General features: G+C 42.3%; 2 protein-coding genes across 3 annotated transcripts; both read right to left on the bottom strand.

Annotated features, from left to right (window-relative positions):
- Positions 1 to 41037: 41037 nt before the first annotated feature.
- Positions 41038 to 94400, bottom strand: Slc9a4 (solute carrier family 9 member A4). 2 transcript variants are annotated; one of them, XM_057751319.1, is made up of 12 exons: positions 93613 to 94400; positions 87005 to 87468; positions 70150 to 70409; positions 68452 to 68669; positions 64749 to 64951; positions 64088 to 64174; positions 63014 to 63084; positions 61117 to 61278; positions 53673 to 53769; positions 49685 to 49816; positions 48866 to 48953; positions 41038 to 42858 (listed from the first exon to the last, which is right to left on the bottom strand). In XM_057751319.1, the coding sequence occupies exons 1-12, from the start codon at positions 93866 to 93868 to the stop codon at positions 42503 to 42505; spliced, it is 2394 nt and encodes a 797-aa protein (XP_057607302.1). In that variant the 5' UTR covers positions 93869 to 94400; the 3' UTR covers positions 41038 to 42502. The 2 variants fall into 2 exon arrangements, with proteins under 2 accessions (XP_057607302.1, XP_057607303.1); XM_057751320.1 differs by having other exon boundaries at positions 70333 to 70409.
- Positions 94401 to 109285: 14885 nt separating this feature from the next.
- On the bottom strand, positions 109286 to 138469 carry Il18rap (interleukin 18 receptor accessory protein). Its single transcript, XM_057751748.1, has 12 exons — positions 138445 to 138469; positions 134802 to 134939; positions 132911 to 133071; positions 132128 to 132443; positions 131856 to 132039; positions 124836 to 124986; positions 120851 to 120916; positions 118786 to 118909; positions 115410 to 115561; positions 114307 to 114444; positions 110746 to 110919; positions 109286 to 109873 (listed from the first exon to the last, which is right to left on the bottom strand). Exons 3-12 carry the CDS (start codon positions 132978 to 132980, stop codon positions 109410 to 109412), a joined length of 1839 nt encoding a protein of 612 aa, XP_057607731.1. The 5' UTR covers positions 132981 to 133071; positions 134802 to 134939; positions 138445 to 138469; the 3' UTR covers positions 109286 to 109409.
- Positions 138470 to 144179: the final 5710 nt, after the last annotated feature.

Below are 144179 nucleotides of genomic sequence, written 5' to 3'. Positions count from 1 at the left end.
GAGATGTTTCAGGTATATTAATGGGTTAAATCATCAAAACGCCAGTGCTATTCCAGAGAAGGAGACAAAAATATGCTGGGAGCCAGGAGGTGGATTCTTTCCTTGTATTTGACATAGATCTTGGAGAAAGTATGTGGTTTGGGACCTCATCCCCTTTCCCTGAAAATGTAGATACTGGATACTGGAATGGAAACAGTGAGGAGTATATATGTGTGTGTGTGTCTCAATATGTATGGTTCACGCAAGTGTATGTCAACCCTCTCCAAGAAAGGAAAGCCCCACCCTCTTTTCCCAGTCTTTTTTCCTTTTCCAGTCACGTGTGTGGAGTTTGCTTTATGTGACGGGTGTGACTGAAGTCCCTGTTTATCAGCTTCTGTTCATCAGGACAGACATACGTGACTGCCTTTCCCTCTTTGGTTCTACTGTGAGGAGTGTGGAAATGGCCATAGGCCCCTGAAAGTGCCACCAAAAAAAGTCTTCTGAGCCCTTTCTATTTCGGTGGTTTGGCTCCATTTCAAGCTCGGATCACCTGGCTCTCACCCCTCCCCCACGGCAGTGATGGGATGTTACCACCAAACAAAAGCATCTGGGAAAACAGTGTCCCCAGCGCGGTGTGACGTCTTCCAGGCGGCCCTTTGATAGCTCCGGTGGTGTGTTCCTAATAAAGTGTTGTTGGAAGCCCTTTCTGCTGACTCTTAACTTCAAGGACTACACAGAATTCCTGGCGCACTGAGCTGTTAACTCCTGAGCTTAGCGACTGTGCCGAAGCTCTCTGGTCACTAGACGTGCATCTGAGTAGACATGGGTTTACTCTAAAACTTAAACCTAAAGTAATTTAAAACCCAAATGGATCTTATATCTGCTCTGATAGAACTGAAATTAAATTCTGTATGAGTGTGTGTGTGTGTGTGTATGTGTGTGTGTTGTGTATATGGTGTCTATGTAGTATAATGTGTGTTGTGTGTATATATTGTATGTTTATGTTGCTTCTGTGTGTGGTGCATGATATGAATGTGCAGGTATGCCCACCCATGTGTGCATATGAAGAGATCAGAACAGATCACCTCTTTGCCTTCAGCCTTATGGCCATGAGCCAGGATCTCTTTGGGAATAGGAAACTTGTCCTCTTTAGCATGCTGGCAGCCAGTGAGCTCCTGGGGCGGGGGGGGGGGGTCTGTCTTAGCTTTTCAGTGCTGGGTTCACAAGCATCTGCAGTCATGCCTGGCTTTTGACATGGGTGCTGGAATTCAAACTCAGGTCCTCATGCGTTGTAAATGTGAAGTCCTAAGTCTGCATCCCCCAAAGCATGCATCTGTAATCCCATCATGCATGCCAGGTTAGCTGGACCACAGGCTTCTTGGGATTCTCCTGAACCTGATGCCCATCTCTTCATAGGAGCAGTGTGATTAATGACTCGTGATCCTCAGGAGAGTTCCATTGATTTAAATGAAAGTGTGCTTAAACATTGACCTCAGACATCTTAATACTGCATTGGAATTTTCATTATCTTCAAATAAATGAATTTTTTATCATCAATTAGCTTGACACATGTAATATTGATGGTGATAGCTAAGGAAATAAGCTTCGCTCTTTCACACAGTATATTTGTGATGGCTGTCAAAGGATGGGTGGAGCTTACAAGCTAATTATCTTAAATCCTTACAGCGGGGCTGGAGAGATGGTTCAGCAGTTAAGAGCATTGCCTGCTCTTCCAAAGGTCCTGAGTTCAATTCCCAGCAACCACATGGTAGCTCACAACCATCTGCAATGAGGTGTGGTGCCCTCTCTGGCCTGCAGGGATACAGGCAGGCAGAGTTCTGTGTACATAATAAATAAATAAAAATTAAAAAAAATCCTTACAGCGTTTTCCCTATAAAGCAAAGGAACCATTAATATAAATTCAAAAATAAATACATTCAAAAGTTAAATAGCCCATTCTTGAATCCTCATTTTTCTGTCTTCGAATCCTCATGCGGATTGCTCTGGTACTCACGTCTACTGATCCTCTTTCTTCCCTCTCTGGCTTGGATTTCACAACCCACGTCTCTTCTACTCTTTTCTACAAGAAATCACCTTTCTTGCTTTACTCTATATGCCTGCTGAGACCACGAAGGCTAAATCAGATCTCTGTTCACTCTGTGATTGTCCTATGTGAATGATTATAGATTCAGAAAGCACAGTTAGGCAGGCTTGGTCTTTTAACATCACAGTGATGAGTCTCAAGTGACTCTGAATTCTGTTTTGACTCAAGACTTATGTATTAGCTGGGATTCTCTACAGTAACAGAAGTTAGGGAGAGACTGGGGGCTGGGTATTTGTTAGAATGACTTACAGGCTGCAGTCCAGATAGTCCAACAATGGCTGGCTGTGAACAGAAAGTCCAAGAAGCCAGTAGTTGTTCAGTCCATGGGGCTGGCCATCTCTGTTGGTCTTCTGTATACACTGGAATCCTAAAGAAGTAGGCTCTTAAGCCAGTGAAAGAATCGACTGGGAGTGAGATGAGAATAAGCAGGCAGAGAGCAAAAGCTTCCTTCTTCCACGTCCTCGTGTAGGCTTCCAGATTAGAGACGGGTCTTCCTAGCTCAAATCACCTGGATCAAAGGTGTGCCTTCTTATGTCAAGACCTGGATTAAAGGCATGCCTTCCTACCTCAAAGAGTCACATTAGAAGCAGATATTCCTATTTCAAATTAGGCAAAGATCCCTCACAGGTGTGCCCTCTAGTTTTGAGTTTTAGTTCATTTCAGATGTAGTCAAGTTGATAACCAGAAGAGCCATCACATCTTATTTCCCAAGTCATTTCCTCTTCCATGTGTTTGAAAAAATATCTCCCACATTCATATTTCCGCTCAGATCCTTAGCTTTCCTTTCCTTAGTCCCCCTCCTTCTGAAACGGAGAAGCAAGGACACAGAAACTTTATCAAGACCTCATCATCATACATGCCATCACCTGCTACCAGCTGGTGTCTGTGACCTTTTCCTGTCATTAAGTTGCTCCTAGCCAAGCCAGTTCCTCTGCCAGCCCATTCATTGGATACTACCCTTCTCATCCAATAGAAAAGTATGGTCACAATTTTTGTGTTCCTTCTCTATGCCATTATTTCTTCCTGTTGGATTGGGTCATTTCCATCACTATGTATGTATGTGGTTATGTCACCAGATCCCTAAAGTTTTATCCTTCTTTGACTCATCACTTCCAACAGCTCCTGTCTCATTTTCTTTCTCCTATATAGTGCCTTGCTGGTCCCACTATACCACTGGTTGCTCAACTGTTCTCTTAAGATCTTTTCACCAGGATTTTACATCTACTGCTCTGTGAACCTTGCACCTTTCAAAGACCTCAACCCTGCCTGCTTTTAAGTCAAAGCCCATATGCCTAACTCTTAGGAAGGCCTAATAATCATTCCTTCTTTTGTGTATGGAGTATTCATTTTTCTTGGCATCTAAAACACAATTTCTCTGAGGTCCTTTCTGTTTGCTGTGTGTTCTTTCTCGCTCTTTTATTGGTTCTTCATCAGCCGCTTGACTTCCAAGTACTGGCGTGTTACATGAGCTGCTTTGAATCTCTTTCCCCTCATCCCACAGATACTTCATACAGACAAGGTTGCTAGGCAATTGTCAAAACTGAATATTCTCCTTCACTAATGTATAATTGTGGCGCGGAAAAAAAAATCTGCTAAGCTGAAGATGGTTTTGATTGCTAGTCTAATCTTTGACAATGGGATACAAGCCAAAGAAGACATGTACTCTTGGAATTCTTTCTGTTGGTCATTTTCTCTACACCAGCCCAAGCCTCTGTGGTGGTTTGAATGGGAATGCCCATCCCATAAGCTCATATGTTTTTGGCTTAGTCCCTAGTTGATGAACTATTTAGAGAAGATTAGAAAGTGTGGGCTTGTTGAAGCAGCTGTGGCCTTGTTGAAAGAAGTGTGTCACTGTGGGTAGGCTTTAAAGTTTCAAAAACCCATCTCAGGTCCAGCATCTCTCTATTTCTGCCTGCTGCCTGTGGGTCAGGGATGCAAAGCTCTCAGCTACTCCTCTAGAGCCATGCCTGTTCACTTCCTGTTATGATGTTTGTGAACTAATCCTCTAAAACTATAAGCAAGTTCTCAATTAAATGTTTTCTTGTTGTTTTAATAAGCTTTGCGTTGGTCACGGTGTCTCTTCACAGCAGTAGAATAGTAATGAAGGCAGCAGTTAGTAGTAACAGAAGCAGGAGACTGTTGTGGCAGGACTGACCATGCTACTTCTTTGGTTGAATGTGAACTTTGGGACCTTGGATTAGGAAATAATTGTACACTTAATTGGCCATTTGAGTAGGAGCTTGGAAGACAATAGTGCTGAGGGTGATATAGACTATGTATGTCCAGCTCAAGTGCTTTCTGTAGGATCCAGCCGGGACAAGCTCAATAGAGGCCTGAGTCTCAGTAGTTTACCCTAAGGCAATACCTGGTTGCAGGGAGAAGCACAAGCTGGGATCACTCAGCACCAACCAGGAACAGACCATCCAAAGGAAATTCCTAACCTTTCAACCATTGTAGATAGGATCACCTGCCAGCACACACTCTTCGCATTTCACCAGGAGATCCCTAGACAATGTCAACCTATCAGGGGTCCTCAAACTTAGAAATCCCTCACCCCCTCTGCAAAAACCCCACTCCAACTGAACTTGGGGCTTGTTTTGTCCATTAGACAGGCAGAGATTAAAATATATATAGTAAATATTGTCAGTAAGGATACCGGAAAGTAAGTCTCTATTCTATGATTTTACCTATCAGTGGTATGATTTATTTGAGAGACGTCTGAAAAATTCTTCTAAGCATATGCTGGACTTGGAGAGGCCGAGGGAGAAGAAAGATGAATTCCAGGTCAGCTGAGGCTACATATTGAGACTGTCTCTCAACACAACACCCACTACCCTGAAAACACTCTTTGAGCCCATAACTTACCTTCCAGACTCTTCTACCTATAATATTACAATGATTCCTTTCCAACAGTTTCTCAGAGATGATCTGAAGAGCACTGTCTACACAAAAGAGGACAAAACCAAGTATTTCTCAAAAGAGATCTTGTCAGATAAACTCAGGCCATGATTTACGACATGCTAAGAATTTCATGTGTGGCTTTTTGTTTTGTGAATTCTACAAATTTTTTGACCACCAAACTAGGATCAATTTTGAAGTCGAATACCTTGAAAATCAACATTATTGTCAAAGATATAAAGTTTGAAAAAAAATTAGGTTTCAAAAAGTTATCTCGAAGAATATTTATTGAGAGCTGGGCATGTAGCTAGAGTATGTGCTTATTACACATGGGAGAGTGGGATGGGCACCTGGCTCTGATCTCCAGCCCCATATAGGGAAAACGTTGAATTGAATGTGATAAAAGAGAACTTTTAGTCTCTGTCTTGACTGTGTGTTCAAGTAGTTAATTATCTCATACTTAATACTTGAAAACGTATCAACCTAAACACGCTATTTTTCATGTCAACATTTAACCAGATAGGAATGATTCATCTAGACAGGAAACGGAAATCAAACATCTCTAGTGAGGCATTTGATTTCTGAAAATTTTGAAATCTGAGGTGAACCAAACAGCGGTGAGAAACAAGGGGGAGGGAGGTGCTGTAGCTTTAGAACGTGCTGGGAGCAGAAACAAGGGGCAGGGGGCTGTAGCTTTAGATTGTGCTGGGAGCACTAAGTAGCTGAACATGGCAGAGCTAAGTAAACTTCATTGTCACATAGTCACTCGTGTGCACATGTGCACGCATGTACATGTGTGTCTGTGTGTTTGTACGCGCCTGTGCACACATTTGCGAGTGTCCTTGACCTGTGCCTGCGTGAGCGCAGGTCAGAGCTTGTTTTCCAGATATCTTCTCTACCCTCACCCCCTTTTCTTTTTGAGGTACACTTTCTCATTGATCTTGGAGCTCTTTAGCTGGCTGGGCTAGCTACCCATCAAGCCCCTCGTATCTGTTTATCTTCATACCAATTCTGGGATGGGGGGATGTGAACTCAGGTCCTCGGGCTTGTACAGCAAGCTCTTTACCCCCTGAGCCAGGCACCACCCTTGTTTCCCAACTACTGTGTAAATGATCAGCAAGACCAGTCAGCAGAGTCAACGGACACAACAGCTCTAGGGTTAGACTCTCCTCAAACACATCCATTTCTGAGTGTGCTTTAAGTGTGTTGTTTATGCTTTTGTTTTTTTAGACTGTAAATACTGAAAATGCCAACCCGTGCCCTGGTCCACAGCTGCCCTTTCATGGTGTCCCTCGCTTGGCTCAGACCTGGAACCCTGGGCAGTTTGGGCGGCGGGCCCTCCAAGCCCCGCTTTCCTCCAGGTTGCAAGCCCCACCAATGCAAACACCGGAGCCCAGTTACCTGAATCCCAGACAAACAAGGAACTGCTGTGCTGAGTAAGCCCGTGTCCGTTGTTGAGCCGAGATTCGATTTTAGCTGGGCACTTGTTGGGAAGAGCAAGAGAAGGGAAATCCATAAAAAATGTATGCTTTTATTCTACCCACAAAGTGTCCAGCTTTAACTCCAGAAGTCTGTTACTATCTGTACGACTCGATTGGCCTTGTGCTCGCCTGTGCAACGCTTAGACAGCTTATTTACATCTTGGTTTAAAGTCACAGGTGAGGCTCACGAGAAGGCAAGGGCATGCAGGTTCCGCAGCTGTGGCATTCATAGCCTCTCCTCTGCCTCTGCTTTCTTGATTTCCTTCCTCCTGGGGCTTCTGCTTTATTTTTGTTATCTTCTTTGGTTTTTTATCATTTTTAGCACTCTTTAAAAGTTTCAGGGAGAAGGTGTGTAAGAAAAATAAACAGACAAAGCCTGCAGTCTTACAAAAATAGCTTGGTAATTTGATCTGGAAGCGAGTGTTTTGAATTCCATCTACAATGGTTTGCATCTCGAGGTCCGAGGTCCGAGTCTTGCTGCTAGGAGGATCACAGCACAGGCTGCTGGTGTTCGCAAAGCCCCACCAAGGACAGGGAAGGGAGGGCCAGTGTGTTTTCATTCCTCACTCAGAGGAAAGCAGGTTCGAATTCAGGGGACACTTCCTAAGGCTCCCCTTTCTAGGTACTCTGCTACCAACTCTCAAGCCACCCTCATTTTGTTTAGATAGCATTAGTATTAAGATGGCATCTCTATTGAAAGGAGTATCTCATCTCCTGGTTTTCTTTTTCCTTCTCTTTTAAGATTTATCGGTATGTAGATAAGCAATTCTGTATTTCCTTGTGCAATGGGTAAACAGGATCACAGCCCACGTGGGATGTTTTGTGTGTAGTGCAGCCTGGAAATCAAGTTAATTGTGCAGAAAGTTAAGCAGTTCAGTTGGTGCAAAGGTTGAAGGCAGAATGCTGAGTATGAAGCATCTCAAGGTTCTCCATTCCTCAGTCATCTCTAGAATCAGGGTTTATGATTTGATGACCCCTCTCTTTACTGCCCTCATAGAATCAAACATTCTTACACTCATTTATAAAATAATTATAATATTCAATCAAAGGCAGGCACCTTCATTTCTAGCCATGTGATTATGTGGGGGAACAAAGAGAGTTGAAGATATGAGAACCCCATTAATGACTCCATCCATCAGTCTACAACTAGTAAATACTAATAATACCAATATAATAATAATAATAATATTAAAATAAATAGCTTAGAATTTTAAGATATCACAGTGCCCCTTTTTGTTCGCACATAGTAAATGGCTGAGGAGATGGCTCAGTTGCTAAAGGGCTTGATATGAAATTATGAATCCCTGAGATCAAACCCTCCAAGATCCCTGCAAAACTCTGGATGCATACCTACAATCCCGGTGCTAGAGCAGTAGAGACAATTAGGATCCCTGGTGTGTGAGCTCTAGGTTCTATGAGAGACTGCCTGCAAAAGTGGAGACCCATAGAGAACACCTCATGTCAAGCTCTAGCCCCAACACACACGCACACGTGCATGCATGCATGTGCGCAAGCACACACATACATGAACATTCACACCCACGAACTTACACACACCACACATAAGAGCACACCTAAAAATGCACACATGCAAAATAACTGATCAAGATATAGAGTGTGCTAACTATCGTAACTCAAATCAACATGCAAAATAACACGTTGAATTATTTGAATCACAGCAAGCGAGTAAGATCATTTAAAGTCCTGAACTAATGCTTGGGCCCTGAGTGTGATCACAGGAAGAAAAGAACTCAGACAGGGAAACATGCTGAGCTGCACTGTCACACAGAGAGACCGGCGATGCTGTTTCTTCTTCCCAAATGCTGACCTACCTTTAACAACCTTTCCTACTGAGCTCTAGGTTAGCCAGAGCTCATATTTCCCTGTAAATATCACTGCCATTAAATCAGTCTGCACATTGCACTTTCTGGTTTCATCAACAGGGGTCACTGTGGCACCATTACTACTAACAGTCTACCCAGCCAGCCAAACAATGGAGCCATGTATTCAGTCAACAACCATCTAGTGCATCTCATGAAACACCACTACCAGTCAGTAGGGATGAGGACGTATGTGGAGGAGGCAGTCTGAAGGATACTGAGAAGAGGAGGGAAAGGAAAAGAGGAGAGGGTTAAACATCCTAAAATGAATGTACATCCGCAAAAGTATCAACGTCCTATTCAGACTCTATACGCTAAATGCGGAAGAAGACATTAGCACAGTCTGTGGAAATCTCAAACAAACCTCAGAGCTGGACATGCAGGCACCTGTCATCCCTGAACTCGGGAGATTAAGGTGAATCATGGGGTAGAGGCCCACAGCCTCCAAAACCAAAAAAGCTATATCTGACTGACTTGGGTCACTTGAATCCTCTCCATATCTCTAAATACTTCACAGAATCATGTAGAAGAACAAAAAGTCATCCCAAATCTCATTTTTGAGAAATGAACTACCATGTTGTTGGTAATCTTTAGAAATTGATTACCTGCAGCCATCAGTGGTCAAACCCTACCTGTTCTCTTCCCCAGAGCAGTAGCTGTTTTCCAGCCATGTTTGGGGATGTGTTGAAAATGCCAGTCTCAACCAACGTATCCCAACACCGAGGAGCGAGTGCATAGCGGTTGGCAGCACACCCTTTGATTCTCCCACAGAGCCAAATCTGCAGCCATGATCAAGACCCATTACTCTATAATGTCTTCAGCCATGATCATCGCTTGGATTCCAGCACCGAAAATGGAATTTCATGGATGGTTTTGGAAAGTACGCATCAAGGAAATGCTTGACAAATGGAAGTATCATTTGGTTTCAAAACAAATAACATGGGCTGAATATAGAGCACATTGGTGATTCCCTTTAAGGAAATGGAGCAGTTCCAGGCTAAAGCTGCCAACAATTATCCATGGGTCATGAGAATGAGAATGAGTTTAATGTCAATAGAGCTGAAACAACGTTTTCAGTGGCTGGCTTCTTTTGCCTGATTAACTAAGCAAATGGAACGAAAGGGAGTTTGATTAACCTTGGGTTCCACTGAGATAAATGACCTCCCTCTCAGAGGTTTGGCCCAGAACAGAAACTGTCTCTGCCTCCCCACCCGGGTTTACAGTTGATAACCAGTGCTGATTGCGACAGGGAAGTCTATCCAGCACAGTCATGCCTCTCATTACAAGTGTGGGTGAATGACCTGACTGTACAACTTCCTTCTTAAGTGAAAGGGCACCTCTTTCCACGGATGGGAGATTTCTGCTTCGGGAATCCTACCCGCAGGATGAAGACTAACGTTGCTTAGAAGATGCTTTCATTTGTTTACTGTGCAAGAGTCTGTGATGATGGTTGTTTTTTCATTTTTTTTTAAAGTGTGTGTGTGTGTGTGTGTTTTGCGTACAAGAATGTAGAAGAGGACATTGGATCCCAGAGCTGAAGTTACACCAGTGGTGAACAGCTAGAGGCAGGGACTGGGAACCAAACACCAGTCCTCTGGACTAGCAGCAAGTACTTAGAGAATCCAACCAAGCCATCGCTTCATCCCACTTGTGCGTTTGGGTATGGCTGAAATGTTTTTCATTATATAGACTAATTATATAAAAGGTGGTTTAACTAAAAGGAAATTAATATGTGGTCTATGGAGAAGGGTTAGTAGGTAAAGGCTTATGCAGGATGCGAACCTGCATTCTGATCCACAGTACCCACCTGTGTTTAGAGCTGGGCGTGGTGACACACATCAGCTACTCCAGTACCAGGGTGTAGATTCAGGCTATCTCCAGGAAGCATGGGCCAGTCTGGCTAGCTGGATCTGTAAGATCCAGGTCCATAAACTCATTAAGAGATCCTGTCTCAAAAATAAGGTGGAGCAAGCAAATAATAAATAATACTAAAAATAAATAATAAGGAGCTCCTGGCCATTCTGGTCTACATAGAGAGTTTCAGGCAGCTGAGGCAACATAGTGAGACTCTGATGTTAAAAGAAAAGAAAAAAAGAGTAGAGAATGACTGAGGAAGACACCCTGAAGAGACATTTAGCCTACACATTTGTACACATGCCTGCATGTCCATAGGCACACACAGGAACATAGGAACATGCACATACACAGATACCACAAACACACACACACAAAAGAAAATAAAAAAGTGTAAGCAAGAAGCAACAGGTTCATCCTTGTTCATAGTAAATGATACAGATTTATAAAAACCTTTATTTTCTTCGAGTAAATTTTTTTGTTTGTTTTGAGACAACGTTTCTCTGTAGCTTTGGTGCCTGTCCTGGAACTAGCTCTTGAAGATCAGGCTGGCCTCGAACTTACAGAGATCCGCCTGCCTCTGTCTCCTGAGTGCTGGAATTAAAGGCATGTGCCACCACCACCCAGCTAGTAAATTATTTTTAAGCTCAAATGACTACTGTTGATGAGCATGTAAGCAAAACTTCTCCCTACAGTTGAAGCTGAGGACCACAAGAATTGAAAGAACATGACTGAGAAATCAATTTAACAGCAGGTACAGCAGCTTTAAGGAATTCAAGCCATGAACAACAGCAACCAGTACTGGACTATTAGTATGAAATGCTTGTAATATCTTCTTCAACAGAGTGAGAGAGAAACAATATTAAAAATTACAAAACTAAGCCAAGTGTGGTGGCTCATGCCTAAGCAGAAGGATTGCCATGAGTTCAAGGCTAGACCTGGCTGTAGAGTAGTTCTAAGTCAACCTAGGTTACAGAGGAGAACCTTGTCTCAGACAAAATAAAACAGAATTATTTGGGATTTCAGAAGAAATCCATGAAAAATTATAATGTCCTTATAATTTAAATTAGAAAGCAGGGGAAAGAGAACACACTTATTTAACTATCAACAAGATCATTCAGAATATAATTATAATTAAATCTACATTAAATAATTACACATAGTATAAATATACTTACCCACATTATTAAGATTGTAATTTTCATAGTAAAACCATTGTTTTATTCACTTGAAATTTATCTCTGGAGCAGCATACAGCAATTAAATTCAGGAATAAAGATGAGTTACTTAAGGCCTGGTAAAGAGGAGGAAGGGGCCAACAGTCTACAAACTGTTACATCACAGAGCTTATGTTTACAGTCATTCAGCATGCCAGTATCTTTCAGCTGTGACATTGAACGCAGGCTTCCAGGTGTACACTTTTAATGTTGAGTAATGATACTGTGTTTATGGGAGCAAAACATGAATCAGAAAAGAAGTAAATGGCAGATTAGTGTATGTGCTATGCAGAGATTAATACAGAAGGACAACGCCCCCAAGCGTTTGTTATCGGATTTAATGACTGTGGCAAGTTTATGACATAGATGTTTCATGCCTGGTGGAGTGACAGGTTGAGAGAGCATATCATAAAGCCAGGTGTCTTAGTTAGGGTTTCTGTTACTGTGCAGAGGCAACATGACCACAGCAACTCTTGCAAAGGAAAACATTTTATTGAGGTGGCAGATTACAGTTCAGAGGTTTAGTTTGTTATCATCATGGTAGGGAACATGGTAGTGTGCAGGCAGACAGGGTGCTGGAGGAGCTGCTACATGGCGATATGCAGGAAACAGGAAGTAGACTGAGTGTCGCACTGAAGCTTGAACAAAAAAATCTCAAAGCCCACCTTCTCAGTGACACACTTCCTCCAACAAGGCCACACCTACTTCAACAAGACCCCATACTTCCTTCAGGAACCATTTTCTTTCAAACCACCACATTCCATTCCCTGGTTCCCAAAGACTTGTACCCATATCATAATGCAAAAATACATTTAGTCCAACCTCAAAAGTCCCTATAGTCGATCACAATCACAACAATGTTTAAAAGTTCAAAGTTCAAAGTCTTTTCTGAGATTCATGCAATCTTTTATCTGTAATCCCATATAAAATCAAAATCAAAAGGCTGATCAAATACTTCCAACATATAATGCCATGAGATATACATTACAAAATGTAGGGAAGGGAGCATAGTGATGAAGCACTGGACCAAAGCAAGACTGAAAACCAGCCAGACAACTCAAAACTCAAAAGCTGGAAACTAAGGTGGGTGGGATCTTACCCTGATGTAACCACTCCTTTTATCCCATGTCTTAATCTGTTTATCTCCTTGAACACAGGATTTAGCTCTATTCTGCTTCCTGGTGTCTTTTTTCCTCAGTGTGTACATTTTGTATTTTTAATTGTTCAGATTTCTCCTTTTCATTATAAATCTTCATTAGAGTTAATATTAATAACCACAATAAAGAGTCTACACTAGGCTGTTTTTGAGACTTCCTCAGCCAAAATGAATTACTCAAAAACTGGTCACTTTAGCCACAGGCAGACTTTTCAGACCAGGGCAAAAAGCAGCCACATTCTTCACCAAAATACCACAAGACTAGTCTCTAGGCCACATATTAATATTCTTCTCCTTTGAAATCTCTTGCTCCGCAAAGTTCAAATCACTCTTAGCACCATTGTCTTCCATGTTCCTACTAGTATGGCCCATTACACAGTGCTTAAAACATCCCATTACTTTCCTAACCCAAAGTACCAAAGTTCACAAAAAGCCATGGTCAGACCTGTCACAGCAACACCCCACCTGTGGTACCAACTTCTGCCTTAGGGTTTTTAATAGCGCTACTTCTTTTGGGGTCATTTTGTTTCAAACCACCACATCAGGATTTTGATTTTTATATGTATATATAACACAGATGAACAATATCCCAGAGAGATAGATATTTTATCTGGATTTAAATCCTATATGATATACATATATCTGAACTCCCCATCATCCACTCATATGTATAATTTTAAATTTTATGCACTAGTTAAATAAGTTGCAACCCAATGTTCCTAAATGTTTACATGATTTACTTGCTAATAATAAGTTGCCTGTATGTAATTTGTTAGGGAAGGTATTTCTTCTAGCTTCCTAATCTGGATCCAGCTGTGAAAGGTCATGTTTTATTTGGTTTTGTGAGAAGTGAACTCACTGTGTTTCCAGTGCCTTTGGAGTAAGAGGTTAGTACTTTATTTTCCAACCACACAGCTTTACTGGTCTGCATCTATGGTCTGATCTTGGAGAACATTTTAAATTTCTTTATAGACAGAGTCCAACCCATTTATTCTACCTAAATGAAACCTTCACTTTCATCACACAGTTTCTTTCTGAGATAGATTTCTCATAAAGTGAGATAACCACGTTCACATGACTTCCAGATATGTAAAGTATAAATGGGTTGATTTATAAGGTATAAAATGTTTCCTTGCAGAACTAAAGCTGTAATGAGAATGTACTTTTCACAGGACCGTTATCTGCCTTGGGGATGCATTAACTGGACATCCAGGAAACAGGGGCCAACAGAGCATTGCTTCCCTGGGAAGAGTCTAGGCAGACAAGGGATGGAGAAAGACTGGAGGTAATCACAACAGAGGAGACCATGAAAGAGAGAGAAAACCTTCCAACAAAATTTAGTTGTGTTAAATGAAGATTAAGTTAAAGTAAAACTCTCTGGTTTGCCTATAGCAAATCCTGTGTATATTTTTCAAAATATGAGCATCAGAGCATCAACACAGACATGTTGGCTTATTTAGAGGAAACAAGAGGAAAAGCATCAAAGTGCAAAAATCTCAACAAATCCTCTAGCTGAGACCAATGCACAATGACGGGTGAGTATTGTGAAGTGTCGTGACAAGCAGGTCTGACTTATTTTACGTGTGATTAGCCCTGTGCCCTAGACAGCTTCAGTTATCAACTTGACACAACCTATATCACCTGACAAGGGATTGGAGTCTCAACTGAGGGGTTTTCCAGATTACTCTGACCTGTTGGAATTTATAGGGGTGGGGTGGAGCTGTCTTGATGCAGAAGGGCCGGGCCCACCATGAGAGGTACTATCCTTGTCCTTCCTTGGATAAGTGGACATGGGCTGTATAAGAGACTAAATGAGTAAAAAATGGGGACCCAGGAAGAGACAGAGCCACAAACAGTGTCCCTGCATGGTTTCTGCCTCAGGGTCCTGCTTTGAATTCCTTTCCTGACTTTCCTCCATCATGGACTGTGGCTTGGAAGTCTAAGCTGAAATAAACCGTTTCTTCCCCTAAATTACTTTTGGCCATGGCATGTGTCATAGCAACAGTAGGAATGAATAATACCTTATTGTTAAGAAAATATGGAGTATATCTCCACGATAGCCTTTGATCTTTCTGTTTGACCAACTGGTTCAATTGAAAGCCCTCCAAAGGAAAATGGGCAGTCTGACAGTGTGCAGGAAAATCATAACCATAGATTTCATATTTCTTTGAATTGCACTTGCATGTTGCCTCTGGAGAGTCATCTGATGAGAGTTCCTGTTCAATTTTCACGTCAACTGCTTGGAATCAAAATGGTTGTCTCCCTTTAGTCCAAATTCAGTTAAAATGCCAGTTCCGGCCAGTCTTTGTTTTGGTTTATATCTATATACTGATCTTTACACATTTCCCATTTTTTCCCTTTTAGGAAGAAAGCCCCTTGGGATGGCAGGAGAGTCCTTTTCATACCTAAAAGTCCTTTCTACCACTTTGGTGACTAAAAACCCTTTTCTCAAAATAAAGGTTGTTCAGATGCTAGTGCTCGAAGAAATTCTGAGGACACAAGGGCTTATTCTGAAGATCCCTAGAAACATGTTCTGATAGATAAGTGGGCAAAGGTGTCTAGGGAGGGACCTACAGAAGAGTAAGTAAGGCTGGATCATAGACAACATTAGCTCCTCTATGGTTTCCCAGACCGCAAAACCCAATAGGAGGGAAAAAGCCATCTGAAGCTGATGACTGCACACCCTGAGAAGCAAAAAATGAGAACTAAAGAAATCTCTTGTTTAACACCTGGCCCTCTAGCTGAAGCTCAGCAGGCTCATTTGCCCGTGAAGCCTCTCTTCCCAGATGACACCCTACGTTACACAGAAAAGAAGTCCAAGCAAGGCCTTCTATTTTTGCTACTCTGTACCTCCTCCCGCTCTGAGCTAATTAAGGGTCACATCGGGATTTCCAGAGTTTTCTTTGGTGGCTTCAGAGGGGAAAGATAGGAGGTGGCTTTGAACAAACAGGAACCTCACCCATAAAGCCAATCTCCTATTTCAACCTCAGTTCTTGTGCCAGCTAAAGCACCACGTGGGACAGGAGTGGACGGCAGTGCCAGGGAATTTGCCCTCAGGGAAAGACAAAACCCCAAGAGCAAAGGCTGACAAAAGTTAATCTCAGAAACACTAGTCACATCGGCTTTCAGAGGCAAATGTGCCCTGAGTCCTAATTCCATATCACGGATGATAACGAGACCAAACACTAGGCCCTGGAGCCCTCAGGTAGAAGGGTGCAGTGTGTTCTTAGATTTAGAGTTGGGTGTTCTTCAAGTTGTAGACATGGCTCCCTTGTCCCTTGAACACTGTTTGATGGCTCCCAAAGGCTGCTCTGGCCCTCTCTGAGGCCACTGCCAGCACACACCCAGCTATAACTCTTCGTGGTCTTTAGACATCTGTCACCAGTGATTCTATTCAAATTCCCATGTTGCCAGGCCCAGGCTTGAAGGCCTTGTCTAGGAGGATATGAAACAGGCAAATAGAAAGTCGAATAGACAGGAACCTTAGCAGGAGATAGGTTCTGCTTAAACTGTGTGTCTTTCACAAGAGGGAAGACCATGTATAGAGAAGTTTCCCATGTCTTTAAAAGTCAGTGGCCCTGGCTAAACAAACACATGCTAAAAGCCTATGATGTTTTCAGCTCTACCTTAAAAATCACATAGTTCTCATACAGTTTATGAGTCATTTTTAAGATTTTGTTTTGTTTCTGATTTTCAAAACAGGGTATCTTTGTATATAGCCTTTGGTGTCCTGGAACTCACTCTGTAGATCAGGCTGGAATCCAAACCACAGAGATCCACCTGTCTCTGCTTCCCAAGTGCTGGGATTCAAGGCATGTACCACCACCACCTGGCTTTAAGAATCATTTATATTTGGGTGCTCTTGTATTAGGGGCATAGATGTTCAGGAATGAGACTGCATCTTGATGAATTGTTCCTATTATGAGTATATAGTGCCCTTCTCCATCTCTTTTGACTGATTTTAGTTTGAAATCAACTTTGTTAGATATTAGGATAGCTACATCTGCTTGTTTCTTAGATCCATTTGTTTGGAAAACCTTTCCCTACCCTTGACTCTGAGGTAGTGTCTGACTTTGAGGTTGAGGTGTGTTTCTTGTATACAGCAGAAGGCTGGATCCTCTCTTTGTATCCATTTTCTTAGCCTGTGTCTTTTATAGGTGAATTGAATCTATTGATATTAAGCAATATTAATGACAAATTGTTGTTAATTCCAGTTATTTTTCAGTAGTAGTGTTTGTGTGTTTCCCTTCTTTGGGCTATGCTGGTGGGGGGTTATCAGACGCCTGTGTTTTTGTGGGTGCAGTTAGCCTCCTTGAGTTGGGGTTTTCCTTAAAGCACTTTCTGTAAGGCTGGGTTTATGGATACATATTGTTTAAATCTGTTTTTGTCATGGAATATCTTGTTTTTTTTCCATCGATGGTGAATGAAAGCTGTGCTGGGTATGGTAGTCTTGGCTTGCATCCATGGTCTCTTTGTATTTTCTTGACTCCTTTTGGAGTGGAGAAGTTTTCGAATGTTAAAGAACTTTGGGACATCCAGTGTAGGATGGAAGCTAAGAAGTATGCCCAGGAGAGCATGGGAGAACAGAAGAGGCAACCCAACAAAGGAGTGGATGGAATGAGGGAGAAGGAATAGAAGAACATTGGGAATTAAGAAAGAGGTGACAGAAGAGCTGAAATACACAGAGAAATAAAAGCCAACTCAGAACAAAGTACCAGTCTGGTCTGGGCTCTCCAGGGGGAATTCAGCCCTGATCCACAACCACGGGGTCACCCAGACAGCCTTGGACAGTGTAACATGAGACCTTGCACCAGGAAAAGGCTACAGCTGCCTTCAATGCAGGCCAGTATCAGAGAAAAAAATCTGCTTTGTTGTTTCTTGTGTCTCAAAATGCTAGAGCCAGGTGCTTTCTTTGCTCCTTCACGTATCCAAATGATTTGGCATTCTCAAAAGAGACAAGAGATCACCCCACAATCCCAATTCAAGGTAGGCATTTAAGCAATTAAAATAGACTTGTGATTTTTAAACGTTATTTTATGTGTAGGATTGTTTCTATCCACTTATGCATGTTCCGGATGGGATGCTCTGGAGATTGTCAAACAAGGAGCAATCACAGGTCAACCAGCCCAGGAGCACCCAGCTAAACAAGCCAAACCCAGGGAAAAAAGAGGCAGATGGAGACCTGCTGAGATGTCTTGGCAGTGGGAACTGTGGAGGGGGTGGTGATGAGTAACCTCCTGCTCTGTGGGGTAGAGGGAGCTACATTGCCTGTGGAGTGCCATGGGAGCTACGAATTCTAAGGCCATGACCAGTGGCTGTCTCTGCATCCTCAGCATCCTCCCTCTGCTGGATGCTTCCTAGCAGGGCTGAGTCTGAAATTGCCAAGGCCATTGAGCAGAATGCCCATCTCCTTTAAGCCTCCTCTTGCACTGCAAAGCTGGCCATTCTATTTGCTTCAGCTGCTCTCCAATGCATTTAATAGATACCTCTTAATGTTGACATTTGTTTCTCTTGGGCATACAGGCTGTGTGCTTTTGAAGTGTGTAGCCACCTGCCCAGCCCAAGATGACGAAGCTTACAAAGCCATCAGTGGTCCTGCATGCACAGAGAAGCAAGACTTCTATAGTAACTGTAGTCCCCATTGTAACAACATAGCCTTGACTTTCTCAATGCTCAGTCTCTGATAACACTGCCCAGAAGAACGGCAATAGACTTTAGCTGGAACCTGACTCCTCCACCTTGCTTTAGAGGCTCCAATGCCAGTGAAATCAGTGAAAGAAACTTTCTTTAGTTCATGGCTTTTTTAAAAAGCAGCTTCCTGTTCTTTTTACTGCATTTAAAGCATTGTTTCTACTTCATTTTATTAAAAAGCTTGTTTTCATTTTTTTTCTCTTTTCTTCTTTTATTACCAATTTTCTTTATTTTATGAGCAAGCTTTTCTTTGTCTTCCTGACTCTTGTGCTGAACAAAATTTATCAAAATTGATCATAGATCTTAATGTAAGACGTAAAACTTTGAAACCACTAGAGGAAAGTAGGCACACTTGAAAGCACAGACATAGGCAATGACTTTCTGGAGTCTAATAACTCAGGGAATTCTATCAATAGCTGTCAGATGGGATTACATGAAATTAAAAAGCTTCTGCACAGAAACGGAAGCTATTTCCAGAGTGAGGAGGCACTTTTGATAACGGGAGAATGACTTTGCTAGATAGTTATCCAACAGGAGAGACATTCAGAATATATACAGAAATCAAACAGTAAACAGAGTGAAGAAATAACCTAATCCATAAATGGACACATGGGATGAATAGACAGTCCTCAAAGATGAAGTATAAACACCTAATAAATTCACAGAAGAAGCATTTGACCTGGTTTCATTTCTGTGGTGATAAAATACCATGACCAAAATCTGCTTTGGGGAGAGAGGATTAATTTGACTTATTACTCCAGAAGACAGTTCACTGTTTACAGGGACTAGGGAAGAGAACCATCGCATTCACAGTCTAGAGTAAAAATAGAACAAACATGTGTATTCTTGTTTCCTGACTCTTAATGCTCATGTAATTTTCTCTACTCTTATTATTGATAATGTTTTCTTGAATGATGGTTCTCCTCTCAGGGCTTCATCTGAGCACTTGAGCCCAACTTACACAGCTATTCTGCTAATGTGGAAATTTAGTCCATGAAGGCACTGGGGCCAACCAGAGATCTATTTGGGTCTGACTCATTGGTACATACAAGCAAGATCCTTCACTCACAGCTGAACAAGATTCCCATGATGCACTAAACAATCATTCTTCCTTCTGATCCTGCTCTCATCTTCTGCAACACCTCCCTGTGGCCAGAAGTGAATAATAACAAGGCCCGCACAAGAGACAGGCCAGCTATTAAATGTCTTGTATTCTGAATGGCAAGGCAGTTGAAAGGAAGAGTCTACTGGGGGTAAAGACTTACACCATCCATGTCTATGAAAAGTAGAGTCAGCAACAGGGCAGAACAAGATGCGGATATGAGTTTGTGTATTAGCAGTATAATATACACAGGAACATGACCCCAGCCAATCAAGCCTGGAGCCCCAACCAAACTACCCAAGAACTCAAATGGCCCGCTTTCCTGTATTCCATTCTCAGTCTGCTGCATCAGAAGTGTTGGTTGAGTGAGAAATTTTCAGGTATTTGAGTGCTTGGTCCTCAGCTGGTGGCACTGCTCATGGAGGTGGTACAGCCTTGCTGGAGGAAGTACATCACAAGGGGTGGGCTCTGGAACAGTTTTTCTGAACAGATCTATGAAATTAGTGGGATACAGCTCAGAAAACATAGTTAAATGCACCTTTACAAAACAGTACGCTGTACAGCACATTGTGATACAGGCTTTGAGAGTTCATAACTTCACCTTGCACACAGTTTGTTCCCAATGCTTTGTATTTTCACAGGACCACGTGATCTTCATGTTGCTACTCAGACTGCCTGCCGCCGTGTCTTGCCACTGTAATGAACCCCCCCTCTGCACCTATAATCCCTATAATAAACTATAATAAACTCTCCCTTTTCTAAAGTGCTTTTGAGCATGGTGTTTTAGCATCGAAACAGAAAGGTAACGATACATCTGCTGGGTGCCCTTGAAGGGAGCAACCTCCCTGATCTCTAGTTTATTTGTCAGGTAATTGAAAAGGCTGGAGGGCGGAGGTCAGCAGACCAGAGCCCTGACAGAGACCAGACCTGAGTTTTACTTCCCTAGAGTGGGACAGAGCTGAGCAAGCAGGTCGCACAAAAACCACAACTTACCGGTGACCATCAGCAAGCACCCCCCACAAGCCCTTCTGATGGATCAGCAGGCCCCCCAAAGCCCTTCTGCTAGCTCAGCAGATACCCCCAGACTTCTTCAAGGTAAAGATAACTTTCCCTACCCTGCTGCTGGACGGTGCCTAACCATTAGGACTTCCCACCAATCAGCACCCACATTAACCTTTCCCCCACCAATCAAGCCCAGATTAATCCATCCTCTCTGGAATTCCTCTAACTCCCTTTAAAAGGAGCTTGTGACCTTTTGGGGGTGTCGCTCTTTTGCCACCCCAATATTGGAATCAATAAAACGCTTTTGTTATTGCATACATGATTGTTGGGCATCTATGGGGCTTTTTATCAGACCCTAACAATAGCCACCCAACCCACTTCCTGAACTACCTGGGATTTGTCACATAGGTAGGGAAACAATGCAGACTGGGGACCGGAGAGAAGACTGAACACTCCCCGAAGAGTGTCTACTGCTCTGGCAGAGGGCACAGGTTCAGTGCCCAGTGCCCACGCTTGGGTCACTACCCACTACCACTTGTAACTCCAGCTCTGAGAGGTCTGATGCCCTCTGGCTTCATAAAATGTAAGCACACAGACATATACATAACAAGCAATAACTATTAAAAATATTTCAAAATAAGGTTTATTGTTTTTATCATGATAGTAGTTATATTTTTAATACATTTTCAATGTTATGTTAAAGAAAATCACACTTTTATGCATTTTGTTGCCAAAACCTTTCATGGTCTTTGTGGTCAGAGGAAAACCATGAAAGGTTATTGTCTGACTGGGTTTCCAGAAAACTGTGGGAGTTTGTTAAGTATAGTAGGTCATTAATAGTGTGAGATAAGAACAATTAAAGCAAGGATTATGCAGATTTTTTTTAAACATTCACCAATTTTTGTTGGGGAAAGCATGGGCTTCAGTGATGACATTCAGCTTTCTTCAGCTCTAATAGCCTTATTCAAGTGGTTCAACAGGCCCTAGTGAGAATGCCCTAAGTGAGAAAAAGCTGGGAGAAAGAGAGATAGAGAGTTACCTGCTACCAAAAAGAAAAAAAAAAAGATGGAAGAAGTTTGGAAAGGTTGAAAACACTGTGTAGATTTTGTGTGATGTCTGAGTTTGGTTCACTTGGCGAAGTCTTTCAAAATAGCCAACTTTAGCCTACAGTACACTGTGAACTCCTGAAATCAGCATGATAGGAAATTAACCTTGCAGGGATTTCGAAAAGAGTTTGGCCTTGAATGTTTCTCACTGAAGCTTACTGTTTCACTACAGTAAAAAATTAGAAAACTCTTCAGTTAATTGCTTCCTGCTGCCTGAATTCCTACCCTGAGCTTCTACTTGTCAAAGCTAAGCACATTTCCCAAAATGTTCTATCTTCCCCCTCCCCAGGACAACTGGCCATGAGGGACCATGGCAATGGGAGCATGACCTTCTGGCTGACGACTGACCAGTCAGTAAGAGCTAGGCAGGAGGCGAGTAATTTTGGCATTATTCTGTCAATTACTTTACTGATAGACTCGGGTAACTGTACAGAGGAATATAGGTGCCAGTCCAAGGTTCTGGCTGAACAGAGGCCCCTTCTGCACACTTGTGGTGAGGCTAGCTTGGACTTTGTATTCATTGCAGTGTTATAATGGCCATATGCAGTTTTATCACAAATACTATTAATTACTTTAAGTTTGCTGAGGGAGGCAGGTCAGTATCATTGAATTCAGGCAGGCAGAGAAAGGGAACTCAGGCCAGCAACAAGCAGCCATGAGTAATAAGCCCTTGCAAAAAAGGAAGGCACAAAACGAGAAAGATGTGTAGTGAGTTTATATTTAGTTTTATGAATTATGAAGTTTTGTTTTTACAAAAATAGTCTTTAAATACATTAGACATGCTAGACAGGAAGTGTTATGTAACAAAAGAATCACTGAATGTCCTATTGCTATATAGAGGAGGAAATGATTCACTTTGACTACATGAAACAGAAGCCAAATTAAAAGAGAGAGAGAGAGAGAGAGAGAGAGAGAGAGAGAGAGAGAGAGAGAGTTTTAGTGCAGTTTGAGACAGACACTGAATTTAAGCAACTGTAATTGAGGGTAAGATTATGACCTCATCTTTTGCTGCCTGCTTTATATGAATAAATATGTGATATATATATATATATGTGTGTGTGTGTGTGTGTGCATATAATGAATATTTTATAGGGATTTGAAGACAGTATTATACAATAACAAATCAAAGAAGGAATCAAACAGACAGTCAAAAGTATAGTGTAGTGTAGGTAAAACTAAAACCTACACAAGTTAGATTTGCTTCAGGAATGCAAGAATAGTTGAATATTATAAATCTAGTTAATAATTTTGATGTTTACCCCATTAACAAAGAAGAAAATAGATGAAATAATTTTATCTACATATTAATCAACCATTCCATACAAACAGGGATTCACAATAAAAGTTCTTAAGCTAGAAATGGACTAATTTAAGCTGATAGCAGGTCTTTATAAAATGACCCACAGCTAATTTCATTTCTATTTATGGTTGCTATCAAATTTCTCCTACCTTTCACATCTTACACAGCTAAAAAGAGAAAACTAACAGGAAAGATAAATAGAAAGTAAAACAGAAGGCTATGTTAATATAGTGCTGGAGTAGGGCCTGATATATGCTAATATGTACTGTGTATTATATGTACTATGTTCATTTTTCATCTTTCTCTTGCAATATATCCAGAAGGTACCTGTTACTTGGTCCTCATAAATTTGACATATAATCACACACCATACTCACAAGCCTAACTGAGCTTACTCTCAATTTTTTTTTAAGATCTTGTTAACATGTATGCAAAAAGTAGTTTAGAAATTCAACGATGAATCAGTGAAGTGTTTTTCAGTTCAAAGATTTAGCATATTGAAACAAATATGAAGGTGAAGGTTGATTCTTCCACTTCTCACCAACACAAGGCAAATAAACAAGCTTGGGTATAGAACTTTGGGCACTTGGAGATGGTTTGCTTTGTACTGAGTGTATAACCATCATCTAGTTAGGAAGCAACACAGAATACTTCCAGGTTTGAATAGGACTCCATAGAAAAGGGTTCTACAATGGCTTCAGAGAATGTTGCTAGCAATCTTGCTCTCTGAGCCATCAGAGGCATTTTGATTCAGTATTGGATATAAGTGAAAGGAACACAACGTGGAACTATTGATAAAATTGTGTAGCAGATACACAAAATCGTACCTAGAATTCTCAGGTAAGACTGTGGCAACTATAGAAGATTCTGTTTTCACAACCTGCTGTGTGCAGCTCTGATTTTGTACCATCTAATAATTAGACATCAAGCAGGCATGAGCTGAGCCCTCTCAGAACCCGCTTGAACCATAAGTTTGGTGACTCAATAACCAACAACTGAGCCCTTCAAATGGGTGTGTCTGGGATGGGATGTGAGCCGTGGCAACGAGATAAACTAAATTGTACACATAGACTTCTGAGGTCCTTCAAAGTGCTGTTTCACCAACACTTTTCACCGTTTCTTTGTTGATCTCAACAAGATATTTCACTGTTCACTTGATATTCTAACATTGTCTTCACCCTTTCTAAGTAGAATGTTTCTTTAGCGATTCTTAATGATCAATAATGAATGTCTCACTATTTCTGAATGAATGACAAGAAATACAGGAAGAACCTGCTTCAAACATGGTACAGCCCTCTCAAAAAGGTTTTCCAGGGCAACTCTTGTTTCTATTGAACAAGAGTTTCAATCTTTTCTCTTACACTTGTGTCTGATCAAGACTTCAATATTTCTTTCTGCTTTCTGGCTAGTAAACCCTATCAGTATGTTGGGCTCGTTAGTTTTTTTGGTCCACTTGATACAAACTTTGTAAAGAGAATCTCAATAGAGAAAATATGTCTACAAAAGTGGCCTTACGCAAGTCTATGAGACATTTTCTTGATTGACAATTGATGTGGGAGGGATTCAACCCACTGTGGGTGGTCCTCACCCCCGTTCTCTGGGTATATAGTCCTAGGAGGTATAAGAAAGGTAGATAAAAAGCAAGTCTGGAGAACAACAGTAAGCAGCATTCTTGAGATTTGGTTCCTTCCCTGAATTCCTTTCAGGATGGAATATCAAGTGTTTAAAAAAAAAAAAAAAAAAAAAAAAAAAAAAAAAAAAAAAGTAAACCTTTTTATGTTCAAGTTTTCATAGTCTTGGTGTTTTATCACATTAATAGAAAGAAAACTAGAATGCATATTATCAGTGTGGCCTAATGTATCTTATGGAATGGCAGAATAACCAATGTTCTTGCAGCAAATATATGGAAAGCAAATGGTTTGGCTAGCCTAGAAGAGAGTAGGAGAAGTATGGTACTGTCCCTTCCAAGTAAAAGAAAACTGACTTCAGGGTTCTCCTCTTACTGGAACAGATAAAGGAAAATATTTTTTACTTCAATAGCTACTACCAAACACCAGAGTTTATGTTTAAATATTTGAGTTAATTTATCAGCTCTGTAAAAATTTGTTCATGTTGCCCAAGGTATAATCTCTAATATGGAAGTTTGTGTGCAGAAAGTTAACTTGATAGCTTATCAAGAACAATAATTATTAGTTCTGTGGAAAGCAATTTTAGCCATTCAGAGAAGTTAAACTGTAACAGGCTGCCACAGAGACATAGCCACCCCCACAAAAAGTTATGAAGCAGAAGAATTCATAAATGTTTTGAACAGTGGTAGGAAACACTGTCTTTTTGGTCTTTGCCTGGATGTGTTTCTAGATCCATTCTAACACCATGAAGAAAGAGAGAGGATATTGAAAAAACCCTTCTCTTTACCTGAGGGCAAACTATAGAGAAGGACCTATCTGACAACAGGCAACACTCCTGGAAGGTGGGAGGATGGCTGCCAAGAAACTGAAGGATGTGTGGTTCTCTACAGAATCCACGACAGCCTGACCTTCTTACTACAACTGGGTAATAAATGGATCACATCTAGGAACCGCTCCTTTAGGATTTGAATGTAGACTGACAGAAGCAAGGTCACCTCAATCTGCAGCTGATCTGGGGACTCTGAGGCACACCTCTCATCTATCTTCTATATTGATCGCTCCTCCTTCCAGTTCTTACTCCTCTTTCCTGCTGAGATACCTTAGACTCTCATCCTTGGTGCCTTTGAGTTAATACTACTAGACGTTTTAAGCCTGCAATTTGCAACTGTTTTCTTCCCAATCACATACATGCACATGTACATGCACACACATGCACAACACACACACACACACACACACACACACAGAGAGAGAGAGAGAGAGAGAGAGAGAGAGAGAGAGAGAGAGACCAGGAAAGTATTACTTGAAGTCCCAGCGGATCACCTTGAGGACAAATGTATTATTCTCTGATTCATGTGTTAAACTACAGGTTGAACATCCCCTAACTCAAAATTCAAAATTTGAAATGCTTCAAATCTGACTGTTATTGAGCACAAAGATAATACTAAAAATTTTGGGGGCCCTTAAAAGCGTTTTTGCTTCCTGACATTCATAATGGGAAAGATCAACTGATAATGCCTATCCAAATATTACAAATCAGAACATGTTTAAGTGCCAGAAGCTTCTGGATCCAAGAATTTGGCTCTTGGTTGCCCTCCAGAACTGAGTGCTAAGACCCTGTTCTGTAGACACTGCCACATACTTTTGTCGTAAAACATGGAGATATCTGGTACTGACTTGAAAGTTTCATCCTTACTTCCTAGCTTTCACAGAGTTGTAAGCGACTCGGTGGTGGGGGGAGTCATATCTAGCTGTGAACTCTGTGAGCTACAGTAAGTTCTGGTCTGGCAAGATATGTGCACTGGAACAATAATACTCGCGAAGATCCCTCAGCTCATGTCCTCTTGAAATATCAATCAAAATTTAAGCTATTCATCAGCCCTCTTTTCCATGCCATTAGTAATTCATTAAATGACAACAAAATTTAAAGTTATGAAAGCAGAAACCTGAGTTATGTGCTAATTCAGTATCATATTTTCCTTCATGGGAAATGGCTTTTCATCAGAGATGGACATTTAACGTGGTTCTAATGTGACCAGTCTGCAGCACTCATTCCTAAGGACTGGCTGGCTCATTACTCTTAGACTGTTACTGTAGAAGAAACGGTGCTTTTATGGCCTTGAAAGAAGAATTGACTCTGCATTTCTCCATGTGCAGTGTTCACTCTGTGTTCAAGCATCCTTTCTTTGCCTCAGTGTTCAAGCATCCTTTCTTGCTTAAGATAGCTCTTCTAGGTTTCTTTTTCAATGTGTTTGTGTTATAAATTCTCCTATTTTCTTCTTAAGAGCGGATACTATTATATAGATCAGTCTGTCCTTAAATTTATAGTCCCCCAAACTCAACCTTCTAAGTGTAGAGGTTACTGATACACAGTGCTGGGCATGGCTCATGTTTCAGTTTTGAATGGTAGTTTGACATAGAATGGTCTACTCACAGCTTTCTCTTAGTACATTCACATATCATTCAACTCCACTTTAACTCTGTTTTCTACACAGAAATTGTTTGTTGATTCTAGTGGAATCCCCAAATATAAAATGAATTGCTTTTCTCTTGCTGCTTTTGAAAGTCCCTCTTTATTTTAATTAATTTGATTGTGATATCTCCAAATTCAGATTTTTGTAGATGTAGTCATGCATGACTTCTTTGACCTTATTTGATAGAGTCAAAGATTAATGTCTTTCACTGAAGTGTGGAAATTCTAAGTAAACATTTGGTCAATCTCTGTTTTGTTTTTTTTTTGTTTGTTTGTTTATATGATTATTTATTTGCTTCCTTGCAAACTTCCTTGCTTCAGTTTTCTGTAGGTTCTTTATTTTACTTCATTCATTATTTTACTTAATCAGATTGTGTGGAATCTAGTAATTTATTTTCAAATTGGATGATTTTTTTCTTCCAAGAACTCAAATTGCTGTTAAGGTTGACCTGGTAAATTTTTCATTTCAATCAGTACATTTTCAATTCCAGAATTTCTGTTTCACTTAATTCTTTAGAAACAATATATTACCCTTTGTTAATACAGTTATGAGTATTAAGTATAAGCATATTAAATATATTTAAAGTCCAAACCTATGAAACCAACCATTAGAGCCCCTTCAGAGGTAGATTGCTATAGCTCTCCCCAGGTAGGATCTATATTTTCTTATTCTTTTTATATATAATAATTTGATGAAATCCAGTTATTCTAGGTAATATGGTGGTTATAAAAGTCATCCTAACACTTCCAAGAAATTTTTGTTGGTGCCATCCTGGTTTTTGCTTTTCTGGAATTATTTAGTAGTATCTCCATTTGCTGTCATGAGTAGACACTGACACCTCACACAGACATACGTCCAGTCAAAATGCTAATGCACATAAAATAAAAATAAATTATTTTAAAAAGGGAATTATCTCCATGAACAGAATTCTTCCAGGGAAATCAGGTCAAGCAATGGAATCCTCCAGGAAAGAAGCTTCTGGGAATTGGGAGTAGGTCTTATTAAATATTACAAAACCCGTTCCAATCAACTCAGTAACTTTTCTCTACTATGCTATCTGCAGTCTTTATGTAAGTCTATTTCTCTAAGGCCTGAAGCTGATTTTGATGCCTCTGTGGGTGTATTCATTGTTCAGCTGCAATGATGGTGGTCCCGACTCTGCCACACTTTGGCCAATAATTCTGGATGGGGCTTGACACCTCTTCCTTCACATTTTTCCAGTAGCCACACCATTCATGGATTTGCTTGGGTTGATAATTATGATGTTTTTAAAAATATTGCATTTTGTAGCAAAAGAAGTTAGCAGCATAGACTATAGCCAACAAGGCTTTTCGACTTTACCATTTACTTTACGTCTAGAAGAAAGATTACTCAACATTGGTTGCGGAACCACCTTGGAGACATAGACTTGCTGACTTAGCTCATACATAGTGTGTAGACTTAAGCAGTCACCAACTTGTGACCCTGTTTATTGTCAACTAAATAAACAAATGAAGAGCCAAGGACAGGCACGTCATTGACCCATGTTTTTGCTACACTCAATGCAAATATTTTTCACCTGCCGTTATTTTCCTTACAAACACTTTTCATTCTGTTGTGATGACACAGACTACCCTTACCTGTCAATCATTTTCTTTCAGTTTAAGAACAAACTTGGGTCCTATAAGAATCAGTAATGTTATAGGTAGAGAAAATGAAAAAGGATTATATAGATGTTGAGTACCTCAGAGGGTGGCAGTGTGCAACTTCATTCTCCAAAATTTAGGGCATCTCAGCATCCCTTGAATGTTGTCATATTTGAAATAATTTTTAATTAAGGATGAGCTGTTGTTCCAGGAACATCTCATTCGTTGTCTCTGCTGGCAAACATCGTATCGATCCTGTGCTAACATACCAGGCCATACTTCCTTCGGCTACTCTCACTCCAAGAAGCTACTTGCAGCAGCCATCCCTGCTTCTTGTTAGGTTTTGTTAAGGAATGCCTTAGAGTTGGTGATGACTTTCTCAGGGTTGGACCACAGGCTGAGGCTTTCCCTATCCACTTCTCTCTTCCCTGTTTTCTTTCATAGTAATAAATCCTGCAGTGTGGTCTGAATCCTTTCCTGCTATCCCCACTACACCCCATCTATTCTCAGAGACGCTTCTCTTGACAGATTTCATGTGTGTATGAATCTATCTGCAAATGTTCTCTTGAAGGCTCTGGAATAGCACAGGAGAATTCTTTTGTGTTACATTCCCAAATCATCAAAGTCCTGTTCTGACGATGACTACACAGGTGTATGGCCCAGCCTCTAGAAAAGAGTTGTGTCTGGATGTGAATGTCTCAGCTAGGAACATGTCAGGCAGGACTATCCATGGGGTGAACATACCAGCAGAGAATCTGGGATTTGACTTTTCCCAAATAAACAAGTATCTGCTTCAGAAATGACTTGGTCCATGGAGTGACTAGGAAGACCAGCAAAGTACAAACATCTGTGTTCTCTCCTTTTACATGTGGTTAAATTACAGTGCATTTGAAAGAAAGTAAATTGATACGGTGTCATATGGAAATGAGCGTTTCTAGAGAAAAACTCTAAGTGTACAATAATAAGGCAGCAGTTTAGATACTGATCTCCATGTGCAAGAGTACGGAGCAAGGAGATGGGAATAAAACAGGTGTATTACTTGATGCCAGGATTGTTTCAGTTCTCCAAACAGTTTTGGCCCATGTATGTTTCTTTTACTATGGTCATAGTAAAGAAAGAAAGAAAGAAAGAAAGAAAGAAAGAAAGAAAGAAAGAAAGAAAGAAAGATTAGAGACTGTAAACCAAAAAATCCTAAAGAGGCTAAAATAAACACAGAGGTAGGTTTTTAAAAGTTTTTTATTATAATTAGGAGGTACAAGCTTCTTTAGAAATTGAGCACATACTATCAAGGGAAGGAGACTTGGGGTTTCAGGCAAACAATGGGTGAAGTGAGGTTCTGAAGAGCTGTCGGTTGCCCTCAGTCATTGCCTGACTCGTTCTGAGCATTTAGTTTGCTGCCGCTGGGTCTTTCTATACATTAAGCTATGTGTGATTGTCAGTCAGGGTGACTCCTGACTGACAGGTGTCAAAGTATCAGGGTGACATCTCCAGTGAGTTGTCAACAATTGTCAGTAAAGCTGCACAGCTGGGGACTTAGAAGCTGCTGCAACCTATTCTGTTGTTAGTCTATTCTTTCTGATAGCATTCTTCATCTGGAAGTTGAAGTTAGGGTGACCAGAGTCTACGAAGCAAGCTGAGCCCCGCTCCCTAAGATCTCTGTTACTCACAGAGATGTTTTGTTCCTCTTTGGCCAAACTGCAGCCACCCTACTTTTATATTCACAAGCCTCCAACAAAGCAAGCATTGTCATGTAACATATAACAGGATTGCAGCAGGGTGTTTGGGTGCTGAAATGAGATGGGCCATGAGCTAATAGCTAGTGAAGTTGTTATTTGCCTATAGACATTAATTTATAATCTTCCCAGTATGTCCATGCATATTGAATTTTTTTCCATTTAGAAAGGTTTGCTTTTCAACAGTCATAGACAGAACTCTAATTGATGATAGAAAGTTTATATACTGATTGAAGCCAATCAAGGCAGGGCTTGGAGCTCAAGGTCTGCTTGCTATGCCAAGTGCTGGAGACCCAGCAGTTCTGGGTCAGTACTACAATCAATGGCCACATAGCCACTGGAAGGTCCCAAGCCTGGATGAACTCTGCCCCAATATATTTTACATTATATACTGTGGAAGGAACTTGCTCACTACTAGGGCAGGATCAATGTCTTCTCCTATAGACTGTTGAGCAGGCCTTAAAGCCTTCTATAAGCTTGCTAGAATAATATCTGGCTTTCTTCTTCCCCCAAGAACTCCAGATCAACACAAGTCTTACCACATTCCATTGAGTGGCCCATACACACCCTTCTGTCTGTCTTGGTCATTCTTAACCACTTCCTTATTTCTTTTGCATTTTATAAACCCAATTTACACATTGGTCTATGTCATTTAAACTTGTCAAACTCTTCTTATGTCACAAAGGTCATGCCCTACCATGGAGTTCAGCAAAGCCACTAAAGCCCCACCACCCCAGATTCATATTGAATTGACCTTCCTATAAAATCTCCTGTAATACAGTTCCAGCAGGTCCAGTGAACCGGGTGGGTATCATGCCTTGCCTTTCTTATGCACAGTTCTCTCAGTGACGCCTGCCCTTCCTCTCTAGTCTTCCAGTCCCTGATAGTCATGGTAACCGTGCTGGTAATAATAAATATCCCTGATAGTTCCTATGAGCCACTCTGTAAAGCACTTATTTCCCTCGCATTGGTGGCTCAGATGATGCAGGCTTTGTTCCAAGGAGAGATGGGTGGTTCCATTGCTCAGTTCTCCACATCCAGCCCTCAGACTGATGCCATCTTTTCCCAGACCCACAGCCACTTGAGTAAGGCTATCACAGAAACTTGTTGCTGTCTTAAAATTGCGTCTCTACTTTAAGTAGTTGAGAGACAGGAAACTCCCTGACTGTGGTGGTCTCTTGCACTGGGGCATTTGTAAACTCCCGATCTGCATGCTGAATCACGGATTCTCCCTTCCTCTGTATCAGAGGTCAGACCTGGAGGGTGGGGAGGTTCTCTATCACCTTTAGCTTGCTCTGTTAGCTGGCTCTTCCTGCAACGCCAACTTTTGGAACTTGAGAGGGGCTCTTTAACTAGATACAAGTTGTGTTGCTGCATTTTCTTTACCTTGAGCCCCCATCCCTACAATCAGAAGTGACTCAATCTCATCTTTTCATCTTTTGTTTCTTAAACTTCTTCCTAATAAAAGGTTTCCTGGTATTTTTTGTATGTATGTATGTTTGTTTGTTTTGTCAGCCTGAAACAAACTTAGATGCATCTGGGAAGAAAGAGCCTCACTTGAGAAAATGCCTCTGTCAGATTGCCTAATGCAAGTCTGTAGGGCATTTTATTTATTAATGATAATGTGGGAGGGCCTAACTCAATGTGGGCTGTGTCATTCCTGGACAGGTTGTCCTAGGGTATATAGAAAAGCAAGCTATATGGAGCAAGCCAGTAAGCATTTCTTCTGGCCTCTCCTTTAGTTCCTTCCTTAAGTTCCTGCATTGACTTTTCTTCATTATGGACAATAAGATGTATGCTTTAATAAACCCTTTCTTCTCCTTTGGCCTTGGTGTTCTATCATAGCAATAGTAAAGTAACTAAGACAAAAAGGTAATGTAGAGACTAGCAACCCTAAGTCCTCTCTCCATTGTAATTCCTCCCTTAAACAAGTAAGTGCTTCATGGATGAACCCCCATTCCTAAGTGGATAGCTCCAAACACGTATATGTAAGTACAGGGGCACTAAGTGGTCTCAAAAGATTGTACAAGCACACACAAACACACACACAGATTGCAGGAAAGGATAAGGGATGGTAGGCACTGGAGGGCAGAGAAAGAAAAATGAAAATCACATAAATGCAGTGTACTCATATTTAAAACTCTCAGCGGCTGGGGAGAGCGAGTTCTTTCTGAGAAGACAATGGAGCCTTAGCTGAATGGGTTGCCACCCATAGAAGCAGCTACACAGCTGAACCACAGGCTGGTTATGATCATGCCTCATACATGTTACTTTCACAGGTTATAGTACATTCTCCAGTGCTTCGGCTCTTGTGGGGAGCATCCCCATACTTCTGAAGAGGACCCTACTCACCAAGGAAGAATGAGACCCCATGTCAAGTGATGAATTCATTTTAGGATTCTCCTCAGTGGACGCTTCATACTTAGGCAGCTCAGCTGTGGCTGTGCACCCAGTTACCCACAATGAGGCTCAGCCACCACCACCGCCACTAGGAATCATGCCATCCCATACCTCACAGGGAAAGGCAGCCCTATTGTTGTCTTCCCCAACATTACACAGAACAGCCGCTGTTGCATTCATAGCGCCCACTTCAAAGGTCCTTCAGCCACTCCTCAGCTCCTTTCTGGTACTATTTATCCCTGCCCAGGCATTGTTTGTGTTATGTGGCACTCTCCTTGGGGAGGCGCAGCCTAAACATCTATTCACAGCAGATAGAAAACTAACAGAAGATCAAAGTCACAACACATCTAAGTCCAACTTGGTGAATGAATGAGCTTATTGGGGTTACTTACAAAAGCAGAAATGACTCAAAGATATGCACCACTGAAAACTTTAACCTAGCATAGTTAATAACCAGAAGCTGGAGCTCCTACATACCTTATATTCCTTATTTATCCTTATGTCTTAATAGCATTGGAGAATGAGGGACCTTGTGAATCTGGTAAGGTTCAGGTCTGCTTGAGACTTGTGAGTTGTTTGCTTTTGAGTCTTATGAGACACTCTTCAGAACTTCCTGAATCTTAGCTCCCCTCCAGGATAGAATGCTTAAATTGGCCCCCAACTCAGAGGGAATTGCTACACAGCAAAAGGTTAGAGGAATTTGTCAACTATCTCACGGTCTGTATATTACAAGATTGTAATCTGCTACCATGCCAATTTCTTCTTCAAACCATTATTTATAATACGTCAAAATAAGCAGCTGGCATAATGAAAAGGGAAAGTGTTGGGAGCAGTGAGCCCCCAGATGCTGAATTTCTTGTAAACAACTTGCTTTCCCTTGATCTGAGTGCCTACAGCTGCTCTGAGCACGAGACCCTCGGGAGTTCCTGATGGCAAGAGAATGGTTTCTGGTGAGTTTGGCTGGGGCATGGCTATCCCTATATAAGCTGCCCCTGAACAAAGCAAAGGGGGCATTCTGGGGGCATTCTGGCAGCATTCTGGCATCAAAGATGACCTGTGTACCTGTGTCTCTTTGTCTGTGTGTCTTTGTGTGTTTCAATCTCCAGCCCCTTACCCGAAGCTCGCGAACTGTATGGTAGCACATAGAGCGCAGACAGGCGTTGTGTGCGCTGCAGGAAAGCTTTGTAAGTTGACTTTTAAGGCAGTCTTTCAAACACTAATAGTAGCTTTACAAGTTAAAACGACAACTCACCGCTGGGGTGGGGGGTGGAAACTGAGTTGTATCCCAAGGGTATTATTCATTGACAAAGTTAACAGTGACTGAATGGAAGGCACTCATGAGAACCAGCTGTATTGGTACAGGACGAAGAGGATTTAAGGTCAAGTCTATTGAAAACATAAGACAAAATAGATTTGAATGAGAGGCAAGTTTGAACTGCAGGCAATGCTCTGTATGTGGTCAGAGAGACCAGATTGCCGGTATGGAAGCTGTACCCATTGGTTTAGGCAGATGTACAAATTTGGTTCACATCACACTAAAAAGATTTTCACCAACTCAGTTTTCTAGATTAATTCTAAATTTCTCCAACCACTGTTGTTTTAGGATTTCACTAGTTTTAAAAAAAAAACCCACATTTTCTTTCAGTAATGACAGCTCTATAAAATGTACAAAACTAACAGAATTACAAATAATTTTGTCTAAAGATAAGAAATGCTTTACTTCAGATAAAGGGACAACTCATTTCTTTATTCCCCACCTAAAGACTTCTTCATCGACTTCTAAATTCATATCCAATATCCCAAGTGCCTATATATGAGATACTTTGAATTTTCATTCAAATTGTTTGGACCATAATGATAATTCCTTGGTTAATTGATGGGTTAACAGTCCTTTTACAACTGTTCATTGATAGTTGAGGTTCGTGTTTTCTTTTCCTGTTTCATAGAGTTTCTACTTTTATGCTTTTTTACCTTCCAAGAAACTCTAGATACTCTGATTCCACAGCCCACACATGACCAAGATTCTTTCCTTGGTCAAACATGAACTTTCCTCTAGACCAATCTGTATACATCCACGCAATATATACTTTAGAAAAGAGCCTTGCTCAGTGAGTTTAGCAAGAATCCACAGCTCTGATATCTGATTAACTTTCACATCTCATTGGGCTCCATGTCTTTCACCCTACACAAAATATTTGGTGACCTGACCTTTCTTCAGTAAGAATCCTGTTAGGTCAGTTTAGCCAGAATCCCCTGGAGTCCTAAGGCTTCCCTTTGGTTACCTCCTCCCCACTTCACCTGCTCTATAAATTTCTACTTGTCCTTGTTATATTGACATTTCCGCCCAATTTCTCCTCATAGTATCCCCACTGCGGCCTTAATAGTCTTTGTCATGCTTCAGTAAGGGTCATTGAATACTTTTTCCTTAAACGCATTGGCTAATTTAAAGTCAACTTCTCACAAGCTAGCATTGTTTTGGAAGAGGGTTTTTTTTTTTTTTTTTTTTTTTTTTTTTTTTTTTTTTTTTTTTTTTTTTGGTTTTTCAAGACAGGGTTTCTCTGTAGCTTTGGAGCCTGTCCTGGAACTCCCTTTGTAGACCAGGCTGGCCTCGAACTCACAGAGATCCGCCTGCCTCTGCCTCCCGAGTGCTGGGATTAAAGGCGTGCGCCACCACCGCCCGGCTTTGTTTTGGAAGAGGGAACCTTAGAGAAAATGCCCCCACCAGTTGACCTGTGGAAAAGCTTGTGGTATGTTTTCTTGACTGATGATTATGTTAGAAGGCCTCGGTAACTGTGGGTGGTGCCAAACCTGGACTTGTGGCCCTAGCTTCTATAAGAAAGCAGGCTGAGCAAACTATGGAGAGCAAGCTGGTAGGCAGCACCCATCGATGGCCTCCAGGTTCCTGCCCTGTTTGATTTCTTGTGCTTACTTCCTGTGGCGATGGTCTGTAATGTGGAAGCATAAACAAAATAAAGCCTTTCCTCTCCAAGTTGCTTTTTGACCATGGCTTCTCGTCACAGCAGTAGAAACCCTACCTAAGACTGCACCTCTCAAGCTATGTCTTGCCTTTGTGACAGCACAGAGCAGGTTAAGTCAGGCATCTTTACTCCCGCTCTTCGTCTCCTTGACTCTTGCATTTCCGCCATTCTTTCATAGACACACAAAGGACTCACTCTAGGCTTTAGCGTTTACTAAACTCTAGACCTCACTGGAACCTCAGATCTCCTTCACGAGGGCAGTGGAGGAGAAGTCAACACCCCAATTTAGTGACGTGAAACTGAGTTGAGCAATTAATGGGATCTGTCGTTAGCACAAGGAGACCGATGAAGTCAGCGCCTGGACTCACATCTTCTGCTTCTGGTATCTTTTCTGTAGCTGTGTTGAGGGAGGAAGGGACTATAGCGTCTAGAGCATCATCCTGTAGGTAGGATGTTACCTGCTGCTCATGGTAGGCTGTTATCTGCTGCAGGGTACACTGCCTTCTCTATGATCCGGGAGAGAATTCAGAAGCCTGCAGAACTCACCCTGTGGTGCTAAATCAGAACACCAGGCTGTACTCTAAGACTTTCCAGCAACTTCTCCATCATAAAGACATCTTCCCATCCTGCGAGTTTCCTGGGCCTGCTACCCTAACGTTGTGACAGTATCACAATAGGGCCCATTCTCCCTCGACTCCTCCCCTAAGTCACCCTGAAACTAACCACTGCTAGGCAGCCCTCAATATCTTATTGTCTGTTCCTTCTCCCTGGGAGAATTTAATTACCTGTGGTCACCATAGATACAGTTTCTTCTTAAGTTTTCAATTTCCTTTGGGAAACAGTGTTGAGATGTGTTTGCCTGAGCCCTGCCTGAAAGGCCACATGCCATGGAGAGAAACTGCAGTAATACAAGCTGCATTGTCTACACTCAGACTTGAACTTCAGCTCCAGGAACATGGGTGGGGTATAGTAAGTACTGTTTATCAAACCTCACTGCTCTCAGTCTTGACTCTGTGACTCCTCCTACCATGGGTGTACCTTGGGATCAGCCCCTTTCTGCCCGTTTCTTCTAAGAATATTCTCTTTTTGAAGGACAGAATGTATATCCCCACATCCCTCTCTTTCTGAAGGGTGGTTTCATTTGTGGCTTAGGACTCTGGAGGCATGTTCCCTCCTCTCTCTGGCTGGGCATGCAACCCCTTTAGCGATGACACACTTAGATACTGCTGACTCCTGAACGCCATCCAGGGGAAACACAAACTCAAAACAAGGGCTGCTTCAGCCTGAAACAGAACACCGGTGAAACCTGGAGTTGGTCTCGCCTGTTCCCGGTTTACTTGGAAAAACTCCTACAAGGAAGCAAAAATAAATGAAACTCTGCAGGCCCTTCCTTCCTTCGAGCTGCCAGAGAGGTCGCTAGTAGGATATGCAGCCTCTATTTTAAATGTTTCTAATTGCTTCTGCGTCTAGTTGCCAGAAGCTCAAGAGGATGAAAACACAGAAACCGAAAACCTTATATTTAAAAAAAAATTAATATTCTTCCTTTTCTTTCCTTTGCTGGAGATCAGCTTTCTGTTAGCTTCAGTGAGCAGCAGGTCAGCAGCCAGCAGACTGACAGGGAAGTATTGTGACAGTTTCTGTGTCTTCAAGCTCACAGTGGGGGACTGTCTTGGTCCTGTCCTTTCTCAGAGGAATCCTAGCTTGGAGAAGGCAGGGAAGTGGAAATTTTTAACCCTAACATGTTCCAGAATGTAAGCACACGTGTCTTCGAAATGCATCAGAGTCCTGGAAAGAAAGTGAATTTATTAGTCCATTGATTCACAGATGCAAGGGACTCACAGGAGTGAGCTGCACTTAGTGGGCTTCTCATCGATTTCTTTTGGCCAATGCCCCTCTGAAAAGAAGCAGCTGTGACTGAGAGCCGGAAGAGGAGCTTTCTGTTGGTGCTGCTTGGTTTTCTTGGAGGATTAGAAATAAGATCATTGACAGAGTTTTTACAGGAAAAAAAAAAACCTAAAACATGCAAGAAACTAGCTATTTTATTAACGGGTAAAATATATTTACAAAACCCTCTAGCAACATCAACATAATTGCTGGCTTTTGCATTTTTGAATTTTTCTTGGCCTGATTTGGGGGCATCATAGAATATATTAGAAATTCTTTTGTTCATGGCTTGCTAAAACATTTATCTTTCCCTCAACATTTATAAGATAGATGGTAATATTTTGGTGTTCACTGATCCCCCAGCACAACAGGCTGAACCTGGGATTAATAAACTCGTTTGAAGATAGATAAAGATTAAAATTATGTTCCAGGACAGCTGTCCTAAATTTGGGTACAAATAAGCAAGTGGAGATTGTGCTTTGACTGGACATTGTGACTCTACTCCCAGGCTTTGGCTCATGACCAGTGGGCTCTGAACGAGACAAGCAGTATGATGACACAGGTTTTAAAAGTTCTCCATTGCTGTCACACACCCCTCTCCAACACCAGCTCTCCAAACATACCATTACACCAACAAGAGGACACCTTAGAAAATGCCCGTGTTGTTTACACCATTTTGGGTGATTATATCGACAAATGTCTTGTGTTACAAGTTCATGTATTTGAGCCTAAATAATAATCAACAAATTAATATATTTATTATTACAAAAACAGATAATACTCTGAAAATTGCACAGATTATCCTATTTAAGCCTCAAGATCACTCTGTAAGACCATCTTTTAATCAATTGGCAGATTCAAGCTTAGGAATGCAATTATCTTACCTAATGTATGACCCCAGAGCCTGAGTTCTGAATTTATTATACTCATTTGATGCCTAAATGCCAGTGCAGCAAGCTTCTGAGTTGGTAAAGAACATTCGAGGGGCTTCCTTGCTGAAGACTCAAGTTCTGTCTGCACACCTGTGGTGAGCAGGCATTCCTCAAGAAGGAATGACAGTTCTATCATAGGGTTAGCTGGTATCTCCAGGCCTACTCTTGGAACACATAAGTTTTGCCCAAGAAGGAAAGTGCAGAAGCAGACAGCCTCAGTGAGAGGAAGGGAATAAGGACAGGAAGATGATAACATGTCTGAAATCTCTTCCCGCACTGTGCTGGCGCAGAGTCTGTTCCATAGCCAATGCTTCTCTGGTTGTAGACAAAGACAGCACAGGGAACTATGACTTCATGTTAGATTAGAAGAGGAACGTTAAGATTCCAAGCATGGCCAGGCGATGGTGGCGCACGCCTTTAATCCCAGCACTAGGGAGGCAGAGGCAGGCGGATCTCTGTGAGTTCGAGACCAGCCTGGTCTACAGAGCTAGTTCCAGGACAGGCTCCAAAGCCACAGAGAAACCCTGTCTCGAAAAACCAAAAAAAAAAGATTCCAAGCATGGAGAAAAATCTTTCAAGTAAAAACTGTTGACTAATAAAGAAAGGAGATGCCTTCACTCCACCTTGGAATCCACTGACCCCCAGTGTTCTTCATGCTAATATAGCTTTCAGAGAGTTACAAACAAAAAAAACCCCAAATACTCATAGGAAAAAATTAGGATTTTGGGTGTACATTTGCTTTGTTGTTGCCATTGTGTTTGTTTGTGTGTGTGTGTTTTGTTTTTCTATTTTCTGTTTACTTTCTTCTTTTTTTTTCTAGGTTGAAAATGAAAATAAAATGTTAAGTTCTTTGGGGCTACTACTGGTGGAAAACATTGGCAGCTCGTGGTTGAGAAGCCAAGCCCTAGATAGGAATTCTCGTTTCATTTCTCCCCCTCCCAGTAAAGAGAAGCAAAGGCCAGTGGATCGTCCACACCCAGGAGGAAACTCCCTCTGCTGTACAGCTTGGTTCCTGCTGGAGAAACTCCCTAAGTGAAACCCACAACCCAGAACATTCCCAGACACTTGCTAACCCTCAACGTGTTGCAAACTTGAGCTGCCACCAAGGAGAACATGGAAAATATTATAATGTTCCACCACTGATGGGAACCCTACAGGATGTCCAAAGAGCTTGTTCTACAGTGAGCTTCCCAGACTGATAGAGCCACCAGCCTCAGCAGCATCACAGGGCCCTCGACCAGTTACCACTTGGTGAGGTGCTTTGGGGCTACCTCCAGTCTCCAATATCCAAAGCCAACCAAGGTGTAGAAATGCAGATGTCCTCAGAAGGATAACACCTAGTAAAATAAAGTCTGCTTGTGTGACTGGTGGCCTACAGGATTCAGTGGCCAGATGATTGGGGTGACTCCAGCCATCCCAAACATTTTTCTACTATGTATTCAAAGAACCAAGTCAGCCCCCTTAAATGGGCAGTAAAGGAGTAAAGAAAGAGACAGACAGCTTAGCACGCCAGCAGGACTGTTTGTTTGCGTTTCTGTTTCTGTTTCTCACTTACCTTTGCTCTGCACGATAGAGGGGGCCTCCCTGCTTTCAAGTTCCACTTTCCACAATTTTAATCACCCATGACCAACCGCCACCCAAACTACTAAATGGAAATTTCCAGGAATGAGTGATTCTCATGTTTTAAATAACTGTTGATAACACATTATCACACTTGTTCTATTTACTATTAGAGCTAATCTCTCCCTGAGCCTACCTTCTATACTATGCCTCCTTTATTATAGCTGTGTTTATGTAGCAAAAATCCCTAGTCTTTATAGATTTGGAAACTATTGAAGGTGCAGGCATATACTCAGGGTACCCGACGTGACCACTGTAGAGAAGAGATAGAACTCTGCAAAGGCAAGGTTGGACTATGCGCTACAGCTGTGAGCACTGTCTTCTTGTCCTCAACAGTGCATCATAGCCAAGAGTCATGTTTCCCTGTCAACTAACCTGGATGCTGGTTGCACTCTGCCTATAGAATCGGGTTCTTTGCTCAGAAATGAGTTTTCTTAATGACTTCCACCATTACATTGCTCTAAATCCCAGTTCCCCTCTTCTAAATGGCATTGATGTCCAGAAGAAAATCAGGAGCGTTTGACAGGTTCCTGTAATCCTTAGATATGATTAACTATTCTGGGAAGGAGCTCTTGACACTTGGATTTCTGTTGCTGTGTAGACAGAATCCAGAAAGGAAGGTGCGGCATCTTCTCCCACTGAAGACTAGGTTGTACACATAACTCTGCACAGGTGCATTCTCGTGACCCCTCTCTGCCTCTGACCTCCAGCTCCTGATTGAAGACCCACTCACCCCCTCTCTGCGAAAGCATAAAGGTCTTTCTTCCTTTTATCACTGCTTCCCAGAATTTTATGTGTGCTTTTTCTCTCATCTGAGCTTATTATGTTCACTTGACAGCACATGATTTTTATTAAAATAAAGATATTGTATGATTTACAAAACACATTCTCTTTCGGGATTCCCAAGAACAATGGGCTTCTTTGATTTTCATCTCTACTCTGGCCATAAAAACCTAGGTGAGATCACTCATGCAGAGGAAATCTGGAGCAAAGTCATGAGGTCGGAGTTGATATCCATAGGAAATACAGGGGCACCTAGAACTTAAGAGAGTCAGAGAAATTTGTAGCAACAGGGCGTGTCTGCTGGTGGCCTTCAAAGATGTATTTGCTTCAATCAGATGCACATGGCAGAGATGGGTAAAGCAGTAATGGTCAAAGGCTCTTTATTAAATCGAATGCCACGGGTCTAGCTATCTGACATAGGAAGTAGCGTTTCAGAAATGCTTATGCACTTGTCGATGTCCAGGTAGGAGACAGCGAAAGAGTAAGGCAGGAGGAGAGAGAAAGTGGTTGGTAAAATTGCCAGGCTAACTTGTGAAGTTCAAGGTCAGGTTTGGAATAATCGCCATGAAAAACTCATCTGAAGAATAGTTACTAAACTCCAGGGCCAAACATCACAAACTTCAGATTCAGGGCAGATAAATCCTTTTGTTCATTTCATTGCTAATTAACTGGGCCTCTTACATTTCTCAAGTTTATTTTTAATATTTATTTATTTATTATGTATACAATATTCTGTCTGTGTATATGCCTGCAGGCCAGAAGAGGGCACCAGACCTCATTACAGATGGTTGTGAGCCACCATGTGGTTGCTGGGAATTGAACTCAGGACCTTTGGAAAAGCAGGCAACGCTCTTAACCACTGAGCCATCTCTCCAGCCCCTCAAGTTTATTTTTAAATTAACACTCTAATTATAAAAAAATAGTGTATAAATCATTGTTCAAAGATGAACTCCTATAATGTAGATCGCATCTATCCATATCACTGATTAAATATAACAATATTGCAACAAAGTTCACCTCTCATTTGAGGTATATTACTGTATCTTTGAAAACAGAAGAGTTAGAAAGGAATTAAAGCCAAATGTATTCAGTTTGCAAGGTGATCAACCTGCCATGGGACCTTTGTCAGTGTCCCCAATCTGAAAACTCTAGGAACTGAGCCAAATGACTTCAAAGGTCCCCGGCAGTTCTAATTGATTGCTAATTACAGCCTATAGGAACAGGATTGCTAACCAGTCACGCATAGTTCTTGACATATGGCATATTTCAGACGGTTGTAACAGAAGGTTCCTATGCGTTCTAAGTGATGAATTCTTTGTTCTTTGGTTCTTTTTTCAGCAATGAGTTTTCCTAATGGCTTCCATCATTACATATCTCCAAATTCCAGTACCGCCCCCTTGATGTCTGTAAGAAAATCAGGAGAACTTGGTAGATTCCTGTAATCCTTAGATATGGCTGACTGTTCTGAGGAGTTAAGTTCTGTGACACACCAAGGCACAAGACAAGTATGTGGCTCATCCTTCAAGTTTGTTTGGAAGGTCATCCGGTTTTATAGATAGGTGTCCAAAAGCTTCAAAAATGCAAAGTCAATAGCTCTGTTCTCAACTGTGAGAATTTTCTTTTATGGTAATAGAAGAGAGACTCTGGAGCGACCCAACAGCTTTAGCATAGTGTACTATTTTCTATGGAGCAAAGGACTGTGGGATTTGTAGTGTTCTCTGCTACGTCTGTGCTCGGCTATCCATCTGGACCCGGTTGCTGATGTCTCCTCCTCGGTCTGCTCTCCAGACTCGTACTCCTCATCTACTGCGTAGAACAGTGGCTTGGGCCGGATGACGTCCCGTCTGCCCCATCCAGCATGCTCCTCCCAGCTGCTGTTGCTTCGGTAGCTGAAGCTGAGCGCCTTCTCTCCTCTGTGAAAGCCCATCATCGGGATCATTGCTTGGGTCGGCCGTCTTTCCTGAAGGGACCCTGCTCGCGAGTGTGCTCTGAACATCAAGGGCTGGAGTCCTGGATCGATGCCTTCATCATCTAAGAAGACATCGTGACAAGAACGGAAAGAAAACATGAAATCGGAGTTAAGACTTCATGCCCAGGTGCAAGGAGGCTCAAGACTGCAGCTCCTGCTCTCCGCTTTATGGCTAACGTGGCTTTCCCTTTCAACACCACAACCTCAGAGGAACGGGGTGGGCAACGCTGTATGCTTGGTGCTATAAATAAACGGGGATGCATGGAAACCTGTGCGTCTAGCCAGTCTCCCCTAGATGTGTAGCAGAGTAGCTTATCACACTAATAGATTAATAATAATATAAAGCATATACTAAAAAAAGTTTTGTCTTCTAAAAGGTAAATGCTATACTAAAAGTTCTGTGAAAGTGGTTGGGATTTTTTCCCCCCTGTGTGTTTCTGTTTCGTTGGGACAAGGTCTCATCCTGTCATGTTGGATGGCCTTCTCTTGTCTTTCAAAGGGTTGAGACTACAGGTGTGAGCCCCATGCCCGGCTCCTGGTTAGATGCTTAATTGGTTGCTTTCTGAGAGCTTTTACATTTGAGTTTCACTGCCTGGATCTTGAAAATGTAATCTTAGAGAAACAGAGATGTGGAGGGCAGAGTCAAAAAGATCCCAGGCAGTGGCAGATGCTCCCCCGTCAATGGAGTCGATTGTGAGCAGACTGCAGTGGTACATGATGACATGATAGGGCTGTGTGCCTGTCTCTGTCCTTCTTGTTTTGCATATTTTATTACCTTAATGGCCCTGAGAGATGTATAAAACCATTGCCCTCAAATCCTATGGAAAGTGCCTAAAGTTATTGTTCAAGACGAGGCGACTTTCAGTATGATGCTGCTGGCAAAAGTGGGGTTGGAGCCGTTCCCCTGTATCCTCAGGAGACAGATCAAAACTCACACATGCTCCGGTCTCTCGTTAAAAATGGCACAGCGTTTGCATATAACCTATGTACACCCTACAGTTTCATTTAAGTAATCTCTAAACCACTTGTAATACCCAATACATTGTAAATGCTAAACAAATATTTGTTTTATTGCATTTGGGGGGTAATAAGGGTGAGAAAAAAAGTCTTCTTAGATGCAGAAGTCAGCTGTACGTATCACATGTATGCTGCTAAGGCTGTGTTATGAGGGGCAGGACCACCAGGTATCCATGTGATGCTCTGTTTTTGAGTCATCTCAAAATTTCTATCCTTTCCTAAAATACAGTACCTTTTCCTCCCCTTTACCAAAAGAGCTTTATCACAAATGTCATCTATTGTTTCTTCCAAGTTTTAGACTCATGAATTTTTTTTTCCCTGACACGTTCTCTTCAGACTTTCAACATTTTCAGGCATTTATTTATAAATCTGAAAATTGTTCTTTCTCCCACATTCCATCCCCACCCCCTAAAAATGCAAAAAGAAAATAAAGCCAAAAGAAGCGACATAAAATTAATATTGTATGTCTAAAGGCTTGCGCTCGATAAAAATATGCATATATTACTAGACACAAGAAAAGTGTAAATACCCTGCTCAGAATTGTTTTTCCAAAATGCAGCCAAATCATCATGGGCAGGTAGCTGGGGGCTGACATAGGGGATGCTCTACTGGAGGTAAAGATAATCTATTTGCTGGTTTTCCTTCCCAATTTCCACTTAACTGGTGCTGAGTGGAGCTTAAACCTCCGTTCCTCCAGCTCTTTTGGTATTTGTAAGACTCTCTGAGGTGTGGACACTCCCTTCCATCCACAAACCCTGTCTCGTGTTTCATTCTACTCACTCCTCCTGAGGAAGAACTCTCCATGAGTGGACAGAGTCTAGCCAGTCTCGCTGCCTCCTTCGAGGTTAATGCAGAGTGTAGCCTAAGCATTTAGAAGAGGCTTGCCAAGTTAAGCTCAACATAAATGACTAGCTCTACCCAAAATGTGAAGGAACATTCTGTAATGGAGAAGGTGGAGGAGAGAGGATAGGGATCATACTTGGTCCTCGTTAACATGTCTACCTGCAGGCGAGCACCCAGTCCTCTTGTCCCAGGGAAGGACAGTGGCTATCTCTCAAGTAACACCTGAGTATCTTTACCATCCCTGGACTAACAGGCTTAATTACCATGACTAAAGGAGAAACAGGGAAAGTGCTTTTGCTTGGGGCTGGGTGGAGCCAAAGCCTCAGGGGATTAGCAACTTGGTACAATTTGCATTGCTTAGTGACTCAGATCCAGAGAGCAATACTTCCTTATCTTTTCATTTCCAAAGGTATATATGTACACATATATTTTAAAATATCTATTTAATATATATTAAACCATTCCACCATTTCCGAGTACAGTTCAAAGGCACCCAGAGCTTTCCTGCTTCGCTGTAATCCTCACCACCATCCATCTCTAATTCCATTGGCTTAAAGCTGTCTCACACACAAGAGGGGTTTTAGGGTGGGGATCCCCATAATTATAATAAAGCATGAACCCCAAAGGTATAGGAGCCTTGAAAGAGTATGCAGGTCTCTAAAACCATCATGGAATTCACATGCCTGTCAGGGGCATGCAAACCTTGGCAGGCCTGCAAAGAACCAGGAAAGAAAGTGTTACCATAGATTCACAGTGGTTGGCCAGGCTACCTGGTTGAGGCAACCCCATGCCACCAAAGGTCTCCTAGTAAACCATCCCTCTTCTGATTTTCAGACAGAAGGTGATCTCGAATAATCAAACTGTTAACCATACACTGAGGACTCTCCATTTCATTGTGATTGCTTCCATGGTCTTTTTTTGGGGGGAGGGGCTCTTTTTTGTTAATTCTTGTTACAAACTTTTTACTAAATACGTAAATACAACCTGCTCAGTCTGGTCAAACTTATTTGTATGTGTATGTTTTCAGGGCCGGCCATTTGGTATTGGATAACTAATGGGTGTGTTCTTGCCTAGCTTATCTGCTGGTGGTATCCTTGTTCACTTCATGGTAAGGCAGCTGTGCTGGTGAGAGGTCATGAGTGAGACTTCATGAGTGTAGCTTCTCATGTTGACTGTAATCCAGCACTTCGGAGGCAGAGGCAGGCGGATCTCTGTGAGTTCGAGACCAGCCTGGTCTACAAGAGCTAGTTCCAGGACAGGCTCCAAAGCTACAGAGAAACCCTGTCTCGAAAAACCAAAAAAAAAAAAAAAAAAAAAAAAAAAAAAAAAAAAACTTGCTAAGGGGGGTCTGGTAAATTGAATTTCATTACCTTCGTCTCTCGGATTTCTAGTTCAACCACTTTCATCTGGGTGAAATTTAGAACCAACTTGGCATGTAAATGGAAAACTATCAGAGATTATGATTTTACTTTAACTCCGGATTAATTCATGAGAAACTTCCATTTTGGAGAGTACTTGTCCTTCCCATGGCTAGTGCTTCCTACATGCATAGTTGGCTATAAGCCTGCTTTAACAGTCTTATGGTTCCTGCTCATGTGGGTACCCCGTGTCTCATTTCCAGTTGATGCTATCCTAGATGAAGGCTTCCAGTACTATTCCTCTGCAAAGGTAACAGCAGAAACGATACAGATGTTTCCTTTTTAATTCTTGTATGTTCTTGCTGCAGTTTGTCCCCACAATAAACTCCTGTTGAGCCATAATTATTGAATGTAATAAATTTGGAAGGTATTCAGGAGGGTTTTTCTCAGTACACTGGGTACTGCTCTCTAAAGAGGTTGTTATTACATAGGAGAGTTCCCTGCCTTGTCTTCTCATGCATGTGCCTGCCCAGCATTCTCATGGACTGTGGCTGTGTGATGTCATTAGTCATGGGATGGCATTCTCATCAAAACCTCACTTGATGTGGGCCGTCGATCTTGCATTTTTCTGCCTATTGAACCATGAGTCAAGTTAACATCTCTTCTTTATATCTCTTCTTGGTCTTGGGTGTTCTGTTTAGCAACGGCAACGAAAACCTGCTAGGGGAGTGCATACAATTTCCAGGCATTGATGGCTTTTCCGAAAAATATGCTTGAGATGCTGTTTGTTAAAGGAACCTACTAAAGGGTTAGGATCAACAAAACTTGTGAATTCATTGAAGTTGTGGTTGCCCGCACAAGATCAAGCCAAACAATATTCTAGCATAGAGTGGGGAGGAGTTCATTGGCCTCCACCCATGTTGAGGAACTATAGACAGTTGATGGTTTCAGGGGGAGGAAGAATCAGTTTTCTTTAAGATATGGCTCCAGTTAGGGCAACTTTCCTCCAATGGATGCTCCACACCCGGGAATATGGGCATCACAAATTGGAGTTGGTCAATCACTTTAAATAAAAAATGATATGGGGGTGGTGATGGTGGTACAAGACAGGGTATCTATAAGGAACTATAGGAAGGAGTGGGACAAATATGATTAAAATATATTGTGTGACATTTGTAAAGAATTAGCAAAGTATTATAAGATAAATGTTAGAGTCCCTTCTCCAATTAAAACTGATGAATACATAAATACATTTCAAATACCAAACAACTCCTACCTTCTGGAATGAAGCACACATTGCAAGGCTTAGTATTTAGAGTGCTGAGTGACTGTTCGCTGTAATGCTTGTTTACAACTTGCGCATCCGTCCCCCAAGAACCTGCCTGCTGTCAGCCCTGGGTCAGAATCCCGCAGTACTGATGACCATGCCAGAAGAGAGCTGTGGCACGGTCTTGTTTTCTATTCACTTAAATGATGAGATTTATCTTGAGTTATTAGACTAAGACAGAGATTCTAAAACCCATCTGTTCATGTCCCATGTTTGTGTATCTCTTTTTAATTCCCTTTACTTTTGTTTGTGAAATGTCTTCACGATATGAAATGACACTAATTACCAGAGAGTCATCAGGAACAGACATGATTAATGGAACAAAATTACTAGTCCAAAGCCCTCTTCAGAAGGAAGGAATTTAATGTAAAAGTGGCCTTTCATTTTGTAGAAGAAGATGGTGTTAGAAGGAACATAGTCATAGCGAACAATCTGAAGTGTACACCTGATTTACTCCATATACAAAGAAAAGGCTCAAGATGGGTTGAAATGTAAATAGATTTGCTCTGTGCAATTGATTAGTATTTTATCATTAAAAATGAGAACTAAATTCCTACCTGTTGAGATGAGAAATCTATCTTCTCTGGGACACTGTCAAATGAACTAGGAAATTTAGGGTTGGCAGGGGGAGGGAGAGGAGACAAAACATTCGCTAATGTTTGATTGTAATGTATAGGATGGTAGGATGCTGCTGTGCTTCCAATGAGTCTTTATGTAGGATATTGGCTTTGTGAGGGTCAGTTAACACAGAGAGAGACCTACAGAAGGGTGTAAATGTTCTGTAGTGATTACACCTGAGTCTTTAAAAGTCTGTTTAACTCCTTTCGTTGTGTTTTCCCAGTGATGGTGTTGGGTTTGACAAGAAGCCATTTTAAGCAAGAAAGACATAAACAAAAATCCCTTTATTTCAAAGAATAATCATATTTCCTGTAATAAATAATTATTTTAAGGTCCTGTGCCTTTAGTTGATTTGACTACCTAAACTGATTCTTAAGGTTTAAATGAGTATAAAATCAAGTGGGTATCATGGCATATGATTGTATTATATACTACCCTTTTCTAATAGACATCATTTTGATATGTATTTGAAACACAGCAAATTTATTAGAAAAAGGAGCTATTTCAATACCTATGAATCTCGGTTATGTTGAATGGGTAACTGTTAATATGACTAAATCACCCCAATAAAAGTTAACCTAATATTTAAATTGCATTAGACCCTTACAATTGCCCAAAAGTGATCCTTTTGTACATATTTAAGACATCATGTGACCTGTTAACCATTGCTACACTCTAAATGGCTGGGAAAATTAAAACAGGATAGTAGCGCATGACAAAATTGCCATGAGTTCAAATTTCTATGCCCATATATAAAATTCTGAAATTTATTTGTAAAGGATGCTTTCATTTTTTTCTCATTCAAGTTTCTACTTAATAGTCCTGATTGTGCCTCTTGGCCCTCACGTCTCCGAATCTTCACCATCTGACCCTGCACAGGGGAAACAGCAGCCAAGAGTGGATTACCTGGAGATTCAGCAGCCCTTGCTTCTCTCCTTGCTGACAGGGGATTGCTGTAGGGGAAGGAGAGGTAGCGAAAGTTCTTGGTGCCCACCTGTGGGTAATGAGAAGAAGCAAAAGCAGAATGAGTTACTGCAGTTTCAATTGACACACAGTAAAGGGAAAGAAGCATTTAATCATTTAATTACATCATTGGTTTAAAGGAAGCAAAGAACTGATTTTAATATCTATTCTCTCTCTGTGTCTCTGTCTCTGTCTCTGTCTCTGTCTCTCTCTCTCTCTCGTTTGGAAAGAGCCCTTGTGAACCTTCCAGAGTTACTCTCATAGCGTCACTCAGGATTCGATTCAAGTCTGTTCTAGACCTGCTTTCCATCCAAGAGTCCCTATATGTTGAACAGGATACAGCCTCAACTAGTAAGATGTCAGGGGCTCACTGGTGATGCGAGGAAGACTTGGGAGACCAGGCAAAAGCAAATCCTTCTACTCAACGTCCTGAGAGAGGCCTAAGAGCTTTGGTCAGAGGAGGAGTCTTCAGATGTTCAATACTTTGCCACCGTGAGTTCTGGACGTAGACTCAGCTCAGGGACCACCTGATGTAACTGATCTACCTGGGAAAGCATCTCCCCACCATACTTCCTTCACAGATGCTCAAAGCCCGGATCCAGAGACTGGGGCTGCTTTGGTACGTTGCCACCTATGACTTTCTCATCCCTCTGGTAGTGTGTGAGGTTTGAGTACTTAGTAAGTGATAACAGTGATTTACCCTCAACTAATGAGGCCCTGCCCTAGGGCAGTCCCAGTTATTAGATGGCAGCTTCTACATACCGGCTTTCCCCAAGGCAGACTCTGCCCTTTCCGCATGCTCTCCCTCAAGGTGTTCTGGCGGCGGATGAGAATCTCCTGGGCCTGCTTCTCACTTGTTTGGGGCTTGAGGTTATATTTGTTGTAGGACAGAGTCTGCAGGAAGAGGGTAATAATAGGCAGGTAAGAACTCCAGTGCTACCTGGGGCCTCAGAAGCATCCAGAGACTTCTAGAGCGGGTAGACAGAGCTCCTGGGCGAGCTTTGCCCCTAGCATGACTGAGAAAGCCTCGTGTGAGGAAAGCCTGCAAGCAGACTCTCCTCTTCAGCTTAGCTGTGGCTGTGGACAGTGCCTTCAGAAATCCCTGCAGCGGCCATATCACCACCTGTACCCTGACCGGAGACCTCATCTGACTGTGGCTGCCCTGCACACACGTGTTCTTTCCCGGGGCCATTTTTATATTCTAGGCCTTCAGAGGTAATGGGTAAGAAAAATATCAAAAGTAAATTTTGGATTTCCCACAAAGTTTCTGCTTTTCATTTCTCTACACACAAGTGTGTGCATGTTTACTGAGGTGAGCCTGCAGCATCCAGCGGGTACTTTCCTGGGATAAATGCAGATGGAAGGGGCACAAGAACTACTAAGCAATTTGAAGGGAAGGTAGGGAGGATCCCAGGAGAAAGTCCGCCAGTGAGTTTGTTATTGTGTGACTGAAATACAGCATCCAAAGACAGCGAGTAGAAGCAAAGAAAGGTGAGACTATTCCTAGGGATAAGAAGTGAAAGTAGACATACATACTTCCATTTTCTTGTTTCTTATCAAACAAAGCAAAAGAATTTAGGCTTTATAGTACATAATGTATGGTACATGATATAGTTCATAATGAGCCAGGTGCCTACCCAGCCCCAAGGGGACATGGTTAGTTTCCTGTTTGAATGGAAAGAGTATTCCTAACAGAGAGCTGGCTGTGACTTTGTGTGTTTCACTAGACTTCACTTTACTGTGTTCTATTGAATGTGGACCCAGGTTGCCGATAGGTGATTCTCACTATCTATTAATGAAATCAATATTCCTCAAACAGGAAGCTACCAAGAAGGAATTTTCAGGTCAAAGGAAGAATGAAAAGCCCACCGACTCTGCTCCACCTAGCAGCTCCATATCCACCACTTTGGACAAGCGCGATGCTCTGACAATTTGTGGGGAGGGGAGAGAAGAACTGTGAATACAATTTGACATGAGGTTCTTGTCCATCTTCTATAAAGATGAATCAAACTTAAGCACATTTAATAAACTTATATACTCCTACATCCCGGATTAGGAAGCTTTACTTTAAGTAACATTTGGACTATTTTGCCTGATAAACCATTGTCCATGTCAATTTGGCCTTCTGCAGAGAGCACAGGAGTTTCTACACACATAGTGTTCTATGCTAGTGTCTTTTCTCTCTTCTTTTTCTGTCTGTTTTAGAAGGAATCAGGGCCTGGATGAAGCTGGTTCATTCTCATTAAACCTCGAGCTCTGCTGGAGAAAGAAGGCTTCACTATGTACCTAGACCGTGCACATGTCTGGTGTGTGCAAGCTATAATAACACAGAACAGAACAGAATTAGAATATATTACTCTCTTCCTTCGAAAATCCGTAGAAACTTGAGGAGAAATAGAGGGCCTGCGCTGAGGCTTGTTCTATGATAAGTTTAGGGTGTGCCTTTCTCTCTCCATTCCACTGTGTTGCAGTTTCTTCTGTGGTTGTACCACTGGAAACCTCCAGAAGTTAGTCCTTCACTTCCCTGCCCGTATAGATTCTATCCTGAACATGCTAAGAGGGAGTATTTTAAAAAGATGTGTCCAGAGTCCCAGTTTCTATTCAACTGTAACTTAGGATCACCCAGAATCTTACCATATACTCTGCCTGGCCCTGCCCCAAAGCGACTGCTAAGTCCCTAAGACAAACTCTTCTAGAACATGCAGTGATAAATGTCTCCAGCCATCTGTCTTGCACCTCTTGTCCAGACTTGAGGACAACGGATGCCTTCTACACAAGCTCTCTGTCAATCCTTCAAGCTGTAGACTGTCTGCTATAAGCCGTGGATGTCCAATTGCTCAGGGTAGCGTTTCCAGGAGAGATTTTCCTCTGAAAGAGTAGAAGACTTTATCAACCCTACAAATGCTAGATGTGGGTGGACAAACAGGTGTGTTGTCAGTGTTTGGTGAACTTGACACAAATTGGAGGCATATGGAAAGAAGACCTCTTAAATGAGGGATTACATTTATTATATTGCCTGCAATCAAGGGTATGTGGGCATTTTCTTGTTTCCTGACTGATGTGGGAGGAGCCTAGACCACAGTGGGCCATGCCATCCCTGCCTGAACAGGTGGTCCTGGGTGGTATAAGAAAGATAAGAAAGCAAATCATGGAAGCCAGGGGGAGTGAGCCAGGAACCAAAGCTCCTCCTTGGTTCCTGCTTCACTTGGTTAAGTTCTTGCTCTGACATCCCTCAGTGATGGGCTATGAGTGGGAAGTGTAAGCCAAATAAACCCCTTTTTCTGAGTTACTTTTGGTCATAGTGTTTATCAAACTAGAATATTAGGGAATAGGGAATGGTGAGTTCTATTTTCAATGAATTGAACATAGAGGTGACCAGGTCCCTGCAGCCTATCACTGCACTCAGTCCACTGATCCTATTCTGATTTGATGCCACTTGACACTTCGCAACAAATCCATAAATGAAAAGGGGTCGACATACTCAAATTCAGAAAAATCAGGAAGAGTGACGCTACCTAGTTTAGAAGAGAGAACCAGATGAAAGAAGACAGTGGCTATCTGTGTGTCTACAGCTGGGGAATAAAAGAGAATGTGAGCAATGAATCATTTCAGAACATATTGGAGTTTCAGGGCTCCAGCCTCCTTCCCTGTATCCTTAAGGTGGGGAAAACATCCAGTACCAGGTACTCAGTGGGCCTGGCTCTCCCTCAGCTCGCCTTTCTTCCCACCAGGAAGTTCTTATCTATGTAGGGAAGGTGAAATGCGATAGTCTTGCTGGAACAGTTTCACTTGGAATGATTTGAAAGTTATTGAAATTTACCCTAAGAATATTGTCCCAGAGCTGAGCTATATATACCTTCAGCCTTTTCTTTCTCTGACACAAGCTCCTTAATTGTCAGCCTTCCTGACCCAGAACTACAGAGAGCACCGACCTTCACTGGCTGTGTGAGTTCGGAGTCCTAGAAAAAACACTGTCTTGGGGCTCAGCAGAAACTCTGAACTTGTATTTACTTTATCACCTTGAATAAATCAAATCATTAAAATTTCTAACCCCATATTTACTAGAAAACAAATATCTTTGACTAGATGATTTCTTAATCCCATCCAAAGCATGATCTATGGCATTACCCAAAACAAACATCCTCACAAGAGACATACTTAATCACAGCAAGAAATAAAATGGGCCAACGAGTCACCGAACTTGAAAAATCTTCTGCAGGGATGACATTGACTTAACTGTCATTAACTCAAAGTCTCTGAAGATCCCTCCACTAAACGCTAATGAAGAAGGAGTCCAGACCAAAGCACCAAGATGCCAGTATTTCTTTTTATTCTGGCTTCCGGCATTGTAGCTTCATGATTCTAACCCAATAAGTGCTGTTTGTTGACTTTTACCATAGTGGACCCCACTGGACATCTCGAGGGACAACAGGATCCTGGTGCCATGTTTTTCTTACACTGCAGGAGGATGGCTGCATCTGTCTTCCCTTTGAGGACAGGGAGACCCGTGGGTCTGAAACCACCGGCTACAGAGCTAGGGCAGCCTGACCCCTAGAGCCAGCAACTGGATTTGCATTTCTTCTTAAGCCCCGGTGCCAAGCTGGCAGCTGACAGCTAGCTCTCTGTTCTCCAAACCCAGCAGGCCAGCTGCTTGAGGGGACACTGTGAACAAGGCCAGGCTCCTGAAGACCTGGCAGAAGCAGAACAAGGCAGGGCAGGGCAGGGGGCAGCGCAGAGGGCTCACGCTTACTCTTTGTCGAACTTGGTACATGTTTCTTGTCAGAATGTCCCGCATGGACTCCACGTCTTCAGGGGAAAGCCGCTTGGTTCCCTGCATCCTCTCAGGCCTGGAAACACCATTAGAGAAAAGCCATTACTTTTCCACTTGGACAAGGAGTGCCATGAAGATGCAATGGGCTTTGCCCCATCCTATCCTGGCGGAACTCCTAAATTCCAGGATCGAATTTGCCTATAATCATTCCTGCCACCCTGGCAAATCAACTTCAAGTCCAAACATAAGTTTTGATTTAAAGATTTAAAAACATGTTCTGTCTTGCAGTTTCCACGTGCTCATTATTGTACCCATTTTTCAAGGGAGGGTTAAGGTCATAAGCACCAACTAATTTATAAACTACAGTAAAAATCAATTATTTGGAAGTGATGCCATTAAATACAATCCCAAGATTTTACTGTTCAATGTAATAGAAATAAAAACAATCAAAAGTTCAGGTTTTCTTGGTTAGTTCTCTGTTCGGTGTTATGTGGATGGACAACAAACAGTTCAGAGTCCAATACCATCCCGGACATCACTGCATTTTGTGCCTCACTGGTATGTTGGGTTATGGAGGTTACATAAGAAAAGGAAGCTTTCTGGGAATTTTGCCTTTAGAGGTCTGCCATGGTGAGTTTGAACTGTCAGCTTGAAATGGTCTAGAGTCGCCTGAGAAGTAGGTGTTCGTAAGGGGTTGCCTTAGGTCAACTTGGCCCGTAGACAAAGCTGTGGAAGATTGTCTTGATTGCCTTAATTGATGTAGGAGGACTCAGACCGAGGAGGCTCCATTGCCCGGCTTGGGGCCCTGGGCTGTGTAAGAGTAGACAAAGGTGACTGAGCACTGAGCATGCCTGAATTCTCTCTCTCTCTCTCTCTCTCTCTCTCTCTCTCTCTCTCTCTCTCTCTCTCTCTTACCCACCTCCCTCTTTTTCTTTCTCCTGATTTGACTGTGGTGTGTGGTGTGACTGGTTGTTTCAGGTTCCTGCACTGACTTCCCCCAATGATGAACTATAATCTAAAACTGTGAGTTAGAACGAGCACCTTCGCCCTGCCTCGCTTTGTAACAGGATTTATTGTTATTGTTATTATTATTACTACTACTACTACTACTATTATCATTATTATTATTTTGCTTTGTTTTGTTTTTGTTTTTATCATGGCAACAATTACTAAATTGAAACAGGGCCTTATCTTTGGTTAAGGAATAATTGAGAAATGGGACTCACGCTTTATAAACAGAATTAAATGATTTGTACCACGGAGGTCACCCCAGCTGAGGCACTGTGCTCCCAAAGGGTTTAAAACTTAGCCTCAGGGCCAAGCTAGCAATCAATGCCCAATTGTCCCCTGAGATTTCAAAGCTAAGATGTTGCTATGACAAGAATTCCCATGTGACAGATGTATTTGATTGCAATGTAGTAGCGGTAATTGAGAAAACCTTTTTATTACACTGGAAATAGACATCAAGTCTAGAACACAGGTCTATGAAAGAAGGAGCCCTCCTTTCAACACTACCACCTTTCCCAGCATCGTGCTAGCCCACAGGGCTTTTTCTTTCCTAGTCTCTGCCCATTTCTTGGAAGCACAAAGGCGCCAAAACCTTCAGTATCTCCTTTCTCATTTTGTCAGGGTAATTGGTCACAGGGATAAATCAGAATATTCAATACAGGTTACATTTAAATCACTCTCCCAAAAATTTCATAGCCATTTAACAATAAAGGTGGTTTGGCTATAATGTGCAATTGATGAAATAAAGGGATTTTATATGGGGTATCAGGGTATACAAGGACTTTAGTTAGCAGCTGCTATCTGCAGAATGACTGACATCCTTTTCTACATGATGACTAAAATCAGAGTTTCTCTGTCTTAAATTGCAAATGTCACTTATTCTGATATCAGGTGCCACCCTCGATGATCTATGTAAATGTAATTGTACTAATGTCCTCCAAATGAAATGTATTCGGATTTAGGTATGCCTGTTCACACAATCTGAACACATTCTGTCATTATGGTGTGTGTGTGTTTGCGTAACGGATTGCTAAACAGAAACACCAGCTAGTCAAACATTTTTATGTTCTACATCCACATAAAACAAATAGAAAAACCACAGATAAAGGAAACGGCAGGCGAAGCTTGAGAGAGCAGCAGAGCTGGCTTGGCATCCTCCCCGGTTTATAACTGACCACTCCAGGAAAGATCAGGCTTAGTTAAAGTCCTCTTGGGTTACTGGCTAGAGTTGAGAACCACAGAGCTCTCAAAGCTGTGCCTCTCCCTGACTCACACCAAGAAGTGGCAGCTACAATTCTATGAAAACACTAGGTAACCGGAACCAGGAGCTACCTGGAGTGGTCTTCATGTCCCTTCATGAGCACAGCTGTCCCTGGAATTCTCACACCCCAGACGCAAGAAAGACACAGTCCTTAGAAGACAATATTGCCGGGAATCTTTACTAAGTGTATTCCAAGAGCAACAATTACTGTGCCCAAATTCTTTCCATTTCAAAGTCATGCAGTACTCCTCATGAGTTACTCTGTCTATACGACAGCATGTCCATATCTAACATGAGCAAAGTATGGTTTACAGGATACACAACACTCTGTCATGGAATTTACATCAGAAACTATATCCCACAGTCTGCTGTCAGAATATAAATATAAGAACTTAATCCCATCAATGTGAAATTGATTAAAATAGTTCTTTTTTAAAAAATATTTATTTATTTATTATGTATACAATATTCTGTCTGTATGCCTGAAGGCCAGAAGAGGGCGCCAGACCTCCATACAGATGGTTGTGAGCCACCATGTGGTTGCTGGGAATTGAACTCAGGACCCCTGGAAGAGCAGGCAATGCTCTTAAGCACTGAGCCATCTCTCCAGCCCCTAAAATAGTTCTTAAACTACAGTGAATTTATATAAATATCAAAAAACAAACAAACAAAGGGACTGGAGAAGGGACTTGGCAGTTAAGAGAACATACTACTTTCTCAGGAGACCTTAATACAGCTCCCAGAACTGACATCAACTCCAAGGGGATCAGAGGCCTCCAGTCTTCGTGGCACCTGCTCTCAGACACACAGGACCACAAACACACACACACACACACACACACACTTAATTTAAAAAAGAGGAAGAACATGACACGCTCAAACTCTTGAGAGTTTAGAAATAAAATGATTTGAGATAACAGAGTTGTAATTAGTTATTTATAGTTGGTTTAATACCTGTAACACTAACCTCTATAAAATTAGTCTACTTATCTGAGGTAAGGTTTTGAGAAGCTCAGGCTGGCTTTGAACTTATTCCTTTTCCACCTCCAGCTCCATCACCATACCCAGTGGATGCTGGGAATCAAACTCAGGGCCTCATGCGTGCCAGGCAGGCACTATAGCAACTGAGATATATTCTTAGCCCTAACAAAGTTGTAAGAAGAAAACTGTTATATGTTTATTTACCTGTCATGTATGCATGTAGTGGCATTTCAACTGTATTTTAATAAATAAAGACCGCCTGAAGATCTGAGAGGAAAACAGTCCCACTGGTCAGCCTTAAATATCAGGTTATGGTCGCACACACCTTTAATCTCAGTAGCCATTATGACACACACCTTTAATCCCAGCAGCTCACTAGTTGCCATAGAAACTGGGCGGTGCATGCCTTTAATCCCAGCCCTAGAGAGGAGTATAAGACAGGGGAGACAGCGCTCAGGTGCAGTCTCATTCTGAGATTCCAGGACGCAGGATCGCCCTTTCATGAGGTCGAGATAAGAGCCAGTGGCTGACTGTTTTGCTTTTTAGATCTTCAAGCCGAACTCCAATTTCTGACCCTGAGTTTTTGCTAAGCGTGCTTCATACGTGTGGATTCGTGTGTTGGTGTACAAGTGCAACAGCGCACATGAGACATGGTGAGGGGACAATTTGTAAGAGGTGGTTCGTTTCTTCCACCACGTGGGTCCAGGGTATCAAACTCAAGCTGACAGCGGGAACCTTTCTCCAAGGAGCCATCACACAAGCCCATAAGCTTCTTTGCAACACTGAGTCACTATCCTTTCATAACACAGATTACCCGTCCTGTGTGAGAGGAGCAGCTCTCCATTGGAAATAACAAGAGAAATGCCTATTCCAGCTCTCCCCTAGGGTGGGTTGGGGATTCGAATAAGTACTACCGTGAAATATTATACCATGGTGAAAGCACTGGGATCCCACAGAACCAATGTGCTCCGAGCTGTACCAGAGTCAGCCCAGTCAGTAGCCTTCTCCTGAAGGTCCAAGAACTTGGAAATTAAACTATTGTGTCTAACGATTGCTTAAAGTCATAAAGAAAAAATATATGTGTTTGTGGCCGTTATTTTCTCAAACTGAATCCTGAGAGGCGCCTGAGTACACGGGTCTTTTTCCTATTATTGTATGAAGGTTTGGTTTGTGTTTTGTTTTTTGTTTCAGAAACTGGGCCCACTTTGATCTCAGGAGAGGAATTCCTTTTTACTTGGTGCCCTACAGGTTTCTACTGAGATCAAATGAATGTAAGTTAAATACTAAAATTAAACTGACCACCGACGTTAACAAAATCTTTCCCACTCCAGTTAACTTACTTGACTGGGCTATATGAGGTGGAAAAATCTCTTACTTGTAACACTCTGAAGAATCTTGGATCATTGTCTGAAGAAATGATTGATTCAAAGGAAGCAGGGGAGCGTGCCAAATAAAACGGGTTTAAAAACTCCCTAGTGGTTGAATTTGAAGCAGTTGCTTATGGCTGATACATGTGATGCTATACAGAAGTTAAAAATACGTTTTAGCCCAACAGACTGAAACATAGATGAGATTCTAGTCTGAGATAAGAGAAAAGCACCCTCGCATTCCTAGACAAAGTGCTCACACAAGTAGCAAGCAAACTGATGGAGGAAGTTTCTAGTGGTTTGGTCTGTCTGGAACTGTCCAGCCCTCCTCTGCAGTAACTGCAGTTCCTCCTTTGATGAGTAGGCCGCACAGCAGATCACACGAGACACACTTCTACAGTCACATCGATTTCTACTCGTATTAGACTGCATTGTGTGATCTTGTATATTAATGGCATGCCTTGGCCATGCCATTCCTGGAAGGGCAGCACCTATGTCTGTCTTCACAGCGTTTAGCACACACGCTAGGGGCCTCACAAGCAGGGCATGATCTAAGACACAATGTGTAAGGGCTAGCCAGAAACTTTGGTCAAAGGTAAGATCTGAGTATGTTATCTTAGGAAGTGAAATGAACGCAAAGGGAGAAACTTCGATGGATAAAATAAGACCATGTCGAATGGGAGCAGAATCAGCATGCCTGGTTTTCCCAGTCACCCCCAGCTCCACTGCGGCTCTGGACAGCACTGCCAGTAAATATTTGTTAGCACATTCCCATTTTAGCAGCAGGCGGCTCCTTTTAGTTACATAATGGCCGGCACGACACAAACAAACAAACCACCGAAAACAATCGCAGGGATAAAGAAGGCACAGAGCTTTCTGTTTGGGTCGGGTGCCTAAATTTAGGGACGCTTGTTTACCTCTTCTCTGGTCTTGTAGGAAGGTGCTGGCGCTTCTGGTTCATTAGCAGGTGAGGGGGGAAGGTGTTACCTGTGAGGTAACACTCAGCCGGTTTGTGACAGTTCCATTGGTACCTATTCTTAGCTCTGTTCTCAACTCGCTTTCCTGATGTGGGGACATCATTGAAGCTCATGATCGAGTGCCATTATCCAAAGATGACAGGATGGAGGGGCTGGCATGTCCTTTCCCTAAATATATGCTGTCATTAATTTTTGCACATTATACGCCTTTGCTTAGGAGAAAGCTGGGCTTCTTTGGGAACTAATTCTTGAAATACTGAAGGAGATTTGTAAAATGTCCGACAGTTAAAAGAGCTTTTAGAAATATCTGTCCAGCTCTGGGGACAATTGGTTACCAGGTGGTGAAAGCCACTCAGCACTTACTAGGCCTGCCTCATTGCCTTCACACTGAATCTGTGTGTTCTTCTTTTCACCTGGAAGCCGGTCAACATTCTGGTTGTGCTCCAAGCTGGCCTCACGGATTTCAGACAAAGCTCACATATAGACTCTTTCTATCGCAAACACCTCTTTAACTTTAAAGAGCCGTAAACTGCCACACCTCTTCCTACCACCTCGTCTCCTCCCTGCCTCGGTTTAGGTGAAGTCCTCAAAGGTCCATGTGTAAAAGCTTGGTCTCTAGGGTGGCAGTCTTAGGAGGTCTCTGCAGGCCTTTAAATGGTGTGTCCTAGTGAGAAGCTTTTAGGTCATTAGAAGAGTGATCTCAAAGGGTATTCCAGGACTATTTTTAATCCTTCCTTTCTCCCCTTGATTAAGGATATCCACCTTCACTGGGGTACATGCCTCTCCCACTCTGTTGTTATCAAAGAATCATAGACTTGATCTTAGATTTGAACCTCCAGACCTCGGAGCTCCAGCTAACCTCCCTGCACTTTTACAAGTAACCTGCTTCATATATTCCATGGTAGCGGTACAGGACGGACTGATGTATTTCCCAGATCCAAGTCAGCATCCCAGACATCTACCACTTCTTCCCACGGAAGATAGGAAGAGAAAGACAGATCACACAAAATACAACAGTCGAAGGAACAGAACCAAGTGAACAGAGCTTGTGGGAGAGAAATGTTATAAACTCTCCTGCCATTCTATGGCTTTACTTGGAAGATGTCATGTCATGTAAAGAAGGCAACTTGATTAAAAAGTACTTCCCCCAACTGGTGAAACATGTCAAGCTTGAAGCAAAGCACGAGATGTCAAGAACAAGACAATGTTATTTTATAATTCCTTCCTCATCTAAAGCCCATGTTATAATGGTTTGGCCCCCAGGTCATGGCACTATTGGAAATGGGGGATCTTTCTGAGATATTATCAAGGGGGATAGTTTCAGGCCATTGGGGACCTGCTGTTGAGTGAGACATTGGAACATCTAGCTTCTCCTCCATGAGGTGAATGTTTTGCCATCATGGTAACATAATATGCCACCTCATTGCATGCCCGAAACTACCCACCAGTCATGGACTGAGCCACTGGCCTCCTAGTGTGAGCTGAAATAAGCCTTTCCCCTTTCCAAGTATTTGTTACAGTTCGGAAGGTTAACTGCCACACTCCTCTTTCCGCCTCCTCCCTTCTGCTACTTCTTTCAAATGGAGCCATGGCATAGCCCTGTAATTCAGATATTGAAAGTCTGAACCAGCAGTTCTCAACCTGAGGGTGGCAACCCCCTTACAAGTCACATATCAGATGTTTTCATTATAATTTATAAGGGTAGCAAAATTGCAGTTACGAAGAAGCAACGAAATATTTTTATAGTTGGGGGTCCCCATGATGTAAGGGGTGCAGCATTAGGAAGGTTGAGAACCATTGATCCAGATCAAAAGGCAGATAGAACTCACTGATAGGGTGTGAGGAGAGCAGCAGAGGTCAGTATCCCCGTCTCTACCATCTCGATGGCCTGCTTCATCTCAAGCTTCTTATACAAAGAAACGATGCTTGATTTTGGCAGGTTCCTCCGGATTAGAATTTTCCGTAAGTATCTATGATCAAACTTCTTGAACCTAAACATTAAAACCAACATCTCTATGTGTATTGTGGAAGTATAGATTTGTCTCTAAACAACTGACAATTGAAATTCCATTCTGAAAAATGACAAGTGCCTTAAATTCATCACATTTGAATACATTTTCTTTTTAAAAAAAAAACAATCATATTTAAACAAAAAAGAATGGCCTAGTGGCCTGAATACAATGAAATCAACTAAACAAAAAGAAAGGGACAAGGTACAATCAGGGCAGAAAGTGTGCATAAGAGGTGGGGGAAGAGCCCTACTCAGTTCTAACTGTAAGATAAGAATTGAAGTGGCTGAGGCTTTAAAAAAATAAAAGCTTTGTCTCCTAAAGACGCCTAACAACAGCTGCTTCTCCTTCAGTCGTATAGGTCTATTCAGCCAGAACCCAGCAATTTTAAATTGACTGCTAGTTAGAGCAGTTTTGCCTCATTGTGTTGAGGATAACTTTGAATCTTGCCAACTAAGAAAAAGAACTACCCCCTACCCCCATCAAACATCTCAGCAATCTGAATAAAGGAGAGCTAACTACTGTTGCAAACATCTGGTCAACCCATTAGTCTAAGCTATACACTTGTAATGATGCCTTGGAAGCTTGTCTAGAGTCACAATTTTCAATGCTTCTAATCATTTCACATTCAAAGAGAAGTTTTCTGCCTGCTTTTTTTTTTTTTTTTTTTTTTTTTTTGGTAGGGAAACACAGCTTCCTGGAATGCTGGCTCATTGTTTAGTGTTTAATTCCCTGGACCATAAAGTCAACAGACACCATCAGTTAAGTCCTCTCTGTGTATGGAAGACTGACCTCTGGAGTGTTGTCATCTTTTTGGCTTAGATCCATAAGTTCTTTACAAGGAGGTCACCCCTTTACCTTCTGTGCTTGGTCATGATATGCTATATGATTCCTCCTCAAAGCTCTGTAATCAGCTCCCCCTGCCCTGAACCTGTCTTCACAATGCATTTGACATTTCTCTTCTGAGTCCGTCTTGACCTTGCACTTGCCATCTCCTGTGACTGCCATTGCCCCGACCTTGTTAACCACTTAGGTCTCTTGATGTGCCAGGTCATTCCTCCCATGTTGGTTCTCTCCTGCCTCCTTCCCATCCTCTCTATTGGCTTCTCCCTGCTCCTCCATTTCCTCATCGGCTCCAGCAGAGAGAGAGTTCTGAGTCCTCTGTTCAGTGTGTCCTCACATCTTTGATAAAAATCGCACATATGCCCATAATGTAGCTGCTAACTACTTGCTGATGACTTACCATCTGTCTCCAGCCACATTCCTCCAGTTTGAGATTAAAAGAATCCATTCAGAAATGTGGGATGCGGTGAGCAAAAAGGCTTAGGCATTTCAGAAGAATTGCCATTTATGAATGACTTTAGAGGTTTCCAACTAGGGTTTCTTCAGGCCCTTAAAGAGTCACTAAACTCATCTCCAACTTCATGAATTTGAGTATCGCACGGTTGAGCTACTGTTGTAAGGGGACAGGCATTGTCTTTGTTTCCAACTTAAATATGACTTTCTACTTTCCATTTACTTCTTGTGCTAGTCTTCTTCAAAGCAACCTGCCCCACCTCTACAGCTTCCTCCTGGCACCTCTCATCTTCCATGCTAGGCACACCCAGCTGTTTCTTGTATAGTATAATTCTGGGTCCTCCATCTTCCTGGCTCCCTTTACCTCATGGCATCAGACTTAGGAAGCCGTTATTAGGCAATAAAATCCTAGCCTACTTACTTGTCTCTCACTTGGTAGTGACTCCATTGCCCACACACATCTTCAATTCCAGCCTTCAGATGATCCATCAGCTGCCAAACCAAACATAAGAAATGTTAGTAAAGTATGAACTCCACAAGGCATGCATGCACACACACACACACAACTATAGGCTTTGGAGACTAAGGAAGGCCTTAATTTGCTTAAACATAACCTCTTCCTTAGAACTCTGGTCATGTCATAGAATTCGTAATGCTTTTCATAGTAATTCCTTCTCTTTATGACTGAAAGATTCTGAAGATAAACTTCTTGATAATTTGCACAGAACAGAGTGAGAACAGTGTACCTGGCACTTGGTTTGAATAAGACTTTTCTAGGAAGATCCAGAAATTTCTCATTATTGAAATCATATGGATGCAAAGCATAGTGATCGGCTGCTACTTTTATTTTCATTGTGAAAAGAAAATCTCCTGTTTAATTTGCATAGTTTTCCAAATATAATTCTTCAGATACACTACTATAATAATAATCATACTTGTCCACGTTCCTCACTTTTTCACATCAGATAGATGGGAAGGGAGGCAATGTCAGAAATATCCAATCTTCATACTTATAAACCAATATAAGATCTTCATCTTCATTTTAAAATTCAATCCTTTAGTCTAGGAATTTACAGTTCAAAACACAAGTCAATTATACTATGTTTGTTTTGTTTGTAATAATTTATAAGAATTTTGGTGGAGATATAATCTTAAGATCTTCTAAATAGATCTATAAATAATTAAAAATTATCCAAGTTTATGACAGTTTCAGTTTTATTTTGAAAACATAAAAAATGCAAAATGGTTATTTAAACCTTTAATTGATCTATTGTCTTCAAATGATAGTAATGAAATTGTTTTTGAGGTAGGCTCTGTGTGTGTGTAGATCAGACTGGCCTTAAACTCACAGAGACCCACCAGCAATAAACAAGTCTCGGCCTTTTCAAGTGGCACTGGGAGGAAATAATCGGAGTCTCCTGACATGTACACAGTCTCCTGGGGGCTCTTGACAACTAGCAGAAGTAATTCATCGGAAAGGACAGGGCTAACTTACCCGAATGTGAAGCTCTTCATTGATGGATTCTTTTTTATTGGTCTTTCTGACATCCAGGTACCTGACCAGTGGGCCAATTGTGATTCCCTGGATCACAAATAACAAAATAAAGGGATTTCCTGAGGTAAATAATGTTACTATAGAGAACTATTCTATCATCAAAACTATAAAATACCCAATTTGTATGTGTTCGTTTCTATTTTCTATGGGATTAAATGCATCAAAATTACTTTAATTCCTAGTTCTTCTACACACTCCAACAAAATATATGTTATAATCTATTTCAATACAGCGTCTTGGTGTCTTTAAATAAATCTTCATTACCTCATGAAGACATAACTTCAGCTAAACCAAAATATTGTGATATCAAGTACTAGCTGCTGTCGTACTTTCCAAGATAAACAGAGTAGCACTTGTTCACGCCTTACCTGGGAACATCTTGATCAATATGTTTTATTGGCTCAAAGACAATGTATTGCAGAAGTTAAAGCTTTACTGCGAATATGTCTCTAAGTAATTTAGAATCCATTTAGACTCTAAACTTTAGAGGATGAACCAGAAGTCTAAACACCAGATACAGCATCTTTATTTACATCTTATGAGTTTAATATAGAGCTGCAAAGGAACATATGCATTTAAAATATGAAAGAAATCTACCAACCTGAAAGAATACAGTAAAATATGTAACAACTAAAGTAGCAGTAACAAATAATTTCTTCCTAGGAAAGAGAGACAGAGGAAGCAGAAACGCAAGGGAAAAGCTTCCGGCGCCTCTCACGCCACTGTAGAAGATTATGAACTGATCCTTGATGGAGAAGGGAAAGGTCCGGAACTGGTTACTGACATAGAAGAGAGTAAACACGCCTGGAAAGGGGGAGATACGTATTAGAGCAGCAGGGCATGGGCGGTAGCAATGCAGAGACTCAGCAAGGTAGCCCGATCCTCTCACACCCAAGATCACTCACCCCAAACAGACCCTCTCTCAAGGCTCGTCGTTTCTGTGATATTTTGGCTCCTTGAGTTAGAGAATTTCCCTGGTTGCCCTCCCTCTCTCTGTCTCTGTCTCTGTCTCTCTCTCTCTCTCTCTCTCTGTGTGTGTGTGTGTGTGTTTGACAGAGAGAGAGAGATTAAAATAATAAAAATCTTGATTTGATTTGAAATAAATAAGAGTCATATGTTTCTAATCTATACCCACATTTGTGGTGCCTTTTAAAGCCAGTTATGGATGTCTGTGGAATAAAAACCTCTTATGTCGTGTTCTCAGGGGACACCTCCAAAAAGTATGCAATTTGAAGGGAGACCACTCAATGAGACTTACATGATGGGCAGACTTGGTGCTTGAGGTTCAGGTAAACAAGTGAGAAAGTTCGCAAGAGTTTAGGCTTGGGGGTGTGCATGGGATACTTCTGACTGTCCGTGCGTGTAGTAGTAAATGGAGGTCGGAGGGCAGGAGAGTTCATGCAAGGCATAGAAGTGGTTTCCACCGTGCAGATTCCCCGTGGCCATTTCTTCCACAGGAAAGCCGCTACTGACATACTGGTTCTTGGCAAGAGAGTCTTTTGTCATCTGCTAAGGCTTTGAGAGAGTCTTTCAGAAGTGCCATCTCTTTATGTCCTCCTGTGCTCCTACCCCCATATCTCACAGAAAACATTTTTTTTTATATTAGGCATATCAGACTACAAGAGACAACAACATTTTTGGGTTTTGTTGGTGGGTCTATTTGAGCTTCTCTTCACCTGTGAGCCATGTGACCTTGGGCAAAGTTCCCCATCAGTCCCTATCGTCAGATACCAGAGACAACAAGGGCACAGTCAGCCCTCAGTTTCTTCAGGAGACAGGGCACAGGGCTCTCACCGATGCTCGTGTCCATGAATGCCTAAGTCCCTTTCTATTACGTCAAGTGTTTGGGTATAGCCTGTCCACACTCTCTTGGGTACTTGCAGTTGTCTCTAGATTGCTTACAACATGGTTGCTATGCTGTATTGTCTAGGAAATGATAACAAGAAACAAAGCCTGCACGTATGCAATGGATCTGTGGTTGGTTGAAACCAGAGCTGCAGAGCCAACAGATACGGAAAACCGAGTATGCTTACCTAAGCTTGCGGATGAAAAGTTAAACACCTTTCTGATACATAACAGAAAACATTGCCTCTTAGACATAAGCCTTCATAATCATTAGCTATGATTAAGGATAATGAGTTGGAAAAAAGAGAGAACAGGCAATGATCTGTATTCTCACTCTTGCTCTTAAAGCCATGGTGGCCTGCCCAAGCCAGCCACTCTCTCAACTTTGGTTCATCAATTCTCTATTAGAGGATTACTGTGAGGGGCTGGATGACTCAGGGTAACAGAAGCCCTCCATCCAGATGGCTCATTTTCCTGTTTGCTTGGCTGACTCTTTCTCACTTCACTTCTCTTGACATTAGTACTGCTTCCCTGTAGATCTGGAGAATACCATAACAGGAAGGGATTGATAATTTTATCCAAACCTGTTATTTTTAGGCTGAAGAACAAGACTTTAAATAGATAAATGTCTGTCCAGCTCCAAAGAGTGAGTCAGTAATCACACCAAATTCAATGTGAGATTTTAAGTTTATATCACAACAGCCTTGATTTTTCCACCAAAAATTAGCATATATTCAGCTACTCTTAGTACTGTTTTAATATTTCTATATTCTTATCATTTAAAAAATTTTAACATTTATTTTATGTGTAAATGTGTTTTGCCTCCATATATGTATGTGTGTGCAAAACATGTGTGCAGTATCCATGGAACATTAGATCCACTGGAACTGGAGTAACTGATGGCTGTGAGCTATCATATGGATGCTGAACCTCACACCCAGGTCCTCGAGAAGTGCTGACAGGGTTCTTAACAGCTGAGTCATCTGAGCCCTCTTGTCTTTCTCTTTGCAACCCCAAAGCTATTATAAATTAATTTTAATATATATTAAAAATTGACTGAAAACAAGTGGTAAAATTTTTTAAAATATAATTTCTAAAATAATATCTCTGTCTCTGTCTCTCACTCTCTCTCACACACACACACACAAATATCTATGGATCTAGTGGTACACAACTTGCTTTAACTCCAGAACTCAGCACATATCAATGGGTTAATTTCAATGATTTTGAAGCCAGCCTGATCGATACAGTGAGTTTCAGGCTAGCCAGGACCACACAGTAAGATCCTATCTCAACTATAATGTAATATGTGTTAGAGATGGGCTTCTTATACATACAACCTTGCTTTGATGGAATAGAAAATACTTGTTTCTATCTCAGTCTCTGCTCCCTTTGTATACTCATTTATATTCTTTTAATAAAAGGCCAACATAGATAATGCAAGTCAGTGCTAATGAGTTACATTATTCTATCACCTGAAATATAAGTGTAGAGCAACCACTGGATCATATTCCTTATAATAGGAATTATTTCCGGAAGTGAGGTTATTTATAGTATTGCTGTCTTTTCTAATTAATGTTATAATTAAGAGTGCTCACCTTCTCTCTCTGTTTGTATGTGTGTGTGTGTGTGTTTATACACAGAGGCCAGAGGTGGGGTTGGGCAGAGGTCATTGTCTCCCTTAATCTCTTAATCTCTTCTCTGCCTTATTTTTGAGATGGAGGCTTTTGCTGAAACTGAAACTCACTGGTTGACTGGACTGGCTAACCACAAACAAGCCCCAGGGATCTTCCTGCCTCCCTCTCCAATATCCCCCATCCCTGCCCTGGAATCTGAGGCATGGGTAGCAATTCCTGGTTTTCGTGAAGGTTCTGGGGTCCTCATTCTAGTGCAGCAAGCACATTACTGATGGAACAATCGCCCCAGTCACCCAAAATGAGCACTTTAAAAACAATAATTCACTCCTTGATCCTTTGCTGGCTTTATAGCCATCACTCGCCCATCCCTTAGATCAGCTGCGCTGCTTATGCAAGTGCGTCCTGACTGTGTTGGTCTTACATAGATACAGTTTGTGTGAGATCTCACTTATCCGGTATCGGAAGTGTAAATGCCCACAGTTTATCATCTGTATCTGAGTTAACATCTAAGAGGCTACAAGCTGGCAAGGAAGCGGAGCGACAGATATATTTACTGAGCTATTTTTAAATGTATTCATGTGAAAGTGCTCTCTCTCGTCAAAACACAAAATATTCCCTGCTCCATCCTTGCTTCTGAGAAGAACCTCTAGTCAGCTGGTGGCTCTGGGTTGACTCAGGAGGGCAAATTAACTGTTTCTGGTCAGTAAGGATGAGCTGTCTACATTCTCCTGTGCAAGAAAATCATAGCTTGGGCTCCCTCTTTCTGGTTCAACATGGGGAAGAAGCAGGGCAGGAGCGTGTGGGAGCCCTGGTGTCCCTTACTGATGGCTCTCCAGATCTGGCAGAAGACCAGTGTGAAGCAGATGAACGCCCAGTTCCACTCGTGGTTCTTCCCGATGGTGGACACGCCCATGAAGATGAAGATCAAGGTCTCGCTCACGCTGCTCAGCATCTTCATGAAGTACTTGATGGTCGTGTAGGATGTCTGAGACACGTTCTCCTCCACGTACTTTTTCATTGTCACCGCACAAGCTGTGATTCTACGAGAGAACAGAGACTCAGAGAGAAACAGTACTGCCACACAGCAGAGGTTACCAGCTGAAAGCTAGGCTTTATATAGAGGAAGCCCACCTCGCTCCAGAATCTCTGTCTCATCCTGTCTTTGGGCCTGTCAATCTCTGACTGTGGACCACAGTGTCTTGCTCTTCAACCAGGTATAGGAAAAAGCAAGTGTGGTAGGAAGATAGGTGTGGCATGGCCTTCACACAAAATACACACACACACACACATACACACACACACATACACACACACACACACACCACACACACACTGGTAGGTCGTTCACTCAGGAAAATCAGAAGCAAAATGTAACCCTTGCTAGAGGATACTTGACTCCACCTTACACCAAATTAAATCTACTTCAGTTCAACAGATGGAACACTCAGTATGCTCTCTATTTTAACTAAACTTTCTTTTTGCCTCTGTCTCCTGGGTGCTGCCATTAAATATATACTCCATCCAGCTCCCAAATGGTGTTTCTTAAAAACAGCAACATTATTTAAATATTTCAAATGTTTCTTTTATGGAGCCATTTACCTTGGATAGAGTAAAGAAAACCCTTTTCTTGTCCTCAAAGTTGTGGTCATTTTGAGGTGCGACAATAATGATACCTAAAGTCCATGTTATTATATTTAATGGGCATAGGGATTTTCATATAATTCAGTTAAAGCTTCCTTCCTGGGTAGAGACCAGATGTAATAAGCCAAACTGAGAAGCCTCATTCTAGGAAACACATTCCAAGGATATGGTGTTGAGCACCTAAACAAATGTCTTCATTAGGACAAACAACTGGACCTCAGCGCGTAGTCCACACACCCAGCTTTACTCTTTCCCGGGGAGAATATGACTTAGGATAGGATTGGAGAGGAACAGCAACAGCAGAGCCCAGAGTGGAAGTTCCTTATGGCTTGTCTTCCACCTACCTTAAAATTATTACTATTGTTGTTGCCACTACTGTTGTTATCACTATTATTATTATTATTATTATTATTATTATTATTATTATTATTATTATTATTTTGAGACAGGGTCTCTCCTGGCTGTCCTGGAACTCACTATGTAGACCAGGCTGGCCTCAAACTCATAGAGCTCCACCTGCCTCTGCATCCTGAGTGCTGGGATTAAAAGTGTGCTCTACCACGCCTGGTTCTAAAATTAATTCTTTGAGGGAGAAAAGAAGCTGCTCAGATGGCCTTGAAGCTTGAACTGTTCCAGCTCTTCCTCGCACCAGCTTTCCCGAACATTTTAAATTGACAGTCTGACTGCTAGAGTTCCTCAGGCAAATGTCGCAGAGAACATTTGTTTGGCAAGGGCCCAAGTCAGCTTTCAGAAAAGTAAGAAATCCTAAACACTGCAGTGCCTCGGGGGACTAGTTTCGGGCTTTTCCCAGAAACGCAGGCCTCCCAGTTCCTAAAGTCCGTCTATTTCCCTGGGTCTCCTTCCACCGAGTGTACTCACGCCAGGATGCCAGAGAGATAAAGAGTCTCGGCGGCTAAGTACGACAGATAGCTGAACATGAACACGATGAGGGGCTCAATTGCAGAGATATTCTGGGTGAAACGTGTGATAAAAGCCGAAATGAACCCAAAAATAATGCCGAAAAAAACTCCCCCGCAGCCCACGATGACAAATCTGGCGCACCCAGCCAAAATGTCCACAGGTTCTATGTCCTCAAATTTATGCATCTTAGTGAAGGCGATTAGTATGTTGTATAAGACCTGGGAAAACACAAATGAGAGAAACGGGAAATAGGCGTTAGAACCTGTTACACGTGGACTCTCTCAACTCGGCATTCCGTTAAACAGAGTACAAGAGTAAAGGGCACGGATATTAACACAGCTACCCAGTTTTTAAATGCACTCCAACATATGTAGACCCATCCAGATTCACTGAAGAAAAGGGAAGTATTTGGATATCGATAATCAAGTGCACGACAAATGTTTGAAGAGGTGGGGATGCTAATTATCTCAATTTGACTATTACATATTGGACACACATATTGAATTATATACTTCACCCCATGCACAAGAACAACTCTTCTGTCAAAGGAAAGTGATGATGATGATGACGATGATGATGATAATGATAATAATAATAATAAAAATGCTCTCTGTGTGCCAGTCTCTCTGCTGAGATTCCTGTTTTGGTTAATGTATTGACTCCCTGCTTTGGGCATTCATTTCCTATCTGTATCATAAACCCTGCAATTCCTTTTAGTTTTCCCTTTAAAGTAAGAACAAGGTTAAACTCCCTCAGCAGAGTGCAGAAGGAGCACAGGGGAAAGGGGCTTCTTGGATGTTCTTTAAGTCCCTTGGGAAAAAGTCAGCCATGTGGATATGACAACTTCCGGAGGAGCCTGCCTGAGTCACATGGCCAGAAAATAATTCCTCCACAGCCTTGTGGCTCCTGCCTCTGTAAAAGTCCTAGCGTGCACCACGTGCTTGGGTTTAACCCGACTGGCGCTTTCTCTGTTAGCCCAGCTCAACATTCTTCCCTGCGTCCAGTCTTCTCCTCTGAAGACTTTCTACCCACTCTAGAGCCTAGAATCTCCACCAAGGGCACCAAGGTTTCATCAAGTCTGGTCATGCTTGCCTTTCAGAAAGTGGCCTTTAGTTTGTCCAGCACCTCTTGGCCAGTTCAAGGTTGGCTGACTCCGCCAACTTCTCGGTTCTCCGCTGGTCAATCCACGTCTTTCCCAGTGACATCAGAATCCATGCAGGCTTGTGCACACTACTAGGCTTCTCCAGGCCCGAGCTTCCTTATATAGACCCTCAGGGTATGTGGGGCCTCACACATGCTGGGCATATACCCCACTCTTGTACACTCATCTAGTGCATCTCGAGTTCTTATTTTATACTTCGAGAGAGGATCTTAATAAGCTGCCAATCTGGCTTTGAAACTCATTTTTATAACCCAGCAGGTCATGATGGTTAATCTTCACTGCCAACTGAGTAGGATTTAGAATTGCCATGGAAACAGTAATTCCGGTGTGTCTGTGTATGACTGTGAGGGAGCGTCTAGATTGAGGTATTGAGGTGGGAAGACTCACCCTAAATCTGGGCAAGGCCATTCTCTTGCCATGAGTTCAGGACTACATAAGAAAGAGGAAAGGACCTTGGCATAATCACGCATCTCTCTCGGCTTCCTGGATGCAGGGGCAGAGGGACCCACTGCCTCAGTCTCCTGCCACTGCGATGGTCTCCATGGCCTCCAACTGGAATATGCCTCATCTCTCTTAAGTTGCATCTTGTTGGGTATTTGGTGGCAGCAGAAGGAAAAGTAACTATTTCATAGGCCTTAGACTTGTAATTCCTCTGCCTCTACTTCCCTTGTAGTTGGGAATATACACCATCAGACCAAACTATCTATACTCTTCATTGGAGCCTAACAGCTTTTTTTTTTTTTTTTATTTTTTTATTTTTCGAGACAGGGTTTCTCCGTAGCTTTTTTTGGTTCCTGTCCTGGAACTAGCTCTTGTAGACCAGGCTGGCCTCGAACTCACAGAGATCCGCCTGCCTCTGCCTCTCGAGTGCTGGGATTAAAGGCGTGCGCCACCACCGCCCGGCAGCCTAACAGCTTTTGAGCTCTGGCTTTGGCGATATCTACAGGGCTTGCCAGACTGCATGCTTCTTCTGCAGACTCTGGCAGCTCACCCTTGTTTTGCAGGCTGCATCAGCTATTCCTTTACAGTTGATTTCCCGCTCCTGAGCCCTCCGGGTCATTTCTAGGCAGTGCCTCTGTTGATTTCCCACATTGAGAGCTTGGTAATTAATGATCATTTGCCAATGATTGATTTCCTTATTTTATTATTAATTATATGTGCATGTGTTTGTCAGAATGTGCCTTGTGAATGCATGAGTGAAACTACATGTGGAATCCAGAAAAGAACATCATATTTCCTGGACCTGGAGTTACAGGTGAGCGTGTGTGTGTGTATGTGGGCGTGTGTGTGTGTGTGTGTGTGTAAGAAGAAACAATGAGGGTGCTGGAAACCAAATTTAGGTCCTTTGAAGAATAATACGTGCTCTTAACCACTGAGCCATCTCTGACCAGTCATGCCAAAGTCATCTCTAGATTAATATCTTACCATGAATAAGCAAAGTACATCGAAACCAAGCCTCTTATGAAGCCACATTCTAAGAAAAGCCTCACGTTCAAGAAAAGTTTCCAGTAGCAAGGAGTGTATGAGGAGGGAGGGCATCCTTTTCCAAGGACCCTGAAGTCACCATGTATCTTGTTTCCTTCACTGTAAAATGGTATGTATGTATATATGTATGTATGCATGTATGTATGTCGTATGTATGTATGTATGCAGGTATGTGTGTGTGTGTAGGTATGTATTTGTGTATGTATATGAGCTAACTAGTCTTATGTCAACTTGACACAAGCTAGAGTTCTTTGAAAGGAGGGAACCTCATTTGAGAAAATGCCTCCAAAAGATCCATCTGTTGGACATTTCTTAATTAGTGATTGATGGGAGGGGGCCCAGCCTACGGTGGGTGTTGCCTTCCCTGGGCTGAAGGTCCCGGATTCTATAAGAAAACAGGCTGAGCAAATCATGGGGAGCAAGCCAGTAAGCAGCACCCTTCCGGTGGCCTCTGCAGCAGCTCCTGCCTCCCGGTTCCTACCCTGTTGGAGTTCCTGCCCTGACTTCTTTCAATGATTAACAAGAGTACAGAATCATAAGCCAAACAGACCCTTCCCTCCCCAACTTGGTTTCTGGTCATGGTGTTTTGCTGAGGCAACAGAAATCCTAACTAAGTATTTTCCTGCCTAACTTCGTGAACTATCAGAAATTTTACAGTATGGCCCTCAGCCTTTGAGTGTAAGCTTGATTAGCACGTAGTTCCTCAGAGCAGCTCAAGTATCTGTCAGCAGACCTCATTCGATATGCCTCATTGACAGCAGACTTTTGATGGGAGAATAAAGCCGCAAGGGGAAAGCCCAGGACATGTTTGAATGTGTGTATGTGTCGGTTTGTTTTTTTTTTTTAATGTCATAAGCAGCTAGCAGCGAGTTTTGCCAGAGATAGAAGTATGAAGAGATCATAGCCAGGTTTCCCTTCTTTCCCCAAAGAGAAGTTTGAACTCATCAGAAGAAGAAGTGGCTGGGGATAATGGAGGAGAGAACACCATGCGGATTTGCTGGAAGGCAGTGTGCACTCACGCATACACACAGACTGGATGGAGTGAATTTCTGAAATAAGACCATTACTTTAAAAAGGGGAGGCTTGCTTAAGGACTCTTGATCAGATTAGTACACGTGCACGCACACACACACACATGCGCACAGAAAACACATACACACATACGTATGTACACTAAAATGCAGAAATATTGAGACAGGGGAGTGAGGAGATGACCTCCCTGCTTACTCACGTTCCCTCCTACGGAGACCACGGCAAACATTATGCATTTGTCTCTCTTGGTCCTGTGTGTCCTGCCTGTGTGATGCGGGTCATCAGTTTCTGTGCCTGGGGCACTCAGAGTTCCTCAGATCTCTGGCTACAGAGAGGGAAACTCACCACCACCTATACTTAATTCCTATCAATTGTCTCCAAGGAGGACCGAGATGGCACGGGCACTAAAGGGGTACCCTTTCCAGAAAGACAGATACTCTTCTGATGATGTCCTCAGTCAGAGGGCTCTCTCTACAAGGGTAAGGTAAACTCTGAGAAAGTCAGCAAGACAGTTCCTGCCACCTTCCCTCCTTCCTCTGTGTGTCAGAGGCCAGTCTGTATCTGGCTTGCAGGGCCGTCTCTGCTCTCTGGCTGCCCTACATGGGAGTCTCCCTAATTACACAGAACACATCTAATACCCGCTGGGCGTTTGATCTACGGGTGAGCTTAACAACACCTTTCAAAGGATTTATGTACCAGACACATTTTACAAAATTTTTCTTATAATTCAAGCAAAAATTATTAAAGCATGTTTTGGGAAGAGCTTTGATTAGTATTTGAAGTTTGCGATTTGGGGATTTTGAGTCATTCCAGAAGAAACTGGGCTTGTATCCTGACTCTCTCATATCACTTCCGAGCTGACTGCGAATCAATCCACACATGGGTCTTTGGAACTTTGGACATTGTTCCTTCAGGCTGGATTCACAAAGGAGCGAAGCGGGGCTGCAAAAATGGTTCCACAAACCTACAGAAAGTAGGTTTGAATGCAGTGACAAGGGCACTCATTTGACTTTCAAAGCAGAGGAAATTCATGGACCATAATTGCAGCTCAGAGATTTGCCTATTGTTTCCACAAGCACAAACTCTTTTGCGTAGATTTCCAGATTACAAAAGACTACACAGCCATCAGGACCTACTTTGACCCTGGATTCCAGTGGTGGCAGATATAGAAAGATGTCTTGGAGCTTTCAGAAACCAAGTGTCATCACAACTAACAGACTACTTTTACACACAATTCATACTATTTTGTGAAAAATCTTTGCCTTTCAAAATAGCAATATCTGGCTATCATTATAATGACAAAGGATTTTCTTTGGAATATATATATATATATATATATATATATATATATATATTTCATGTATGAACAAAGACACCAAATCCAAAGTCCCTATAAGACTCATTTGTTCCTCTTATCTCAGGGACAGGGTCATGCTACCTTTGACAAATGCCCCCAGTCACCCATGGCTATAACTAAAGTTACTGTTCATAAAGCCTATTAAGTTCCAGAAACCCCTTACATGATAACTAAGTACGTCAGCTGGCCCACTGACACTCAGAAGCGGAGTGTCAATTCTAAATGCTAACACTTCTTTCCATCTTCTCAACTTGGTGGAGGACTGCTTTCCATCTGACAGACCCACTGCTGAAATGAGTGCATTCTGGCCCTGCTACGCACCCATCAGAAACCACTTTAGTGAATACACAGAGACCATGAACCAAAAGTGTGGACTTGAATGAATATTCCCTCCCTAGTGCTACCCATCTCAGTGTTTAGCGACACACAGTGACCACTACCCTATGACCTTGATAAGGTCACCATGGGGACAAAGGTCACTATTCTAGCAGGGCTATGAACTCCTAGTGATCTTCCTGATCCATCAGGTTTTTTGCTGACTGTACACTATCCTCTTGGTGATCTGAGCTTCCGGGCTTTCTCCATAGTCTAGTAAGTAGAAGCTCTGAGAATAGCTATCCTCATGGTGATCTTCATCTTAGGAGAAAATGTTTGGTGTTTAACCTTTGGCATGATGCAAGCTGTAAGTTTTCCATCTAAATAAGACTGAAAAAAATGTGTCTGGAGAAATGTCTCAGAGATTAGAAGCATGTGCTGTTCTTACAGAGTTCAGTTCCCAGCATCTTCATCGTGGCTCATAAGCATCTGTAAGTCCAGTTTTGGAAAATCTGTGAGCATCATGGATATAGGTGGTGCACAAACATGCAGGCAAAACATTCATACACATAAAACACAAACTTTAAAAAAATCTCCTAAAATAAAAAAATAAAGTTCTAAAAGGTTTCTTACTCCTCCACATTGTCAAGAGTATTTATCACAAATGAGTGCTGAATCCTCTCAAATAATTGACTATATTTGTAAATAAAATCATTTATTTATGTGATGAACTGAATTCACAAATACAATTCTTTGTGGTAATAATTTTTGTGCTTTTCATATATTGTTGAAATTTATAGTATTTTATTAATTAATTTTTGGCCAGTAGTCATGATGGATTTTGTTCTGTAGGTTTCTTTTTTTAATATATCTTTGCCTGGTTTTGATGTCAGGACAAAGCTGGCTACATAATAAGGCTGGAAATTAGCCCTTTCTCCATTATATCTGAAAGGGTTTATGTGGAGTAGATATGATTTCTCCTTCTAGGAATAAACAAGATATCATTTAAAAATGCTAAGTTATTATTTATTACCATTCTTGCAATTGCTTCACTATTGTTGCCTCTGACTTAGCTCTAGTTTTTCTTGTTACAGGTAGGGTCTTATATCATCGATTTTGATCTTTCATTTTTTTTGAAATCTCTTTTTTTATTTTTTAAAATAATCTTTTCAGATTATATATACCAATCCCAGTTCCCTCTCTCTCCCCTCCTCCCACTCACCCCATTCCCCATCCATTCCTCAGAGAGGGTAAGGTTTCCCATAGGGAGTCAATAAAGTCTGACACATTACTTTGGGGCAGGACCAAAGCCCTCCCCCTGTATCTAGGCTGAGCAAGGTATCACCCCAAAAAAGCATGGGCTCCAAAAAGCCAGTTCAGAGTTTTCAATTTTTTTTAAATAAAGTTGTTTTAAAGCTGTAAGTGTTCCTTAAAGCACATAACATATAAATTATGAATGTTATATTTTATTATTTCATCAAAATGTTATCTAATTGTTTTTCATGGTTTCTTTATTGAGCTATGGAGTGTGAAGAAATGTATTGCCTGGTTTCTAATTATTAAAATTTTATTTTCATTTTGTTCCGGTATAGGTGGACAGTGAATGCACTCAGAATGCCCTGAAGATTTCTAAATTTATGGATTTTTAATTGTTAAAAAAAAAAAACCAATCATCATTTCCAGTAAGCATGCACTAAAAGAGGAACGTCTTTCAGAGGCTGGTTATTACCAGTCTCTCTGGTCATGTTTTGAGAGTGGTAGTTTTGAGAAGAGTGGAACATGTCATTTTAAGGATGGGTCTCTCACTTCCTGATATGAGACCTCCTCTTCCCTGTGGCATAGTGACCAGTAGTATTCAATACGGTGGATGTGGTATGGTGTGTACTGTTGAGTTAGGGCACAGAGAAGAAGGTCTCTTAAGAAGTTGTTTTAGATGTAAAAGGCTTAGGACTTTGGGTAGTCACCATGGAGAGACAATCCCATTGCCCCCGAACATGCAGACTTGCAATCCAGGAGGAAAAAAAAAAGCTTAACAAGGGATCTAACCCCTAAGGTTGGAATCCTTCAGCATTTGTTCATAAGCTTAGAGAACTAGGGTCAAGTTGGCAAACTGAAAAGGTATCCGAGTACATATCGGGGAAGAGAGAAAACCGAACGGCAGTAGACTTGAAGATTGGCAAGTGAGCCCTTTAAAGAAATCCTTCCCATTTCAAAGGGATCAATGCAATTCTGAGCTTGAAGGAAGCTGGAGTAGAAGGTTGCCATATTTGATTGCAGTTGTCAGGGGCATACCACTGACTCTGAGAGATGTCTTCTAGGCTTTAGGCCCCATCTCCAAAGCTACCAAATCATTTCTTTTGAATGGCATAAAACATTTTAAAGTGAGCAGTTCAAAACTAAACAATATACCCACTCCCTACCAACCCTGATGTTTGTTGGGACCAATTAAGACCTGGCCTTCAGCTGCTCTTCCCTGTCTAGAACCTTCTAATTGAAGTTACTAGAAGCTGTGCCTAGCCTAGAGGATAAGAGGATGGGATTTTCACCTGTTGGCCATTGACTGCAGGGTATTTAAGCCTCCATGGTGTTATTAAAGAGGGGCTTTTGGTTACCAGTATGGAAGGTCTGTCTGTGTGTCGGTCTTGTGTGTATTCTCAACCTCCAGCCCCTTGCCTGAAGCTTGCGAACTGGGTTCTAGCGCAGAGAGCGCAGACGAGGGCCGTAGTGTGTGCCAGATGTTCACCTCTGCTGCTGTCCAAGGAAAGTTGTTCCATCTACACCAACATTTCTCTTCATCACGTCTACATCAACTTGGAGCAAATACCCAAAATGCTATCTTTTACTGTCTGGTATCAGCACACTCACATGATGCAAAGAGTCGTTTAAAGCCTGAACTACCTCTACAGTTATAAAAACAAATGATCAACTGCAACCAGTTGATTTCAGTTCCCTGAAGACTAGGTCTGTGGTTTGTTTTTCTGAAAAGGCCACTCTTAACATCCTGGAAGGAGCAGTGTCTAATAAAGCAACTGCTTAGTAATGGTTTTTGGATGGACAGGTGGATGACTGGATGGATGTGAGGTGGTGAATGGATGGATGGATGGATGGATGGATGGATGGATGGATGGATGGATGGTTAGGACACAGAACTTCTGTCCACATAAGACACTGAACTACATTATTAAAATAAGTATGTTGTGGGCTCAAGAGATGGTTCACACTAAGTAAGAGTTCATACTAGTGTTGCAGAAGACCCAAGTTCCATTCCTAGAACCCAACCAGATGCTCACAGTCTCCAATAATTCCAGCTTCAGGAGATATGATGACTTCCGGCTTTTGTGGGCACTTACGTTCACAAACATTTCCACACAGAGACACATAATTTATTTTTTAAGATTTACTGAGGGTAGTCTATGGATTTGGGGAAAACATTATCTCAAAAAACCCCAGTGCCAGCACAGGAAACCTCCCTCTGTATTATTGGTCAGAAGACTCCAGGAGACCCTCCCCCAAAATGTTGGCCTTTGTTTTATCCTAGAACTTGAAAGTAAGATGTTATTGTTGAAGATAACACACACTTCTGACACAAGACTTCGAAGACTCAAATGGGAACTGACTGGGAAGCTTCCTCCCTAAGGAGTAGCTCGTATAGTATCTGAAGCTGCTATGTAAGCTACTAAGATACAAAAGAACAACCACTAGTCCTACCCACATCTAAAGTCTGTGAACCACAATAGTGGCTAGCATGGCAAAATATACACAGACATGCAATAGTGGCCCTTATATCTTTGGGTAACCACCAGCTATTTAATTGTACTTACGGCTCACTCAGTACAAAGGAATCCATGCCTAGCACTATAAACCTAGACAATTACTGGTGGGATCATAGTCTCGAGAGGAAAGCCTACTACTGCTACTTTCCCGAACCAAAATAATTTCTAACTGCATTCTAAATCCTTATACACAGAGATAAGGGTAGCTCTCACCTTTCTCCAAAGAAACTTCTTTTTGCAATAGATGTGGAGAACCTTACAGAAATCTTTTAGTAGTCAAAATGCAGAGAACAACTGACTTTGAGATACCCAACTTCAACTGATATTTTGGCAACACATCTGTAATACCTGGGCTTAGAGAACACCACAGAAGAAGCTGCAGGATGATTATAAGTGCCGGAGGACTAGTCTGCTGAGAGATCGTGTCTTCCGTGTGTATGACAGGGAGCTGCACCCAGGAAATCTCAACGATATGGTTGCTTAAACAAGACCATCACAATGACAATTGCTGACATGCTCACTCAATGAAGATCTCACAAGGCTCCATCACCAGGTTAAAAACTATAGGCAATTGATGGAGAGAGAGAGAGAGACAGAGAGAGACAGAGAGAGACAGACAGAGACAGAGAGAGACAGAGAGAGAGAGGGAGCCCTCAAAGAATCATATAATTTCAAGTGGTCATCCCTGCACACATATACATATAAGCAACACTAACTACACTCAGTAATTGCATTTATACACATGCATGCACAGTAAAAATATTGAAGAAAAGGTTATAAGTTTGAGAGGAAATGAGGAAGCACAGGACAAATTGTCGTGGGGGAAAGATGTGGAGGTGATGTAAATACAGTCTTCATATGTGAACTTCTCAAAAACTGGAGACAAAAAAAAAATCAAGCAGTTGCCTTTTATGGTGTCTCAGTTCTTTCTTGTGGTTTTCATCTATTAGTGACCGCTTTGGCTTGGGGGTGGTTTATGCCGCAGCTTTCCATGTGCTAGAGGCTCGGTACCGGTGTCGTGATGTGGAGAGGCAAAGGAATCTTTAAGAAGTGGGGGATGTTAAAAGGTAATAAGGTCGGTGCTCAGAAGGGACACACATGCTCCCTGGGGGAAATGCTATTTCACTCTCACTGGACGTTTCCTGGGGTCAGTGATTGTTAGAGGACCCGGCCCCTCCCATGGATCATACCTGTCTCCTACCCTTAGAGGCTCATTTTCTATTCTATGACCTGTTATAGTATGGACAATTTTTTTCAGCTATCTTTATGTCTTGGTACTTTCAACCCCCAAACTGTAAGCCAAACTCAACTCTTTGAGTCATAATCAAACTTGCATTTTGTTAGAATAACCCCGAATGACCCCAAATGACTAGACATTCCCCAATAACCAAAGTTGGTCCTGGTACTTAGGAGGAAGAACATATAAATTATCATATCCTAGAGGCAGAATCAAAGGCTCTTTCCCCATCCAATCATGGTCTAATGCTATAATGCAGGCTTGTATGATGTTGGTCATCTGTATAATCCCCAAACTGTAAGGAAAGTACTTGCCTCCCAGAAACCCCTCCTTCTAGAATCCACCTTGTGTGACTTTCCACACTAAACTGACCTTATTATTTCCACACTGCAGCCCAACAGGCCCAACTGAGAACATGAGGACAGGTGCTGGCAGAGGATGGTCACACAAAAGTCACAGTACTAGGAAGTTCTCCTGGCTGTGTCTGAAATGCCAGGGTGTTCTCCCCCGTCAGGAATTTCCATGAAAATATTACACAAACTCCTACAGGACCTTTGCAGCTGGGACAGGTTCTAAGAAAACACAGACTAGGAAGACGCATGGTTGTACGTTAAGAATAATAGTTTACCAAAAAAGATTCTGAAGGCTTATGGTATGGGGACTCAGGGTGGCAGCCAGGCTTGCTTTCACGTCTAAGGTGCTTGGTATACTTGGTGGGGGAGTTCAGGGTCCTTACAGGTATTGACAGAATTGCATCTGGGTAGTTTCCTGCCCTCATTATCATTATTCCCGAAAGAGTTAAAGGGCCAACACTCTCCTCCTAAGTGTTCCTTTTCCTCTAATTTCTGTTCCTACAGCTGCTCGACTCCACCTCCTGACAACTAAAGGCAGCTTTTCAACTAGCTAATTTTATTTCTTTTTCCTACCCATGTGATGGAAGTGAGTGCCCACCTCCGAGTGGTTCATAAGTGTCTTCTGGTTCAAGATCAATCGGTATAATTCAAATCTCAACTATTCTCTTCCTTCAAGCAGAAGCAAATGATCCAAGGGTGTGTTTGGGAATCAAATTTGGGGAACTGTCATGAAATCATAGTCAAAGGCCTCATCTAAGAGTATATACTTCTAGCGTGCCATGAAGGGGCGTGCCCTTCCAAAGGTGCAAGTTTTTCTAGTTAGAGAGCCTGTAACGTAGACAGTAGATATTTCAGGGACAAAGTGTCACCCAGTTGTGGAGGGGCTGATGATTAGAAATGTCTCCCCATGTTGGTAAAATTTCATCCTCTGAAACACACTCCTGGGGACTTCAAATGATTGTCTTTACTTCTTGTTTTTTGTTTTTCGAGTCAGGGTTTCTCTGTGTATCTCTGAATGTCCTGGAACTCACTCTGTAGATAGACTAGGCTGGCCTCAAACTCATAGAGATCCTCCTGCCTCTGCCTCCGTGAGTGCTGGGATTAAAGGTGTGTGCCACCATCGCCCGGCTGCCCTCACTTATTCTAGCTCCTGCCACCTTCCACCTTTCCAACCTGGCTACTGACTACCGGTTGGTGCTGCACCACACACACACACACACACACACACACACACACACACACACACCGGTCCTACCATGTCTCACTGTCAGAGGGCAAGCTCACCAGATAAACCTCCAGATACTTTGACTGACAGCACATTTCTAAAGGCAAATATTGGGGTCCCAGTAGGCGGCTCTGATTCCTCCCCTGCCACCAGGGGGCTGGAAGTACCCTGGAAAGGTCTTGCACTTAATCACAGGCCCCTGAGCTGACCAACCAAGAGTTCACTACTCTCTTTACCTGAGCTTACATCTTTATCTCTGTACCTGGTAGTCACCCAAAATGTTATGTTTCTCATGTGGATCTTTCTCTGAATTGTGAGGACAAAAGGATGTTTATTCATCACCTACCATTGCCAGATGTCCAGAAGTCCCATTTTGTGACCTCACAACCACCTCTCAGGTTGGGGAAGTCCTTCCCATTTCAGATATAAGGAAACGGACTTGAGATGCTTGGTCAAAAATGATGTTTGTGTAGTTTCATATCCCCTCATACACCAACAATCATATGGTTTATTTCAAGAACTGGAAAAACACACCTTGACATAGGATAGAATCTCACATCTCAATGGACTCATTGCAAGCTGGAAAGATCATGGTTACAGTACACGGAACCCACTTCATCTAGCCCTTAGCCCAGCCCAGCATCCCAGCACACTGCAGAATGTCAATCATTTCCTCTCATCAGTGGATGCTAACTGGGAAGGAGGTGGTCCAGACAAAGCAGAGGAAGACTGCCTGAGTTTCAGTCTCAGACCTGATCCTGTGGAGCCTCATCCTACCAGCTGAGATAGAGTAAGAGATGGGGAGAGATCGGGTGGGTATTTAGAACCATGAATGGAATCACCTGTTGCTTATCCAGCAAGTTGATATAGAGAGACAGACAGACAGACAGACAGACAGACAGACAGATAGATAGATGATAGATAGATGATAGATAGATAGATAGATAGATAGATAGATAGATAGATAGATAGATAGATATAAATAGGAAAATGAACATCTATTCCTATAGCCAACATGGTGAGCCATATTTAAAATTAACTGTCCAGCTATAGTGAGCCAGAAATGTTCATGGCTGATGTGAAAGTCACAGACAGGAGCCACTCAGTGCCCTTCCCAGTCGAGCTAAATATGAATTTTCCACAGACCCTATGAGTGAAAGAATGTCTTTATCCCAACTCTGCAGCAAGAAGAGACATGAGTGAACAGTCTTGCCTAAAGCCTTGTGTGGCAATCACTAAGTCTGTCATTTCTATCCAAGAGAAAGATCAGCTGTGTCACTGAACTTGAGCCTAGTCCAATCATTAATAGGTGTGGCTAATTGTTTCTGCACTCTTAGGCTCTTTGGGGGACTCACCACCCACTCCCAAATAAATACATGAAGCCTTATTCTTACTTAAGAATACCCAGGCTTAGCTTGGCTTCTTTCTAGCCAACTTTTCTTAAATTAGCCCATCTACCTTTTGCCTCTGGGCTTTTGTCTTTCCCTATTTATGTATCTCTTTCTTTACTTCTTACTCCGTGACTTGCTGTGTAGCTGGGTGACTGGCCCTGGAGTCCTCCTCCCCTCTTTTTCTTGCTTTTCGATCTCTTCTTCCCAGATTTCTCTTCCTATTTATTCCTCTGTCTGCCAGCCCACCTACCACTTCTCCTGCCTTGCTATTGAATGTTCAACTCTTTATTAGGCCAATCAGGTGTTTTTGACAGGCAACATAACACAGCTTCACAGATTTAAGCAAATGCAACATAAAAGAATGCAGCATATCTTTGCATCATTAAACAAATATTCCACAGCATAAACACATGTAACTTCTCTTCAACAATAGGTAGGGTTTTCTCCTCTCCCTTACAGCACAGAGTTAAAATTCCAAAAGGTAAGAAGAAAATGGGAGGGGAAAGGAAAGACCAGAACTGGGCACCGAGGTCTGCCCTGTAGCCCAGGGAATGTTAACCTCTTGCATCTGGTTTGCTTCATTTTTGAATGGAGGATACTTTTCATGCTTCATAATAAGATCCATAAATTTAATAAAATAGTAAATGCAAAGATGGCCACCGTGGGTCCTGGGCTGAGAAATTCTGTCTATGCCTTCTTCTAGGATCTTAACCAGGAGACTCCATTGGGGATTTAAGTGATGTTAGGGTACTTTTTTTCTAGTAATATTTGAAATACATTTTATTTTAAAAAAGAAAGTTGTAAATATTCAAGTCACACAATATCATACCTTAATGTACACATCCTGATAATAAAATGATTGTTGGGGAATAACTGATTCTCTCTCTCTTTTTCTTCTTCCTCCTGTCCCCTCCCCCATCTCCCTTCATAGCAAATCTCCAGTGTAGATTGCAGTACTGGGTTACTGGGCACAGCTTGTGTCTCTGCCCTACTGTCTGCCATTGAAGGTCTGTCCTAGCTATCAGTGCCATAGCCCAAGAACTCCACAGAAGGAAGGAATAACTGGAAAAGCACGAGCTGAACTCCTGATGTGGTTCGTTCTTGGTGAATCAGATTCATAGATATGTCAACTGTTCTAGAAATAAGATCTGTACTGCCATCACATGTAACCCTCAAACCACAGGCCACCTCTGGGTGACTCAGACCTTCTGCAGGGTTGTGACTGCTGCCCTTGGGCAGGCTCTTTGCTCAATGAAAGGGTGAGCGCAAAGCCCTCAGCTCAAAATACCATTGGACGACAGAAAGTACCAGTTGCTTTCAGCTGCTTTCTAAATCTGGCCCTGGACTTCTCTGGTTTCACTTAGGGACCCAGTGGTGCTCCAGCGCACACTTAATACTCGCTGTGTTGTGGGAGACCAAAGATGAACATGTGGGCAACCCCACCAGAGCCAATGCAATGGCAACGCTGCCCCGCCGAGGTCACAACATCACCCTCAGCAGGCACTACAGTTACTCAGAAATTATAATCTTATTTTGAAATGATCAGTCTTTAGAAGCATCTATGTGGAAGCAATTTAGCCTCGAGAAAGTCAAACAAATGTCACTGGTGATGGCATTGCCACCGGAAACCACGGCGGGGTTGGCTCTGAACGAGCTGTCAGAGAAACTTCAGGGTGAGACCTGATCCGCTCTCAGCGGCAGCAGGCAAGAACTTGCTTTGGTAATGAATCCAGATAATTTCTCAGCAAGAATTTCTGCCTATCACATAATCATGCTCCTGGTAAAGAGACTGTGTGTTCTGGGAAAATTAAAGAAATCAACCCTATCTGTAGGAGCAAAAGCTGATAAAGTCTTTCTGGAAACACTTGGTGGCTGAGGTCACCCGAGTTCAATGTCATGTGTTACCTTGGCATTCGGAAAAATTCAAAGGCGCCCAGCCTAGCTGCACATTCTTCTTAACCCCATTGCTTCACGTTTAACAGTCCCAACCAGCCAAGTCTCCTGAGCACAACTGCCAGGCGCTGCTCCCTCAGATTCCCTTGCTAGTCTGCAAAATTCTTCAAGCAATTCAAACGCATCACTGAGGAGCAGAGCAGCTCCAGCCTCCTGCCTGCCCTCTCCAGCCCCACACCCTTCTCCCTTCAATCTCTAAGCCTCATGCCTGTCTCCTTTAACCTCTGCTGATGTGTTCTTTTTCCTAGGGCACTCCATATGGTTTGGGGTCCTACTTGATAACCCTACTCCCTGGAACTGGGTTTATACTTTTTAATCACCTGCAGTTGGAGCAATCTGCACAGTTTCAGGTTGTGTTGCTTTGGGTGAGAATGGCTCCATAGGGTCATATGTCTGAATCCTTGGTCCTCTGCTGGTGGAACAGTTTAGGAAGGATTAAGAGGTGCAGTCTGCTTGGAGGAAGTGTGCCACTGGGCGTGGGCTTTGGGGTCTCAAAGAACTTACTCCATTCTCACTATTCTCTCTGTCTCCTACCTAAGGATCAAGACGTGAGCTCTCAGCTTCCTTTGCTCAGCCGCCATGCACTCCAACCCTCTGAAACCACAGCCCAATTCAACGCTTTCTTTTTCACAGCCTTGGCCTTGGTGTTTCGCCATGGCAATGGAAAAGGAACTAAGACACAGGTATCATGTCTTTGCCCATCCCCACAACTCTAGGATGGTAGCCTCTCTTTTGCCAGTGGGGTAAATAGAAAGTGATTAAAATAGCCACATGTATCAAGTTTAAATCTACATAATGCATAACTTAGAAATTTCATTATTGACAAAACATTGTTTATAAATAGTCCTAAATACAAAAATCATGCCAGGAAGAAATAAAGCTTATTTATTGCAACATTATTTATATAAAAACTAGAAACCATGGAAGTAATCACCCACAGAGGAAATTGTGAAATAAATTGTGTGAACGTATTGTGTTAATTAACTTTGTTACTTGTGTTAATTAACCTTGTTCATCTACAAAGCACTGTGTAACAGCTGAGGAGACATGCAAGGACCCAGGGTGGCTACAGCAACACATATGGAGTGTGATCCCTCGGTGTTTGCCAAGACACTATGTATCTGCAGCTGTGCAGGAGCGTATGTATGCATGTCTCAATGACCAGAGGAATTTTATTTTAACTTCATCTAGTGTCTCATGATATGTATGTGGGCATATATACATATAGACATGTATTAGAAACAAAGATATTGTCTAGACCAACAAGAATACCAAGATTGGCTGTAAATAATAGTTTCTCCATGATAAATTAAAAAAAAAATCCTTGAATTGACAGGTAAATTGGATTATGTATTTTCTATTCCTTTTCTCTCTTTAAAGCAACTAATGAGAAGTCAGATACAGAAAGTGGATCCGTCGGAAATGTTACCAGAATTCAGGCCACAACCCTGACATGGAGATCCGAGGCAGCACTGACTGCTGCGACCACCCCAGCCACATCCCTCCGGGAACGCGATTTGGGTGACTCACCACACTGATTCCGTCATTGAGCAGGGCCTCCCCGAAGATCATCATGTAAAGCTGCTCGTTCACGCGTGCCTCCTCGAACACAGCCAGCACCGCCACGGGGTCCACCGCCGAGATCAGGCTACCGAACAGCAGGTTCTGCAGCAGGTTGATGTCGCCAAGGCCAAAGGCTTTGATCTGGCAGATGAAGTAGAGGGAGAGACCAATGCCAAAGGCATTGATCAGGGCCCCCAGGCCTGCCCACCACAGGATGGAGCCGATGTTCTCAAAGAAGGGCCGCGTGGGCATGAAGTAGCCGCTCTCCAGCACGATGGGCGGAAGGAGATACAGGAAGTAAATGCTCGAATCCATGACTGGAGGCGATTTGTGGTGGGTGCCAAAGATGATGCCACCCACCAGCGCGCCCACGATGATGAGGAGGCAGCTCTCTGGCATGAGGTGGGGCAGCTTGTGGTAAAGGTGGAAACCTGGGCACACAGAAGACTGGACATTAATCTTTGCCGATGAAACAGGCTACATGGAGAGACAGTAGGGCGGGGTGGTGCATAAGCGGCTGGCAGCTCCGAGGCGGGTATCGCATCTGCTGCAGGAACTTGGGAGTGTCACCTAGATTGTGTACTAACATCACTGCCACCAGTCACAGCCTGTGGTCCCGCTGCTTCCCTGCCTCTTGCTTCTTATAAGGATACCAAAAGACTCACGAGGGGAAAGGGGGGAAGTGGGTGTGCAAAGCATACATGCATGCGTCACCCAGTGCATAGCTCAGGTGGAATCTGACCAGCTCCAAGATCTCTTCTTATCCCATGCTTACTCCACAGCACAGACATAAAATTTCTGAATTTTGTCTTCCCTCTTAACTTAATAATGTTGCCAACTGGACCCATGGAAGAAGAAAATAGGGTCGCATTCTTATGAATGACCCTTGTCGGTTTTATCAATTATGTAGTCAACCCAGATTTCCTCCATCACTATTCCTCCATCACTATTCTCCTTATCTGTCCCTAAAGTCCATCCCTTCCTCTCCATTTCTACCTCCCGAGCCTTTATTTAGGTCTTTATATTTCTCAGGCTATTGGTTGCATAGCTTTTCTATAGTTTGGATCTTAAACGTCCCTCTAAAATCTATGAATCTACTCATGTCAAAGGATGTGCTATAAGACAGGTAAAACATTTACTGACAACACCATTGTGCCTGTGACATCACAGGAACTGTGCTTTCTGGCCCAAGACATGCCCAATATCAAGGCAGCCAACATTCTAACATGGGTGGGTGAGGAAGGGACACACTAGACCCGTGCCTAGCAGATGAGCTATCGAGAGTCAATGGCTTGTAGAAGGGGGAAAGTCAGTTTTCTTTAGGGGTGTGGTTCCTGGTGGGTTGACCATGCTCCAGTAGGTGACCCCAGACCTATGCAATAGTTGGACTTCATGGGGTCATTAAAAAAAAATTAAAGGAGTGCATGAATCTTGGAAGCAGTCTTGGGGGTATCCAGGAAGAGTTGGGAGAGGTGGGTGGGGATGAATATGATCTAAATGCTATACATGCATGTAGAAAATACTAAAAAAATAGCTAAAATGGAAATATTATAATTATCAATTCTGATGTCACTTTGTATAAATATACACTAAAAGGCATAAAGATATTTCAGAAATTATGGTAAATTTTTCTCTAATCCGAAGCCAAAATGCATTTAAATTTTATTTTATATATAGAATTCCCGTTAGCAACTCAAATAGTAATTTTAAAGTCAAGCATCTAAACACAGCATAATTCAAAGCCGGAGGAATTTAGCATGTTTAGGGATAATGGTCGAAAAGTATCAGAAGTGTTTTTTTTTTTTTTCTATACTACACCATTCTATTCTACACGTTCAGAAACTGTCATGTGTAACTAAGGCACAACACTGTGGTCCATAGTGCACAGCAGCTTCAAGTAAGAACCGAGCGTTCTAGGCAGTGGTCCCTGTGTGAGCAGTTGTGCACACCCTGCATGCTCACAACCAAGGCTGCATGGAGACCTCGTGATGCGACATGATCAAGCACATACAAAAACACCCTGATCTCATTACACACTTGATTTCTGGATTGATTGTCGGCCAGTTCTTCAGGAACCTTTTCTGTTACTGTTGCTACTAAGTTTATCATGGCCCTGCATTCCGGTGTACAACCATGTGTGAGGTTGAAAGCCACGGTTTAAGAAGCTATAGTCTCTGACCCTGTGTATCTTACTGTCTCAGTTCCACCTAGGATGTGGAGGGCACTCAGAGCACCGTATGGATTGTAAACTAACGGTATTTAAGTACTCTTCTGTAAAGAAAAACATACTGCTGACTTTACTGGGGTAGAAAGTCAAAGATGTAAATTATACGGCATCTCCCACGGTTGGCAAAGTTTTAATGGTAAGACACAAATAAATGAAAAAACAGAATTAATATGACCTATGAGACTTTAGTAAAATGTACGTAAAATAGTCTATAAATACAAAGACATCAGAAATCAGAGGATCATCATAGGGGTCTGATGGAGGTGGTTCTTGTATTTTATCTGTTGCTTTCATTGGTTAACTAATAAAGAAAACTGCCTTAGCCCATTTGATAGGCCAAACCTTAGGTGGGTGGAGTAAACAGAAGAGAATGCTGGGAGAAAGAAGCCGAGTCAGGAGTCGCCATGATTCTCCCACTCCCGACAGACGCAGGTTAAGATCTTCCCTGGTAAGCCAGCTCATGGTACTACACAGAATATTAGAAATGGGTTAGATCAATATGTAAGAGCTAGCCAATAAGAGGCTGGAGCTAATGGGCCAGGCAGTGATTAAAAGAATACAGTTTCCGTGTAATTATTTCAGGGCATAAGCTAGCCATGCGGGCGGCTGGGTGCCGGGGACTCAGCCCAGCCGCTCCAATTACAACAGGGGTCCTCAAGCCACACCCCCTGCCCCAAGAGCCTCCATCCTTCAATACAGCCAATCAAAATCCTTTGCCAACAGACTCCTTTCCTGTCTTGTTGCTGTTTTCCCTGCTTAAATTGTCCTTTTCCTTTGTCTTTAGGTCCTGCTCCGAATTCGAGGCTAAGTCTTTCCAACTCCCCACGAGAGGAATTAATAGTCTTCCCCAAAAATTAATATGTCTTATCAAAACAATTCATCTCTCTAATGCTTGTTTAGTAACAGTGATCCTTATTTTCCACTTTTGTGCATGACTCATCTGTACTCGTCTGCAAATTCCCCCAAACTTTAGGAAATGATTTACATCATTATATTGCTTAACAATTTTCATCATTATATCACTTAACAAATATCAACAGCTAAGTCTGTGTAATAGCTGGGTCTCAATGTATTTGAATGAATGAATGAATGAATGAATGAATGAATGGGCTAAATTGTCATCAGAGATGCTTTCATATGGAAGGAACTGGGAAATGGCTGAGATATCCACATTTGTGTAATAGAATGAGAAGTGTTTTAAGTGAGGGGAGGGAGCCTCAAGACAAAAAGAGAGAGAAAGGAAGGAAGGAAGGAAGGAAGGAAGGAAGGAAGGAAGGAAGGAAGGAAGGAAGGAAGGAAGGAAGGAAGGAAGGAAGAAAAAGAGTAAAAGTGTCCTAACAGACACTTTGCTCCCTCATTGAGAGATACCACCTGGCTTCAACAAGGTATCAATTAGTAAGATTATTAAAGAAAACTGGAAGATGGTTTTGTGCCATCTAAGAGAGAGCTTGGCTTTTTAATTACCTAAGGCAGATTTCTTTCCAGAGGCTTTGGAGAACCAGTGAATGTCTCCTTGGAGAGTTTTATATTTAGCTTTATAAAAAGAAGATGTGTGTCTTCCTCAGAACTACTTTGAACTGCTCCAAGATATATATGCATATGAGGTATAGGGGTGTGTCTGCGTGCATGTGTGTACATATATGTGTGTGTATGTATGTATTATACAGGTTGATATAGTTGAGCAAAATTATCACCAAAGGATATGACTCATACTCTCAGACTTCGCTGGTGTCAAGACCAGTTCAGGGCCTTCTAAAGCCTCGGTTCTCAGTTTTCTAATCACATTTTTAGCCTTCTTATTTCCTTCTTCACCCTCCTTATTTTTGTCTCTCAATTCGTGTTTATTTTAATCAAACTTAACTTCTAATTTATGCCATAGAACTGGAAGAGCCTGTGCGTTTTCTCGGAACCTACATTTTGCCATTCTGGCTCCTGGTCCTCCAAATGCATCTACCTGCCTTAAGGCAAAATGAGTCTGCAGAGTTGTTGCAGAAACAGGTCACATGCTTGTCGCATTGCAATGGGAAGTGCTTAAAGCACTTTAAATCACCTTGAGGAAGGAGAGCAGACTTCACAAAGTCAGTCACCATTCATCTTTATAACCCCAATGCTTGAAGGGAAGTGGGAAGAAACACTCAAGTCCTGGGAAATGGAAGACAGCCTTCAATGCTGTTCTTCCTAGTGGTTCCAGGACTGGTTCCGTAATATTCCAAGAAGTGTGATGGAGCTAAGAGATAACTCACAGTCAGAAGTGACCTGAATTATCTTTGTTCTATAATTCGTGTTTCTAGTTTTATAGCTGGCTATTTAAAAGGAATGGGGAACATTTTGCTATTTTCCTGTCAAAGTGCTGACCAGTGAGTTCTCGGTTAACCCCTTAAGGTCCAACCCATTTGTTTCCAGGTATTGCCTGGGTACTCTACAAATGTGCCTGAATGATTCAGAAATAATACATGATGGTGAGAATAAGGCTGAAACTTATGTTATTATTCATAATCTATAATCTGAATACTCATAGACATTCCTTAAATGTTAAAGACTAGAAACCATCATCATTACCATCATCTTTACTACTATTACTATGTATCTCTCATAAACAAGTCATCATAGGACACAGAATGTCAGGCCCAGTATTTGGCACATAGTGTATATTTAATAAATAATGCCTCTTTTCAGTTCCCAATGCTTAAGGAGTATAGACTTATCTAGATTCCTGAAGACTAGCAATTATAAACTCATTCTTGAGTAAGTATGTTTCAACTGAAAACCTACAGTAATTTTCCTTTCTAAAATCCTACTGAATTCCACCATCAGGAAAGTCAGTAACATTTAACTGAGAGTCCCCTGAACAACAGTGTCTCCCACAGTCTCCCACAGGCAACATGCCCAAATAACAAACAACCCCTTATGCAAATGTACAAACGCCAACGTCTGCTTTTAGATGTCTAGCGGTAGATAAAGGAGCCAGCTAGTCAGCAACAGCTCTGTGTTCTAAGGACCCTTAGAGCTCCAGCCATTGCCAAGCTGTTGCCAGCTGTTGCCAAGCAGAGGGAGAGAAGCTGTGGGAGAGGGACAAGGGGAGACAAATAATACTCCCCATTGTTTACAAATGGCACAAAAGTATCACGGGAGACAACTTTGAAAGTTCCCATTATCCTTCCACCAAATGAAAGGTGCCAGACCCGGGTCTGGCTTGAGCACAGGATTCATCTAGAGAGCCAGTTTTGCTCAAGCACTCCTTCAAAGTGATGGGCGCTTGGTGTAAGCTCATCATTCAGCAAACTTCAGCTTTCTCCCAACCGGCCCTTTCCATTCCATTTTAAACTTTCATAGTTTAAGAGGCATAGGCTTGAAAGAGGTACCCAAGTACTCCCAAGCCCCTAGCACACAGGAAGGAAGGAGTTACAGAGATAGACAAGAGCCTGTAAATATTCACTACAGACTACACACGGCTCAACCTACATTTCACATCTGTCATATATATGCATGTATATGTACTCATGTATGTTTATATATGTACGTATGTGGAGATAAAAATGTTTGAAAGATTCTACATCAACAAGACAATCTGTGCACTCAAACTATCTACAGTTTGTCATAGAGAAGGCAAAAGCAATAGTATATGCAGTAACTGGCATAACTGTATGGATTTTCGACTTTGGAGTAAGCAGTTTTAAGGAGAGAGCGGTGCACATTGGTGGTAGAACGTGAACCACTACTGTGGCTTCTGAAGGAAGAACACTTGACTAGAGCTCAGCGCATTCACTGGAGCTCCCTTCCACGCACAGAGGAAAGCAGGGCGGCTGGCAGCTCCATCTGAGTTAGGAGGCAAGCCATACTTAATAGGCAGATATTGGCTCATATACCCCGCACCCCATTGCTGGGGTGCTGAGAGTTGCCTGTGGTTATTTTTCTCCTTGCTTCCTGTCACTTCGCAAGAAACATGAGTCTGTTGGAAAGAATAAATAACCAAAGCTATTGACAAATTACAGCACATGGCTAGGAATGAAGGGAGATCATGTTACATAAAGAAATATTATTCAATCCCTGGCATTCCCCAAGCTCTGTACACGTTACATTTTATATTCTTTTAAGCATGGAGCATTAGATTTTTATATGACAGATAAGTCACATGACTGGGTTCTTGAATTACAAAAACAAAACAATGAATGGTGTAGGCATATGCATTTAAATTTCAAACAGCCACGACTTTTTCCTGATTTCAGGGAATATGATTTTTATGCACTACAAGCAACAGTTAATATCTGCTTGACCCATCGGCTGTCTATAAGAGATTTTCACATGGGATAAGAAGTAATCCCCCTTAAATATATATTTGAGGACTTACCGATCTTTGCAAGAGATGCAAGCAATATCCAGAGGGTGACCTCATAGGGAATTTGAACATAGTCATAATCCAGTTCAAACACAGATATTCTTTCATCAGGGTCTGAGCTGGAAGCAGCAAACCGAGCATCAGGTGCCTGCTGGGCAGTGGAGTTGGAGGATTCATTCACATATGAGGATGCTTCGGAACATGCAAAGACCATCAGCCATAGCAACCAGTTCCAAGAACGAAAAGCCATATGCCTTGCGAGACCCATGCCTGTGGGTCTCTTCCTACACACCTGGGGCCTGCTGTGTGCCGTGCATCGAGGCGGGCGTTTCCAGTCTCCTTACCGAGTGAGAGACAATATATGTGCAATCCAGAAATCATTCCCCAACGAGTCCAGTGTGATGATTCTGCAGGTGCATGCTTCCAGATCTTCTTAAAATCTGCCGTTGTTCTGGAAGCTCAGCTTCTCCAGCAGATGTAGGCTTCCAGTAAGCTCTACCTGCAGGACCCTCATCCGACTGTGAACTAAAGAGAAATCTACGAAGAGGAATTTCTCTTCATTCGGAGCTGTTTCCTCACTCACTGAACACCGGCTTCATCTCGTGAGTGTAAATTGGAAAGGACGCTCATTCGGTGAACCACTGAAGTCCTTGATAAGGAAGGGAATCCTTCCTGCCCTGCTGGATCCCAGGAAGAAGTCACCTGTAGTGTACCTGGTCCTCCACACCTCCCTCTTCTGTCTCACCTGTTTGGAACCGGTCAAAGCTGCAGGTAGCTCTTGAACCACTCCTAATTATTTGCTTTGATTTGACTTTTGTAATGAAATGCTTGCTCTGAAGATTCTTCGCAGGCTACGCTACTGACACCTAGTGGGCACCTGCAACATGGCACCATGTGCGAGTTGGTAATGACAAGTTGCTAAAAATGCAGTTAGCATCCAAACCAAGGCTCTTTTTGGAAGATAAAGGGCTGTTAATAAGTATGCCAAGCCATGAGGAGGAAATAGGACTGTCCTGGAAGACCTATCGGACTGTCTTCATAGACAAAGGAGGCGGAGGCAAGGCAAGGACCAAGAAGCTAATGAACGCTGGATTTCTTGGCCAGTTATAAATGAAAGAAAAGGCTCCCTCTCTTTATACGCTTCACAGATAGTTTCTGCAAAGGAAAGAAACCAAATAAGAAGTTGGATGACTGTGTCTGCAAACCCAGTTGTGAAATGCCCAAACCTGTAGTTAACCATTTTGTTAACCGCATGGACTGTCTACGGAGTTCAGAGTGGGTTTTGTCAAAGGTTCTTTATCTGAAAGTGGCTAATTGTATCCATTCCATGAAGTGTATAGAGCAGTAAATAAGACAGATAAGAAGAAAAACTTCGAAAAAGCCCAAATTTCCCACAGATTTACGACGTATTTTCCTAATGCGAGGATGGTATAACAAACAGTCTGTGATTAGGGCCTTAGTGTGTGTCACGCTGCGTCTTACGTGTTACCATTCCTGCCATATCAAGTGCACCTTACAGAGCCACCCTCTGACTTTATTTACAAATGGGAATTCTTTAAGACAGAAGATAGAAATAATGGAGCAAAAGAGGAGATAGCACACTAACTGCCCAGGCAGAAAAGTGGGTTCATTTTACAAGTCGCCCCTAAGGAGGCTTCAATGTAACAAACATTGCTGGAAGGAGAGAAGGTATCTTAGGGAAACGAAAGGCTCAGTCATTCAAGAAGACGTATAACAATTTGAAGCATGGATTTACAAAGTAAGATTAACTCTGGGAAGAAAAGAATGGATTGATTTCAACATCATTTTATACGATAGGATGAAGGTCAAAGTGATATAGATTGTTTCAATAGACAAAAAAAAAAAGTATGAGACCAAGCCAACACGTTTGCATTTTTAAAACTGACACCAAAACGGAAATAGAGGGAGATGCCTTGAAATGATAGCACCCACAGGCAGCCACACGGTCAAAACCGAATGACTTTGCCTTGATCGTACTACACTGCCATGCAGGCTCTACCCAGAGGCATTAAACCATAAAGAAAGGGGTACCTGGGCTGATTCGAGAAAGAAAAAAAGTATTTCTATGTGCATATGACACAATCCGTTTTAATGGAAAATCATGAATCATTGACTAAAAATCTGTGAAATCTATTTAAGGAGCTTGTGACCAGAATTGTTAGAACCAGTTCCTGGACCCTGGCAGCCCTGATGAGCTAGGCTCAGACACCTGTCCCCACTATGCCAATTAGATAAACAACACTGAAAACAGAAAAAGGAGAGTTGGCCCTGTTGGGGTAAGGGACAAAGAAGTCCAGTGATCCCCCACCACCACGTCTATCTTCTGGGTCCTGACGTGATGTTGGGTTTTAGCAGAGGCCAAGAGGGGTTCATCACTAAGCAGTCCCATCATGGTAGTCTTTGCCCACAATTGACCTGTCAGCTGTCTCCCAAAGGAGTCCTCACAAGTGAAATTTCTTTTCCTGGAAACAAGTTCCTTCTCTGCCTGGCACCAGGCTTTTTTTTTTTTTTTTTTTTTTTTTTCAGTTTGAGCTTTCTGGAAAAATTCCAATTACTGATAGTCAAGGAAACAGGCACAACTGTCTCTTAAGAATACCCTCACACCTGTTGCCAAACGTACTTCTTAGAGAGCCAGTGTCCAATATCTTTTAGTTATTTATTTTAAGGTGTGGTTTGGAGTTCACATTGTTAGGTCATGTGGAACTCTCCGAGCTTAGCGGCTAATCATCATACAACTGCAAACACGTGAACACAGGCTTGGGAAAGCTTCACAGCTCCCAGAATTTTAACCTGAGGAATCTCAGAGTGTCCTCCTGCTCTTTGCAATCTAGAAGGCGATAGACTATAACTATAAACTATATGATAACTAAACTATAAATTCCTCAGCTCCATCAAAGATTCCAGAAGGATATAATATTACCTAAGTAAACAAGAAGTGCAATGTAAGCAACTTCCAAAAATTCTAGAATTGACAGAGATATCTCGCTGCCTGGACAGTCACCCAAAGTTCTTCTGTAACATTGGGGCATCCATCTTCAACCTACAGGCCCACAGTATCCAGCAAATTTTTCCATGAAGCTGGAAATTTCAAAGACAGTTCTGTCTATATTGGCAGTTTTCAGTCACTTTTTTCTGTGTCCTGCAGAATGTCTGGCAGACTCTTATGTGTAGCAGGAACCCTGAAGGACCATGTCTCCTTTAGGCAAGTTCAGCAGTCATTTCTCTGTGGGTTCTGCATGTCCAATTTTTGCAGCATACCATGAAGCAGACCAGACAAGAGCAGTTTCTTGCCCAGTTGGCTAACAAACTCCATGAGGAGCCTCTTTGATGCCCATCATCCTCTTAAAGTAATTACTGCTTCCAGGAGCATATGTGTCTCATTGTCATGAAAAGTCCTAAGTTCTTAAACATTTAAATATAATATTCTGTAGTCTTTGAAAGGTTTGAAGAATACCTATCCATCTGAAATACATCTCTGTACATCTAGAAAATCTAACTAACAAGTTTGACTATTATAGACGATTATCTATTAACTTATATTTCTTAATTACACATTACATTTTTAAATGAGCTGTACAAACACAATACCTTAATCAAGAGCAAAAATAAACATATAACAAAATTGTCCTTAAATTTGTATTAATAAGCTAAGATCCATACTAATGCAAAGTATTGATCTCTTTATCATATCCCCCTTTAAATGTAAACAAACATTTATAAACAATTACTTAGGGAATTTGGGGTAGCTCTCTCCAAACTGCTTCCTGATTTTTGTTAGGCAAAGTAATTTGTGTGTGGGGGGGGGGGGGCGGTTATTCACAGCAACCTTTCAGGTGGTCTTGGTCCATCAAACTGTATTAGTCTGGAAGCAATCCACAGGTTTTTAAGACTTTACCTTAAATCATTTACTTATTTTTATAACTGTCCTTTTTTTCTCTCTCTCCTAAGCCTACATACATTTATCCAACACTGTGACCCATTTAGAGGTCTTTTTATCTGGTTTGTCTTTATTTTCTGTAATTATTTTCTGACCAGAAGTGCTTCTTAAAATGCTAAGCCCTTCTTTTGAACTTAAACGGCACCATTGCTAGGAGAAATATGGCACTGCCTGCTTGCCCTACCCAGTCCAGCATGGCAGACCTGTTCACTGCCTCTGAGAGCTGTGCTCATAGCCCCATTTTTAGGTAAACAGCCAATCTATTTTGCCATTAAGCAAGTTGTAGCACTCTGTTCACAAACCCCATTTAAATGCTCCATATCTGGACCTCCAGAAAGAGTCAGAGTTGGCGCTGGCAGCACAGCCCAGAAAGCCAACATTTCCAAATGGCAGCGTTTTTTTTTTTTTCTGCTACCATTGAATCAGGAAAACCTCTCTTAAAGGAGCCAAGCCTCTGCTTGCTTCTAGCAAACAGAGCCCACCCAAAAAATGCTGCTACCAAACCATGCTTAACTCTGTGCTTTTGTGTCTAGGATTCCTTTTAAAGCTTTCTTGGGTTTTAGTAGATTTTTAATCAATCATGTTGGCACTAATTTGTTGTAAGGAGAGGAGGCCGTTTGTTGATTCCTGGCTGCCCAGACTCCCAAAATAACCACACAGAAACTGTATTAATTAAAATACTGCTTGGCCTATTTGCTCTAGCTTTTTATTGGCTAACCCTTACATATTAATGTAGCCTATTTCTAGTAATCTGTGTATCGCCACAAGGCTGTGGCTTACTGAGTAAAGTTCCAGCATCTGTGTCTGGCAGGGCTACATGACTTCTCTATGACTCCGCCCTTCTTTCTTCCAGCATTCAGTTTAGTTTTCCCCACCTACCTAAGTTCTGCCTTATCACAGGCCAAGGCAGTTTCTTTATTCACAGCATACAGAATGGAATCCCACATCAAGAGTGCTGTCCTTTTTTGTTTAAAATGAACAGTTTTATCTGTTGAGGTCAGACTCCAATCTCTTTCTACCTTCTGTCTCTATACACTGCTTCAGAAATCTACCAGAAGATTTATATAATACAAGAGGCATAAATACATATAAAAGAGATGGCAACAATTAGAAACTACCAGAATTAGAATTACCAGAAAGTTTAGGAAATCCTATCTGGGTTGCCATATGTTACCAAGGAAATAGTGGTTCTCTGGGTTCTTAGTCACGTTAATAAAAAAATTTAAGAAAAGATTCAGAAGGAAGTTTGAGAAAAAAATTGTTAAGAGTTCAAAATAAAATCAGTGGGGGAAGTTAAGCTGAAAATCTTGGCAGCTGCCCAGAAAAGAGAGTTGGAGAAGACAGAGAGAAGCCATGCTTTTGAGTTAGCCTTGCATGTTCAGCTATAGAGGTTCAGCAGCTAACCACATCCTGGATAAGCAGGCAAAGTGGAGAGAGCTAGGAGTTCCTTCTGAGAAAGAACAAGGAAGACTGGGGTTTGGCTACTAACTATCTCTGGAACTGAAAGAGTACATTGTATCATGGCAGTGATCATTATTCCTCTCATCTCTTCAGTGTGGCTTCTGGTGAATTAGCCTTCCTGAGACACCATCCATGGTGTGGGTGATTAGCCAAGGGATTAAAACTCCCAGATAAATTAACTTTTTACAATCACATCTATTAATTTACTTATTTATTTCACATGGTGTAGAGTGGTGATTGGGTGTATATGCCACTGGACGCATGTGGAGGGCAGAGGGCAACTCTTTTGAGTCTATCCTCAATTTTGTATCACACAGGACCATACTCATGTCTTCAGGCTTGGAGGCAAGGACCATGAATTACTGAGTCTATCCCAAAATTAGAGTTTAAGGAAGGAGAAGATGACAATGGTATATCATATCTCAACTCAGGGCCAGAGGCAGATTCCATTGTTTTGAACAGGAGCAACAGTTTTATCTTGCTAGGCTTCAATAGAGACCCGATGTCCTTCAGAACCATGGTACCATCCTTCCTTCTGAAGAGGTAACTCTAACATCATTTAGGATGTTGAAACTGGAAGATAGCTATAACCCATTTCCACCATGAAAATCCAGACCTCTAGTTATTCCCAAGATCATCTTAAATAGCAAGATTGCTCAAATGGTAGGTTTTGCATCTTCATGGGACTGGTGTGTGTGTGTGTGTGTGTGTGTGCGTGCATGCATGTGTGTGTGTGTAAAATCACGCATGTATGGATGTGTTCAAGAGTATGCAGGGGGAGTGAAGGAGTGAGATACCCAAGGAAACCAGAAAGCATCAGATCCCCTGGAGCTACAGTTGCAGGTAACAGAGAGGGAGCCTGGGACCAGAGCTCAGGTCTTCTGCAATAGCAATATGTATTTCCTGAAACTCTTTCTACACACACATTTCAAATTAGGCATGTCAATAATTGTAATTTTTATTATACAGAAGATTCAAAACACAAAAGTGAGCATGAAGTGGCCGGATGTTTGTTACTGAGGGTTTTTTTTTTTTTTCGGGATCCATAGAAACAGATTAAATTTTACATCATGTTATTTTCAAACTCATCATATAAGTTTAGAAGAGGCTAGCTAGCCAGAATTCTACTTGGGAAGTACCAAAGTAACAAACAGGTAACATTTTCCTAGGTTACCCAAATGACAATCAAGGTCTCTTTAACTCCCTTGTTCCTCCATCTGAAATGGCTCCACAGAGCCATACAAAGAGCAAACATTTCAATCTTTCTTTTTATGGCAGCCACCCAAATAGTTCATCAGAACACTGTATAAACTGATGGCATAACCAACATGACCACTCTGTAGTATGGTTAGGGGGAGATTTTTATTGTAGATATGGGAGAGAGAAAAGCCACAGGCATCTGAAGGAATTCAGAACACAGAGAGAAAGAAGTAAAATGTACGTGGCTGGCAGACTTGACCTACTCAGAAGAGAAGCAAGAGCAGACTTGGGGAAGGGAGGAGATAGGGAGAGCATATTGAGAAATAGCAGGGTTATAAGAAGGATGAGCAGCTGTGGGGAGGGAAGCCCATGAGATGGAGGGAACTTAAGGTAGGGGAGGAGGTGAGAAGAGCTAGGATGCTCGCTCATATGGACTTTGAAGAAATGTGTAACTGGTGCTTGTGGCACTGAGGGAGCCTGGAGGTAGACATGTGGCTTTGGTATGTTGATAGGCACATATATATATATATATATATATATATATATATATATATATATCCCTTCTGCCTTTGGGATTTGGGGAAATGGAGTTTCTTTGGACATGGTAAACAGCAAATGTGCTTCAAAAAGCCATCAACTTGGTGGAGCCTCTCACCAAAATAGAATAGTGTTGATGGCGTTGGATAGGAACTGACTAGACAGCTTAAGGCCAGGAACCCAAAAGGAATGGCTTTAGGAGTACCATTGCTTGAGACTCAAAATGCCAGATGCCAGAAGAGCACTCTGACTTCTGCTCTTCCTAAATGAATATGCCCTCCTGGAGGCTACATGTGAAGGTGTAACTGAAATCCAGTACAGATGCCAATGCCTACGGGTGAAGAGCCTTAGAATTAGATCTTAAGATTTTCTGTGGAAATGGGAGACATTTATTCCAATTTCAACCGATTTGGTAAAAGATTTTGGAGTTACCTCCTCTGCAATGGAAATGTTACTATAGACTTAATAAGGTTCCGTTGATATCCTTTAAACCAAAGCTATTCCCTACTGGTTAAAATAATGGAATCTATTTCCAGGCTTAGGTGGAGACGTATGATTCCAAGCTCCTAGAAACACAAAAATTAATCCGTTTGGGTCTGTCAATCACCTAGCCAAGGAACCATTCCTCAGAGAAGCAATTGCCGAAAGATATGCTAAAGATGGGAGGAAGAATCACCCTTTAATAAGATGAAGTACTTTTTCTTTGCAACATCTCACCCTGGGAATATGGACCTGCCTTGAAACTCTGTCTTCCCAAGCCTTGTTGTTTTTCGTTTGTGTGTTCTTGCTTGCTTATTTTAGCGTTTTCAAGACATGGTTTCTCTGTATAGCTCTGGTTGTCCTGGAATGTGCTCTATAGATGAGCTTGTCTTTGAATTTAGAGACTTGCTGCCTTTCCTTCCCAAGTGCTTGCATTAAAGGCATGTGTCATCACCTCCTGGTTTGTCTTCTCAAGTCTTAAAATGACTTTTTTTTTCTTTTTCTTCTTTTCTATTTCTTCAGATATTGACCAAAGCCTACATCTACCTTCTCTGTAACTGAGGCATATTTACTCGTTGTCAGAAGCTACCTCCTTTCATCCCATGTGGCTGCTTGCTGAACTGTCATCTTCCTCCCAAACAAGATGGAAAGTTCCAGCATGCCTGCCTGGTGGTTTTTCCTTGAAAATCTAATAAAATTGTTCCTGAGTTTTTTTTTTCTGAGTCTGTTCTTAAGTCTTTTTATTAATGAGATTAAGAACCCTAAGACAGGACCTCAGTGTCCCTGGTAATGCACGGCACCCCAAATGGGACCTAGCCCTAATAACAGCATTGTAAGTGATAGATTATTGATGAGCTTGTAGCCACCTGGGCAGATGTTATAAGGAGATACTGGGACCCTCCCTTTGAATATCAGTGGACTGGAAAAATGCTGCACCAAGAAATTAGAATTTCTTATGGTAACAGGAATCCGAATGGCTCAGAACTCTGAAAGGCAAAGCCAGTCATCAAAACCATCAAGATGGCTCATAAAGAAACTAAGCAGGGATCCAGACTAAAAGAAATACAGAGCCTGACGTACATCTGTTGCAGAGTAATTTACCAAGGGTCTCTGTCAAGAGTCAAAAACAAAATCTCTGCTCAATTAGATAGAGGCATAGTCGGCTAACGTGAGCTGAAGTGGGAAGAGGAATGGAGCTGTTCTAGGTGGTGCCTGAGCCGTTCACTCTTTCTCCTAGGTGATTCTAAAGTCCAGTTAAACTGACAAGGAAGACTGACTTGAAGGAGATTTTTTTTAACATGCACATAACAGATAAATAAAATATCTATCTGAACCTTAATTCTGCACTATGCTTTGCAATTGCCTGGAGTTTATGATCTTATCATAAGAAGGCAAATCTGTTGGTGGTAAAAGCCTGCCCTTTTCTGACCCCATTTGGAGTCAGTCTTAGAATCCTTGTGATCCCTGCCATATGCTCTTGGAAACTGGTCTACATGTGGGGTCCAGTGGTAAAGAAGGAATAGCCTGACTTCCCTGTTTGCTAGATACCTTATAATTTAGGTTACCATATCCTGCCTACTCTCATGGGACTAATTGAAGGTGGTATACCATGTAGGGAAATCTCACATCCTTCAGGGTTCAACTGTACAGTGACAAGCAGTGATTTGAAGGGGAGGGCCTTTTTTTATTTTCTTAACCTTTAGACTCAGTGGTAAGTTTTGTTTCAGAGATGCTTTGAAGGAAAAATGAGCAAACCTCACATAATTTTCTTCATGACCATGTGATGAATTTGAAAGGCATGTCTCTCCTAAAAAAGCTTTCAACAAAAGCATCAACACCCCTTTTCACCTCACCGCAGAGTGTAGTCATAAGTGGCTTTGCCAGAACAAATTTGAGCAGTGTTTGTGGGGGTCTCATCATTGGATGTTTGCCCCCGATCTCATGTCTTTGGCGAAGCTGAAATTTCTGTTCTTTTTTAATAAGAAAGAGGGAGAAAGAGCCATGATAGAAAACTGGTTGGCTCTGTCCAGATGATTTGCTTCCTGAGTCCTCAGCTAGCAATTAGACTGTGTGGCCTTGGGTCAACTTCTGGTGTATCATCTCCCTAAATTGAAACTCTTCATCCCAAACTGGAGAGGAGTCAATAGCTTTGACCTTGCCTTCAGGACAGAAAAGCTGAACTCTGTCCCTATCTTGCAAAGTCAGACCTCCACAGCTCAGAGAGAAATGGACCTGGTGATGGGTATAATCAAGCATGAAGAGTAGAGGACCACCCCAGGGGGGATAGGATGGACAGGAATGTGAGCCTGGGAATGAACACCACTCCACACCAGGGTTAATGCCACGTTCTTACAAGTCTAATCGGACAACCTCTCCAGAGCACTTGGTATTTTGCAAGGAAAAACTTGAAGCTATGTGAAATTAGGCATGTTTCAAACCTCTCTCTAGTCTTGGTTGCATTTGGTTGTTGATGATGATGATGATGTCATCTGTCCTAAAAATAGGCTGAAGATAAATTCCATAACAGGATGTGGGAAAACCTTGGTCCACAATAGGTATCACACAATCATCATATTCATTGTCAAACAAATGCCATATAGGTAGACATATTACATTCCTTCATATCACCACATTGATAAGTTATTGCAACTAATAAGTTACCCTAGGTGCAACTGAAATTTATTGGAAAGATGAAATAAAAACATCAAGTAAAATGCTTTCAAATGCAGCCCGTACCCTTGCTCTTCCTACTCACATCGTTGCCAGTCACCGTCTCTCAGACATTGAGTCACAAAGACTGTGTTTTAGTTCCGTGTACCTGTGAGTCCCTGTGTGTGGTGTGGGGATATGCATGCATGGCTGTGGTGACTGTCGAGGCCAGAAGAGGCCATCAGATGCCCGGGAGCTGGAGCTACAGGTCGCCATGGGCTGTTTGACTGTAGTAGTAGGAAACACACTCGGGTCTTCTCCGCTCTTACTTGAAAGGTAACTACCATCCCGACCTCTGATCCTGATCTGATAGGAATTTGACTATCTCAGATTCTTCATGTAAGCATTCAGTGTTTGTCTTTTCGTGTCTAGTTCTGTTTGCTTCTTTTTGTTTCCTTAACATGTCCTTTAGATCCAACTGTATGTGACTTGCTGAATTCTTTCTTTTGGTTAAATAGCATTCGTCAACTATTGCGTTTTAGCAATATTTGGATTTTTGTTGATTCCTTTTAATGGCAGTTAACGAGTTAAAGCACACTATAGCGTTACTTTCTCATTCTCTCTAGAGTCAAGTCTCACCACTTTAAGTAATAGGCACATACCATATCACTAGATAAAGCCTTGCCCTAGCTCCTACGGGTTGCAATCAAATGTCTGTGCCCACATTGAAAAATCTTTTCAGAAATATCATAATTGGTTTTTCACATGTATGTTTACAGGCTCTTATTTGTGTGGTACACACATGTATGCAAGCATATATGCATGCATGTTCCTGTGTGTGTATGTTTGTTTATATGTGCATATAGTTATGTGAAGGTTCAGTGTTCTTGTTGGGAGTCTTCCTTGATAATCTCTATATATATATTTTTAATTTTCTGAGGCCCCCCCCCCTTCTGAACCTGTTGCCTGATGACCCCAGCCATCTTGCCTACCAGCTCGTTTGGGGTCCTCTGTTTCCAGAGTGATACAATTACAGGTGTCATCTGTGCCCCCATCTTTATATGGGTGCTGGGTATTCGAACCCTGGCAGTCTTTGCTGGAGTCACTATTGCTGTGACAAAACACTGTGACCAAAAAGCAAGCTGAGAGGAAAGGATTTATTGGGCTTACCTTTCCACATTGTCATCCATTACAGAAGGGAGGCCGGACAGGAACTCGAACAGAACAGGAACCTGGAGGCAGGAGCTCATGCAGAGGCTGTGGAGGGTGCTGTCTGTTTTTCTGATAGAACTCAGGACAAGAAGCCCACGAGTGGTACCACCCACAATGGGCTACGCCCTCCTCGATCAATCACTAAATCAAGAAAAGAGCCTACAGCTGGATCTTGTGGAAGCATTTTCTTACCTGAGGTTCCTTCCCTTCAGATAACTCTAGCTTATGTCAAGGTGGACATAAAACTATCTGGAGCATGTCTGCCGTGCACAACACACATCATCTGCTGAGACAGTCCAATGCCTTCCTGTTTGTCTGCACTGTCTGCCTACTGGCCTTACTATCCTGTGCTTTGCGGTTTCAAGTATTTTGTTGTTGTTTTGTCAGGAAATTGGGAAGAAGCCCACAAACTTCGGCCAATCTGAGGCTGTAATGTAATTCTGTTTGGGATCACCCCTTCCGTACTCATTTTCCAATGGCTCATTTTTATTTATTTATTTATTTATTTATTTATTTATTTATTTATTATCTATTTAGTTTTTGAGACAGGATCTCACTCTGCAGCCTTGGCTCTCCCAGAACACACTATGTAAACCAGGCTGGGTCTCAAACTCATCCAGATCCACCTGTCTCTGCCTCCAGGATCAAAGACATGCACCACATACAGCCACAATGGCCTGCGTCGAAGTGTGACTACCTTGAGGCTCAGCTCTTATTGTATATAGTACCACATTTAACGTCAGAGTTGGCTTGCTGATGAGCCCTGGAGTTACAAACAATCTTGTAACTTTACCGTCCCATGCTTCTGTCTGCAATATCTATATTATTTTGGGGTTTCATGGGCCCCCTCTCTGCCCCTAGTCAGTATTGGGGTTTATTAACTTCATTCTCCTATACACACCTCACATTGTAAAAAAGACACAGATAAAAAGATATCAATAGGCGTTCAGTACACTCTGTTGGGAGCCCAGCTCCTTAGACCTATAGGATAGTTCTCAGTCCTTGGAAAAAGAGACTTCTGAATATCTCCAGTGACACTCTCTCGTTGAGGCCCTTGTTTCAGACCCTGCATGGTCTGAGTTCTGGCAATGATGCAGGGAAGGCTAAGAAAATGTAAGATGAAGGGAGCTAGGGCATTCCTTCTCAGCCTTCAAGCTTCACCTCAGCTCTTTGGTTTGACCTAATGCACACAGAAGACTTGGACCGACTCACAGTCTAGATCAGTAGATACCAAAAATAGGGAAATTTTGATAAGCTTTAGATTCTTAAGTTTTCTTACCCACTTGTTTTTATTTACTTTTCAGAGTCCCGGAATTGATTTTTTTTTTTTTTGCTCTCTCAAAATGTAATTTTATTTGTACTTGTGTGAATGTATGGAACAAGGAAAAAGACCGTGCACACGTGTGTATGACAAGGCATGCAGGGAGTTCAGAGGACAGTTTTTGAGAAGTTTCTGCCTTTGTGTGAGCTCCAGAGACTAAAGCTAGGTCTTCTGGAGGCACCGAGAATGTGTCACTTACTGAATCAGCTCAGCAGCCTTCTAAGTGAGTTTCCTATGCTCGTCTCCAGGTTTTATGACTGCAATCAGAAGGAAAGTGTCTCAGTTAGGGTTTCTTTTGCTGTGATAAAACACCCTGACTGGAAACCAATTGGGGAGGAAAGGGTTTATTCCAACTTACAGTTCTCAGGTCCATTGTCCGGGGACAACAAGCCAGGGACCTGGAGTGGGCACTAAAGTCACGTAATGGGGGAGCGCTGTTTACTGGCTTCCTACTCACGGCTTATTCCGCAACTTCCTTGGAGCATCCAGGGCCACCAGCCCAAGGGTGGCGTGGCTCACAGTGAGCTGGGCTCACTCACATGGATCATCAATCAAGAAATTGCACCACAGACTTTCCCATAGGTTAATCCTCTCAGTCAAGGTTCCCTCTTCCAACATGGACACAAAGCAAGCAGTCAGGATTGTGTGTGTTGATTTCATTTTATTTCAAGTATCAACTTGGGAATTCTATGAACGTTATTGAGAACTGGCTATGAGAACTGTCTGGGAGACCACACAGGGTCCATAAGGATAGGTTGGCAGTGTGTCCTGGAGGGATGGCACCCGTATTTAAATGGAAAAGCCCTTTTTATAGTGACATAAAGAATTGTGACCATTGTATTTGTTCAGTACATATAAAACAAGAGGCAGACAGCATGGCCACCTTGTCTAGATGGTACCGTCAGAAAACAGTGCTTTGCTCTCGCTCCTCTGAGTCTGGTTGTTCAGCCACAGTCTCTGGCACATAGTTCTGATTATTCTCTTTGCTTTGGTTAATACGCATGAGGTAAATGATAACTTTCTGTCTTAAATGCAAATCTGACATCTTCATCTGACCTAGCTATGGGAAACCAGACAATCTATAAACATGGACGAGATGTTTCTGCTTTCACGTATGTACAGGTCTGAGACACGGTGAAGCCAAAGACAGGGAGAGCTCCGGAATCCTTGGGAGCACAGTTATCTTGGAACAAGATAAACCTGGCTGCACTGGCCAGAAGAGGTTTCTGAGTCTAAGATCTCAGAGAGAGGCTGGCAAGAAACCCAGGGAACCCGGCCATAGCCAGGGCGCAGTGGTCCAGCAAGTGTGGGTTCCTCCCCACTGCGATCCTCCCCACAAGAAGCTTCCTTCTGGAATAATTTATACCCTCTGGCTCTTCTTTAGCTCTGAGATTTCCAGCACGGATGCTGCTTAGCGCCAAAGCTGTGGTGGCTCTTACGATGTGGTGCCTCTGGGAAGTGGGAGCAAGGAGCATTTCACACAAGCACCGAGTGGCCGGATGGCAAGAGCTGAGCCACTCTGCATTTGGACCCCATGTGGTCCCCAGTGGATGCGAATCCTGATGTGTGAGTCAGTCCGTTCATGAGGTGCTGTCCTGTACTGCCCACATGATGAGCCACTCTGTTCTGACAGGAACAGTGGCGCCCAAAGTTCATATACATCCGAACCAAACTAGAACTCTATTTTAGCTGCAAGCCAGCTTATGAGAATCAAGCTCACCTTGCTAACCAAACAATGGCCTGGTCTTTAAGGCGCATCGTCTTGTTACCAAGGAAGACTTAAACTAAGAGTGCTCAGTCTGTGTGCATGCAGAGGGCTAAGCAAGCAAACGACTCATACGAAGGTGTGGCACCCGCTCTGTTCTTGCTGCTTACCGGCTGGTGCATGCACTTCCGCCCCAGACTCACAGCTTCGCAATTGCCGTCTCCCCAGTTTGGTGGCAACTGCTTGTCCATCCCTTGCCTCTTAACTGGACTAATGGTCTGTCTAGTTAGTCCCTGCTTCCAGTCCTACTTGTTCAGGGTAAGACGATCCACTTTGACTTCTGCACAAAAGATCTCTGGCCAAGGAAACAAGGAGAAATGGGAATTGGCGCCCTCCTGTTCCTAAATCTAAATCCTGCACAGACTCCACCTTCCCAATGGGAAGGCTGTGTCCTCTGTGCTATCCACAGATTAGGAGAGCTTGACTCAATTTTCTGACGCTCTGAATGTTGAGCTTGTATTTTTGTTTTTGTTTTTTTTCCTCCTGGAGCTAGTGCCTTGTGATGTGACCTCCTCTTACAGTACTGAGCAGGACAGGAAGCACACCTGCCACCCAGCCCCTCAATCCCAAGAGGAATGGCCACCATTCTACAGGGTACTGTGTTACTGAACTGGGACATGGGATGAGCTCACTAAATGCATTTGTGAGTCACTATATTTTCTGACAACAATGGATTTCATGCACATTATCCAGCCGCACATCTAGAAACAAGTACCTGGCCCATGCCTTCCAAGGACCCAGGAGATCCTATCTATTCTGTGCTCTGTTAGCCTCACCGTTTATGTTATCCTTCTGTGGTTTAGAGTCGATGAAAAGACATATAGCAAAGACTTCCTTACAGAAAATGTTTAGATAGAGTTTTAATCACTCATCTCATAAAATAAAATCATACTTATCTGACTGAACACACACACACACTTATAGGATGCATTCATACACAGTGCAAACAGGGATGCAGACAGAGTGGACAGCCCATGTCCACAGAAGCCTGTGTCCTCTCTCTCTCTGTCTCTTTCTCTCTCCCTCTCTCTGTCTCTGACTCTCTCTCTCTCCCTCCCTCCTTCCCTCCCTTTCTCTTATCCCGCCCCCCTTTTCCAGGAACTCGGAGCCTAAACCACCGCCACTCTTCATCCCTGCTTCGTTCCTCTGCCTGTCAAGCTTTCTTGGTGCTGAGAGAAGGAATACTCAATTGCCTACCAGCCAATTCATGCATCAGGTTTTACCCATCAGCACCTCTTCTGGATGCTGGAGAGAAGGAGGTTGCGGGTTCCGTGGCTGTTCCCTGAGCCGGATGCTCCTCCCGATGATGTCTCTCTTGTTGGGTCCTTTTCAGGGGAGAAGCCCCCAGGGATAATGCTGAAGTGATTGCACATAAACCTGCTGGAGCGCTTCACTGGCATGTGGTAGCATATCTGGGTCCAGAACCTGGAACTGGGCTGGACTGACTTCAAGCCTCTCCATGTGACTGTGGGGAGAACCCGGAGAGCTTTTTTGACAAGATAAGGGAGAGATTCTGGCACTTGGAAGGAACAGAACTTAATTAAAATTAGTTTCAATGTCTGATCAACCAAGGCAAGGTTCACAGCTGCTTGCAGTTCAAAGACACAAGGTCCATTGACATAGCTGGGACTCAGGATAAATATTCCTCTTCGGCTTTTCTTAATGATGCTCACAATGTCATCCGCATACACTGGAAACAAGTAAATTAATGACTTTCAATGGATACTATTAAAGCTTGAGTCACAACAACTTTGAACCTCCGAGAGATGCCTGACAGGTTTCTTCTAATTTGGATATTATTGGGCAAAGAGATAAGGAGAGTTTCCTCTGCTCCTTCCATTATCTCCACTCTGGACTGTTAAAGATACACACCAGCACCCAGAGACTGTCCCCATATTCTGCCTCTCTAAATCACCATCTAAGTCACCTAAACCACGTTGGAGTATGATGGGGGGTATGGGGGCATATGGTATATCCCAGGCTACTTGTGGATGTATCTGAGCAGGGAAGGGTAGCAGGCTATTCGAGGCTTCATGGGTGGCATTCAGCTGACTGGCCTGCTACACTGTATGCTGAGAATTTAAAGAGTAGAATTCTAGAAGCTAGGACGGCCATCTGTTTGAGAGAGATTATTTCCCACAAAGTACATAGGAAAAGCCCCTTTGTCTTTGGGGGGGGGTCTTCCCAGAGCCTTCTGTTATTTATTATTCTCTTGAAAATGGATGGTTGTGGAAGACAGGGTATGTCTCTGGAACATTCTTTTCTGTATTCCTGCCCAAGGTGATGTAAGCTAATAAAAAATAAATAAATAGAGAAAGGAAGAAAGAAAGGAAGGAAGGAAAGAAGGAGGGAGGGAGGAGGGAAGGAAGGGGGAGGTAGGGAGGGAGGGAGGGAGGGAGGAAGGAAGGAAGGAAGGAAGGAAGGAAGGAAGGAAGGAAGGAAGGAAGGAAGGAAGCCAGAAGATCCCAGAGGCTGCATTTCACACAGGGGGCATAGAAAAGGTTTTGAGCTACAGTAGTTACTCTTGCTGTTCTAATCAGTTTCTTGGCAGGCAAGACCTACCTCCTCCCGGGGTCACATCCCTTTCAAGCAAACACAGGGTGTATCCGTATTTCTTTTCTAGTACTTCAGGGAAAAGATTCAGGGCCAAGTGCTCCTCACTCGGTGAGCCGATGGCTTCACTCTCAGGAGAGCTCCGGTTTGCATAGGATATGAAGGCATCAAACTCCTTCTTGTCTGAGGAAAAAGAACAATGCATTGCCAACATCCCTTTTCTTAACTATTATGGTATGTGCAGATGTTCAGAGCATATGCTAAATGGATGAGAAATAAGATTTGGGATCCTTACAAAAACAAATCATAAACAAAAGCAACAGATGAATCCATTTTAAAATCACACCACCGAATGGTTTTGATTGTCCATATAAAACTCAATGATTAATTTATACAGCGCCCCTGTGTCTTTGCTGGGGCTAGATCAAACAGCTGGGGCCTCCCGTGATTGCACTGAGTGTGATCGGGAAGGCGTCTTTCTTTGCATCTGCAGTGTTTCTGGCTCATTAGTTACACATCAAAGAGGAGTCTGCTCCATTAAAGCATGGTAATAACCAGAAAGCAAGTTCTGCTAAGACCAGAACCTCGTATCCAAACGAGATGACGGCACACTTAAAGCCATGCATTAGCAAGTGACAGTTCAGTCCACAGTGGGCACATGCCCAGTGGAGGTCCCATAAGGTGATAACGCCCAGTTAATCCCTATATCCCAGTGATGCTGTTGCCATCACAACACTGTGGTGCATCACACTCCTCTCAAGCACAGGGATGCTGGTGTGGTCCACAATATGCTGAACATACAGAAGCATAGCCGTCCAACCACGCCCAGTATATCATGCTGGACAACGTGTACCTGTGTGAACGGCATCAACATCTGTTATGTTACACTTGCTATCACTGTAGAATACATGCCCACTGCGAAACAGTGTTTGCTCTAAAACAGCAGCCCCGTATAGCTGGTATTTATCAAGCCTCTTGATTGGACAATTTTTCTCTTCGGCTTAATTGAATGTTGGCTGCTTTGCTCATCATCAACCTGGGAATATTAGGGATAGAGCTATATACATCTGCATAAATAGTACATGTGGGGGGGGTCATAGACTCATATACACACTCTCCAGAGAGCCCGCAGCCTACACCATCTAGATTTATCCAAGTTTAGTATATTTTGTTTCCAGAAATCAAAGGCGCCTTAAGGAGGCATTTGTCATTAAGTGCCATGTGACAGCACTTGATCTGAATTTGTGAGTGTCAGGTGAGGTCAGGAAAGGCTCCCCGGCAGGCTGCCAAAGGTTGCATGAGGTAACGCGTATGCTCTATTGGAGTCTCTGCTCTCTTACCCCGCCCTCCCCTTATATTTGAGAAGCTACACTTAGAGAGATTGTTTGAGGTCCCTTGTGAAGGTTTCTTGTGCTTCTGCCAGGCAGAAAAGTTATGAGACTAGTTAAAGAATGCCTAGAAAAGACAGAAGACCCCACAAGGTAACTCACAGGCTCTGGGAGAGAGCGCCTGGAGTTTATGTTCCAGCCCTGATCTTAAGCTCCACTCACAGTGTGGTTACAGGTAACTCGTGTCCCCGGCTGTGTGGGCAGTGCACTTGCCCAGTGTGGATCCAGTGAGAGGCCTTAGGGATTGTCAACCACTAGGAAAACCAAACATCAAAAGAGAGGCACAGGGCCGAAGTTCCAGAAGCTGCTTTGCGAGGTACTTCATTGTCAATATAGGAAGAAGAAGGAGACTTTGGAGTATGAGCTGCTGTAAGTGCTAATGTGTTTAAGTGTGTAACACACCATGACAGCCTCTGTTCCACTCATAGTCTTGCAAAAAAACAAAACAAAACAAACAAACAGGGTTTTCCTATAACGCAAAGGATAAAGTTATTTAGCAATGAAATTATGGAATGTGGTGCTTGTGGTGATAGAGGGCCTGCTAATACTATTTCTTTCTAAACTAACTTTAGATGGTCACAATAAACTCTTTGGCTTTCTTTTTACAGACAAGCACCAGTATGACCAGCAGAGGGCGCTAGATCACTGTGCTTGAAAACCCAGTTCGGCCGCGCAAATCTTTGCCTAAAAAGTAAAATGGCAAAGAACAAATTTGAATAATTTCCAGTCGACTGACCCTTCCACATAAACTCTAGACTGTTGAGGTTAAAAAAATAAATAAACATTGAAGTGAAAGAAGTGTGACGTCATCTAGAGAAGATTGGTTAGACGTTTGTCCCATTCAAATAAGGAGGCTAACTAAACAAACAAAAATTATGAAAACATTCTTTGTGTAAGAATTTCAAAGAATATTGCCGGGCGGTGGTGGCGCATGCCTTTAATCCCAGCACTCGGGAGGCAGAGGCAGGCGGATCTCTGGGAGTTTGAGGCCAGCCTGGTCTACAAGAGCTAGTTCCGGGACGGGCACCAAAGCTACAGAGAAACCCTGTCTCGAAAAATAAAAAAAAAAAAAAAAAAAAAAAAAAGAATTTCAAAGAATATTATCAATAACTAATCTAAAGAGAACTGTGACATATACACCTTTCCTCCTTCTTTCTTAGTTTGGTTCTAAGTGATTCTTTCTGTTTTGTGTTGTCAGGGGTTGAACCTGGCACCTTTTTCTTCCTTCCCTTTCTGGGGGGATGTTACTTCCTCCTGTAGAAGCCCCTGGCCTCTGGAGGAGCCTGCCAATGAGAGAATTGTCTTTGTCTGACACCCAGCAGGAATTATTTCTGCTCCAGGCAGCAGAATCATTCACTGAAACTGTAAACACACCGACCCAAGGTTTTTTGGGGCCAGCAGAAGTTAGAGCAGTGTTCTGGTCTCATGTGACACTGGAGAGTATTGTGATCATGGCTTGTGCACAAATGGACAGAAGCTTCCTCAGGAATAATGGGACTTGTATTTTGTGCAACTTCCCAATTATTTGGGACAAATACCTGGCCTGGAATGTCTTCTTTTCACGTGATGATAAAGCCGTACTACACAGCTCTAAGACCAAGCAAGACACAGCTGTTTCGGGTGTTCTAATCTGAAGCTCACACTTCATCCTTCCCTGCCGAAGGGGGCTGTGAGAATGACAGTGGTCAACTCACAGGCAAGCATGAGCTCCAGTCCTCAAGGGATACCCAGCGCCGACCACACTAAGTTTTCATACACTATGGTGTCATTCTTAGTGCATGCCGTGGCTAATCTCAGTGAGCTCACACACTGTCCTCTGCCTGCTGCCGTGACAGTCCCATTTTATGGATGAAACAGCTAAGACACAGAGCTGTCGCTTGCTGTACTGCCTCAGATAGGTTAGCAACGAGAATACCTTCAAGTCCCATGAATCCCACAAATGCTTTCTATAAAGTTCCTGGTAAGAAGAGTGAATTAGAACTGTTTCTTCTTGGAAGAAGATCTCAAACCTGAGTGATAAGAAGCCCCACGCATCAGGCATTAGCTCCCTTTGACTTCCTCTCTAACAGGCTGCTCGGGTCTGAAACCAGACAAAGCCAAGAAAAGAAAGCCGGTAGGTAGGAAGTAACAATGTGTCTTGTCTTGACACTAAGACAGGGAACAGCATGTTGGGTGATCTTACCCTTCAGAGTCTCGTCCTTGCTCCTGTAGGCTCGGCACAGCAGGACGATCTCAATCCAGTACCAGTAGAGAAAGGCCGCTGAGACCAGAATGCCCACCAGCGCCATGGCTGTGCCAAGGAGGATGTATACAAACACCGCTGAGGAAAAGAGAACAGTGAAAGGGCCCGTCTGGACCAGCATGCACCATCCTGCAGCACATCCCTGCCACTACCTGCATTTGTCTCACATCCGGGATCATCTTAAGTCTAGATGGGACTGTTCACGATTAACTTTAGAGAGCCAAGGGGCGTGGAAAGTTCCCGGTTGAGTGACCTTCAATACTCAGCCATTTTACTTATGTTTACACCTATGAACGTCTGCAGAGCTCATTTGGACTGCTCCCTTCGCCTGTCATAGATTACCATCTTATATTATCATCCTCACCAGCATCTAAACATTCCTAGCAGAGGGATGACATCGGCCTCACTTAGCACCCTCTGTGATTTGCTATAAACAGGTCACTACAGAGAACAGCCACTGTTCCAGACACTTACTGAGGGCCAAGCCTGAACATTGTCACTCGATGGCTCAAAGACATGTACGGGTGCTTGATGGTGCTACAATCATCCACTCACTGAGTGAATGAACTGAGGCCAATCTCATCTCGGGACATCTTGTTAAAGATCAACTGGCTCCTCGGTGGCCATTTCGACCAGCTGTTTTCTTATTCTCTGGAAGCCAACAAAGGCAACCAACAAAGAGAGTAAGGTCTGAACACTGGCCCTGTCACGGTGTGGTAGGGTGGGCTAGAGATTCTTGTAGGTACCAGTGGGGTGAATGAATGAGTTGAGTGTATGAGCGAATGAATGAATGAAGAGGGTAAATGAATGGGTGAATGAACTATGTGAGCAGAGAGAGAGTTGAGCAAACGGTGTCTTCAGACACAGATTAGTAGGTCAAAGTCAGTTGTATGGCCATGGTCAAGGCCTTCAGTGAATTATCATCGCTTCAGTGTCTGGAAAGTGATGGCTGCAAATGCTGCCTCTTCTCTTTGGGAAACTATCCCCCCCCCTGTTTCGAAAAGAACAGCTCTCAATCTGTAAGAACAAAGTTCTAGGCTTACCCCCCTCCTTCTTCCTCAGCTGGATGGTCCGTGTGGTGTTCCCGATGGAGTTCTGGGCAAAACAAACAAACTTGCTGCTAAGATCTCTTTGAGTGACTGTCGTCAGGACGACGGTGTATTCAATGACTGTGCTCTTAAAATTGGGTTCAGGGCTAGGAAAAGAGGAGAAAACATGGCATCCTCGCTCAGCAACCTCAATTGCCAATCACCCAGGTGAGCTGGGAAGACTGACAAAGCTGGTGGAAATTTATCAGAAGACAAGGAAGAGCACCAGGAGATGAAGGAGGCTCTCTCTCTTGAGCAAGTGACAGACTCTGCTAAGGACTTACAATAAGGTCTAAGTAACTTGTGGCCCTCGTCTGAACTTTATTCTAAGAACTTCCTCCAGGAACATACAATACCAAGAATTTAAGAATAATTGCAGTCTGTGAAGTGTTTGCTTCCAAAGCACGAGTCCAATCCCCAGAACCCACGTTAAAAACAAACAAACAAACAAAAAACACGTAACATGCATTTGTAAACCCAGCCTCAGGAAAGGCAGAGATGAGTGGATCTCTGTAGCTCCCCAGGTAGCCAGGCTAGCTTAGTCAACAAAAGACCCACCCCCAAAAACAAAGTTAGTAGCATTTGAGGAATGAAGCATGAGATTTACCTCTAATCTCCATATGCAGGTACACATATGTGTACACACACATACACACATGTGCAATTGCACACACAACTAATTCCTCTTGCAGTTTGCTATCAGGTACTTTACTGAGCGCTGACTCCAGATTCTTTAATTCCTTCCTTGGTGTGGGAAGTCCTTCTGTATATGTGTTGCTTTTACTGAATAGATAAATTAATAAATAAAGAAGCTGTTTCGGCCAGTGGTTTAGCAGAATAGAGCTAGGCAGGGAAAACTAAACTGAATGGAAAGATGCGAGCTGCCAGTTGGAACCTTGCCAGTAGGCCACGAGCCTCGGGGTAAAATATAAAATAGTAGAAATGGGTTAAGTTAAGATGTAAGAGCTAGCCAAAAAGAAGCTAGAGCTAATAGGCCAAGCAGTGATTTAATTAATACAGTTTCCGTGTAGTTATTTGGGGGCTGAGCAGCCGGGAACCAACAAGTGGCCTCCTACAACACTTCCTCACTGCACACAAACCCTGAGGAGTCACGCTATGAACATCCTAACTTGGGAGTGTCAGGGACAAGGCTCAGAGGATGGATGGGCAGTACTGGCAGTTAGTCCATGAACGTATTTTGCCTGTCATATATTGTGACACACATGTGGCTTCTACTGCATCTGTCCCTTACAGTGACCTTGCAAGGTGAAGGTTTTCAGTCACAGAATATACACAGGGGACGAGGGTCCCCTTGCCATGCCCTGGAAAGCAGATCGAGACCTGCAGGCGGGTGACTTGAGAACACGTTCTTGCCTCACGTGTCTTGCTCAGATGCTCACGCGGTGTCAATTTAGGACCCAATGACTTCCTCAATGTTAGGGCTTCTTGCTAAATTTCAGTTTCATTAGCAAAATCCTTCTTTTACCCTTTATCTGTGGTTGTCAAAGCACACTTTTGTTTAGTGAGTAGTTAGAAAGAACTAGAGGAAACTTTCTGTAGATGCTTATTTTGAGTCCAATGTGGAAGTGAGAAGACACATCTCTTAGTGACCTATCTATCTGGTCACAACTGAACCCCAGCTCTTTCGCCTAGGAGTATAGACTTGTTTGACTGGACATTGGATGGCTTGTCTCTGAAGGTCTACAACTTCCCTTTCAACTGCTTAATTTCTCTCTCTCCCACAAAACTCCAGGGTTTATGTTAGTCACAGACAACAATAAACAAAGTCTAATCATCGTAGAGTTGCAGCCTGCTGCATTCCAAGACGGACATCTCCCCTTTAAGGCTCCACCCCAGCGGAAGCTGCATCTCCAATTCTCCTTGGTCATATTCCATGTTAGGGTGCCATTTCCTTAAGGCACTGGATGAAGGCACAGTTGAAGACTGGGTGGGGGCAGGAACCACCCTCTCCCAAGTGTTGAATGAGATACTTCTAGACAAGCATTCTGAGTGAGTGTATCCACTTACTGGCTTACCTTGGCTTTTAAGGCAGTGACCTTTTCAAACACCTTTATAAGCTGAGGTTGTGAACTAGGGATAGCATACCTTCTCAGCACACTGTGTGTCCTGGCAGAGAAAGAAAAAGAGAGGAAGGAAGGATGGATGAAAAAGGGAAGGGAAGGGATGGGAAGGGAAGGAAAGGAAAAGAAAAAAAAAGAAAGCTTGTACTGTGGTTCAATGTGTAGAATGCTGATCTAGCATCTAGCATGCATTAGATCCCCAGCCTCACATATAGAGGGTGCGGTGGTGCATGTCTGTAATTCCAGCACGTGAGAAGTTCAAGTCTCTCCTCATCTACATAGAGACTTTGAGACAAACTTGAAATACACAAGACCCTGTCCTCCAAAATTAAAAAAAATAGTTAAGTTAAATACACTTGAACATGGTCTAAGGGTGTTTTAAACCCTTGTGAAAGCATCATAGTGTACTTAACACAGGCAAGATGTGCCCAACATAACTAAGTCATGTGGTCTTAGGGGGCCATTATCATACATGGTTCCATCAATGACGAACTGCCATGCATATCTGGTTCACTTTATGGTCTCATCAGAAATAGAGTGCCTGCAAGATTTAAATTAATATGATAGATAAGAAATAAGAGATAATATATGATAGATAGATGATGGATGGATAGATAGATGATAAAAGGATATATAGACAGACAGACAGACAGATAGATGATAGATGATAGATAGATAGATAGATAGATAGATAGATAGATAGATAGATAGATAGATAGATAGATAGCATCTATGGCCTTTTCTTTTTACTGTTGTCTGTGGTTTTGTGTCCTGCCTGGTTCCCGCAATCATTAAGTCTTGAGGTCTACATTAGTTATAAACTGGCCCATTAGCTCAGGCTTCTTATTAACTCTTATAACTTATATTAGCCCATTATTCTTGTCTATGTTAGCTATGTGGCTTGATACCTTATTCGTCAGGGCAGTCACATTTTAGCCACGTGTCTGGGACAGGACTGCTGAATAGGTCCTCTTCCCAGAATTCTCCTGTTCTCATTGCCCCGCCTGCCTGGTTGTCCCACCTATACTCCTGCCTGGCTACTGGCCAATCAGCATTTATTTAAAATATAATATTTTAAATAAATATTTAAAATATTTAAATAAATATTTAAAATATTTAAATAAATATTTAAAATATTTATGGAATACAGACCATTGTCCCACACCATTTTACCTCTACCATTAACTATCTGCTATAGCAATTTCTAGCGGGTTGAAAGCAATGACTATAGTTCACTAGCGTTTTCTCACCGTTCCTTCTTAGATCCTAGAATTTCTCGCTCCTGAGTAGATTCTTTGGCATACCACTTTATTACAGGCTGAACGTCTTTTTGGAAGCCAAATTGTGCTCTGCAGGATAGAGTCAAAGACTTTCCTGAAAATACAGAGGTCGAGAGAACAGGAATACAGCATATCAGAACACACGTGTGACGGAATGACCAGAAGCTGCATCCGGACGCAGCCAGGTGCCAGGCAGTGGGAACCAGGAATAGCCAAGCATCAACACATTCCACTTAGCAACATACTTCCTGTTATGGCTGTCCCTTGTGGCTAATCTGTGTATCCCAAATGTCCTTCACACGAGAATTTCACAATCATACCGCTGGGAGAAGCAGGAACTCTGAAAACAACTCAGCCTTTAATATTAGTGATGAGAGGTACAATCCATCAAAAAGATCAGTTTAACTAATTGACGTTTACACATGGAATAAACATGAGGTTACCATGAATGGAAAATCCTGAAGAAAAAACAAAACAAAACACCCGCACACACCTTATGCAAAACCCCCTGCAAGGCCAGTTAGTGATTAGGACCTCAGTGATAACAGAAAGGCTGGGATACTCCAGGCCCGCAGCCTCATCACAATGTGTCTTGGGCCTTTTTCCCTCCTTAACAGTCATTCCTCGCCCACCTCCTTAGCTGACTTAACGTCCTTATGGCTATTAGGATGTATTAGATTTCTTAGAACGTCTTAGTTGAACAGACCACTGGCTTCCATCAACCACAATGCTAAACCTGTTCTGTGATGGCCCCCGAGCCTGTAGCTCAGGCCTCTCCCTGGGCTGTGACTTGGCATCAGATCTCTTCCCCAGTAGATTAGAAGAGTGTCTTTGTTTATTATTTTTGTTTTTTTTTTCTGTTGCCGTGAAACTGTTTCCACATTGGAACATGGACGTGGGGTAACCCAAATCTGTGCTCCAGGGTCACAGCCACTCATACCCTCTTGTCACCTTAGAGTCGAGAGCTGCACTTTCCTGTCAACATTACGGTAGCCTGCAGTGCAGGGGGAAATTATAGATTCTCAGCTGCTCTGCATACTGTACAATGGGTGAGCCATGCGTGCTCCTTGGCCACTCTCCCTTTGCCCACCGTTCCTGTGAGAATTATTCCCCCCCTTCCAGCTGACTTCTGGATAAACAGGGAATCCATTTGAACTCCTCTTTGGACCTTCGTCTTTTCCCAGCTTCAACGCCTTAAATACACAATTTGGCTGTATATTTTTGGAGCCTGTCCTGGAACTAGCTCTTGTAGACCAGGCTGGTCTCGAACTCACAGAGATCCGCCTGCCTCTGCCTCCCGAGTGCTGGGATTAAAGGCGTGCGCCACCACCGCCCGGCATCTTCTTTCCATTCTTATGTCTTCCCCCCTTGTCACTATTTCTAGCCCCAGAATGTGTCACTACCGCCACCTACTGACCTTCTACTGTAATAACAATCTGTTTACCTTTGCACAAAATGAAATCTTTCATTATCATTTGAAATGGTAAATATTTAACTGAAATACCACGATTTGCTTTCAAATTTGCCTTCTCTCCTTGGCTGTGTGTAAAGGAGTAAGAGGTTGAATTTGACAAAATAAAAGGCAATCAGATGAAAGTCAATTTCTCCTCTACCCTAAAGAAGGCACCATTTTGGAATACGTTTGAGCATGAGATGCAGGGGTATAATTTTCTTGAGGAATAGCCCAAGTAGCATATTCATAAAGGTTAGTGCTACCTTTGTTGTAAATTTATATGCATAACTCAAATGGAAACATATGCACGTATATGCATATATGCATGCTGTTTCGTGAATATAAAACCCGTTCGTCTTGTTTAGTCTGCCAGGCACTTAGAATATATCTCATCCCTCTCTCTCAGAGGAAGATCGGCCCGCGACAGTGAGGGGCAGATCTAATAATGACTGGGGCTCAGAAGGCTTACGAAACTGCGTGTTGACAAAACTAGCTGGGACTGCGCCAAGGTTCACAGGCACAACTCTTATTTGCAAGTCTGAAGCACGGGGTCATCAGGCATGGTAATATTAGGCAACTTACCAAGTTCCGCTTCCAGGGTGTCCGTGATGGGATCCAGAATGTCTGGTTTCAGGTTGACGTCCTTAACTGCAAGATGAAAACAAAGATCGCCCTTTGCATTAAGAAGTCTGAAGGTTTGCTTGCTGAAGACTTGGGAGTGTTAACTCCACACCAGTTTAAGTTTCTAGTGCTCTGTTCATTCATTTTACCCAGAATGCATACATCTGGGAATTGAGATTGTCACTTAGGAAGTTGTCTCTTCGGGGCTGTCTCCAGCAGTGCAGTGCTTGCCACCCAAGCGCAAGGACCTGAGTTTGACCCATGGAACCCACAAAAGAAACTAAAAATTGGGCATGGTACACATGTTTGTAGATCTAGGCTGGGGAGGAAGAGCCAAACGGATAGCCAGGGCTTACTAGCTTGCCAGCCTGGCTCACATAGCAAGTTACAGAAACTGTCAACAAAGACCAATGGATTATACTTGAGATGTAAAATCCAAGTTTGTGCTCTGGCCTACACACACACACACACGCACACACACACACGCTTACATACTTACATTTGCACACACACACAGCTCCCCGCACCACACTTGAGACGTAAGCCTGTGTCAATTACGAGATTTCTTCTTCTTGCCATCTGACTGAGTCACCAGCCAAGAGGGACAACCTGCCCAAGGAACTGAGATTCAAAACTAGCCACCCACAACCTAAAACTCGTGGTTTAGCTTAGTATAAAGGGGCAGGCAGCCTCTGATTTTCTCGGCCCTTTTCTTTCCTGCCACAGTTTCAGAGATGCCCTCCTTGTTCTGCTTTCTTCTGAGGGTATCCTGTCTCCAGTGAAAGTGGTGGCCTGGACTGACAGCATCACCACTCTCACTTCTCATCGGCTTCTCATCAACCCCATCTCTCTTGTGCCATCGGCCCCACACTCCTCACCGCATCCTCCTGCTGACTGACGGCCTTGGCCTCCAAAGGCAGTTCGCTAGCACACCATCAACTCCTCCCTTCCCCTGATAGCGGTGTGCATTCTGTGAAGATCTTGCTCCTCCACTCCCTTTCCACATGTGGGAGATACCCCACGACTCAGCCCCAGGCCCCCTCTTCACATTCTGCCATTCTTATACTCCTGTCCCTAGCCCTGGCATCTCCATCATTGACCTAAACACCCCTCTTCATTACAGCACTATGAGTCAGGTCCTTCCATATTAGCACTTACCGTCTCCCTCAGACTCCCTTCTTCTCCTTGGCCTTCATGGTTATTAAGTGGTGCTAGCATTACTGACTTACCTCCTCAGAAAACTACAATGTCTGCTCTCTCTTTTTCCTGTTTGTAAAACACACCCTGTCTGCCTACTCAGGAACACCACTCCCTCCACCTCCTGAGGTACCTTTCAATACCATCTATCAAGTTCACTGACCCCCACCCACCTCCACTTTGCCCTGTATCAGCAGAAGGCGACGCAACCCTGACTCTGCTTGTTGTCTTTTCCTGTTCCCCAGCCGTGAATTCTCATAGAAGCATCTCCAATATATGTCTAGATTCCCATCCCTTTCAGGTCATGCCCTTTGTTACATCTCTACTGGTGACTGCCTGAATTAACGATGTCTTCTCTGCCTCCATACTTCTCTAGAAATTATTACCTCTTCATGTTAGATCTAGCTTGGACACAAGCCTGTTCATGATGCTCTTATGCATTGCAGTACTGAGTGGTCCCCTATCGTCTTTTGGCTAAAACTCCAAACTGGTCAGAAGTGGTAAACACACACCTATGATGCCAGCACTAAGGAGGCAAAAGATCACAGGTTTGAGGCCAGCTTGGGCTACATGTAAATTATAGGCTAACTTGGTATACGTAGGGAGACCTTGTCTCGAGAAAGAAAACAAATGAACAAACGAACTGAAATCTTCACACATAATTGCTGCGGGAGCTCTGTCGGCTCCTTTAGCCAATAGCCATTGAGATACCAGCCCACTGGGGCGTGGCCTCTCTCTCTCTTTAAAAAGCAGTGGCAGCCCTCTGCTCTCTCTCTTGCTCCAGCGACTGGATTCCTTTCCTGGCTGTTGTGTAGGATGGTGTTCTCTAAGTTTTTCCCCCTCAAATAAATAACCCTTTGAATCCAAACTGATGTGGGATTGTTTAGTACTTTATCTGGCACCCAACGTGGGGCTGCCCTATCAAAAGGCCAAGACAGTCTCTTTATTCAACCAATAAAAACAACACACAAACAGAAAAACCTCCTACACCATTTCCCCCTTTTTTTTGTTTAATGGATCACATAATGAAGAATGGAATAAAAACTTGAAACTAGCTTAAAGTATGAAGTAGGTCCTGCTCTCAGGGTCCCACCCTCACCCTCACATCATCCCATCCCCACCCCATCTCCACCCGCATCCCATCCCCACCCCACCCCACCTCCATTCTCTGATCTGTTCTCCTTCATCTGTATTCTCTTTTCTCAGGATTCCTGGATGATTCCAGATGCTACCGCCTCTGCCAGAATGGACAGCATCACCCCCTCTTCTCTTCCCAGTGGAGTGAGTACCATTGTTTATTCTTCTCGTCCCAGGGTTCTTGCTTGGATTTGCTGCACCAAGGTTGGACCTGGTGGACCTTATGCATGCCCACTTCTCCTTCTCCTTCTACACTGGGTGGTGCCCTCCTGCTTTCTGTCTCTCTGACCCATAAAAGAGTCTGTTCTTAGGGGTCAGAGAACGTGTCCGGGCACTAATCCTTAATCGAAAGTTACCACAAAAGCTTGCTGTCTATTCTGTGGGAATGTGGGAATCATTCAATGAGAAGGACAAGGCACAGTGACGGGCAAGACAGGAATGCCTGGCATAGATGCAATGACCTTCAAGTGGGAGAGGGAAGTAAATTCCATCACTGAGAATTTAGGGATTGCGGATGACTGAGTGGGAGAACATTTACACATCACTTGTTGGAGAAAGTGATGCTGGCATGGTCTGTACACGGAACTTCTCCTCTCTTCACAATACAGCCATGGGAAGAGCAAGGACCGGGAAATAAACAGAAATGTTGCCATCTTAGTACACTCTAACTGGACCATGTCTTGCGGTAAGAAAACTTGATGTAAACTTCATTAATATTTTCATTGAGAATTGAGTCAGCTACCCTGTTGCTCTTTGGCACAAGCTCGAATGACAGATTCTGTTATGTTTTGACCTTGGAAACCAAGACTGAATTATTTACAACTACCATTTAGTTGTGCTGTTGTTTGTAGACCTGGTATAAAAAAATAAATGACCCAAGGGAAGAGCTGTGGAAGACCCAATCTAAAAGGGTAACAACTACAGGATGAGACATTTAACTTCCTTGTTAGTCAGGGAAGAATAAATTAAGAGAAAAAACAAACAAAAACAAACAAACATCAGTCAAAACATCCCATACCCCCTCCAATATTATTTAAGAATATTGAAAACGTTTCTGGCAAGCACCACCTTAGTCTGTGTTTAAGATGCAAAAAACAGAATTGTATTAGGATGATTGAGATCCACTGATCTTGTCTATAGTCTATGGGCTCCTCACTGGAGGAGGATGGGGCACAGATCAAGCTGCAGCATCAAGGTTCCTTCTCTTTTATAAAACAACAAAATTTTAAACACATGGAAATACATTAACATGCTTTAAACAGGCACACGTATGTCTCTTCATGTTTCAAGTATCAAATAACTAATGCATACTTACATTATGAAATATCTAATGCATATTTAAATTTATTGCAAGAAGACATCTGCGAGAAAGGGACAGCCCAACTTTTGAGAATATGAACATGACCCAAACTGAACCTCTTTGTGAGATGGGACCTCAGTTGATGGAAGCGCTGGTGTTTTCTCAACTCAGAGCCTTTTAAGGGTTGCCAGAGGCTAAACAAAGGGAAACAGTTATTTTTCTTCTCTAAACGGAAAAAATTATTTAACCAAAGGAAGATGATTTTCACCGGTCAGCAAGAGTTTAGAAAAAAAAAAGAAAAACCTCACTTACCAATGGTTTTTACATGAACGACAGCTCGGACTGTCCAGGAGCTCACATTATCCGACTGAGTATAATCACACACATACAAGCCCTGGTTATGTGTATAAACATCTTCCAACTTAAGGATGCTGTTCTTATGCCTAGGCAGGGGTCTTCCATCCTAATTCAAAAGATAAGAATTAACCACCTTTCTGAAACCTCAGAGTTTCTGTTAACATTTATTCCACATTTAAGAAAAGCTTCGCCAATTTGATGCAGGTAAAGGTCGGTCAGTTTGAAACACAGGGTCCCAGTGAATGAGGATGCTATAAGCTGTGCTCTATCTGAGGTCACAGAAGAAGAATTTCCTGAAGCTGCAAAGAAAGCTGACTCCAATCAGCTCACAGAGAGCTACTGACTTCGCGTTTCTTAGAGCATAATTTGGAGGTCCAAGAGTGTTCTAGAATATCCACTGTTCTCAGGAATGATGGCTAACTTAATTTTCACTAAATTATATGCACATGTGCTTGAGACTGGCAATGTGTGTGTGTGCACACATGTGAGTGCATGTACTCTGAGACTTGTAGGCTGTCAATAAAAGCAATATATAAATTATTCTCATTCAGAAAATTTAATTTGAATATAAGAGTGAAGCATGGTGGCACACGCCTTTAATCCCAGCACTCAGGAGACAGAAGCAGGTTGATCTCTGAGCTCAAGGCCAGCCCTATCTAGTCTACAGAGCCATTTCCAGGACAACCAAGGTTACACAAAAAAAAACCCTATCTCAAAAAGCAAAAATAAAGATTTATTCTGAATATAAGAATAAATCATAAGTAAAATACACTAAGTTAATAAACTGCACTTACATAAGAATCACAGAGAACGAATACAGAGAATGCTAAGAAATCATTATTTGACTCTGAACTCATACAAGAACTTAGAATCCTTCAGTGACTTCCTGTGCCCTTCAGATGATGTCTGTAGTCTTCGAAGACTGGCCTGGCTCCTTCTCTGCTAGGGCCCCTTTATAACCCCATCTTACCCCGAGGGTCATGCTCTATTGTACCCCTGCCTTTGCAAGTCCTCTGCGGCTTCCCCCAGAGCACAGGCTGCAGCTTCCTCCACAGCTCCACCAGGGCTCAGCTTTGGGGAACAAAATCATCACTTGCTCCCAGGAGAATTGCCACTTCACACATCCCGGACCTTGTGGGCAAACAGCCGCTACAGTCACTGCCTTTTTCCAAAGTATGCTATGTGGCCTATCCTCTTCTATAGCTATTGAGTGCAGTCATGGTCTACAGGTGGCTAACAAATCCTGGGTACATTGAAAGGAATAAACACGGGCCCCTTCTCTCAGCAGATTCTGAGTCTCCAGTCCCTGAGTCTCAGGCCTATCTGTCACATCACATATAGAGTGCTCAGGGGGCAGTTGTTAGCAAATCTCCGCCCACATGAAACAGGGCTGCTTCCTCCAGTCTTTGCAGAGCTATGAAGAACACGTACATGCAACGGCCACTTTAGGAGGAGGTGAAATGTAAGTGCAATACAGGCATGGGGCTTGAGACCAAGGTGGGCTCTGAACGTGTTTGCTTTTTATTGCTCTAGCGAACAGCTTTGTTAAGGCTGTGTGAATTCAGGAACACACCGTGCAAGAAAGGTTCCAAACAGGAGAATCGTGTACTAGGATATTATGAGAAAGGTGCCTAGCAGCTGCTTGTGAAGCTCATGGAATCTGAAGGACACACTGTTTCAAACCACCTTCCTGTCACCAGGGGCTCCGGCACAGTAGGGGTCAGTCACTATCTGCAGAAGGCTGGGTCATCATGGCCCTGACTCCAGCAGCCTAACTCATATGTGACATTTCTGTAGTATATGACCTTCTAGCTTCCCATGAGTCCCCAAAGCAGATCTCTGATAGTTATAATCAAAAGAAAAGAGGTCACAGAAATGATGAGATGGTGAGAATCTGTTCTCTACATAGACTGTAAAGTTCTATGCTTATCAGTAGATCGCAAACCTTCTAGACACCACTGTCTCACACATCGGGCCATCTGCAGTGACCTCTAATATTTTTTTTCTCTCAGCTCCCCCCCAAAGGGCCAAACATCTCTGCTGCCTCCCGGGTGAAGGGCACAACACCTCTCCTCAGGAACCATTAGGAACCTCACTTTGTCTTTGCAGACTAACAGCTCGTTCTTCAGAAGCTTGAGTATTGACTGTGGTGTCACCCCCTTAGTAAAGTGCTCACTTAAAGAACAATTTATCTCTCTTGAACCATCTCTTCTCTTCTTCCCCAGGTGAACTATCACTGGTCCAAAGGAGTCTCTGACTTGGGATTTGATTGGATTTTATTTCTTTCATTCTACAAATAAGGAAAGAAATACTTCCAAGTTTAAAGGAAAGACAGCATGAGAATGTCTAGTGAATGAGAGAACTGAATATCGAACATAATTTTTCTGACTAAGAGTTTCGTTTACTGATCGAGGAGTTTCCCTTCCATTGGCCTTCACACAGGTAGAAGCAGGAATTCCCCCCACCCTCCCCCACACACCTCCAAGTGTCTGGGCCAGTTCCTGGGGCCCAACAAAGAACTTCCCCTATGGTGTCACACAGTCTGAGTGGGCCACACTGATCGTTGGGAGTAACTACAAAACAGGATGGAGAGTCAGGGCAAGAGGCAGAGACAGCTCAAATTATTTATCAGGTGATGGCAAAGATCAAGAACGCTCCAGCCAGAAGTGAAGCTAAGAAGAAGGAGGAAAGTCCAGAGTTAAACTCTAGAAAATTCAGGAAGATCATACAAAGAACAGAATGTAGAGTGTGGGCATGAAGCAAATCTGCTGAGAAACTGGTAGAGCAAGGACACAGAGTTCCATCACTAAGACTTCAGTCAAACCATGGAGGAGCGTGGATGGCAGCCAAGTAGACCTCTTCCTCATTTTATAGATGGCAATCATGGCTTGGTGTGTGTCATCAAAATCTTTGTGAGACAAAACTCACATGAGATGCTAAAGAAATTAGGGTGAAAAAAAAGTATGCAGAGAGATAGGGAACACACCAGATTATTCGATCACAAGTAAGCCTGGTAGGAAAGAAGCAGAGGGTACAGTGTGATGCTCAGAGGTGAAACATTAAAAAATAAAACACAGGTGCAGCCACAGTGTGATCTGAGGGTAGAGTCAGAGGCCCAGAAAAAATAAGTTGTAGGGACATAGCCCCACCCATTGGGGGGGTGTTCCCCTCGGGCTAATGTTTACGGATAAATCTGCCGGGCGTGAGCCCAGCAGCCCTTTTCTTTTGCTCCGCTTTTCCAGTGCTCCGCGGGAACCTGTGGTCCTGTAAGTCTATTTCCTTATTAAAGCTGTATATATCTATATAATCTGTCTGCATTCATTTGCGCCACCACAATAAGTGGAAAACCTGAAGGTACTAATACAGATGTTTAGGGGGCATGTAGGGGGAAGCAAAGTCATTCTTAGTAAGACGGCAGTTGCTGTGATCTTGTAATGTACTATCCGGAGGTTTCACTAGCAGGCAGCTCAGCACTAGGGAGCACCCCAAAATTGTAGGATTCTCTAGGACTGGTGCTCCCTAAAGCCAGGCAACACTGGAGTTCTTATTGGGGCTTCCTCCATCTGGATCTATGATTTTAGCCTATTTTCCTTGATGAACTTCAAATGGTTCCTCATCATTAACTCATAATCTTGTCTGGACTCGAGCACAGCATATCTTCACTACCTATGACCGAATCAGTTTTTACTTTCTACAAGCTGATGAATACCATGAGTATATTTAAAGCCAGGAAAGTCTAAACTATTATGACTGTCTATTTAACTAGTCTCTTATCAAAGCATTTGATTATCCCCTTCTTCTGTGAAAATATCCCCACCTTCTTTCTATTCCCATTGCTAGTTTTGTGGTTCAGAAGACACACAAGGAAAGTTCAAGCATGTCAACAGGGCCCCAGTCCCCCTACTTCATGAGCAACCTACAGTTTTAATTTCCAATCCAGTAGAGTTCAGACCACGCAAGAACTCTGTTTCTCTCACACTGAGCAATTCATTATCCTTCACCGAATGGACTTATTACTCTATTTGTTACAATGATAATCTTTCTCAGTGAATACCATCATACAATCCCTTGTCCCAATCACGTGACAATGCTAAACTTATTCTTCAATCCTGTAGAAATATTTCTTCTACTATACACTAGGAAATTAATAAACCAGAAAGTTGTAATGATAGGCCCGATATCAGTACCTAGCCAAAGTATTGAGTAAGTTATTAAACAGATGTTCTGTGAGCATCTGGGAAGGAGGTAATGGTTAATATCAGCCAGCTTGTGTTCCCTAACTACCACCTCATGAAAGTCATCTCATTTTCCTGTGTAATTGAAGACTTCAACTAGAGAGGCTCAAGGGACGGCAGTAGACAAATTCTTTCTTCACTCTAGAGTGTAATTGAGAAAACACTTTCATGATCTCCCTGTTAAACAAAAAGATCCTTAAGAGCCGGATGATAGGACACGTGGGTGCCTTTTCAGATAATCGAACAGTCGTACCCCCAAGTGATGGCAATGCGTAGCCAGAAGGATGGCTCCAGAAACCACAGCCGAGAACGCTACCATGCAGGCTTGCTCAGCAGTTTTACGGGGTCTTAAGAATCACATCCCACCCCCCACCCCCCCACACACACACATCTACACACACTTTCTTTGACCTTGCAGATTTTGCTTATATATTGCAGTTTAGGAGTCTGTGTTTTTATGGGATTTCTGTGTGCCAGTGCGTGTGTGTCTTCATCTGTATGTGTTTCTTGTAATTTTTCTTAGGCTCTTTTTTTTTCTGTGTGTTGTTTCATCTTATTCTGTTTTGCTTGTTTTGGTTTTATAGTTGTCAGGTTGTTTTCTAATGAGAGAGAGAAAGAAAAGGGTGTTTATGTGGGTGGATGGTGAGGTGGGAAGGAGCTGGGAGGAGCTGGGCGAGAGGAAATCACAATGCAAATATTGTGCATGAAAAATGATTTTTAATAAAAATTAAAATTATAAAAAATAATTAACATGCCCATGTTTTTGTTATCTATGGGCTTCAAAACTGTAAAAGTGATAACTAGTACACTTGGGTTATAAAATTATAAAATCAAAATTCCAATTTCTTAGTACACAGAATGACGAGCAAAAACCCATGTTTTAGAATCTATCAGGAGTGTGCATGAAGTTAGTTAGGCACATGAGTTAGAGACTCTAATCCCAGGCACACAATTGAGAATGCCCCTCCAATTGCCTAGTGGTAGTTCTTAGGAAAAAGGCTGACATGCCATCATAGCTTGATTGACCCACCCACTAGGGTTATTGAAAAGCTGAAGGAACTGCAGGCAGCATCCGTATTCTGTTCAGGAGAAGGAATGGGGCCCTCCTTGCTCAGCAGCCTTGCTGTGCAACCCATGTGCAGCAGCAATTGCACAGCATGTGGCTAGCTGTATTCAAAGCTGCCTGGGAAGGTAGGGGGATGTTTATGGTGAGAACAACAGAACAGAACGGGCCAATAGATTGGCCTTGAGAACAGCTTCCAAAACTACAATCTAAGTTATCATTTATCTTCACTATTTAGAAGCGCTTCAGCCTGTGGGCCTGGCCAGTCTCAGCCTGCTCACCAATTCCCCATGGTAGACAACTCATATAGTGCCTAGATTCCAGTCCCTCCAAGAGCTAACCCAAATGGAAACAAGAAGGGGAAGTGGCAAACACATGTGCAAAGTTTCCATGGAACACGGGGCTGAGACTCAACCCCACACCATGTACACCAGCTCTACAGCAAACCACCCCAGCCGTGGTGAGGGTGATGTAAGACACCGATAGGGATTTTATTCATGCTCGGGTCCCCTTAACAGAAGGTCACACAGAACCACAGTGATCCTGGTGTTCAAGGCCGTTTCTAAAGAAACTCTCTGCCTGTCCTTCATTATGATTCTTCATTGTGTCAGAAAGTTACTAAGATCATCAAAACATACTAACTTAATCAATTCAAATGCCTTTCACTTAAGGAATCAGATTTATTAAGGATATTTTCTTTTCCCTGTATTTCCAGAAATCAAAAATAGCAGGTGCTTTATTTTAATTCTGATTTTCAATCATTAAATAATTAAGAACCTGCCAAGTGCTCAGCCAGGCCCCAGTGCTCTCCTGATACCTGCTCCAAGCAGGGAAGCGAAGCACTGGAGAGCAGAAGCCCTGCCTAGCACGGCCAATGGAGCACTCCTCACACCAACCCTCGCTGTTTTAGCTAAGAAGTCACTGCTGTGTAGTTGGAAGGAGAATGGCTCCATGGGCTCCTATGTCTGGATGCTTGACCTCCCCAGTTGCTGGAACTGTTTGGGAACCATTAGGCGGTGAGACCTTGTTGGAGGAGGTGTGTCACAGATAGGGCTCTGTTGGGTGAGCATTCATGTGTGTGGGCAAGCACTAACAGCACAGTGAAAACGTGGAACGCATTTGCTGTGTGTGCTTACTGGTTTCCTCCACGTCGTCATAAACTTTCTCTTGTGCACTTTCTCTTAGCACTCCCTCGCTCCCACAAACTTTGCACGAGCCATTTGTCACACATGCAGTGACTTGCTGGACTTTCCTCGCCACGTTCCCCTTTAAAAACTACTCCACTCCTCTGCTTCTTTTAAAAACGTCCTCAAGATTTGATGGTAGGGAGCTCCCTTCCTCATCCTCACCAATGCCCATTAGTCTTTATGACACATAAATGAATGGCCAGAATTCCCAGATGCCTTTGACACCCTCCCACAAGTATGACGCCACCCACATGCTGGACTTGTCCCCTGCCATTGATCCAAAGGGTGACTCTATCGATCTGAATAGCAAACTGTACTCTCCGTAGGCTCAAAAGCACATTAGAATATAGGTCTTTCACATACGCATAGACCAGTTTTTATGGAGCTCTGGGCCTCAAGCCGTCTAACTCATGTTTCTGTAAAGAGTCTAATATAGAGACAAGTGCCACAAACAGTTCTCTTACACCAGCTTTAAAAACTCCATTCATACCCGGTACCAGGTCATCTCTGGACTCTGGACATCACTTTGGCAGCTGAGACTGGGGCAATAAATGGATCCAGTGCTACCAAGAAATAGGTATTGTGTGTGCTCAGCTGGGTTCCCACAGGATACATTTCTCTGAGGCTTAAGTTCTAAGATGGTCTTGACACAACAAGCCGTATCCTGGGGGTGCCTAGGAGATAGAGAAGGTCCTGTCAGTACTTGTCTAGGTAACAGAGGATTTGAGGGTATTTCTAGACTGGAATGCCTTTGAGACATACCTAAGCCTGGGTCTACAGATAAATGACCCAACATTGTTTATCTGCGGGGTCGATAGCTGCAGCATGCCTCTCCTCTCGCGAGAAAAGTTTCTATGGATCTCCTCTAATGGACCTCCATGCCGAGGCTGCTTGTACCACTGGACATCAGATAAATTCTGATTACCACTGCAAGGTATGTGGGCTGGGCCTTGAGTTGGTGGCAGTTGATTTATATGGGAGAATTGTGACTTCAGAGGCTCTGGCAAATCACAAAATAGGACAAACTCCTCTGCACCCTTCACGGGATATATCCACAGAAGTCTTTTGGTGACGCAAGCTGAAAATGACAGCAAATGAAACAACACACATACACACACACAAAAGAAAGCATGTTAGAAGGCAGGCTTCCCATTAATATTTACAAAGAGACTCAGTATAACAAAGGACTAAGTTCTCTGTTCTATCTTGTGTACCATGCCAATTTCATAGATGAAAATGGCTCGTGTTCTGATTCGCTCCCAACAGGCTAGTGTCTTAAGTCCCTGTGGGAGACCGGAGGAACAATCATGCACTCTTCCTCAGATGTCCCCACTGAATGCCCCATTGTGGTCACTGGGATCCCCCAGCTGTATGTGGCATCTGCTGAAAGCAGTCCCCACCGGAAACATCTCCTCCCACTCTCTTTAGCAGCGAGAAGAGGTTGCGTACTCATAGTTCGGGCTGCTGATGTAACAGATTATCTGGGACTTTAGACTGTGACCACAAGACTCACAGGGTTAACAGGCAAAGCAAAACCCCCTCTACCTGAATGATCAAATCCCGTGGTCTGCTCTCCAGCAACAAAGCAAAGAAACAGCCAGCCCAGAGAGAGCATGATGCTCCTCTGCTCCTGTCATGGCTTCAGTGACTTCTCATTGCCAGCGTGGAGGGTGTGGAGACTCAGGGCTCTTTCGCAGGCATCCTCACTTAGGAAATGGGAAATGGAGAAATCAAAACCTGTGACCAAGCCTCAAGTCACATGGGAAACACTGAAAGGGCACATTCCACCCAAACAGCCTTGGGAAGCCCAGAACCTGCGTGGGTATTTTTAGGGGCATGAAACAGCTTCCTCATGTGTCACCTTGAGCTCACTCAAAGGATGAACACATCACATGCAGGGTCTCCTGAGGACCTCACATGCGGGGTCTCCTGAGGACCTCACCTGCAGTGTCCCCCGAGGCATTCACACGCAGGATCCCCCAAGGAATTCACATGCAGGGAGGGTCCCCTGAGGGTCTCACATGCAGGGTCCCCTGAGGCCCTCACATGCAGGGTCCCCTGAGGCCCTCACATGAGTCCTGGAGTATCATCTAACACTATTTCTCTTCATGGAATTCTTCTCCTTTTCCCCCTTATATTGCTTCTATCTGCAATGTATATTTCTATCAGTAATTTGGAAAAATAATGTTTTATTTTTCATGGAAGATAGCCTAATTTATAAGCAAATGACAGGCTCTAGAGTTAGGAAAACTGGTGATTGGGTTCATTTCTGTAAAATCTGAGAGTATCTACATGGTACTAAACAAATCTAAGAATATCTACATGGTACTAAACACTATTATTTTAAAAAAAACTATTAGATAAATAAGGGTAGAAACTTGTGCCTTGAAGATTGATGTATTGATCCTCTCAGATATAAAAGCAGAGAACACGTGTTCTTAAAATTGAAAGTCAGATGTGGGCTGGGTACATAAGGTTTGTCTTCTCTGTAGAGAGGGTGACCATGAAAAAGTTCAAATAACTTATAAGCAATGAGAGCTATGGGGAGTGTAAATTTGTTGCCTGTTTAATATTGAGCAAGAATATGGAATGTTTAGTTATAGGGTGAAATTTTCTATTCTGACATTAGAAACGAACAAAATTTGAAGGATAGACTATGTTCAAGTGTCAAAAACTGCTGAGGCATTGGGATTATCTCTTTGGTGTGGCCACTAAGAGATGGGCAACCAGAGGCAGAGGGGAAAAGTCTCAAAATGAAAAGACAGTAGCGACCTCAGGGATAAAATGATAGACGAGAACCTTCCATATGTGCCACGGTGAATGAGAAAAGTCGGGATAGCAAATACCAGCCCTTCCATTCAAGCAGAAGAGCAGGTTGGAGCATCATGGAGAAGTCAGCTGGAGAGTGCAGAAATAGAAGGACAAATGAAAGGAGGGGTCCTATCCACTAGCATTAGTAGCTGCAGTTCCCCAGCAGGGAGGGAAAGTGACATCAGCCTCATTCCAAAGCTAAGCTGAGGACAGTTCTTCCAAAGACTCCAGTTTACTTGGGAGTGTTGGTGGGACGGTGACCACTCCTGAGGAGGTCAGCTATAGAAAGGAGGTCAATGGCTTTATCCCACTCAGTACTGGAAAGCTGTAGCTGGATAGACAGATAGACAGACAGATAGATAAGATAGTAAGTTCTTAAAAGAGAACCTACTTTAAAGGCTGAGTTACCCAAAGACCATGATCACAAAGAACAATCACAATTCAGAAAGCCTGGAATCAACTTCTCACCTTCTCGGGATGGAAGATGCCTCTGCAAGGCAAGTGTAGAGAAAATGGGAATGCATACAGACTTGCTGAGAAGTGTAAGGGGTAGGAGGCTGGCCTCAGGCAGCAAAAAGGATGGGTCCAAGGGATCTCACTTTCTGTTCCTGGGAGCCTACCTTACCTCCTCAAGGTTAGCTGTGTAGCCTGATAATCCCAAGCTTGAAGTCAGGGATTGGAGTCAGTTATCTGCTAGGAGGTTCATTGTGGGCAGGTCTCTGAGATTCCAGGGAGGAAATTGATTTCCACAGTCTCATCTCTTCTGCAAGGCATGAAATGCTGAGTGACTTTGGAAAGCACAGAGTCAGCTCTCATGTACAGAATTCAATGTTTGTTGGTTCTCTTACTTTCAATGCACTTGGGGGTGTGCAGGAAACCACAGAGGGACTATAGATTATGTCAGCCCAGACTCCTGCTACCCCAAACAGACAAGGTCCCAAAGGGAAGGCAACTCTGGTGGGTGCAGGACGCTTGAATAGTTCAAATTCAGCACTTGCACAAATGACAGGAAACCAGCACTTTCTTAAATGGCAAAAAATATAGGAGCCCTCTCATCTATCAGAGCCTCCGTTTTCTTCCCAATAGACTTTAATTTTAGGAGTTGCCAGGCATGATCCAGTTTTTCTTTTTATTAAACTTTTCATAGTATTTTAATTCTATATCTTAAAGAGTTTTAATGCTTTTATTTCTACCTCCTTATAATTACCTAAAACTATTCATACACTATTCATTTACTGGGTGTTCAATTTCATTTTTATCCATTTACACATTCCTCTCCCTTTTCATAATGTTCTCAGATCCTTTTCATTAATTTCTCAAAACTTTCTTTCCACTCTTTACTCTGTCTTACCTGACTTCTTTCATTAGCTGTTTTTATTTTCACGTGAAATAATGATTGGTTTCATGCTGTATTCTACGTGAACAACGTGTCATTTTGTGTTTTATGGTAATTGCTGGTGTAGTAATGTGTTTATATTGATTTTATGTGTATGTTTGCACTTGGCTTTGCCTTGAGGTTTGTTTGCTCCTCTCTGAACAGTCCTGGGGAGGCATCCCCTCAGGAGATCTTCAAACAAAATCAGAAGAGAAATCTATACCAAACATGAGCAAATTACAACAGAGAAACTCAATAAACATGACTAGGTAAAGTGACATTACATATTCCAAGTAATGATAATACCTCAACTGCTAAACCTAAAGACAATGAAATGATTGACATGTTGGGCAAATAATTCAGAAGTCAACATGTAAAAACAATCAGCTGCTTCAAAGAGGAAACAAGCAAACACAAAGATGTAGTAAGGAAATAAATTCAGGATATAGATGAGAAAGTGAACATTGCAAAAAGAGAAAATAGAGATGGGTAAGAAAGAAAATCAAGGTTTGGGGGAAAAATAAAGAAATTAAAAACTCAGTAAAATTTTGATAATAGAAACAATAACCAGTAGATGAAATTTAGCAGAATTTCCGAGGTAGAGGATAAGGAAATGTGACACTCAGGCACTGGTGGAGTAGAAACAGACAATGTAAAACACTAGACAGAAACTATTCATTAAAATTGGAACAAAACAGTTGCCAAGTACTGCAAAGAAATGGACATGGAAGTCCATTGAGAAACCCAGACAGACTAAAGAATGATGTCTCCACAACACATTGGAGTCAAAAATGTCAAAGTTCAAAATAAAAAAACAATATTAAAAGCAGCAAAAGAAAAATTGCCAACGTGTTACTAAGGCAAATCTATCCAAAAAATATTGCACCTTGGGATAACCCCTGTGATGTGATAAACATATGATGATGTACCACAAGCAGCGAAAAGAAGGTGAATGGCAACAGAAGGAACCGCTTTCAGTACATTTACCTTAAATCAGGAAGAAATAAAATAGCCAAAATCAGCACAATCAAAAGTAATCCATGCCTACGAGACCACCACTGTAGAAGACACTTAGAGGAATCCTGTACAACTAGAGGGAACAGAGGGTCTTAATAATAAAAACAGAGAAAAGAATAAATTTCACGAGAAGAACAAATAGACAAAGGGAAATTAGGAACAGCTCAGTCGATGACTCAGCAGTTAAGAGCACAGGCTTCTCTTAATTTCCAGCATCCTCATGGAAGCTCACAACTGTCTTTAACTCCAGTTCCAGAGGATCTGGCACCCTTACACAGATGTACTGCAGACAAAACACCAACTCACATATAATAAAAATAAATAAGTCTAAAAGAATGGCTCAAGTTATTTCCAACTCAGTAAACCAACTAATGTCTAACATTAAAAGAAGAGAAAAACAATGAAATCAATAGGAAAACAATCAACATAAGCATAAGAGTCAGGCTAGGCAGTAGGGGTGTACACTTTTAATCCCAGCACTCAGGAGGCAGAAGCAGGCGGATCTCTGTGAGTTTGCAGCCAGCCTGGTCTACAAGCGTTAGTTCAAGGACAGGCTCCAAAGCTACAAAGAAACCCTGTCTCAAACCTCTTCCCCTCAAAAAAGCATAAGAGTCAACAAATCCCTCTCAATAACAACCCTAAATGCAAATGGTTTTAATTTGCTGATAATGTCACTCAAACTGGCTGAATAGATTACAAAGTAAGAGCCAATTACTTGTTGCCTCCAAAAAACACTCCTGTATTAGTTATTAATTTTTATTGATGTGATAAAAAATCATGGCCAATGCAATAAATAGAAGAGTTTGTTAAGCTTATGGTCCCAGAGGGTTAGAGTCCATGACGGCAAAAGCAGAAAACTGGGAGCCCTCATCTTGAACTATATGCCAAAGCAGAGAATGTGAGCTGGGAATGGCACAAATCTTTAAACTCTCAATGACATACTTCCTCCAAAAAGACCACATCTCCTAACCTTACCCAAGCAACACCATCAACTGGGGACCAAATATTCAAAGGCTGAGTCTATAGGGATGCCTCATTCAAACCACCTTATTGTCAAAAAGTACATACAGACTGAAGGAGGAACATTAAAATCAACATATCAGGCAAATGAAGAGCAAAAATGGCAACAGCTTTCTCTAACAAAGTAGACTTCATGCCATAATGAGAAAATATAAAGAAAATGAATTCACATTAATAAAAAAAGTGATCAATCATGAAAATAGAATTATTGTAGATGTGCTGAATATTGGGGTACCAAATTGAATTTTAGAAACATTACTGGACATACAGAAATAGACTCAACTATAAGAACAGAGAATGATTTGGATATCCCATTTTTATCAATACTAGATCATCCAAACAAAACAGCAAGAAACAAAACCTTGGCATTAACCTGCACCATAGATCAAAAGGGCTTAATAGATAGCTATAGAACATTCCATCTAAAAGCTTCAGAATATATAACATTCTCAACAGTAATAGTAGCTATTGCCATTGCTGTTGGCCACATAACAACACAAGGATAAACCCATTGACATGGAACAACACCTATAAGCTCTTATCTCCCAATGTCTGCTTTTAAAAGACCACCTAGTATCTATTTCAATGGCCATACCCAAACACTTCAGGGATTCAGAAGAAATCATTCAAGTCCAAAACAGCTTACTCATTGAGCATTGGCCAACTTAATCCAAATATGGCTGCAGATTCTGCTCCTGAGAGTAAAAAAACAATTGACAGGTGACAGTAAATGTATCACTTATTTACATTTGCCATTCTGGAAAACACATGTGTTGTATTTCTCATTTCTCAATGGATAACCAAAGGTCTCATTGCTCACAGCAATGGTGTCCATTATTAAACAAAAACCACATACCTGTTCAGTAGTAGAAGAGAGAGTCATATCTAGACAGAGAGGGTTGTCAAGCTTCTCATTCTGCCATCACTACATGCCATCCTCCACAGAAGCAGGCAAGAGGCCAGTGAAATGGTCTGGAAATCTGCAAGGTCACTTTCCTAAATATTTTGAATATATATATATATATATATTTCCTCAGAGGCAGAAAGGCAAAAATGCTGAGTAAACCACCAGGGAAAGACACTCAGTCCTATCCACATCCTTAAATCCTTAAAACACAAATTAAAAAGAGATGTGAAGTAGCCTATTCCAGTTTTCAAAGACTATTCCGATGAAAGCTCACATGGTCCATGGTAGCTTGTTCAGTGCTTGCCTTCAAGGGCAGACAAGTACAGCTGCCATTCAGATATGGCAAGCATTTGAATCCCCCTTCTAAGCAAATGCAAGAAGTACTGTGAAGAAAGGTTACTTTGTAACTAGTCCTTTTATTCAAGTGAAGATTCAAAAATACATTGAGATACAAATGTTGCTACCTAATAACTCACCTGTTATTAAACATAGTCCCTAGAAGGTAACTGTTTAGCAATTTATTTTTAAGTTATTTTAAACATTATGTGGGGTCAGAAAAATCTAAAGAAAGAATGTTCCATTGTCTTACCTTTATTTCCTGATCTTATAAACACACACACACAAATAAGGAACTCCAAGTCTTTATGTCAGTAACTGGCGGCTTGTACGTCTGAAGAAAAGTGTGAAAAACATCCATTCTCAAAAAGTTCTACTGTTTTTTTTTCTTAGCAAGAGATTTCCTTGGAGAAGATGTAAGAATTATCCCACTCATACAGTCTGGAAATAGTGAGTTATACCTGAACAGAAAAAGAAAACCTTGGTATTTTGTAAAGAACCATTGGCATTGGGAAATCAAGCAAACTAACTCTATCCACAGAAGAAAAACCCCTGAAATGAGCAGTTTAGAGCTGCTCTCTGGCCAGCCTCCTTGACAAAAAAAGCTTTGTGGTTAGGTTTAGTTGAAATGGTGAGTAAACCAGCTTCCTTTACAGGAATTTCCTGTGTAGAATTTTAACTAGTGCTCAACACCATTTCTCAACAGGGGAGTTCACTCTTTTCTCCCCCCTCTTTTACCCTTTAAAACTAGAACCACCATCGTTGCCTCGATTCCAAATCTAAAGGCTTTGTTTGTTGACACGAACAATCCTGCATTTTGGACATGATCACAAAAAATATTCAAGCAAAAAATATTTGAGGATGTGTTTAAATAATATTGTTCTTTATAATGTCACATTTAAGAGGAAAATACTAGAAACTCTTAGGACTGCTTGAATAAACAACAGCGTAAGAGAGATTCAGGTCCTTGCATGAAGTAGTGTTAACTAGTTTCATCTATAAGTATGGAGTAGTTACTAAAATAGTTTTAAGAAAATAAAGTTGGAAAACTACCATTTATCTGTGAGAGATGGGAGATATAAATATCCACGCATATTTATTTATATTAAGATATGGAAATCTAAGTCAATGTCAATTTTTTAAATGTTTACTATCAGTTACAGAGCAAACAGGTAATGAAGAGAGGAAGGAAAGGTGAATTCTGATGGAATTTACTTGGTAGATTTGCTCATAAAAGAATGCAAATATTTTTTTTTCACTCAAAAAATATTTTAAGAAACAACCCTTCCAAATAAAAAAATGATGAATGAAGCCAGGCAGTGGTGGCACACGCCTTTAATCCCAGCACTCGGGAGGCAAAGGCAGGCAGATCTCTGTAAGTTTGAGGCCAGCCTGGTCTACAAAAGCTAGTTCCAGGACAGGCTCCAAAGCTACAGAGAAACCCTGTCTCAAAACAAAACAACAACAAAAAATGATGAGTGACCCTAACTATATTGAGCCAACAGAAGAATATCAAATGACTGAGAACACAATGCTTGACTTTGTCTTTTAATAAAATATTCTCAAGGGGAAAACCTGTTAAAAAATTTCAAATTGCTTTTAATAAAAAAAAACTATTGCTGAATTATTAAAGTTGAAGTATTAAAATTATTCTGACGCTATTATATTCTTACAGTAAAGGAAATTGATAATTATATTAATATCATCAAGAACTGGAATCTTCTGCCTGCAAATGATACAAGTATAAAACAGATGACGAACTAAAACTTTCAGTCTTGTATGAAATTGTCCTTTCAGTTTGATTCAAGATTCATATCTCTGTGTCTGTGTGTGTGTGTGTGTGTCTGTGTGTCTGTGTCTGTGTCTGTATCCTTGTTCTGACTACTTTAGAAAAACTTGATGAACTAGGCCTCACTAAATCTTAGGCTGTTTCGTGGACTCTGAATATAATTCTTCCCTGGAAAGAGATATGACTTCATAGAGAGCTGTCTAAGACAAAGGCTAAAGCCACTTAGGCCTGGAGCATCTTCTTATGTCAGAAAACCATAGTAACAGAAAAAGCAAGTCACTGCTTCTTGTGTCTGACTGGCTGGTAGCTTCCTGACTTCTGGCCCGGAGCATGTCCCTCTCTTTCTCCCTTTGTCTCCTCCTTCTTCTCCTCTCATTCTCTCCTATTTATTTTCTCTGCCCACCAGCTCTGCCAGTTTCTCTCCTGCCTAGCTGTTGGCCATTCAGCTGCTTATTAGACCAATCAGATGCCTTAAGCAGGCAAGGTGAGACAAATGCAGGACATCTTTACGTAATTAAACAAAGGCAGCATAAACAAATGTAACACATCTTTACATCATCAGCAAAGGCAGCAGAAACAAATGTGAGGGTGACTCACGTAGTTATAGTCTACAGCATAAACAAAGGTAACACATCTTTGCCCCGTTAAAATAACTTCCCATGACAAGAAACAACTAATCTGCCTAGGCAGGTATTTCGGACAAGACATCAGCCCTTGCCCAATCTTGTTGTGTGTTTGTCAAAACCGCAGCTTAGAATGTCCACGTGAAGGTGGCTGGTGTAGCTGTCTTAACTAACAAGGATCTTCTGCTTTTCCTGGTGGTGATATTCAGGTTGGTTTACAGGAGGGACTCTGCCAGCCTGCTGGCATACCCAGCAAGAGATTAAAAATACAGCTCATCACAGGGCTACCGCTCAGCTTTCAAATCCTGAGGATTTGGGCGGGTGTTTTAGGAGTTTGTCCTGTAGGACAGTATTATTTAGATAAGCACATGCACATTGGAGAAAGGAATACCTCCCTCATCCAATGTACAGCAACATAAGCTCTTTCCTGTCAATCTTCAAACTAGTGTTAATAGGCTTAACTGTCGCTGTCTAAGATTCCTTTGCTTTCTTTAGCATGCAAGCACTTAGTACCTGGCAGTGAGACCAAAAAAATTAAGGTCTGTCTTTTTTGCGATACTTTTCCTTTGGAGTAACAAAATTAAAAATCAGTATAATGCCATCGGTGCATTTGAGGTCACTTTAAATGATATGCCCCTGTGACTTAAGGAGGAGCCTGGTCACCTTTCATCATGGAACAATGGTTTAACTACTGTGTAATGTACTTGCATGGGTGAGTGTGTATAAGTGTATGTTTGTGTATGTGTGTGTATATAGATACATGTGTGTGTATATGTGGTTTAACATTAGGTGTCTTTTTCAATCAAAATCTATTGACATGGTCATGATCCATTACTGAGCATACATACCAAGTTGTGGCAATTATATAAGCAGGGAATTGTGTCCTCTAAGTACACACATCAGTCACAAGAGACACTAGAAATATATTACAAAGAAACATAGCTGTTGTCTGGAAGTTCCCAGCCCAGGCTCTGATTGCTATCACTGTGGCATACAGACACAGCAGGAAGGACCCTTGTCTTTCCCACACAGAACACACATATACCATTTCCTGTTAGTTCTGTGGCTTGGTCACTCTGAAGAGTCCCCCTCCCCCACCCTGCCCTGCTGTGCAAGAGAGCTCACACTCAGGGCCATTTCTTCTTGAAAATGTAACTTTCCCCAACTTTGGTCTCTTCTGCAGAGCCACCCTTCAGAAGACAACAAAGGGTCCTCCTTTCCACTCTCTGCACTGGAACATTTAAAAGCACAGTTCAGCTTGGCTATGTTAATGTTCCCGTCCTGCACAGCGTCTGTGCCCTGCCCCTTCTCACCTTTTTTCTCAGCACCTTGGCCAGCCCACCTAGCTAACCGCGGAGCATCAGTGCATTTCTGCTCTTCCCTCCCTGTATCTTGGCGATGCTATCTATATATGGTCATGCCTCAGCCGAGGGTGTACTTTGGTCTGGCTTTGTCTTTTTGCTTGGGAAGCCTCCATCAGCTTAGGTCCTTTCATTTCACAACTGGCTGTTGATGGAGGTGGGTCATCTTTCTATCTGTTGTTTCATTGGTTAAGTAATAAAGAAACTGCCTTGGCCCCTTTAATAGGACAGAAAATTAGGTAGGCGGAGTAGACAAAACAGAATGCTGGGAGAAAGAAGCCGAGTCAGGGAGTCACCATGATTTTCCCACTCCAAACAGACGCAGGTTAAGATCCTCCCTGGTAAGCCAGCTCGTGGGGCTACACAGAATATTAAAAATGGGTTAGATCAATATGTAAGAGCTAACCAATAAAAGACTAAAACTAATGGGCCAGGCAGTGTTCAAAAAAATACAGTTTCCGTGTAATTATTTCGGGGCATAAGCTAAGCCATGCGGGCGGCCGGGTGCGGGGGACGCAGCCCTACCGCACATATCACAACAGAGTGGCGTTTTTGACATAAAAATGTCACAGCTTAGATTCTTAAGCACTTAATGATTTAAAAGCACAAAACAAAGTGCTCCTAAATAGTAAAAAAATACAGATTCACAATAAAACAGATTCAAACATAAAAGACCTCTATGGGTCACATTGTTGGATAAATGTACGTAGGCTTAAAAAAATATATATAAAAAATAAAATTAATGGTTTAAAAAAAATAAAGTCTTTAAAGAGACAGAGTACAGATAGTTATAAATTAAAAAAAATTAAAAAAAATAAGCCACATAAAAATAAAAAATTCACAGAGAGTCTGGATTCTTTATATTATTGTGTTTTCTTTAAAATTTTTAACTATAAAAGAGCTAAATACAGAGAGACATTTCATTATATGGGCTGCCAAACTAAACCAAAATAAATATAAGGGTATTATAATTTCAAAATATGGGTCTAAAGATATGATACTTTGGAGAGGGTCTTCTTTTGTTTTCACAGAGGATGAGACTCTGTGGATTGCGTCTATCCCGATATGGTATAATAGACCACGCCCTCCTAAAAGGTTACTGTAAACACCTTCAAAAAATTACTTCATTCAACTGCCGACTGAGATAACCCTGACACACAGGTTACACCATAAAAGATCTAAATACAACGCCCCCATTCAACAAAAAACAGTTTAAAAAAAAAAACTACGCCCATATTCCCAAATATTGTTTATAAATGTTCTTTTACATTTAAAGGGGGATATGATATAGATATGAATAATTTGCATTGGTGTGGATTTTAAGGTCAATTTTGTTATATGTATATGCATATTTCTAATCTTGATTAAGGTATTGTGATTGTATAGTTCATTTAAAATGTAATGTATAATTAGAAAATATAGGTTGTTAATGGATAATCATCAATAATAGTCAAACTTGTAGTCATGTTAGTTAGATTTTCTAGATATATAGAGATATATTTCAATTAGATAGGCATTCTTCATATCTTTCAAAGACTACAGAACATGACATTTAAAATATTTTAATAACTTAGG

Source organism: Chionomys nivalis, chromosome 19 (assembly GCF_950005125.1).
Source record: "Chionomys nivalis chromosome 19, mChiNiv1.1, whole genome shotgun sequence".
Classification (NCBI taxonomy): Eukaryota; Metazoa; Chordata; class Mammalia; order Rodentia; family Cricetidae; genus Chionomys; species Chionomys nivalis.
Note: the sequence above shows the minus strand (reverse complement) of the source record. Positions and strands in the feature narration are given on the sequence as shown.

What these genes read in the sequence shown, in the direction of transcription:
- Slc9a4 (XM_057751319.1), bottom strand. Translation starts at nt 93,868, where the DNA reads ATGGGTCTCGCAAGGCATATGGCTTTTCGTTCTTGGAACTGGTTGCTA. An exon ending in TGCATCTCTTGCAAAGATCG is followed by an intron (nt 87,469 to 93,612) that starts GTAAGTCCTCAA and finishes CTGTGTGCCCAG; the next exon opens with GTTTCCACCTTTACCACAAG. An exon ending in GCTCTCCTCACACCCTATCA is followed by an intron (nt 53,770 to 61,116) that starts GTGAGTTCTATC and finishes TGGTGTTTCCAG; the next exon opens with GCCTGAGAGGATGCAGGGAA.
- Il18rap (XM_057751748.1), bottom strand. Translation starts at nt 132,980, where the DNA reads ATGCTCTCTCTGGGCTGGCTGTTTCTTTGCTTTGTTGCTGGAGAGCAG. An exon ending in CGTTCATGTAAAAACCATTG is followed by an intron (nt 120,917 to 124,835) that starts GTAAGTGAGGTT and finishes TTCATCTTGCAG; the next exon opens with TTAAGGACGTCAACCTGAAA. An exon ending in CACCCTGGAAGCGGAACTTG is followed by an intron (nt 118,910 to 120,850) that starts GTAAGTTGCCTA and finishes CTGTATTTTCAG; the next exon opens with GAAAGTCTTTGACTCTATCC.